Below are 144,179 nucleotides of genomic sequence, written 5' to 3' on the forward strand. Positions count from 1 at the left end.
TATAAAATAATTGATCTGGGGTGCTCTGTGGGTATCACAGCCTGGATGTAAGCCTACTTATAATGCATGCCTTCTATCTATCTCAGAACACCATTTTAAGAGAAGTATTAATTCCTATTTCATATGTTAGGAAACTGAAGCACAGAGAGGTTAAGTAACATGACAAAGCCATGCAATTAAATATATGCTTCAGTGTGTGTTTGTATTTATTCAAGTTAAAACAGCTAAATGAAGTATATCAAATCACACAAGCAAAAGATGGCATGCAAAAGCTGTAAGTTTTGGTTCCCTGGGTTTTCTGAGTAAAATCTCGCAGGTATGCCAAATAGGCTTCTGTGGACTATTGCCTATGGAGAGTGATTTATTCACTGAAATTCCCCAATGAACTAACACTATGTGAGCAAAAAGTCTGAGCTTCATGCTGCCTCAGATTCATTTTGATATTATTTATTTAGGACATTCAATGTTCTCTTTTCTCCTTCCAGAGAGATTGGCTTTAGATTATAAAAGACTCAGCAGCCTTCTCCCTAGGCAGTGTTGTGAGATCTTCCTGATACTTTGTAAAGCACTCTATACAAGAGATGCAACATCAGGCATATGATTTTAAGTGACCAGATCATAATCGTAAGGGCCAACAACAACAACAAAAGTCATAATCATTAGAATTTCTTCAGAATTCTGCCTCAGGATAAATACTTTTGTTTCACAATTATAAGTCAATTTTCAAAAGTAAATGGACCTAAAATGTATGAGATAGACTATGTCTGTGGCATAGAATTTAAGAAAGTTGAAAACAAAGGAGGGTAATCCCTCCTTTAAAATAGGACAGAGAATTAGGAGACATAGAAGAAAAGTTAATGGTACCAAATATCAAATGGGTTCACTTGATTTTTTTTTTTTTTCTTTCTGAAAATAGGCCCAATTCCCAGATATAGAAAATAGCTTTGTCAAAAACATTTTCCCCTAAAAAAGTGACTTAGATTGATACCCACTTTTCAGGGCCTAAAAGATACCAAACATAAAATTTTGTAAATTATATTTTCAGTCTATAATATTAGCTTTCACTCTACCAGTTTTATAAGGTATCTAGGGGGTGTGAGTTTGCATAGCTATAGGTATTTGCTTTTCAGGAATTACTTTGATAATAGGGTAACTGAATGAAGGGCAGGCTTCAGAAGAGATGTGAAATCATAAATATGGAAAGATCCAATGCAAATTTTTCTGTCCTGAGAATTGAAAAAATCATGAACACATATTGTTGAATAATTTTGAGAGTCTTACTGATAGTAAAAATGAATGAAATGAGAAAGTAAGAAAAACAATGTGGGTACCTAGTGAAATAAGAATTCACAGGTTATTCCAGAAAAAAATTTAACCTGGGTATATTTATCAATTTGTTTAAACGGGAGGAAAGGGGTTAAGCATGTTGTAATATATCAAACACTTCGGGGAAACAGAAAATACCGTATCAGACAAGGGGACACCTGTAATTGTTTCCTCTGGTGAGCTATAGCCCTTGAATGTTCATTTATGTTATCAGTAAGGTGAAACCTAGGCTTTAGAGAATTATAAATATGTATGTATATGTAACGCATCCAATCAGAAGAAAAACCCCATCCGTGTGTGAGATGAATTATACTGATGTATGTTATAAATCCCTAACATAGCTCATGAGATCAATTAAGATGTTCAAGCAGCTACAAAAAGAATGATTGAGGCAAATGGTAACATCAGGATGACCATATGGTAAGGGGAAACTAGAACTGTTTGGACGTAAAATGAGAGCCATCGGAATTCCAGTTACAATCATACACTAACAGCGAGGAGATAGCAGAATGAGGCAGCCAAGAAAAATACTAGATGAAGAACAGTTTGGGCAGTGATAAAGACAAACAAGCTTGTGTTTCCAAGTCAATAAACAGGTGGTAGGAAGAGTGGGTGACATCATCCGTATCTGTTCTCTTTCCTTCCCCTAGACCAAGAGCCTCCTGGTTTACTGTAGGGCCAGGTATTTGTTAGAGATGTAGCTCTTGGATTTTTGTAAATAAAGAGGTTTTAGGGGAGTCTTTAGCCAAGGGGAAGAATATTTCTGAAATGAGACCATCAAAGATTGCATTCCCCCTGCTTTTCCCAAGGACAAGCGCGTGAATTGTATTGTTCTATATGGGATCTGCGGCAATTTCTCTCAAGGCTGCCCAGTGGGCTGTGCACTATAAGCCATCATCACCACAGGATATGATGGCCTTTAGAAAACTTAGCTCACCTAGAAATGCATTATCAGGTGATAACAGCCTTGCCAGTTCATGTCACCCCAGTAGTAAGGTCTAAAAGGTTTTCATTTTTCAAGTTTTCTTCAAACTGCTAAACTGTGATAGGCAATTTAGCCTAACTTTTCACAGCAGTCCTAAATCTATATTTACTAATCATGTGTTGAAAGGAATACACTTTGAAAATCTTCATCAATTAAGGATATTGAAACATAAGAGCTTAACCCAGCCCTCTAGATGGAATATGTCTTTTGGAAAATCCACTAATCTTTTTATTCACAAATAATGAAGCCACTCTAAATATATTTGAGCTGTCTGAAGCTAAATGAAAATCTCAGACTGGGGAACATTTCATGATCAACTAAGAAAAAGAAAAGATCTGCAAAATAGGCAGAGGCAAGAAAGCACCATGTTTAAGAACATGTTTTTTTTTTGTTTTTTTTTAATTTTTATTTATTTTTAATTTTTATTAAAATATGGCTAACATACAATATTATATTAGTTTCAGGTGTACACCGTAATTAGTCTACATTTATATACCTAAAGAAATGATCACCATGATAAGTCCAGCAACCTTCTGACACTGTATTATACTATCACGATATTCTTGACTATATTCCCTATGCTGTATATTACATCCCTATGACTTATTTGTTTTATACCTGTCAATTTGAACTAATTATTCCCCTTCACCCTTTCACCCCCTTTTAATTTTTCAATTACAGTTGACATTCAGTAATATTTAATATTAATTTCATCTGTGCAGCATAGTAGTTAGACAGTTATATAATTTAAGAAGTGATACCCCTGACTAGTCTAGTCCCACCCTGCAATATGCATAATTATTACCATATTATTGACTATATTTTCTGTGCTTTATTTTACATCCCCATGACTATTTTGTAACTACCAATTGGTACTTCTTAATCCCTTCTCATTTTTCACCCACCCCTTCAACCCCCCTTTCAATCTGTCAACCATCAAAATATTTTCTGTATTTACGAGTTTGTTTCTGTATCTTTGTTTATTTTGTTCTTTAGATTCCACATATAATCAAAATCACATTGCATCTGTCTTTCTCTGTCTGACATATAACACTCCACATAATACTCTCCAGGTACATCCATCCCATCACAGATAACAAGAACACATTCCCTTCCATGGCTGAGCAATATTTCATTGTATACCAAGGTAGGACAATGAAGTTCATGAATTCATCCTAGAAAAAGTGTTACATACCTCATTGCTGAATATCACTATGGTCACCTTAGAAGTACTTTCCTTGGGAAGCTATGCACTGATGCCAGCACCTAGTCCACCCTTTAAAGCAATTCTGAAACTCTTTTTCTGGAATGACCATTAGGGCTGTTGTCGTATTATCCTTGGTGTCCTGAATGTCATCAAAATGTCTGCCTTTCAATATTTCCTTGATCTTCGGGTAAAGAAAGGATTCATTGGGGCCAGATTAGGTAAATACAGTTATTTTTTTACTGTCTAAAAACTTTCTCACAGACAGTGCCGTGTGAGTTGGTGTATTGTCATGATACAAGAGTCATGAATTGTTGGCAAAAAGTTCAGGTCGTCTAACTTTTTCACACAGCCTTTTCAGCACTTCCAAATAGTAAACTTGGTTAACTATTTGTCCAGTTGGTACAAATTCATAATGAATAATCCCTCTGATATCAAAAAAGGTTAGCAACATTGTTGCAACATGTTCGTGAACTTAATTGTCAGACTTGTATATGTACCACCTCCTCTTTATCCATTCATCTGCGAGGGACACACTGGTTGCCTCATATCTTGGCTTTTGTAAATAATGCTGCAATGACGATATAAATGAACACATTCCCTTGAAGTAGCATTTTTGGGTTTCTTCGGATAAATACCCACAAATGAAATTACAATGTCCTTCTTTATCCTATGCTATAGCCTTTGTTTTAAAGTCTATTTTTTCTGATATAGCTATTGCTTCCCCAGCAATACCTGTTTGTTTCCATTTTCATAAAATATATTTTTCCATCTCTTTCCTTTCAGTCTGTGTGTATTTTTCGATCTGATGTTAGTGTATTGTAGAGAGCATATGCACGGATGGGTCTTGTTTTCTTATCCATTCAGACACCCTATATCTTTTGATTTCAGCATTTGATCCATTTACATTTAAAGTAATTGCTGAAATTATGGAGTTGTTGACAATTTATTATTCATATATATGTTTTTTCGTTGTAAAGAAGTCTCTCTAAAATTCCTTGTAATACTTGTTTGGTGGTGATGAACTCCTTTAGCTTTTTCTTGTCTGCTCTTTGTCCATTATTTCTAAATGATAGATTTGTTAGGTAGAGTAATCTTGGTTGTAGGTCTGTGCTTTACATTACTTTGACTATTTTGTGACACGACCTTCTGACTTGCAAAGTTTCTGTTGAGAAATCAGCTGACATTTTTATGGGGCTCCCTAGTAGGCAAATTTTTTCTTGAAGTTTTTGATATTCATTCTTTTTCTTTAACTTTTGGCTTTTTAATTATGATGTGTCTTGGTGTGGGCCTCTTTGGGTTTATCTTGTTTGGGACTTTCTGCACTTCCTGGGTTAAATATCCATTTTCTTCACCAGGTTAGGGAACTTTTCTGTCATTATTTCCTCAAATAGGTTTTCAATTTCTTGCTCTCTATCTCTTATAAATAGCGTAGGGGTTTTGGTACCCCTACGATGTGAATTTTGGTATGCTTGATGTTGTTCCAGACGCCCCTTAAACTGTCCTCCTATTTTCGGAGGTTTTTTTTCTTATTTTTTCTTCTGTTTTGTTTGGATGTTTTTTGCTACTTTCTCTTCTAAATCACTGGTTTGATCACTGTTTCATTTTATCTACTGCTTATTCCCTGCAATGTGTTCTTTATTTCACTTATTGTAATGTTTGTATCTGACTGGTTCTTTTTATATGTTTTCAATGTCCATTTTTATGTTTTCTGTCTCTTCGTTGAAGTTCTTCCTGAGGTCACTGAGCATACTTATAACCAGTGTTTTGAGTTAGGCATCTGGTACATTGTTTCCAGTTTGGTTACTTCTTTTTCTGAAGTGTTGTTCTGTTCTTTTATTTGGGACACATTTTTTTGTCTCCCCATTTTGACTGCCTCCTGTGCTTGTTTCTGTCTATTAGGTAGGGTTTCTATGTCTCCAGGTCTCAGTAGAGTGAACTTATGTAGTAGTTGTCCTGTGGGGACCAGTGGCACAGTCTCCCTCTTCACCAGAGCTGAGTGCTCCAGGTTTGTTCCTTGTGTGGGTTGTATGTGCCCACTTGTAGTTGACACTTTGTTTCTGTTTGCTTGTCAGTGAGAGGAACTAACCCTCAGGCTCATTGGTTATGAGAACTGGCTGTGAATACTGTGGAGGGGTTACAGTGCAGGGGCTGACCCTATGGAGCATGGTTCACTCTAGCAGGGCTCTGGTGCCTTACCAGTGTGCCCTTTGGGTATGTTGTCCTTGGATGCAGATGGCTGATGCTCTGGCTCGGTCCAAACCTGGCCCCTGGGTGAGATAGCCCCAGGGCATCCTGGAAAGGGACCCACTGCAGGCCAAACTCAGCTGCAGCCTGTTCCCTGCCCGGGACAATGTGACATGAGCCACAAAGCAATTCACAGATGGTCACTGCCCACGCTGTGCTTGGAAGTACCTTGATAAACCAAGCTACGAACCAAGGCCAGCAGCCACTAGTTTGACGTTTAGGGCTATTCAGCCAGAGGTACAGGGCATGCCAAAGACAGATTCTGCTTGTTTGGTTTTTATGAACCTTTGAGAGACTTTTGAAAATTCTGCAGCATGAGGCAATGCAAGCCATTGGTAAGGAAAAGCCACTGGAAATGGAGTGGGTATGCCCAAAAGTTGGTTGAGATGGGCTCTCAGAATCAGCAGGGTGAGGTGTACAAACAGTGTTAGCCAGGTTGGTGGAGAGTCAGATATAGCAACTGTCTGCATATGGATGCAGGCAGGCGATGGGCCCAACAAAGAAACAATGGCTTCTGCCAGCTCCTCCATTCAGGAGAAAGCTGTCCCTCTGTCACTCATTCTATAGCCAGACAACTCAGTTCTTCCATGTATGTCCCTGGCACCTTTTGCACTGCTGCCCCAATACTGGTGCTCAGAGTGAGAGAGTCAGTCGACAGGTAAATTCATGTGTGAGTCCTTTATGGAGCACCTGCAACTGCAGCTTCCTCGTCTCACTCAGATACAGTCTCTGCTGATTTTCCCAGCCAGAGGTTATAGGGACTTTTCTCCCAGGCACTGAAACCCTGGGCTGGGAAGAGGCTGACAGACCTTTCTCCTCTGGGTTAGACCGCTGCAACCAAGATATCCTTTCTGACTTTAAATGGTCACATGTGGATATAGGACCACCCTGTTCAGAGTCTCTTCCTCTCCTACCCATCTCCAGGTGGCTTCTTCTGTATTTCTTTAGTAGTAGGGTTTTGGTTCAACTAAACTTCAGGCGATTCTCAATGATGGTTGTTCTACAGTTTAGTTGTAATTTTGATGTGGTTGCGAGTGGAGGAAAGCACAGCATTTACCTACATTCCATCTTACCTGGAATTCCAAGAGCATGAGTTTTGAAGCAAGATTTGGAATTTACTCTGTCTGTGACACTAGGCAAATAACCTCTCTACCTGGATTCCTAGATCTTCAAAATAGATATAATTGAATCTATCTCATAGGTTGCTTGTGAGGATCAAATAATATAAATACATAATGTGCATAATACAATATTAGATATACAGAAAATGTTCACTAAATATAGTTATTATTGACATTATTATGAAAATGACATAAGTGACAAGAGAAAGGAGATTCTTGTTTATGTCAAGCAGAAAAACACAAGAAAATAAGTGGTTCTCAAGTATTAGTGTGCATAAAAATCACCCAAGGAGACTATCAGGAATGTTGATTTCTTGCTCTCAACTCCTGGGACTTTAAGTTGTTATTTTTTACATAACACCCTCTGGTGATTTTGATGCAGGTAGTCCACCAAGTATACAAGTAGTTTGAGAAACACTAAAGTAAGACTTTCATTGTGTGGTTGCTAACAAACCTAGTAACTCCAACCATTATTGCTTTGTTTGGGAATACCTGTTTCCATCTGATAGCATGTACACTTTCTCTGATGCTATTAAATATGAGAAGCAGCTTAAGTTGATGTCTAAGGTTCTGCTTTTCTTTATAGAAAAGTCTGTGTACCATAGAAATTGCTTTGTATATTCCCTTAAAACTATTTTCTGTAGTTATACTATTCAATTATTTTGTGTAATTTATCAAGAATCTCCTGCAGACGCATTTTCAGGCTCTGTAGTTATCCTGATGGAGGCATATTGTCCCAGTTCATAAGGAGCTTACAGAACAATGAGAAAAATTAGTAAATGAAAAAAAAAATAAAATATAGTATTATGAGGACAATAGAAATGTAAGGAAAAGGTTATGTGAAAAGAAATAGACACACACTGAATCATGGAAATGTATGAAGATGAGATAAGCTGGAAAAAGTAGAGAAATTTGAGACCAGAGAAATTATAGGGATTTTATCAAGCAGTTTTTACAGGTCCACATTTTAATTCAACAAGTCTTTATTATGTTTTCTTTTTCCCAATTATTGTGCTAAACAATGAGAGAAGTTAAAGATAATATATCTCAGTCCTTGTTTAAATGTGCTTATATTTTGGTGAAAGACTTAAGTATGTCATAAACAATTATAGTTGAAGAATAATATAACATGTCACAGTAATGTTTCTCAACCTCAGTACTAATGACATTTTATTGCAGGGAGTTGAGCCATGCTTGATAGGATGTTTAGAAGCAGTCTTGGCCTCTACTCACTAGTTCCCAGAAGTCTTCCTCTCTCCACTTCCCCTAAATCATGACAATCAAAAATGTCAAGAAATAATGAAAAAGAGATATAAAGTTAAACATGAAATTAGAAAGGGCAAGATAAATTTCAGTCAAGATATATCAGGTAAGCTTTTATGGAATGAAAGAAAGTTAATCTGGGCCTTTGAAAAGCATACAGTATGAATGAAGTTACTTTAAACAGAAAAGCCAGTAACTAGAAATGGGCTGCATGAGAGAGATGCAGAAGTATAGATGAGGCATATAGGATCACAGGACTCCTTACATGCCAGCGCAAGAATGCTAGACTTCATTCTGAGGACATGAAAGACACTTGCATGTTTTGGAGCAAAAAAAAACTAGGCTCTGGTCTTAGAAAGACAACTGATGGTGATGCGAAGAATGCAGAAGAAAAAGGAAAAAAAAAACAGCTTGGAGGATATTGTAGTAATACAAGCAAAAATGATAACATTGTAATTTGGATAGCCAATGCAGAATTTATAGTACTGATTAACTTCTTCATACAACAGTAAACTTTCCATCATAATTAAAATAATAAAGACTATTTACTTGAGAAATTAAAAAACAATTTATTGTCCTTCACTGTCATATTTAAAAGTTAGAACCTTTGTTTTTGTTTTTAAAAATTAGTTGAATATCAAATTTTACACAATTTATAAACACAGTTTTCTCATTTTCAATTTTCAGAATCATATATACCAAGCCGAAAATATAAAAAAAAAAAAGAAAGAAAGAAAGAAAAAAAAAAACTAAAAATATAAAAGTTGTCCACTTTGTGATTTAAACATTATGAAACGACTGAGAGAAGTTGACAAAAAGGAAGGAGGGGAAGAGCTGGAGCAAAATATAGTGATACTAATTTCCTTGTTTTATATGTCGAATAATTCAGGAGATAGCACTTTCAATTTCAAAATCATTTAAATGTATCACTTGAGATTACAAAAGGATACCTTCCAATTCAAGATGGCTGAACAAATAAATATGTTTGCTTCTCATCCTTCAAATCATCCCCAATTAAATGCAAGTACTTACGAGCAAAAATGGGATAATCCCATGACAGTAAAGAGAACTGGTGAGAGGTAATCATAAGTAGATGAGATTCTCAATTTATTCTTAGACAAGTTAAAATGTATAGCCATAACGCAGTATATATCCTAACAAGTTTACATTTCTGTCAGAACCCCAGAGGGGCTTCATGCACAGAGTTTGTAAATATGAGGAAGAACAGGAGTGAAAAGTGGAGGTGAAAGAGGAACAGTAGCTTAAGTTCTACATGTAGAAAATTTAGCAACCTCCTACCGTCCTATCTTTATGCACAAACGGAAGCAGCTTTGTGTCAGCCTGCAGGTAAATTATAAATGAGTAAATATGTAAATACGTTTATCATTTGGATAGCTTCAAAACTTTTAGCATAGGTGCTGTTTCTCTCCATGCAAAGCCTTCTTCAAATCACAATATAGTGGTTCCAGTATGGAAGCCATCTCTTTGTGCATCAACTACAAGCACAAGTTGAAGCTAATAGTCCATTCCAGGCATACTTTCCATACATGGGAATGACTATCACAGAATTTATCTACTTACAAAATTGCAGGGGAAATGATAATGAAATATCAATTCTTACATCTTAAATACAAATACACTGACAAGAATTTACAGATAGATGAAAAAAATCCAGCAAAATGGAGGAGAGTGTAAAGACAAAAAGCAGAGAAACTAAACTTTCATTTATTTGATGAATGAAAGCTAATTCTGGAAACAGAAGACACAAAATAACTTTGAAAAGTACCTTGCATGCTGATATTAAGATACTTTTAAGAAGGTATATTCATGCGGAAAAAGAGCACCATAAACTGAATAAATCATCGAACAAAAGAAGCTCTTTTCATGAGCTATAGGAAATGTCCCTAGTTTCCAAATGTTCACCACATGCCCAGCAAAATATGAAAGGAAAGATTCATAGTTAGATATATTTTATTGAAGAGAGGAAACTTTAAACTTAAGGGAAAAAATCAGAAAAAGCACCATTGTATTTATTTATTTGTTTGTTTGTTTATTTGTTTATTTATTTATTTTTTATCACGAACAACTTTGGATTCTAAGGTACTCTGAAGCAAAGTCTATAAAATTTTAAAGGAAAATGAATTTGAACATATAGTATTTGATACCCAGCAAAACTATAATACTTTGTAAGATAACAATCAAGCGATTTTTAGACATGTCTAAAGAAAGACTTCTCATCTAAGTAATTTTAAAAGTTTGTTGAAGTGACACTTCATCCAAAAAGAGAGAAAATATCAAGACATAGGAAGATATGTGATCTAGCAAACAGTGGATTCCTACCATATTAAGTGTGTAGCAGTCCTAGAGAAAAAATAGTCCAGATTTAAGCAAGAAGACAGAAAACTTAGTAAGAAAATATTTCAGGTTAATAGAGAGTATGTAAAATATACAATAACTGAGAAGTTGGAAAATCACAAAGTTAAAGACAAAAGTTATAATACAACTATTATCATGTCACTGGGAAAAATATAAATATTAAAGAAAATGTATGTGAAAAAGACATAAAATCATGATTCAAATATAAAGCAAAACGACATGTAGTATAATTTTTGAGCCATTAAAAAGTATAAGGCAAATATCTATGCAAGGCTAACATGTATGCTTGGGTAGATTTGTAAGGACTTCACATTTTACTATGAATATAGGCAGACCTTGGAGATATCCCGGGTTCAGTTCCAGACCACTGCAATGAAGCAGGTATCACAATGAAGCAAGTTGTAATCTTTTTTGCTTGTGGAGGGTCTTGCTTCAGTTTGTAAAAAAGCGCAACATTTGTGAAGCATAATAGAGTGAAGCACAATAAAGCAAGGTTTGCCTGTATATAAGAATGACAATATTTAGGTTTTTATATTAATAAACATCCTTGCCACATATTAAATTCCAATTTATCCATGTTATACTGCTGGATATAACAGATTTTACATGTGAAAACACATACTTTTTAATATATGCATATATAATATGACACTCATACTTCATACGTTATAGAAGAAAACACAGGGTGTAATGTAATTTACACAGGATTTGGAATGAGCTTAAACTAGGTATGAATCCTGATTATAATGCCATCCAACTATATGGACGTAAGCAAGTTACTTAGCTTTTCTCAGCTGTAATTTCCTCATCTGTAATAAGGATAATAGCACCGATCTTGAAAGGTCATTGTGAAAATTAAAGAAAATACATGCAAACTACCTGACATACAATATCATTCTCTAAATGGTAGCTATTGTTACTTTTCTTATTAACAAAGCATATTTACCTATTCCGTTGGCATCATGAAAATATGGTGAAGCTTATGGTGTTAATGGTTTTACTTTAATTTCTTTTAATATTCATGTTAGCCTGAAATAGACACAATGCACATGAATAATACATTTAGTAAAATTATCACTCAGGAATCTTAATTTTATAAATGGAACACACCCACATGAAGAAAATCTAATAATTTTAATATGATTATACAACTAAGGCCTGTTGAGATCACTGTATGTTGTCTTCACAAAAAACTCAGAACCAAAGCCAAAGATTAATCTTAAACATAAACTAGGGTTTCCTCTGGCTACCAGTTGGAATTGGAGGTTAAGGGAAAAAAAAGTTGTTGTAAATACTCAGCAATAGCTTCCAGTGAGTATATTATTGAAATGTCAGACCTCCTACATCTGATCATATCAATTTCTATTACTTCCTGTACCCTATTTACTAAAACAAACAAAAACAAAATGTGCCTTCTATTGCATTCCAATTTAAGATACAAAGTGAAAAAAACTGCAAATGAGTTATCACTACTTATTTTTTTATTAAAAATTGCCAGCCACAAGATATTGGCAGTGTTAAATGGCTCCTCATTTTCCAGCAATATGAAGCTCCATTTCCCATGCAGTGCTGGGGAAGACAGCATATGAATCATGCAGGTGGCAGCATCACTGGAGCCTCTCATGATGGTGCGGATCTGAAAACTGTAAATCATTAGCATTGTTGTACATGTCAGTTGTCAGACTCTCAGTATCATCTCAGGCTCAACTCCTGCTCTGTGCCTCCTCTGCCATTGCTTCAGGGGTTGTAGGCACTGCATTGTGTAAGTATTCATCACAGGGGCTGCTATGTTTTGATGGTGTGGGAAAGAGAACATGGCTAACTATCTCAATGCAAGCTACTTCCTACGTAGAGTGGGTGGTACAGCGAGAACTAGTTCTGGTAGATGCTACACTGACTGGTTAAGAGGCAGCAATAACATTTAGTTTAGATTTATTTGCTCTGCTTGGTTTGACAACTACCTTAATTGTAGACTTTGATATCAAAAAAATTATTCTCTGTAGTAGTGCTCCCTTATCCATGGGGGATATATTTGAAGACCCCCACTGGATATCTCAAACAATGGATAGTACTGAACCCTATTGTTTTTTCTTTAACATACATACATACATATGTTTATTTCCTCAAGCAGATTCAAAATGTTTTGAGTGAGCAAGGAAAGGAAAGAGGTCTTTTTATTGTGCTTAAGGGCTGAGACAGAAGTGAGGGTCTTGTGCGATCTGAGTTTTCTGTTGGTGCCAAAAGGGAGTATCCAAGACCTTTAATCAGCTTGCCAAAATGTGGAGTGCAAAGGAAAGAGGGAAGATTAAGGCTTAAAAGGTGTCAGCAAACAACAACAACAAAAATGGTGTCAGATTTCTTATTACATGGGTGCTAAAATCCATTTCTATGATTGTGCAATTGACTATTTCTCCATTTAAATTTTTCAATTTTTCTTTGACATATTTTGAGGCCCTATTTTTAGGAACATAATTATTGATATTTTTATGTCTTCTTGATTATGAAATGTCCTGTTTGTTTCTCTTAGTACTTTTTGTCTGAAGTCTATCTGATACTAAAATATTGAGTTTCCTTATGTTTACTGACTTCATGATATACTTTCTTCTCTCCATGTAATTTCAACCTATTATTGACTTTATTTTTAAAACAAGTCTATATTCAAAATATAGGAAGCATAGAGTGATTCTTTCTCTACAATCTGTTCATCTTTGCTTTATAATTGGAGTATATAGACCATAACATTTAATATTTCATTTAATTAATGAGATGTTTGAAATGTTTACTACATTATTTATAGGTTTTTTTTCCAGCTTTTTCTTTTAATTGGTTTTTTGGCTATATCTCCATGTCTGTGAGAGAGAGAGAGAGAGAGAGAGAGAGAGAGAGAGAGAGAGAGAGAGAGAGAGAGAGAGAGAGAGATTGCTTTAAGAATTAAAATGTACATGCATAACACCTCTCACTGTCTTCTAGAGCTGATATTATACATACTCATACATACTCACATAAATTGTAGAAATGCTGAAACCATATCGGAACCTTCATGTCCCTTCCCATTGAACTTTATGTTATCCTTGGTAAATAAATATACATTTAAATAAACTGAAAAACCTTACCAAGAAATGTTAAAGTTTTTGCTCTGAATGGTTATTAACATCTTGGAATTTTTTGAGATTAAAAATTAGTATTTAATCTTTACCAAACATTTATCATTTTTGTGTTCTTCATTCCTGAAGATTCAAGTTTTTCTTTTGTATAATTTCCCTTCAGCTTGAAAAACTTCCTTTAACATTTCTTATTGAACAAGTATAATGGCCACACGTTCTTAGTTTTCCATTACTTCAAAATGTCTTCATTTTGTTTTCATTCCTGAAGTATAGTTTTAATGGAAATACATTACATATTGACAGTACTTTTATTTACAATTTTAATATTTTTTGTTTTGTCATCTTAGATCCATTATTTCCAATGGCAAATCCAAGATTGTTTGAATTATTGTTCCCCTATGATACATAATGTGTCATTTTTCTCTAGCTGTTTTCAAGATGTTTTTATTGTCTTTGATTTTCAGCAACTCAATTACATGCATGTAGTTAGTCATGGTTTTCTTTGAGTATATTATGTTGGAGATTCTTTGAGCTATTCAATTTATAAATTTATGCCTTCACAAAAAATCAGGGCACTTTTGTCCATTGTTTTTTCAAATATGTTTTCTGCCTCAATTTTTCTCTTGCCAGAGTTCCTTCTGAGACTCCACAAATTTATTTGTTAGACATTTTGATATTATCCCATAGGTCCTTGAGGCTACATGCAGTTTAATTTTTTGTTTTCTTTTTGTTTTTTAGATACCTGCGGTTTTACCAGTCTATCTTCAGTTTCCTCGTTTCCCTGCTATATCCATTCTGGACAGAGCACATTCAGTGAGTTTTTTTATTTCCAATATTTGACTCTTCATTTCTGAAATTTCCATTTGATTTATTTTAATAGTGTTTATTTTTGTGCTAAATATGCCTATCTTTTCACTCATTTTAAGGGTGTTTTTCCTTCACCCTTAAAGTATGCTTATAATACCTGTTGCAGAAACTCTTGTCCTATAACTCTAGCTTTTCAGTCATCTTTGAATACTTTTTTCCCCTTGGGATTTTCACTCTCATTGGTGATGTCATTTATTCCATATATGATGGACTTTGCAAATGTCATGCTCTGCAGAATTTGAATCTTCTTATAATCCTCTACAGATTGTAGATTTTTTTTTCAGCCACTAATCAATCTGGTTATGTTCAGACTCTAAATTCTGTCCTGTCTCTTCTAAACTGTCTCAATTCAAATCTCAATTCCATTCTCTAAGTCTTTATTACGTTGATTCGAGCTTGTCCATGCATTCATAATTCAAGGTCATTTAGAGTCTTGTGTGGATGGCTCAAGTCTCATTTCAATTCTCAAAGCCATTCGGATACAGATTTAGGACTGCTCCACATATGCATAGTTCATGGGTTAAGTGTGTGCTCCTACCAGAATTAGCATAGCCCTTTCTCTGAACCTCACAACTCAGGGATTCACCTATATCTTGCAGTTCACAGGGGTTCCCTTTTCTGCTTCTCTTGTCTAAAACAACATAATTTGTTTGGAGTTTCCTAATGGGTAAAAAGAAAAATAGAGGCAAATTCATCCCCACATTGTTTGCTTTCACAAATTTTGTCTCCCATCCAAAAGTTTCATATTTTTGTTTTCTCTCTGATATCTTTAGGTCGTTGTTCTTTGCTGTTGAAAATAATTTGTATAGAGGTTTCTTTTGTTGTTAATGGAATAGTCTAGTGAACTTATTCCACTAAGCCAGAAGTAAATTTCTCCAAAGTTACTTTTGGTACAATTAGTACATACATTTGCTTCTGTTTATACATGTTATTTTGTGATTTTAAATCTCATACCTCTCTATAAATATTAAAGAAGAAAAGAATAATACCCATCATTTCAATCAACTGAAAAAATATACTTTCAAATCTTATTTCCTATTCAAATTATTTCTTCTGAATGGCTCTCATTTCATTTGAATTTTCTCTATTAATACCAAAGGAACCATTACACTCAAAAGGAAATGATGAGTGGCTCAAACTATCTAGCTTTCATTTTAAGTTACTAATGAGTTTATCCCATACATTTTAGTGATTGTAAATTCATGAAAAGTCTTACTACTCTAATTTGACCTTATTTCTTACTTTCCATTAGAAACTGGCTCTACCTAGATATACAAAATGGGAATCCATTCCTAAATTATCTAGGTTTATGGAGACTTTCAATTGAAACCACTGCAAAACACAAAACATGCATGAGAAAAAAATGGTCATTCTCAGATATAGACAGAGTAATAATCCTGATAATCTCAACTTGACAGATATCAGATTTCTTTATTTAAAAAAATGTTTATTTTGCATATATGCACATATCTGTGATACTTGGGGCCATCAAAACCTCAGCTTCTTAGTCAAAGGTTACTTTTAATAAGGCCTGTGGGTATATGACCCCATGTCAATTTGTATGGCTGAATTGGTCTTCCTATACACAACTTTTGATAAACAATTTCAGGGTTTCTCAGCCTGTATATTCACAATAAGTAAGCTAAAATTTTTGTTGTCACATAATTCCATATTAGCTAAGGGGACAGGGAAACATCTGGACCCTATCACCTATAAAATAAGTCTTCATATGATGAAATTTCGATTGTTTCCCTCAAACTATTTCTTCTCTAGATTAAGAAATGTCAGTTTCTTCTTTCTTGGTCCCAATTTTTCCAATTCTTCTCTCATGTTTATTTTTTCCACTATCGGATCTCTCTTATTGATTGTTGCAGCACCCTCTTGTTCTGGATTTCTGTAATTTTGAAACAATTTTAATCCTTCAAATCAGCCCCAGCTTATGCTTCACATATTCTGAACTTTATTTATCTCTAATTTTTACAGGTTATGTTCCTGTTTATATATCCACTAAAATGTTCACTTCCCCCTTACTTTGAAGTCTCAACACAACTACATTACAGCTTAAAATATTCTTATAGGATCAAAATCAACCTGTGATTAAAAAGAAAAAAGCATACTTATTGAAAATAACTACACTTGGCGGCAGTTTGGCTAAATGCATGCCAAGCTAACTGCAATGCTTGGCTTATGAATATATGCCTCGAATTCCTGTTCTCTCTGTGAGAAAATTTTTGAATTTACCAAGAGTTGTTCTTATAGAGATCTACTCCTATCAGGAGGGAATGAAATTGAGCTGTTTATAATAGTTATTAAATAGATGCAGGTTAAGAACAGCTATCTACGATATATAGAAAAAAAATTCTGGATGGCTACACATTCTGGCTCTTGGAGGTGCTGAAATGTACAAAGGTTGGGGAGAATTGAGTCTGTTAGCTCAGCCATGCAGGCCAAACAATATTTTTTGCCTGAAACATGTACAGAGTTGTGGCAGGGGTTTTGTACAAATATCTGGCTTAGAATTCTATTTTACTTTAATTTGAAGGCACAGCCTAAAATGAGATTCAGTGTCAACAGGGTTAATACATCCATGAAATTCCAATATGAATATTTAAATCATTGCTGCCTCTTGGATGTTATAATCAGGAAAATAAAAAAAATGCTTCAACAATCTAAGAATCTTTAAACCTACAAAAACCTGGGCTGGCACTGCCATCTTAATTGACCTCTCCAAGAAGGAGGGGGAAAGAAAACAGGCTAAATATGAGTCAAGTCTGAAAGTCAGGCTCAGACTTGGTTTTAACCGTAGTTGTTAATTTTAATTATACAGAGACAATTTCATTACTTTATTTTGTCCATGTTATTTTCCTTCATAATTATGTACCTTCATTGAACAAATCAATACAGTATGACGCACTACAAAAAAAAAATCTGTTCTAAATTATAGTAGCATGAGGAGTAGTCCCACAATTGGTAAAGTTTTGTGTTTCTTTCTTTCATGAATAGAAATGGCTAGAGATAAATTTATAGGTTTCCAATTTATTAATTCGCCACAACGATGACTTCTGGCTTTTAATTATTTGACCACAAGATAATTTCATATTATTATTTAGGTTCAAAACTCCAAATAAATATATGTAAAAGTTACATGTCTATCAATCATAATCAGGCAGTGAGATCTTTGAGTGCAAGAGCTACAGATTTTGTACTTCTGCATTTTCAGTGTCTACTATGGTGCTTGGGACAATGTAGAAGATGCCAAATAAGTGAATATTAAGCAAATGTGTAATAATGGTGATGTTTTCTAATGTAATGAATAATGGCATTTTGATTTTAGAGTAAATATGAAAGAACTAATTCAACTTAGCGGGGGGAAAAACACAAAAACTATGTATATATGCATAGCTGCTTCCAAAATAGTATACATGCTCTTTTCTACAGTGTTATGCCCAGTTATTCTGTATACTCCGGTTTGAACTCAGCCCAATTGTTGTAGCTCTCACTGTTTTAACCCATTGTGATTAATTTCTAATGTAGCACAACTTTGGCATATCTGTAATGAGAATAAATGACAACCGGGACCCAAAGAATCCAACTGAATTGGAGAAGTTATTCCCATGAGACAACACTTTATTTCAGTTCCTCTTTGTTTTCTTCCTCACTCCTGCCTCTGTACTTCCTTAGAGGCAACTCTTTATGTACATTACAAACTCAAAATCTTCAGCCAAAAAAATCATTTGCTGCAACTCTTTAGCCTTCGCAAGCAGCACCACAAAAAGGTCTCTGAGAAAAGACTTCTACATCAGTTTCACTTGGCAATGAACATTTTTGAGAAAGAAAGAGAAATGAAAATCCTAAGTAGTAAAGAGCCACAAAGTTGAAAACTATTGTATCACTTTTCTTTCTTTAGAATAATTTATCCCTGTGGAAACCTTCAAACAGAATGCTTTGAGTACCAAAGAAGACACTGGACACTTCAAAATTATATTAATTGGTGTTTATGTTTCATCGTTAACCTACTTCAAACTCTAAAACCAGTTTTGATCAGACCTCCTACCTTGTGGAGAGGACTAAGAATTTCTTGATAGTTATAAGACAAACACACTGCTGTGCCTATTCTAGTGCTAGAAACAGAGGATTGTACGTAAATTGTTATTGAATTCACAGACACAGCTTTAGCTTTGAAGAAGCTCATGGAGGGAAAAGAGAAGCAAGAATTTTCGTGATTCTAGTACATGAAAGAAAAGAAAATGTGTTGAACAAGAAGAATCATTATAAATTCTTTCTTCCTCATAGCTTTCTCCTCTGGTATCCCAAGATGTCGGCTTTAGCAACCCATTTAGAACCATTAATAACAGACTGTAAGGTGAGAATTGCCATGACATGGATAAGATCATTAATGACAGGGACAAGGTTCCTAGGGACTTTATCTTTTTGTGTAACTCATTTGGAAAGTCTCTTCATTGCTGAGTTAGTCAGTGTTCACTTTTTCTTCTAAGATGTTGCTATAATTGTGAGAAGTGCTGTTGAGTTATGCTTTACAGTGTGGACTATTGATACCATAATTGGTAATTGTTTCATTTATCTGAGAATTCCAAATATCATTTTTGGAGACTCAGCCATGTCTTTAACTAGTACCTTCTCCACAAAGACAATCTTACGAAATTCCAAACATTACGTTTTTACACCTAATTTGCTGTAGATTTCTTTTTTTTTTTTTTAACACTTTCTTTTTTTTTTTTTTTTTTTTTTTTATTCTTTTTTTTTAATTAAATTTATTGGGGTGACAATTGTTAGTAAAATTACATAGATTTCAGGTGTACAATTCTGTATTACATCATCTATAAATCCCATTGTGTGTTCATCACCCAGAGTCAGTTCTCCTTCCATGCTGTAGATTTCTTATCGCCCTCAGCAACATGAAGAAATGATGATATCATGAAATGATCTGATTCAGACTTTTCAGCCAGGGATTTGGGATTCCAGGAAGGCATGCCTCCTTCTTCTGATAACTGCTCTTCCTATCCAGCAAGTCATGCAACCCAGAAATCTGAGAGAAATGTTTTCAAACTACTATGAGTTGACATTATGGAATGCTTACTGTGTACCAGGCACTTGGCTAAATATTTTGCATGTATGTTCTCATTTAACTGCAGGAACTCATACTACAGTCTAATGAGTATATGATAGCATTATACCCATTTTACTCATGAAGTCACTGAGGCTGAGAGAGATTGAATGATTGTTTGTGGTCACAGGGCTAATAAGGGTCAGAACCAGTTTCAAACACAAGCCTGTGGGAGTCCACACAAACTCCTCTAAACAATGCACTTACTGTCTTCTATCTCCCCCTCCACCTCACAATGCTGCCACATCAATCATGCCCCGTACTTTATTTTTTCCTTGATTATTGCATAGTCTCCCAACTTTTCCTCTTCAGTCATTGTTTCTACTCCTTTACAGACCAAAAAAAAAAACACATTTTCCCTATTGCATAATCTTTCTAAAATGTAGTCATATCAATTTACTCTCCTTCTTATAAATCCCTTTATGAAACTCTATCACTCAGAATAAATGTTAAATGTTTAGCATTCTATTTATTCAATGATGCTCTGAATCCTTCAATTGCCAGCATTTCTAAGAAACATTGTTGGTGGTAGTCCCCTAACCAGTCTCTAACAATTGTGCTATGGGTATCTGATGAACATAGGTGTTTACTGACAGGCACATGACTTGAGTGGCAGATGGCCTGAAATGTCTGCTCTCCAGGAGCAGTTGATATTACAGACAGAATCCTAACCAATCCAGGTACATTCTTTTTCCTCATGAGTTTTAACATGTGAGGACACAGAAAGAGATGCAGACAAGTGAGTGGCATTGAAATGAAAAGAACTGTGCAGAAGGCATTTAGTAGAAGGCATCAAATATAAGAGAGCATATCACAAATAAAGGGAAGCTATGAACAGGAGGGAGAATACAGTTGGCAGTTCCTTTCTCGGACACAAATTGCAAAGGCAAAGACAAACTGAACCCTGAGAGAGTAGTGGACTATAAGGTCAACTATCACACATTGAATGTCGTTCAACTTCTTGTGAAGCTTGATATATATCTGGTTGAGATGGTTTCCCATGTTCTCTGATTCTCTTTGTATTCATTTTTTATTTCTTAATGTATCCTTAATATAAATTCCAAATGCCTAATACTTTTTCTCTGATAGTCTCACTTATTCTTAATTGGCCCCATGCCTATCTGTCCAGACTCAATGACTGTTACACTTCTCAGTCACAAGTGATCCACTCATACTTTGGGAATTTTTCTGAATATACTCTTCGGTGATGTTCTTTTGCTGAACTGTTCATTCCACTGCCTCCATTTATCTTTGAAATACTATTCAATACTATTCAAGTAATTCTTCCTACTCTTCTTATCCAATGATTCACTCAGGTGTTGTTGCTGTTGTGCTCCAGAGATATACCTGAGATTGCCTCTAGATTGTGAACATTTCAAAGACAAAGTATATGTCTATATATATATATATATATATATATATATATATATGCCAGCACAATCCTTATATAAAAGGTGCTTAATCAATATTCGATCAAGGAAGTAAAAAGAGAAGGAAAGAAGGTAGACGTATAGGCAAGAAAGAAGGAAGGAAGGAAGGAAGGAAGGAAGGAAGGAAGGAAGGAAGGAAGGAAGAAAGGAAGGAAGGAGAGAATGAAGGAAGGAACAAAGAAAGAACATTAGAAAATGCTACTCAGCTTCTCATTCAATACCTCTGATACACATATGTCTGTATCTTGCTTTTCATTACCCTTTTAAAAATGAAGCTGAATTGGATAAAGTAGAGCCTTGAGTATGGTCAACTATGTGAAAATAAACAGTGTGTCATAAAAGCCATGTAAACTTTTCAAAGAGAAATTGATAGAATTAGATGTCAGGTGCATGCCATTAAGTGTTCTGAGTCTCATGGGCTCCAGTGGTTTAAGTTTAATCTCCAGGATCCTAACCAATGTTTCAGAGCCGTACCGTCTCACATTTTTCTTAGTCCAAAGTTTATGGATGTGCAGTAAAGATGTGTCCTTACTCAAACAAACCTATTTTCTGAGACAAGGCTCACGTAAGCAAATTTAGTACTATTTGTAGGCATGGCTGAAGTTATCTTGCTCATTTTAGGCCTTTGCCAAGTGGACTGATACTGGTCTCCAATATTGTCTGGTCTCTTTCCTACCTAGAATCCTACAAAGGATGTGTGATGTGTAATATGTACGAAAGAGCCACAGCTCTTCCTCTGAAATGACTTAGGATATAAACGTGATCACCTCTCCTCCACCCCCTTTTGGTTTTACTGAAGGTCACAAGGAAAGTCATAGAAACTCCTCCATGGCAGTAAGAATATAGAAATAGACATTTGGTCATGTGGAGAAAACATAGTGGAAGACTTCCAGTCTTCCCATAAACTGGAAGTGTTCTGGTTAAATTAGAACATTGCAACTTGTCTTCAAAGCAAGATCTACCATTCTAAAATTAAAATTATATTTTTGAAATGGTCAGTAGTAGGCAGGATTTTGGCCCCAATGATCATCACCCCCTTATGTTTCACCTGTGAATATGTTACATCGTATGGCAAAATGGGCTTTGCACATGGAATTAAATTTATAGAAAATAAGGTAGGGAGATGATCCTGTATAATACGGATGAGAATCTCATGAATGTGTAAAAAGAGAGAACGTTTCCCTGCTGAAGTAAAAAGATGCAAAAGAGATGTGGTTGGAAAAGAGGCAGGAGAAATACAAAGCAGGAAAAGGACTCAACCTGTCACTGTTGACTTAAAAAATTATTGGAGGACCATGGCCAAGGAATGTGGATAGGATTGAAAAGCTAAAGAAAGAATCCTGGATATTCAGCAAGGAAACAGGGAACTCAATCTTACTATAGCATGGGACCAAATTCTGCCAATAACGTGCATGGGCCTGGAGATGAATTCTCCTCTAGAGCCCCAGAAATGAACGCAATATTGCTCATACTTCAATTTTGGTTTTGTGAGACTGGAAGCAGAGAACTTAGTAGAGTCCAATGGACAATAAATGGGTGTTGTTTTAAGGTGTTAAATTTGTAGTAATTTAATATGACATCAGTAGGAATCACATACATGACCATACATATTTTGTTGACTTATAGATAGTGATACTTTACCACAAGTGGACTCCATTGAATACCCGTATGAATCTTTTGCAGTCACTTTTACCTTGGAGGTTAAATGGTCTATGTGCATTTACAGAAGTTTTGTTTTTAAAATTTTGTTATTATTGTGTGTTGTTTTCAAAGGTCTAAAGAAGGCATTTGGTTACATATATTTGACATTTGCCAAGTTCATATCACTGTGGTCATAGTCTGTGACTTGAAATTTGGTAATAAATACGTTCATTCTTTGAAGAAAGAACTTACCTCTGTACCCAAACTTCCTTGGCACATTGCCATTGGAGGTCTCTTTGCCTTCTATAGAGGCATATGAATTATTGATAAAGCATCAAGTAGCACATGAGGGAGAATGACCTCAAACTCCCTACTGATCAATACTTACATATCGTGAAGTGAGGGAAACATTAATTGTCAAAAATTAGTTGAAGTATATGCAAAGTATCCATTCTTCTAGATGATCCAAAAATATATTTCTTGATTTATTTATTAAAGAATTCAAGTTTTTTTTCTGTTCAGCATTTACCATGAAGCCAGATACTATTTTAGGCACTTGAGATCAGCCAATGAACAAAACACACGAGCTTCTTGCCCTCACAGAGCAATCTAGAAAATAAACAAATACCCTAAAAGGTCCTATCAGTTCATGCTATGCATTCTGAAAACTAATTAAACAGAGGAAGAAAAGAGAGGGCTGGTAGCAGGGGAGGTGAGTACGCAAATGAGGCCTTTCTCAAATTGTGGCTTTTCATTAGAGACCTGAATGGAGATCATGCAGTTTACTAGGAAGAGAACACACCAAGTTCTCTTCCTAGTAAAGAAGGAACAGTAAGTTCAAAGGCCCTGAGGATGGACTGTGTTTGGCATGTTCAATAAACAGCAAGATGGCCAGAATAGCTATGATGAAATGAAGTGGGGAGTAGGTAGTGGAGAATAACAGAAAGCTATACCATAGGGCTATTTCAGCCATGTGAAGAAACCTGGATTCTATTTAAAATTTGATGAAAGACAATAGAAGATTATAAACATAGCACTGACATAATCTGAGTTATTTATCGAGTGGCTCACTTTGACTACAAAGTAGAGAACAACTATAATGAGAGAAATGTGGAAGTGTTCTTGAAGCGAGGTAATGCTGGCTTAGTCTAGGGTTGTGGCAGTAAAGATCGTGAGAACTGGTCCAATTCAAGACATCTCGAAGAAAGGTAAAATAGAAATTATTGGTGTGCAATACAAAAGAAAGAGAGGTATTAAGGATAACTCTAAGGTTATGGCTTTAACAACTGAAATAATGGTCTTCCATTTTCCTGAGTATATGAACTTGGGGAGGGAGCAGATATTGGGGGTAAAATCAAATTCTCTTCTTTGGAATGTTGAATCTGAGATGCGTATTAAGTATATCAGTAGAAATTTGAGTCTGAAGCTAAAGAGAGAAGCCATGATAGATACATTCACATAGAGATGATATTCAAAGTCAACAGGCTGGATGAGATCACAAAAGGAGTAACAACAGAAAGAGAAAGGGAGAGTTTCATGGCCAAGTTTTTTGAGAAAGATCCAGCAAAGCAGCCAGAGAAAGAGTGACTATATCATACGCATTTTCACATTTTGAAGAGTTATCCTCACTGACTTGAGCTTTAGCATTAAACTATTGGTGGGCATTGGTTGAAGGTCTTGGACTACTCTTTTTGAGGCCTCACAAAAGGAAGTTCTTTCTGGTCCTAAAACCTTGCATAGTTGTGTTTCTCCTGAGAACCATTATACCTTATCATATTATGGACACTGAATTACAATATGGTTTGAAATGCCCTTTTACACTTGCTTCTGAAAACATAGAGTCTAATTCGTTTTATACCCCTAACAAATATAGAATTTCTTAGTGAACACATTTTGTACTGATCTCATTTCTGCCTTCATCTTATCTTTCCTACTTTTTAAAAAAATTTTACCTTTCCTCTATTCCCTAAACCATTTAATTCTACTTTAGTATGTTGCAAGTTTACATACTTATGTAAATTATAATACCTCCTTTCTGCAATGAAAAAAAAGTAATAATAGATTGATAGGTAATAGAGCATGGATGAAAGAAAGAAAGAAGGAAGGAAGGAAGGAAGGAAGGAAGGAAGGAAGGAAGGAAGGAAGGAAGGAAGGAAAGAAGGAAGGAAGGAAGGAAGGGAAGAAAAAGGAAAGAGAGAAAGAGAGAAAGAAAGAAAAATAGATTTAAACACATTAAGAGTCAAATATTCCAGTTTTAGTGGCATTTTGCAGGATCTGTGCTATAGGATATGCCTTGCAACGCAATCCCCCTAGGTCTGGATTTCAGATTGGTGAAGAAACTCACCTTAGGCCACACAGTCTATTCTGTGTGTTACAGCAAGACACATGCACGTTACAAGCCATAGCCCTCTTCCTTATACAATTATCCACTTGCCCTTATTTTCTCTACACATACTGAAATCTGAAAACTAAGCTGAAATAAACATTAGGTAATTTTCTATAGTGAGTTTAGCTTCCTTTGAGCCATGTGCAAATGAGCTTATTTTATACACATATATTTATATAAAATCTGCTCTCATAATACACATTGGTCAAAATGCCTTTGTCAGTTTCAAAAAAAGAATCACATGTGCACTCTACCAAAAAGTTCTAACAGCTATTTTTCACTGTATGTTCAAACAAACAAAGGAGACAAAAAGAGAAACTAGAGATTATTTTTAATGATAACAGGCCAAAACCTCACTTCAGAAATACATACACATGCACACTGAATTGTACACATGTTGCAGAGAGGCTCTCTGCCACTTGAAATCAAATTATTTTTCCAACGAATGCCATCAGACTTAAGTTAGGAGAATCTTACATCTGGCCTCTTTTATAATACCATAAAGCATGGCTGAGAAGTTAGCATTTTTACAAATCTATCTTTGATTTCCACTAAGGTTCTTGTATCATACATTAAAATCTTGCCTCATTCGTGCAAACTTTAAATCTCCCCATTTATAAGGTATGTATTTTATGTGAAGGGCAGGGTTGGGGGAGAAGAGTAAGGGTCCTCCTAACTCCTCACTGTGGGCAGATTCCTGAATGCCTCTTACCCCTCAAATAGTCAAAAAGTACCAATTGATCAAATCAATTATCTAACATACGGGGAAGAATTCAGACCATCGCAAACTCGAGTAATCTTTTCAGGAGAATCTTGAGGACGATCATTTTTATTTCTTGACCAAGTGATTCAGGTCACCATTATAATTAGTAGGATTCTTTAGTTCACATTCTTCATGAAACAGAAATGGTTGATCCTTAGGGTATCGGCCACACTGCAGAGATCCTTGCTATCTGCAAGCAGCTTGGGGAAATTATTTCCTTAGGTTTGACATGGCCTAGGCATCCCTTTTATGATACTTTTTTGGCAGAGAGAACCAGCCTCAACAAACCAACTTCTTACCAGAATAATTGCATACACACCTACTGCCTTGAGCCTTATTTCCATGCCCGATGATGATAACTTTAAAAACTGGAAATTATTAGGCTTGCTTGGCAGCCTTTTCATATTGTGAGTGATAAATCAAACTTGGGGTGCTTGCCAGGAAAACAATTCTTTCTTATCTGAGTAAATATATGAGGTGGATCTGCTACAGGCAAGGCAATTGGTTACAGCATCATGATGGGTGCAGTGGGTGGGCTTTTGTATTGTTTTATTGCCTTCCTCGTTTTGGGTTTTTGGCTCACACTCGTTTGTCCACAAGCAGTGTCAGTTGGCTTTTCTCTTTTGTAAGAGATTTTCTTACTTGTTTTTCCTTTCTTTTATGTTCACTCACGACCAATGGATATAGGAGAAGCATTTTCTAAATGCATCTCCAATCAGCTATTTTTCTCAATATGTGTATCTGTAGAAGATTGCAAAGATGAAGCAATGTTTTTCAGTGCCCCTGATTTCACAAGTGTGTAAATCCCCACATGTCTTCCCCTTTACACTGAGCTCTCATTTGGGTCCTAATAGTTTGCATTCTTAAATGCCACCTGTTGAAAATAAAAGTCTCATGACTTTTATTTGCAAATTTGGTGCATCCTGGTTTAGCTTTGCACAGCAGTCTGATTTCACAGTGCTTAGCAATTACTTTTATTAGTTACTCCACCTAACAACCATATGATGTCAGGAACCTCATCTCTTCCTCTGTCTTGATCTCTCCTTCTCATTCTCTCCCCATCCACCTCTAGACATACAAACACACATGCGTCAACTTATTACCACTTGGCTTATTTTAGAAAATCTCTACATGTGTCCCAAAATATTCCATATAAAATATTCCTAGAGAAGATAGTTATTCCTTTGTGTGGATGGAAGCAGCTGAGGCTTAGAGAAATAGAGCTATTTCTCAAATTAGAGATTGTTTTTTTAGAAACAAGTTATACTGGAAGTCAAGAGCCTTCTCATCCTAGCTGTGTGGCTTTGAGCATCTTGTGGAATCTCCACCAGCTTCAGTTTTCTCTTTGATTAGAATGAGGCAAGTGGATGAGCTCCACAATGTCCTTCAGGCATACATTGCACAGCGATGTTTTTCCAGGGGCATGTGTGGCATAAGTGAGGGATTTGTTTGGAGACGCAGTTTGCTAGCCCCCAAACATAACGTTCTTCCTGTAGATCACACAGACTCTGATAATGAACCGGAAAAAGGCAAGGTTGCATGTTTCCCTAAAACCTGCTTTTCATACTTAAGACATACACTTTACCAAAAAGTTAGCTTTGTTAAGAAAAACAAAACAAAACAAAACAAAACAAAAGACAACTTTTTTTTTTTTTTTTAAGTTCTTCAAGATTGAGGTCTTCCTGTTATTGTTGAAGATTTGCTTTCTATGGTCATTTGGTAAATAAATAGCTTTAAAGAGAAAGCAAACAGCAGCGTTTTGTTTTTCTACTGCAGGGTTTACATGTTATATTTCAGCCACATCATGCACTAACTGCTTTAGTGCTTCAGATGGTTATGGGGAACCAGAAGTTCTTCAAAGGGGCAGGGCAGGATGTCCTTTTCTGTCCCTCACTGAGTCACAGAAGACAAATGCCTTTTCAGGGGTTCTGTAGTTGTGATTTCAGTCAAGTTCCAGTGGCCCTCAACCACTTCTCTAAATCTGAATGAAGAAGCAGCTACAGGGGCTGTGTGAATTATGCTAAAATGCATTTTGATTAAGTGCTGAAAGTGGCATTCTCGGTGAATTCTTTAACTTTACCGTGTCATTGAAACTTACAGTATACAAAGGGCAGCATATTCTAAGAAATAGGACAGAACGCCCCTCCCCCCCACCCTCCCTCCCCTGCCAACACACACCCTCTCCTATGTCCAGGTAGCAGCTTAACTTACTTGCATTAAATTACACTTTATTTCGTTTAGCATCAATCCCTTCTGGTCAGCCACCTCTGAGTCTTTGGAAAGGCAGGCCTTACACAGAGCGTGCTCCTTTTACAAGCGTTGTGACAAGATTATGTTTCGGTTCCAAAGGGTTAATCCCAAAGTGAATTCTTCGCATGTGTAATTTAATACTTCATAACTGCTGAAAATTGGAGTCCACATAATTTATTTTCTTTGGTCGGGCACATTTGCCTCATGCTTGGCCGGGGCTGACTTCAGAGAGACACACCTAAAGCTCTCAAGTGTCCCAAGTGGCCCATGTCAGTTGTACAGAAGGATTGTGGTACTTGGCCAGAGCCCAAGGATTAGGTGTTCCTGAGAAGGTTTTTTTGGCTCTACAAAGCCCTAGGATGTCATGGGAATAGGCTACACTCCCTTTTCCCCCTTGAAGGCCACATATCAACGGGGTATCTAACCACTCAGAGACAGCCTTTACACAAAGGTATACATTAAAATAAATAGAACATGCAACCAGAAAGAACCGAAAGAGAGGGAGGAATTGCTAAGTGGAGACAGGAAACAATTGCTTCATTGTTGAAGGCACAATCTTAGAATTGCAGAGTGCAGCTCCATCTACAGGACTATTTGTAAAGCTGAAGCTTTTCGCTTAAAAGGCAGGACCTGAACTTTAACATGCCATTTTTATCTAGCTCGCTTTGCACGGGCTTCACCTAAATCACAAAAATCCTACATTTTCCCTGAAAAATAATTGTCCCTCTTTGATGAGAGGGATTGAGAGAGCTACACAGAGATAATAAGTGAAAGGGGAAAGCTATTGAAGGGTGCTTTCATTTAGGTCCTTTTTCTTACTTTGGCAGTAAATATTCTTCTCATCCTTGCAATACTCATTTAATCTCTTTCTTTCCTGTTCAACAACTTCCTCTCATTTGGTTTCCTCTCATTATTCCTCGGTTTGGGAGGGGGCATGTGTATTTTCCCCATTCAAACAAAATAGAAGGCTGTGTTTGTTTGAACACCATTCTTGTACTTCCTGGCAAGCTTTTGACTTTAAAGAAGGTTCAGAGTTTGTAGGTTTAAAGGGGCTGAAAAACTTTAAAGTAATAATTGAAGCCAACTCTGTCTGTGCACATTTTCCTCTTTTTGTCCCCCTCTTTATTTTCAAAACCTTGCTTGCCAACGCAGTGGCTGCTGCCTGACGCTATTTCAACAGGAGACCTGGATTTCAGGACACGATCCAGGCCATAGGGGAGGCTTGATGGCTCGGGGAATTAGTAATGGGATTTGGAGCCCTTCATTTCTAGGTCACTGGTTTGAATAGAGCCCAGGTCAGTAATGGCTGAATGTTGTTACCACCCGATGTCTGCTCTTCCCACACTGATCTGAGGTTGCCTGCCGCCACTCTGTCCCCCTGTGCCTGTGGCTCATCTGTGCTAATGGCATTCATTGACAAGTTGGCTGTTAGAACTTGGGCCTAAACGTGACGCAGACCACCTCTGCTTTGTGCAGAAATAGTGTCCACGGATCTGTCTGGGCTGCCTCTTCAGGGGGTGCCATGCAAAAAGAGTTTTAAAGCTAGTTTGCCTTTCTGACGGATCTGGAACCTGGTTAACCTAACCCTACACAGCCGAAGTCTCCTAGGTATTGAATCCTCAGCCACTCAAACAGGAAGCGGAGGGAGAAGCAGTAGCAGGCCACAGAGGGCCGACTTTCCAGATACTGCAAATATGTGTGTTCTGAGAGGATGGATTTACATTTGAATAGGGAGCTGATTTTTGTTTTTGTTTTTCAATTTCTAGTGTAGGATATTCATGTCCGGTTCAAGATCATGCTTTTTTGGATCTCAAATCTGTGCCTGCTGAAGTCTGGGGACCAGGGGGCTGTTTCCTGGGCTTACATCAGCAAAAGGCATGAGAAAGGAGTTACTACCTTATTTTTTCTCTTTGCTTTATATGAGGAGAGATGCTTGCTTGCTGCAAGAGGGTGGAGAAAAGAGTGGAGACTATAGAAATTCAAGGATGATGCAAAACGTTTGCAGTATCTGTAGCCCACTTCTGCTACAGCCCCCCTCACCCCCCATCGTAGTGGACTCACTAAAGAGCTCTCTGAGGTTAAGGGTAGGGGTAGGGGGGAGGAGAGGCCTGGCATTGGCTTGAGATTACTGGCAAGGAGCTGAAGCCTCTCCAGAGATCACATCAGTCTCTGGTCCCAAGGCTGCTGCCTACATGTTCGTGGCTCCTCAATGACCTCGGGCCTACAGCTTCCCTTCCTTAGATGGAGGTGAAGTCCACCCCTAAGACAGAATCATGTATTTATAACCAATTAAGAAATTACAATCACATAAAGACCCACTTATATCAGACATATTTAGAGTTCCTTTTCAGACACTTGGGTTTTTAACAGCATTGATTTTTATTAATAAACCAATTACAGGTGCTTACTACATTGCTAAGACACTGGATGAGAAGTTTTAACTAGAGAGTTTAGTTAAAGAGAGCAATGGGAAACACAGTGTGCTGTTCCCATTTGTTTCTGATTTACTACTTCCGTCTCGACTTTTATTCCTCCTGAACAGCTGATGTTTCTTGTTTGTTTGCTTTTTGTTTATATATATATAAACAAATGGATAGATATATATATATCCCTCCCCCTCAAGATCGTTTTGCCTTCTTTTACTCTTTCAATTTCTTTAGGAAACATTACCTTCTACATTTTTGCTAGGAATATGGAAAAGCACTGTGTCTAATGTAAAGACTTTTATTTATTTCATTTATTCTTCCACTCTGATTCTTCAGGTCACCAAACTCTACTCCTGACTTTGGGAACAGTAAGGTAGTCAGGGTGATTTCCCAAAAGGTCCCAACCCTCGGTACAGTCCTACTTCCCACACCACCTGCAGGGACTGAGCCAATCCATTTGCCATCCATTTACTGTCTTTTCTTAGAGGAACCCACTAATAACTGATGTTGTTATTCTGAGAATCATAGAACCATGCAGTTGGATGGAGAATTAACGGTCAGCTCTTTTACCAATTTGTTTCAAGATAGAGATCTGAGTTCTGCTTGGATACCTTTTGAAGAGGACTTCCGTCCTCTCCCAGGCAGCCTGTTCCATATTTGTTTAACATCACACTAGAGTCAGAATTCAGGGCTGTAGCAATGAACAAAATTGCCTTTATGAAGTTTAGAATCAAGCAAAGGGTAGCAGAATATGCCATTCCAAGATGTGGCACTTTGTTATATCGATTATCTTGAGTTGTAGTCACTTGTAAAACAGCAAATACGGGAAGGGGCTTCCTTTGAACTCCCCTTACATGTCTAAAGACATATCTTTCCAAAGGAACTCAGTTCTCTTAAATCCCCTTCTTGGGAGTTTCGTCAACCAGGGGAGATTGAGTCTTGTTACAGGAGAAGAGACTGGACGTCAACATCACACCCAGACAAACTTTGTCGCAAGCTATCATATCTCCCATCTATTCTTCTAAGGGCTCATTTATTCTTCCTAAAAGTCATTTGCTCTTCCCTAGGAGATCTACATCCCCTTTCCTCTTCTCTATTAAGATTATATTTAAGCATGACTTCTAAGCTATCTCAGGGCTTACTTTATCCCCCTGGGTATCTCTCATGTATACATGAGATATTCACATTAATAAACTTGTATTTTTTCTCTTGTGAAATTGTGTTTTATTACAGGGCCTTCAGTCAAGAACTCAAAAGGGTAGAGGGAAAATTATTTTTCCTTCCCAATGCAATGAGGGAAAAATAATTAACAGATAATTGCAAAGGTTTTAAATGTTGACCAACTTTGTCCGCTACCATCTTTCCTAGGTTGAACCAAAACCCATGTGCAATTAACGTCCACTCATGTCCTCATCTGCCTGCTGAAATTTCACATGGTATTTTTGTTGGACATGGTGGCTCTTGAGGGACAGTAAATTATTTACTGCATACCCCAGGCATGCTATTTCTTTAACTCCTACAGTCCTAGGACCTTAACAGGAGTTGACTACTTCATGAATGCTTGGTCCACCAGGAATGTCAGCTGTTTTCTTTTGCCTACCTGACATTTATCGCCTGGATCTAGGTAGCACCATACCCACTCAGTTACTCTTCATCTCTACTGTTCTGTGGTGCTGACTCAAACACCCAATTCCAGATATGTACTTGGAATCAGGACTGGCTAACCAGCATAGTCCAATGCTCTGGCAATAATAATCGAATCAAGGATGAGAATCAGACCTAAATCTGGCCAATAAGATTTAATTCTGGGGCATTTGAAGACTTTTGCTAGTTTCCTTTACCTTTCCTCGGGACTTTACTTTAAGCAGTTGTAAGTCTGAGGTTGCTGGCTACCACCAGGTATCATCCATAGATTTGGGTCACTGGGTCCCCTATCCAGAGGCTATTTCTGCTCTCCTGCTGTATTCTTTCCTATGAAGCCAGATGTGCCCCCTGGAAGCTCAGTCCTTGACTCCTATACCATGTTCTTACTATCAAAATGCTAGAAATTTCTACCAAAGAGCTTTTTGTCAAATTCCAGACCCTATAATAGTCTCTTCCCTAGGCTCTGTCTTGGGGGAATGGGGAAAAGACTTCAGTCCTGAGGCTCCCATTTTACACGTGCCACAAGTATATATTTGCAGGCCCTCTAAGTGTCTGGAACATGCCTAGGGAGACTACTTGTAGAAGGTGTTCCTGAGAGTGAAACCAACAAAGAAAAAGGTGGAGTCAAGGAACAATAACAAAGTTCTGATGAGTTTCATCAAGTCTTAGATCCAGTTGTGTGTAAAGCAAGGCTGTACCTTTTGAGTTCCTGATCAATAAATAAGTTTGAATGCATTTTCTATCAAAAGAGTTCTATCTTGAGACACTTTTCCTTGCTTCTCTATCCTGTATTTACATTCCTTAATTTGTAATTGTATATCACTTATGGTATTCAGGTATTTATTATGTTTTCTACTTGCTAAATGCAGGGGCGTTTTTTTGTGTGTGTTTTTTTTTTTTGTTTTGTTTTGTTTCTTTCTTAGCTAGTTTTCTGAGGACATTTGCAAGCTGTTAAGAGGATGGGGGTTAGACTCACTGGATGTGACTGACTCTGTGACAAGGAATAAGATAATTAACCTCTCTGATCTTCTGTTTCTTAATCTGTAAAATGCAAATAAGGCACTTTGAAGTTCTAGGATTGCTACAGAGATTACATGGGATAATGAATGTAAACAGCCTAGTGCATACTTAGCATTCAATAAATTTCTTTATCATTTCTTTGAGGGCAGTTGGTGTAGAAGTTAAGCCCAAACTGCTGCTGCAAATAACAGAAACTCAATGTAACTGACTTAACCAGTAGGGTCTTTCTGTATTTTTAACAGCGTTGGAATATCATTTGAAGAGGCATTTAGCTGGGCCTCTGTAAACTGGTAGCAGGGACTTAAAAGCACTTCTCTGTCCTTTGTTGATCTCTACTCCTTTATGCCATTCTTCTTGCTGTAGTCTGGTTTCTTCTCATTCTCTTTTATACAATGAGATGCAAAGCCATCAACAGACCAATGTTTGTATCTCCTCTGTTCAAAAAAATCATCCTAACTAAGCAGGGATTTCTAATTCTTGTCTCAAATTGTTAGAAAAGATTGTGATTTCCTTAACTTGGACCAATCGAACGTGGCTAGGCAGCAGTCAAGAATTATATTAACTTTGTACCTTACACAGTGACAAAAGTTGAAGTGAGGGGAAGGAGAATTCCCCAAGGATAAGAGAACAGGATTCCATTAGAAAGAGATACCAAGCTAGCAAACCAAGTGGCATTTGGCTACAGGAATTTTTTTTTAAATTGTTCTGAGTCCCCTCCTTTGTTGACCAAAATGTTGCATGTATGTTGGTGTACCATAAATATCTGACTATTTATTTCCTCTGTTGAGCCTCAAGAATAGACCTACAAAAAGAGGGGTTCAGTGGTTTTCTGTCATTACACACTAGCGGGAAAAAATCAGCAATGAGATCTGACCTCTTAGTCCCTTAATGTAATCCCAAGAATCTTTAACTCAAATATTTATCAGGGCTTCTTTTCTAAAAGTGACCATGTCAATCTTTAGTATATGGCTGTTACAATGTTAATATGGATGCATTATGTATGAAAAATGGTTAGCTCAACATTTGCAGTGACTGATTTCCACGCATTAATAATCTGACTATTTAATTAAAATATAATGCCAGAGGGTCCCAATCCACAATGCAGAATGACCTAGAGGATGTCCTGTCATTGAAAGGTAAGCAGGGGAAAAGAAAGGAATAGCTCACTGACAGGTTGGTTACTTTCATATCTTTATGTGCCTTAATATAACTAAACCCTAAGTGTGTCTGAGCCCAGAGTCCCCACATGAAAGGATTTCTAGCTTTACATTTGGTATTTATATTTTATGCGCATCTTGAGTTCCATGGGCTATGAATTCACTGCAATAGAGTGGAAACGCACAAACTTCAGGGAGAAGTCATTGGCACTTTTTCAGCTCCTAAAAAGACACATCACCTCAGTGCCCCAGATAGACTCACACTCTGAAGGCGTGTTTCTTGGGCAGTGTAACCCACAGACTCTACTTCACAAGATAAACATTCTAGCTTAGAAACTTATAATGGAAAGTTTTCATGTTCAGCTCACTTCCTACTTTACAAAGACCCTTATCAAAAAAGCATTTTAAATTGGAATTAGTTAGTGGTCCAGGTCTCTAAAGCCCAGGGACTGGAAGAGAAGATTTCTTAATTGCACCAGCAGGGGCTTGGTTTCTATTTTTAGTGCAGCTGGATAATGAGGTTATGTTTGTGATGTTTCCTGTTTCTGCATTGGCAGAGCCATCCTTAGATTGATTGTGGGACACAGGGGGTAAGTGTGTGTATATGTGGGAGGGGTCTCTCAAATTGTATTTCCTTCTTGAATGGATGTATTTCTTATGGCGGTATATCTTAGATTGCACTATTCATATATTTAAAGCATGAGTCTGTTAAAGAGAATAACTTGATAGGAATTTGGAGTTCTCTTAATTTCCTGGTCAGTGAATCGCACTACATATCCTTCACTGAAAGTGGTTAAGATTGAAGTTTCAGGTTTTCCTAAGGGAGAATAAAGGGACACTTGTCAGAATATCCATGCCAGAGGAAAGTTTTCTGAAAATGGGAAATCTCGGTATGTCCTCCTTTGCCAATACGAGCACCATCTATGTGCTTATTTTTCAGAGAGGAAGGGCTTACTGTTAATAGTTTCCACCAATCTACCTTTCTCTGCATGAAGTTTGAGTTATTTGTTCTGAACTACTGTAAATTCTTATACAAGTCCTTGTTCTTGTGATATTATTTGATTTATAACTTTTGGCTACCTTCAATGTTCTAAAAAGTTCAACAAAATATTTTTTTAATAGAACTAGTCAGTGAGTTAAAGTGCCTAAAGCTTTTAACTTGTTAAACTATTCATTTTAATAGTATGAACTGAGCTACAATGAAGCAAGAAAAAAAAACACAACTTAGTGTCATGAAGTTAATAGACACTATTCAAAAAATTGGTTTCAGTCAAGCCATTTATTTTCAATCATTAAAATATGTGATTCATGTGGCAATGTTATTGCTTCCAAAAAAATTAACAAAACAATCCATTTAGATGCCATGTATTTTCTGGTCACCCTACTAAGGAAGAAGAAGCCGTACATCCTTATTAACATAGAACAAAACTAAACAAATTTTTTTGTCTTTTGGGTAATCCTGATGAATGTAGTCAAAGTAGGATCAAGACAAGAAGGTCGTTTCTTGGTAAGGGAACTCTGGAAGGGAAAAATGGCTGGGAGTTTGCATCCTTGTATTCATATCTGGTTAAGCTGCCTTATCACAATTCAAACTTCATGCTGGGAAACTGTTCTTTCTTTGGTACCTTTTCTGCCAGAATTCAACTCTAACAACAAAAGTTTATAAACAATGAAAATTCCAGCTGGTTGACATCAGCGTCACGAAGCTTTTTCTTCACACTGATACAAATATTTACCCTGAGCTCTGGCAAATCTTTCCTTGCCCATGTCACCCTTAATCATACATTTTTCCTTGATTGAGTTATGCTTTCCAGTACGTGATTTGCTCTGGTTTACTTTTTAACACATCCCAGAGGCTTCGTCAAAATTAACTCTGGGCAGGCCATGTCATTTGGTAGCTGCCAAACATGTTATGGAGAAGAAACTTGGCAAATATCAGAACAGTCTTTTCTAACTGCTCTAATAAATGTGTTTGTTCTTTTTGACCACCATTTACTTTTTAGGTCCCTCATATCCATAAAGTGAAGAGCCAAGAAAGGAAGCAGACATGCACTCAATTCCCTTTAATCCATTCCCTTGAGGTAATGTGCTGATTTCTCTTCCAGGCACCTTATTGCAAAGAAGTTGAAAACTTAAAAGGTTTTATCAATGACTCTTTATTTCCTTCAAGAAGACACAGGGTTATTTTCAAAAGGTTAAAACAACAGATTGATGTACTCTGTAACTGTAGTAAAGTCAGCTAGAACAAATATTTGCCACACCAAAGTGACTTGTGGAGGGATTAGCACAAAATATTGCAAATATTTCTATCAAGCTTCCCTTGCCAAAATAAAATGTTTGGGTTTTTTGCACTGGGTGCTTGCAAAATCTTTGTAAAGTGTGTTAAATAGGGCAGAATTTGAGGGAGTTTTCCTCTGAGTATTGAAATATTTGATTAAATAGGTGATGATATCTTACCTGAGAGAAATACAAATAATTATTTCAGTTGCATCAGTTTACAGTTACATTGTACTTATGTTTCAGAAAAATCGAGTCTTTATATAAAAGCTATATATGTATCATGTGTCACTACACTACCTCCTTTGGAAATAATATAAAGTAAGCTGTGCAAACGAAGTAATTCTTTCTTTTCCCTGGATCAGTTTAAAAATAAATCTCAGAAATGAGATGGAATTTCCACCCCATGGGGAATTCATAGTTCATATTTCTATTATCATTGTTGTTGTTTTTCCTGTAGTCCCCAGGTGATATGTGCATGTGTGTGCATGTGCGTACACACACCCACACACAAGCGCGTTTGTGTATACACACAATACTTGATACCTAGGGAGTTTTACACTTTCTCTTTGACCACCTTTAGATTCATCTGACTATCTGGAAGTTTATGCAGTGAATTGTAACAAAATCTATCTAATGTGAGTATTAGTAGATAAACATATTTAAACACCATGGTCAATCATTATTATACACGCAGGTGTGACTGCCATATTTGAAAACTTGGAATTTAATAAGATATTCTTCTCAGATCCATGGTAAAAGTAGTACCAATTTCTTGCACATCGAAGACCATTATTAATTCTTTTGTATCATATGGAGTCCATTTAGGTAGAAAAATGAAAAAAAAAATAACCGTGTTTCCTGCAAAAATAAGACCTAGCCAGACAATCAGCTCTAATGCATCTTTTGGAGCAAAAATTAATATGAGACCCAGTATTATATTATATTATATTATATTATATTATATTGCATTGCATTGCATTGCATTGCATTGCATTGCATTGCATTGCATTGCATTACATTATATTATATTATATTATTTAGACTAAGTATTATATTATATTATATTATATTAATTAAAGACCAAGTATTATATTATATTATATTATATTATAGACCAAGTATTATATTATATTATATTATATTATATTATATTATATTATATTATATTATATTATATTATACTAAAGACCAAGTATTATATTATATTATATCGTATTTATTATATTATACTATATTATGTTATACCCGATATTATATTATACCAGGTATTATATTATATTATATTATATTATATTATATTATATTATATTATATAGTAAAATAAGACCGGGTCTTATATTAATTTTGCTCCAAAAGACGCATTAGAGCTGATTGTCCAGCTAGGTCTTATCTTCTGGGAAACACGGAAGCTCTGAATAGGACTGAAGGACTTAGAGCAATTTCCCAAAATCTTATCCTGATCCGTTGACAGGAAAGCAAGAAAAGAAACACCATGTGCCAGTTTCGTTGCTAAAGATCATCAATCTCCACCAGAGTAAACAGTAGAAATTATCCCCATTTTACAGGCAAAAGGGAAGGAGAGTCTGAAAGTTTCACTAACTCGCTCAAGATAATTTAACTGGCGAATGGAGCTTAGAGGTTCAAACTTAGGTGGGTTTGACACACAGTGGGTGTTCTTTACATCACATGATGTGCCCCAAAGTGCCAAGTTACGCCACATGTGCACAGCTCCTTACCTTGCCTACCCCACTGGGAAGATTTAAGTCAAATGGATAAACAGTTAGGGATTAACTGCACATATTTATAGAATCCATTATTATGCTTACTTTGTGGGGGTTTACTTGGAAATAAACTTTTAAATGAAATACTCTTTGTTTTCCATCTGTGCTCTGTGGAACTTCAGGGCCCTGAGGAGGGAGTGAGGAGCTCTTGCTGTAGATAACATGGTGTCCAAAGAGGTCATTGTGGATTCCTACCCCTGCTCTGCCTTGAGCGCTCCCAATCTTATTGTTTTGGATATATTGGGCATTGACGTGAGATTTTATTTAAACACAGGTTTATAGTATTGAAAAAATAGAAATTTAAACCCAATAATTTTTATGACTAAGATCTTAGAGTATGTTAAAATTATTTGGGAATTCTTTTTGATCAAGATCATGCTTTCATAAAGTTGTAATTTTTGCATGTTTTCTAAAGTCTCATAGAGTCAAGACACCTAGACAGTCATGAGACTAGTGCTCTGTACAAACCTGATTTATGCTCGTTTCCAAGTAGTAAGAAAGTATAAATCACCATATCTATATCTATACTTTATATCTATATCTATATATCTATAGCTATATCTTCTGTTATATATGATACATAGTATAGTATATATACAGTATCATATCTATGTATATATATATATATATATATGTATATATATAAGGTATGTGCTTCTGTTAATGCAATAGATCTATCCCTGAAAATAATGTGTATAAATGTCCTTCATATACACCAGTGAGATTGCTTTTTTAAGGAATCATATTAATAATTTGAAGGATAGTTTTCTATACATTTAGGTTTTTATAGATTATATACAGATATAGCGCATACAATAGTAGTTTTTCATTTCATTTTAATCTAGCAGAGTCTGTTGTAAAGAGGAATATATTGTTTTTGTGGTTTCAGTTCTTTTCTAATTATTCAGGGCAATGTTTACAACATGAGAATATTTCAGATTAGATCTATTAAACTACAACTTCCACGAGTGAAGAGCAGATATTTGTACTGTAAAATCATGCCCAGAAGGTCTTACATGATCAATCACATATTTGAAACCACTGATTTGGCCTATTTCATTTTCAGATGTGAAAAGCTTGCCCCCTCCCAAGAAGGTTATTTCATCTTTGTATAAAGCTTTCTAATTATTTTAAGCACACTTTAAGCCAACCTGAGTCATGATGCTTTCCAGGAACAAAATAAAGTGAGCCTGGAAAGAGAAAAGCAATATGGCTGCAGTGTTGCCATTTTCATAAGAATCTATATGAATGGTAAGTCAGCCATTAAATCTCACACAGGGTGGCTCTACTTTCCGTCTTACTCATCTTTGCATCGCCAGCCCTGTACCTGGAACATTTCAGGTGCTCAGCAGTTTTGTATTACATAAAAAAAATAATAATTAAGGAGGGAATCCTCCAAGTTCAATATAACAAACTCTCGCCAGCAGTCCAGTTTTGTCTCATTTTTATTTAACCCAATTGCTTCTTAATTTTATGATATTAACAAAATCTGCTTTTTCTTTGGATTCCTTGGTAGTGTTTTGCTTTCGTCTCCTATCTCCACTTTTGATCTCTCCCTATAGTTCCCATTTCTTAAGGATTCCCGTCTTGATCTTCTTTCACAGTCACAGCCAACCAATTATCTATCCTTTCCTCAACTTCCCAGAAGACTATATGAATCTTTAGAGTATAGAGGCTCTCCTGATGCTGCTCCCAGACCGTGACCCATGCTGGCAAAGCTTCTGCTCCCATGTGGCCGTATGTTTCTTGAGGAGAGCTACTAAAATGCAGGCAAGCACAAAGTCTTAATTGCTTGCTAGTGGGCACTCTGCCAATAAGCTGTTAGCAGAATGAAACCCAATATTAAAGAAAAAGTGCTGAACCCCCGCTCTGGATCACCCAGCCCCATATGGAATGCATGTGTTTTTTGAGGAGATTTGAGCATGATGATCTTTTTTTCCACTCTTCTGCATGGGTATGTCAATCTATGGGTGTCTAGAACATTTCATTCTTTATGTAATAATCCTGGCTGCAGACAACTTCAGGAGCCAACTCTGCTCTTCCTCTTCTAATTTATGACATGGATAATTAATATATTCTTAAATTTTTGTTTCTGAGAACATCAATTTCAAGTCTCTTTCTAACAAAATTGTTACCTTTAAGAATTTCTCCGTAGGCATTTTGAGATTGTCACTGCCTGTCTCTGTTGTTTGGTAAATAGTCTTGCTAATTAACCTCCCTAAACCTCAGTTTACTTATCTTTATAATGGGGAAAATAATAATGCCTTCATGGTATGGTGGCCATGGGGGTTTTATGAGATTAAAAGCTCTTGGCAGTGCCTGGAATAAAGAAAATGTCCGATGAATGTTGGATCTTAATAGTCTTGGTAAAAATAGTAGTATAACAGCTTTCTCATTGTAAGAGCATCTCAATATATAACAAAATATTTGACACATGCATTTTGGTGTTTGGGGGTTTCTGCCTTTGCTCTTTGATATGTCATATTCAGGGTTGTATTTTCATATATTTCTATAACAACCTTTTTTCTACAAAGATTAAAAACCTCTTTTCACATTGCAGGTAACAAAAAAAAAAAAAAAAAAAAAAAAAACAGGCAAGCAAGATATAGATAAATATGGTTTCTAGACTTTTCCTTTAAATTGTAACATCACAGTGCTAGGCTCCAATACATAAGCCCTGGATCCCCCTCTAAATTCTAGAATATTGCAAACTTCCCATTACTGTTAAATGACCACGATGAGGATAGCATGAACTTTTTTAGCTCCTGCAATACTTGAGAGAATGGGAAATTCAAATTAATCAGTAAAACTTACAGTGTTAGGGTAAGTTTTAATTTCACTTTGAACAATATTCCCTCTCCAAAGCTTATAATAATTATTTGTCACACATCTGTCTGGAAAGGATTGTTCCCAATGACCCAGAGCTGTTTCCATCAGTATCAAAGTGCTCTTTTCCAACTCTCTCAGAAGTCTTACACGGTATTAATGCAAATAGGATACCTGGCGGCCCACCTTGATATCTCAGAATTCCCTAAAGAGCATAGAGATTATCTCTTTGTAAGATACATTTTTTCTTTTGCTATAATAATAAAACTCCAAAGAAGGAATGCCATTGCTTTCTATTGTTAGTTTCTATAATATTAATTTATTTGTTGATGTAGCAGTTTTTATCAGAGAGAGACCTCACCCCAGAACTCTTATCAATATCACAGGCTTTTACACATAAATACTATATCCAACATTAAAAATTACCTTTGTCACTTTCTTAGTGAGCAATGAAAGCCAGATTTGATGAGAAAGACATCTTCCATATGGTAATTTGATATCTTCAAAAATCAGGGTAGACCATTTAAATTGCTAAGTTCAATAAAATGCCATTAAAGATATCTATTCCCTTTCTCCCCAACCAATTCTGAACCCAGGGAAGGGTTACCAAGAAAGCATGAATAGTGTCTTGTTTAACTTTGAATCAGATATGACTCCATTTATTTCTTCAAAAATGGCAAGAATTAATTAATATTTATCTATAATCACATTGATGGGGAAATTAATGGAAATTTTAATAAAAATATAACCTTAACAGGATTTGAAGTTGTCCTTTAAATATAAAGCCAACACTTTATCCACTAAGCAACTGGTCCTCTGCTACCAGCTGATGAAATTATAAAAATTAACTGCTGGATGATTCTTCTTTTGTTCTCTATACATCAGGGAAGCATTTTGAGCACGACAAAGAAAAAAGGCATTAAAAATTAAAGTAAATTTAGAAATTTACCAAGCCTATTCAGTATTTCTATCTATTCAGAATATATATCTGTTTAGGGAATTTTGATGCTTCGTCACCCACATAGATCTTATTATCTTTCCTAACCTATTAAAGCTTTGTTTTATTGTTGTTGTTTTGCTTCATTTTTACTCTTATAGTTTTAGAGTAGACTTAATAATCCTAAATAAATAGGTCAAATTATTTTGGATTAATGAAGTCTTGAGAACTACAATGCGACAAGTAGGTGTTTGACACATTAAGTAATTATGTTAAAGAAAAAGTTGTATATATGCTGAAAAGTAATGTAATATCAAAAATCACAGTTATAATGTTAAACATGTATTTTCTGAAATATAGTCACATTCATTTTTTCTATTTACTATATGCTTATCATATTTAACAGACTAACTGTAGCTAATGGTCACTTACTAGGAATTTATAGAGGAGTGAAAGTTGGAAGTTTTATAATATCTGTTGAATGTTTGGAACATTAGATACTGTGCATTATACTAAATTATAATGCTATGTTCAATAGACTACTGTTTTTGCCATTTTATTCATTTATTGCTTATCAATATTTCAGTGCCAATACTGAATGTTAAAAGCTATTTTTCCTAGCATTGTATCAGTCAGGAATCCTTATCAGAGGGAACTTCTTCATTGCTACAGAATAATAATAACTTAATTTTCTAGTGATAACCTTAAATCAAATAAAATATCCTGAAATCCCTTTTAAATTATCAAAGAAAAAAAAAGTAATATGAGAAAAAATATAGTAATAAGTATTCTTTTATTATATTTTAGTAACTTGAAAATAGATAATTCATGTATATACGGTTACTCTCTGCACAGCAGAAGTTTTGATTAACTAAAACAATGAATCCCTGGCTACACCTAATGACACAATCGACAGTCCTAGCATGATAATTAGACCCACTGGTGGACATTCACAATGAGACCGAAGCAGGGATTCTGACTTCTTTTCTGTTTATTATTACAATTCAAGTCATGTTTATAATCAGCGGAGTGGTAAATCATCTTGTCCCTTTCTTTCTTCCAAACACCTGATTTCTTGGTGCAGTCCTTTTATTTCGAAAGCTTAAAGAGATGGGCAAAGTAACTGAAAATCCCACTCATTCGAAGAGGGAACAGCTTTGTCATGAGGTATTCCTCAGTGTAGATATTTTTCTTAACACTGGAGAGGAATTAGCCCAGAGATACAGGCCTCCAGGAACCTGGGGCTCAAGGAGGATCTATAAGAGCCAGTTGCCCACTTCCACAGACCGTGAGACCTTTCTCTTAAAGATGTCCCCTTGAATTATCTGACGCTTAATATTTCCCATTTTATTTTCTTGCTGTCAATAAAAAAACACAATGTATGAAATAATACCTCAGATGCAAAATGCTTCCCTACTGTAGCGATGACTGCAAAGTTAAACAAACAAATGAAGTACACGTTTAGAAAAAAATGTGCACTTTGTGTCTGGAAACTAATAAAAGTCTGGTATCGACAGAGCCAAGCAGTTCAATTTCATTGGTTAAAAGAATATGTGTATGTTCAAGGGTTCATTTCTGTGTATCAGTGATCCTCAAGCAGGCGACGTTTTGGGTTGTCACAACATTCTGGGGATTAGGTACTGGCTTCTAGTCCATGGAGGCCAAGGATACTGCTAAATACCCTACAATGCACAGGATGACCCCCACAGCAAAGAAAAATCCAACACAGAAAGATCGGTACTGCTGAGGTTGATAAACCCTGCTTTACACACACTGAAATCTGGTTAAATCCCACTTAAGGTAACTCATTTTTAATTTTCTGTCATTTCTTTTTCTACTAGATTCAGATGAAAAGAAAATGGATACAATATATTTCTTCAAAATGAAAGCGCTTATGCACTACTTATTTTGAATATAACACTGCTACGTGTAAGAGCACACAAAAATACCAGAAATAGTTGTTGAGTGTTCAACACGGTCAGCACGCTTCCTGATACTGCATCTGGTGCCGTCTGATATGGATAATAATGGTGGCGTGTTCTTTCTGTCTTGACTCTAGTCATTACTATGATGTTATTTTAGGACTAAGTAGTGTTTGCCCATTGGACCATAAAAGTGTGTCATGTAAATACAGGTTTTAGAACACACAATAGTCTGTCCATGTGTAGAAATATGCAGGAAAAAAAGGCCTCACAAAATGCTTTTTAATAGTATTTACTGGGCATGTAAAGTAATTCCTTTTCAAAGTTAAATCATTTGGAAAAAAAGGGGCTTCTCTTTTCAAAAACCCCATAAGTAATTATACTGCATTACACAATCATTCATATGTCAATGCAAATTCTGTTTTCAAATGAAAGGAGTTTTGAATGACATGGTACCAAGCAAATGTCCAACATTAACCAAACCTTTTATTTATTTATTTACTCTCACCTGAATTGCTCTTTGCAATTGAATTGGGGGTAGAGGGTTAGTATTTATGTAGCCAGCAACCTCATATTTGATACTTTATCCTAGAATTAAATTCTGAACACCAGAATATCTCATACAAAGGAAATTTCAAATGACAACAACCTTCACAAAAAAAGTCCCTAATAACAGTTGAAACATATTTCTCAGTAAATGTTAGATTTATACTGACAGCAAATAAATAAATAAATAAATAAATAAAATAGGAATTATAAAGGTCCAAAACAGTATTTACAATTTTATACTTTGAATCTCATATACAAGTATATACCTGGAAGTGTGTGATTATATTGTTGAAAGCTTGAAATCCATATGCTGTTCCATTTTTTTCCCCCATTCTTGTAACAGTGATGAACATTTTCTTATTGAGATCAATTTGTAATAGTGACAGTTAGGGAGTAAATTTTATAGTTATGCAAAATGAAATCGTCCAAGTTGGACGAAGTGACTTGATGACACACAGAACAGTCAGAGTTATTAAAATGGTGGGTGGCCTGTAGACCCTCAGATGCTTCTCCAAACAAATCATCTTGACAGCATGAAAATCTTACAAAATGAAGTTTATATGCCTTCTGGTGTTCAAATACATTTTAAAATTTAGAAACAACTCTAGAGAATTGTTGAAATTTTATTTTTTTCAGAAATAAAGTAGCCAAATATTTGTAGGTGTTTATTATTTTCAGATTTTGTTTAATTTTAACATTTCAAAAAATGTGTATGGAAGATAGAGAGATCGTTATTTTTTTTTTCCTTTTTCAAAAATCCCTCCATCATTTAAAAGACAGATAAATCCACTCTAGTAAGAATGAGCTTTATACTTTATTCATTAACAAATGTTCAGGTCATACCAGCAATTGCTTCAAAAGTATTATTCAATTCTATTATATAGGTGTTTAAATTGAAAAGAAAAAGTGATATGAACATCACTTTATCTGAGTCCTGTCACATATTCCTACTTCTCAGAAATATGACCAGTTTCATGAATTTTTATGACATGGATAAGTTTAAAAATTCATAAGTTTCACTGATGTTGTCACACAAGAAAAGATCATTGGTAAGAATCTGACCTGAGACCTACTCAATAATATGATAGTTTACGTGTCTCCCACCAGTGAGAGCTGAAACTATGGATTCTAAAGCCAGTCTGTCTCATTTAAATTCTAGTGTACAGCTGATTGCCTCCACGTTTTCAGACAAGTTAAATAACCACCTGTGTTTCAGTTTCCTCATCTCTAAAATGGTGATAATAAGAGCATCTGACTCAAGATTGTTACAAGGATTACACGATTTAATATATATGAAGACCTCAGAGCAAGGCCTGGCATATATTAGCGCTATATGAGTTAGCTACTTTTGAAAATATTCTTAACATTTTTTTGTTCATTTGAAGAATAAATGTGTGATCTTTGAACAGAGCTGTAATTTGTTCATTTTGTATTTGTTATGTGTACCAGAGTAAGTACCACAGGCAATCTGAGGTCCAGATATGAACATTTTTCACTACACTAGTAAAAGCACTAGCCCTTACACAATGACTAGGATAATTAAGTTTAGTGTTAAACTCCTAGTGAAATTTTCCAAAATAAGCCTAAGTAACACTCAGGGTTTTATTTCCCGAGATTGATATATGATCGGTTTATTTTCAATATGTAATAACTAATTCACACAAGAGCAGAAGTACATCAAGAAAAAATAGTAATTTTCACTTTATTCAATTCAATTCAATTCAAGGTATGAGGACATACATAAACAAATATTAGATTTGTATGTGCTTATTTTCTTCGTGATTTATCAAATACACTCTCTCTTTTCCATTAATATCCTTACCTAATAGTGCTTTACTACAAAATAGATGAGTTAATTGGCCCCATTGTAAAATAATTTGAACAATATTGAGTAATCCAATTTTATCCGATGTGCATGGGTGTAGACCTAATAGTGGAGCTTTCATGACAGCTGAGGTCATTTTAAGAGTGATATTAAAGTTCAGCCACTTTATCTCTACGTAGCAAATTGTATCCTAATGGTCAGAACCTAACAGACCCATCTTTGGCATAACCTAATAATAAGTAATCTGTTCTCCTGTCAACCTCAGCCACCTAATCTTATACTACTTCCTCTTTTGCTCACTAATCTCCAGCCACATTAACTACTTTTTTGTGTGTTTCAAATGATGTAATTTCCTTTTTTCCACAGGGACTTAAAACAAATACTGTTTCAACTGCCTAGAATATTCTTTCTCCTTTTCACTACTCAAGATTGGGACATAATTTGCACTGCCATTTCTATCAACCCCTAAAATAGATTGTCTTTTCATTATTATTTTATACCCTCCTGTACTTTTTTTTTTGTGTGTGTAGCATTAATTCAACATTGTAGTTTATTATTTTTGTCATTTTTCCCAGTAGACCATAACCTCCATGAGGACTTGGGCCTTGCTACATGTTTATTTCTGCACGCCATTGAGATAACATTGATGCCCTCACCTCAACAAAATGTATACTGACACCCTAGTCTTCTCTGCTAATTTTTGACTGACTTCAAATGGTTTGTTTGACAGTTCCAGTCAATATGGCCTAGACAGAAGTATTGACCTGCTCCCTTCCCAACTTCTATGAGTCTCATCTCTTAAAATAGTACTTCCATCCACCTACTGGTCAAGCCAGAATCTGGAAATCATCCTTGCTACCTCCTTTTTTCTTACCCTCCTATTCTATACCATCACTAAGTCCTGTCCTCTTTATGTAAGGAATGTATGTAAAAATGTCCACATCTCTTCTCCACAATTGCCACATATTTTATTCACGGTCCTGCCAGGAAAGAGTGATCCACTCAAAATGGATAATATGAAGAAAAGATTTAATAAAAACATATTTAAAATGTGTGATTCCACTTCTATTAAAAAAAAGAAGAAGAAGAAGAAATAAAACAAAACATAAGCAGACCCAGAGACACAGAGGACATAGCGATGGTTGCCAAAGCAAAAGGGAGTTGGGGAAATGAGTGAAAAAAAAAACAAACAAAAACAGTGGATGTGGTTGTTTCTTATCTAGTCTCATTATTAAAACCTAGTTTTGGTAAATAAACACACACACATACATACATACATATGACTACATACATACATACATACATAAGCAAAAATAAAAGATATGATGAGGTTTGTGGGAACCAATGAGAACTAATACTTAATGACCCTGGCTAGGACCAACAGGAAACTGTCCACTATGCAGGCTGCAGGAACCAGGGGAAAGACCCATTAATTAGCCCCATGGTGAGAGCTGTGGGAGATCAGCTATTGTAGCAGGGGGAATACATATCCAACCTCATTCTGCTGCCATCCTCTAGTGTCAGGTTGGTATCTCCCATTAGCTACACCAGAGTGAAAGTTAGAACAAAAAGGAACCCTTGGATGTCATTCATAATTGTCAGCATTTTGGGGGTGATAGGATATGGCAGACCAAACTGAAAATAGTCTCCACACCATATTTTTTCTAGCTTCTGTCATATCTTACCTGAACCATTGCAATGGTCTACTAACTAGCTTACTTGCTTTTTTTCTCTCTCCAACACCTATCCTGAGTCCATTCTCTAAACAGCAGTCAGGGTTCTCTTCTTACAATGAAACCTGTATCAAGTTTTCCTGCTTAAAATATCTCTATTGTTATTCTGTTATTTATTCTCCCAACCTCTTCATTTGAGAATTGTATTAACTTTTTTATAAAGTCTAATGTTATTAACTTTTTTGTTCCTACTAGACTGAGTTCTGTGAAGACAGGCATCATCTATTTTTATCTCTGAGTCACCTATCGATGAGACTAGAACATAATGAGAGCTAAATAATTATTGGATGAATTAATGAATTTTAGAACATAGATTTGTAGTTTTAAAAGCTTTCCAGATGATTCTAATATTCTAGATTTAAAAAAAAAAAAAAAAGATTCCAATTCTCTAGATTATGAAGAGAATAATTAGTAAAGTTAATCCTTACTCATTTAATTCAGTTATTATGTGGTAATTAAGAACTCACAATGTGCTCATGAAATGTGTCCCTTTGCTGAAGGCTGCCTAAGTTGTTTTTTCGTTGTTTTTTCTTTTCTTTTCTGGTCCTTTTTTTCCCCTTTTCTATATCAGTTTAACCTTGTATTTCTCCATCCAAGTATTTCTCCTCTTCTAAAGCTCAAACATGAACTACTTATGGTGAACAAATTCACATCTAATCTTGTATTTCAGAAGAGGAAATATTTCCCAAGGAAGTGCTTTAATGCCTTCTCATTATCAAATAGTATAGAAAAACAAATTATTTTCTACAATTTAAACATTTAATATTTTTGTTTATTTTAAGAAATGTCATAAGAATGAGGTCATTTTATTGAGTATTTTCACATTAAATTGCTTTTTTTGGATTTAAGGACCTTGAGATTCTGCATACCTGACTCTGGTCTTTTTCCATTTCGTTTCTGATAAATTTTCTTTTAATATCTTGTTTTCCATTTCATTTGAAATGAAACCAATATTTTCTTATCTGTATTCAGATGTTTATATACATTTGATATGCATCAGCCTGTTCTAGCACTGAAAAAATTCAATTTCTATGACACATTCTCTAACACCACTTTTGCCAAACAATGTTCATATTTCAAAATTTACTATTTTGATAGATAAATACATAATAATAAGTTAATTCATGATAGCATTTAAAGGCATGAGTAATTGTCATGATCTCTAAGTATTTTGATGAAATTATTTCAATAAACTTGTGTGATAATTAACAAATGTGTATACGTATATATGTGTGTATGCATGAAAAGAGATATATAAGCATAGAAATACATAATGGCTATACACTTTATTTTATTCCTTCCAGTTAAAAATGAAATGCAAATAAAATCCCTAATTTACTGTACATAATTGTTAAAAAAACAAATTACTAGTGAAATTATCTTATCTTCTGCAAATAACTTTGTAAAGGGCACTAGCTCTAACACGTTATCTGAAGTATTTCTATTAGCAGACTACATTCCCCTGTGTGTGTATATATTAACATCCATCCTAGGTTGTAATCAAATATCTGTATAATTATTTTTGGCAATGTTAGAGGTCACAAACCACATGATACATATAAATTTGTAGTGGCATGCCTTTATGAGACCTGGAATATATCTCTGTTAGAGTCCCCAATAGGTGAATTCTATACTTAATACCACTGAGATTTCCAGAAAAATTATGATCCCGCATCCTGATTCTGTATTATTCAATTCCTACCTCCTCCCAAATGCAGCTGACATCAATATCATCTGCTACTGTTCCCATTTATTCTACTATATATTTAGGGTTAGACAATTGGGGTTCTTCTGCAGTTTCCTAATTGAATCGAAATATACCCATTAATCTTTCCAATATGATTGTATATTCTACAAAGACAAGGTAATGTCTTATGTCCCTTGCCTTTCTCACGATTTCTAGCACAATACTGAACATGAATATTCAATAATTACATACTTCTTTACTCCAGAAATTTATGCAATCCCAAATGATTATTAAAAAGTATTACAGAATTTATTTAACAATGCTGGAGGTGACAAACTAAAGGCATGGCCTTAAGGAAAAAGAATTATTATTATTTACATAGAGGATCTATTTTGCTGGGTCTTTACTTGGTGTCAGATATGATCAATATACCCTGACCACTAGTGAGAGTAACATGATTATTATCATTCAGGTTGATTCTGTTAGTTAATGGTATCAACTTTATTACTTCAAAAATGACAAAAGTAGAACCTTGAAACTAGGTGCTGCAGAGAAGTTTGGAGTAAAAGATAGACACTCCATCTTGTCCTACCCACCTGTGCGGCATAGGTAATTATGAGTGAGAAAAGCAGCAGCCTCCAGATAAAACACTGAAACTCCGTAATGTGAAGTCTCTGGCTTTTATTTTTTACTTGTGTTATCATAGACTTAGCTATACTTTTAAATTACTAATATTTGTTGAGTATTGTCCCTATATTAAGATACCATGTTAAAATTATATGGGGTATAATATTATTTTTCTCAATTTTAGATCTTTTTGATCCTATAGACATTTGAAGGAACAATTGCTTGTGTCCTCAACCTGATCTTGATAATGGCTGAGCAGTGGAAATTGATATTCTAACGACATATCTACATAGCCTTTTACTGCATAATGTGTATTACAGTCTTGGATAATCTACTGTGTTAATGAACTTAAATAATAGGTCCTACGGAAAAACAACATTTAGGAAAAACAACTAAAATATAGTGGCTAATGTTAATACTCATTAGTACTTGTTTATCTACAAAGGAAAAGTTTTTTTTTTTTTTTTTTTTTTCAATCAATGTGAGATTTTACAGCGTAAAGCTACATTTCAACAAGATATTTAAAGGAAATACTAGAATTGTCAAGGACCTGCTCTGAAACTTGAGGGAAATCTGCAAAGGAATGTGGACAGTTTCATTTTATGTGACATGAAAGCATTATTTTATCAAGAAAATGTTATTAGAGCCTCAGATATTTGAGCACTTCCATTGCAGATTCTCAGAAAGTTCCACAGATACTCTGTATTTCATGGTGCTAACTTGTTACCTATGTAAAATATCCTGAGATATAATATTAAGGAAGTGATCTGAATAAGCAAAGTTTCTTCCATTTCACTTGCTTCTATCTAGAAATTATAGCAAAGTCTGAAGCTTTGAATAAGAGGTATTCATATTTGAAAATGCCAAAACTAATGAAGGGAACTGGAAGGAAGGATTTAGAGGTATATGCTAAGTTATGTTTAGATGTTCATTAAAGATTTATAGATTGGGAGAGTTACATAATTTTTATTTTTTTTTTTTTGTTTGTTTTTTAATATTAGTTTCAGGTGTACAAAACAAAATAATGGTTTAGTTTCAGGTGTACAAAACAACATAATGATTAGACATTTACACCCTTCACAAAGTGATGACACCCCCCAAGGCTGTTATCTATACCATTGACTATATTCCCTATGCTGTATTTTACATCCCAATATATATATATATTTGACATTCAATATTATTCGACTTCGACTTCAGGTATGCAGAGCAGTGGTCAGGCATCTACACAATCTATAAAGTGATCCCCCCAATAAGTCCAGTACCCACTGGCACCCTACATAATCTAATTCAAAAAATATATATACCGTGTTTCCCTGAAAATAAGACCTAGCCAGACCATCAGCTCTAACATGTCTTTTGGAACAAAAATTAATATAAGACCCGGTCTTATATTAAAATACGACAGGGTCTTACATTTATTTTTGGTACAAAAGACGCATTAGAGCTGATGGTCCAGCTAGGTCTTATTTTGGAGGAAACATGATATGTATCCCTATGTTTATAGCAGCGCTACTCACAATACACAAGATATGGAAACAACTGAAATACCCATCCGTAGACTATTGAATAAAGAAACGGTGCTACACTTATATGATGGGTGTATTACTCTGCCATAAAAAAATGAAATCTTACCATTTGCAACAACATGGATGGACCTAGAGCATAGTATGCTAAGTGAAATAAGTCAGACCGAGAAAGACAAATACCATCTGATCTCACTTATACGTGGAATCTAAAGAACAGAATGAATGAGCAAACAAAACAGAAATTGACTCAGAGATACACAGAACAAACTGATGGTCCCTAGATAGGAGGGGTTTTGGGGGTTGGGGAGAAGGTGAAGGGATTCGGAAGTACAAATTGGTAGTCACAAAATAGTCACAGAGATATGAAATACAGTATGGGGAATAGGAGAGTTATATCTTAAGTAACCTTTGGATTTTACTATACAGGCTTAGTAAAAATCACTACACTCCTGGTCTTGATATATTCCTAAAAATGAGACAAATTTTTCTGAGCCAGCAAAGAACTTGTTTTATTCAGATAGCCTGGAATTCTACAAATTTAGGCATGAATAAGATGACCTTTAACTTCACCTTATTATTTTGTACCCATTCTTTTTTCCTGTTTTATGCTTTATTGCAATGCCTTCCCAAAGTATAGCAAGTTTATCACTGATTGTTGATCTGATGATTTGGGGCAATGCATGAATAAATTTTATTATTTTAAAATTGAAATAGTTGAACATTTACTTTAGCATACATCATATAAAACAGAATCTACACATTAATCATATCTTAGTTATCATTTCTTAGAAATATAAGCAACATATAGACAATATAAATATTTAAATTTTAAAAGGAGCTGATTTAAAGAATAATGTTAAATACTAGTCTAGGTGACACATAGCTATGGCAAAAAAAAAGTGAAAGTGGAACAGAAATGTCTAAAAATTACAGAGACACTGTCCATGGTACTCATTTTCTCTTTCTCAAAGACATGTAATCTCATTTTGAATCCAGGTAGACATATCCTCCTTTGAAGGGGTCTACTATTTCCATAGGAATATCTTCAATCATCTCCATTGACACTATGTTCCAAATCAAGACATTTACTATATCATTAATTCTGATGATGTCAACTGCTATGTGATAGTGGGAAATAACACTAGTGAAATGTTTTGTCTTTCATCCTTTCCATCAGTGAGAACTGCTACTTCTTTTTGATGAAACATGTTCTTCTACGTATGCTGCATAGCTCTTCCTTTCTACCATGGTATTGAGATTTTATTTTAAACCATTAATTAATCAAAAGTGCAAGCTGGAGGGATTTTATTAGGTTGGTGCAAAAGTAATTGCAGTTTTTGCATTTATTTTTAACCTTTTAAACCACAATTACTTTTGCACCAACTTAATATTTATATTTTTGTATTATGTAAATGTGCATCACTCTCTCATTCATATGTTTTCCATAACTTTCCATGATACATTCTAATCCCTATCAATGACTTCCAAACAGATTTAGCTTTAAAAATACTCTTCTGCAGAATCTCATTAAATATTTTAACAGAATTGTGGATAGCACTCACTATATCCCAGGCCCTATGCTAAGCACATACACATATGTTATCTCATTTTTGTTATCTACTTATACCAAGCATAGTAAATACAGATGAAGAAACTGAGACAATTAAAAAAAAAATCAAAGGTCAAATGGTCATCCTGGAAATCACACTCAGTTTGGTTTGAGAACCTATAGATTAATAGCTTTTGTCACTATGTTAAATTATTTTGATATGCAAATCTAATATTAAGATATATGGTGAATCTTTTTCTCTTATATTTATCTTCAACATGTGACACCTTTCAATTCTGAGTGCCTGTTTTCCTTGGTCTTGTGATATTCCACCCTACTGGATTTCTTTGCACTTTTCTCAAAAATTATATTCTCCTTTGCTGATTCATATGCCTTTTATTGCTTTTATGAGTGAGCCTTGCACAAAGTAACATAATTGACTTATATGTATGCTCTATTTATGTCTCCATTATTTGTCATGTATCAACTCAACATTTGGGACAATAGGATAAAAATATTATCAAAAAAAAAACATCACCCTTGGCAGAGTCAATAGAGCAAATAATGTGTGACTAGGGTAATCTTCTCCCCTAGCTTGTGGCACAAGAACACATTCTATTTTCTTTAACTAATCACTTAGGTTTATGTATACTTAGTAGGAATTACAGTTACAACTTATATTGTTTAACTATACTTCAAAATACCGAGAGAGAGAGACCGAGAGAGAGACAGGAGAGAGAGAGAGAGAGAGAGAGAGAGAGAGAGAGAGAGAGAGAGAGAGAGAGAGAGAGAAGAGAGAACTAAGATCATTCTTTCCATCGCTGCTTCAAAATGTATGTTAGATTTAAAACCACAATGGCAGCAGTACTATCACTAACCCTCTTTCCTACTTACGTCAAATGACACTCCAATGTGTGCTACTAAAGTTAAGATTAAAATTAATATTAGTTTGTATCATAAGTTTAGTCATTCTTCCAAAAGCATAAGCCCTAAGCAAGGGTCTCAGGACTTTCTACCTCTTCCCCAATAAGAAAAACCATATTCTGATTTTTTTTTTTTTTTAGCCCAGGCAGCCACTTTATATTTGACTTTCTCACATCATGATTCCTTCTCTAAAGACTTAGTATCCTTTCCAGGACAGAAAAATTGAATTAGGACTGTTACAGTCAATCAGAGAAGTCCAACAAGTATTGGTTTTCAAAAAGGAATGGGTTAGGGTCATTATCATTGCTTCTCAAAATATTCAGGGACCACTATGCAAATATAACAAATTTATTTCTAAATAAGAGGATTGCTGGGGTAAGTTATGCCAAAGAAAAGATACTATTACCTACTCTTCTGGGGCAATGGGAGCCATTTCAGTGTTGAGGGAAGAATCAAAGATTATCTGTTCCAATATGATGGACTGTACTTACTTAGTATTTCTTAACATTGACTCTCAAAAATTTTAGCCCATTACACTAGGATATACTAGAATTTCAACATTAAGTAAGGGATACTTATATAATAGAGAGAGGCATCATTTGAACTTATTGCCCCAAAGATTTTCCTATTAGGATAACAAACTTTGGTTAGGAAACACTTCATAGACAAATGCTATTATGAATCAGGAAAAGAAGTAAATAGATAAACTGCTCAGTTTTTGAAGTTAAGATGAGTTAAAGGATGATGGTGGGGACTAAAAGAAAATAGAGTTTTGAGAGAAGACGTTAAGCCATAAAACTTCCTGGAAGACTAGAGTCTGTGGAGAAATAGTGCCTGCTAAAGCTTCTAATCAATCATGGAAGGATCTGAGTAATTTTACAAAATAAGATGTCTAATTAGTCAAACTTAACTTGTTTTCAATTCTCTTATGTAAACTCCCACTGCTGTCTCATCCTTAAGGAAAGTCTCCTAACTCAGCATCTTGTGCCCGGGAATTTGTGGAAATAACTCAATTTGTGTTTCTCCCAAAACAAAGCCTACATGAAGAAACCCTTGTATCCAGGTAGTTTATTTATTTAAGATGTAATTCTAAGAAATGAAAGTGAATGAGCAGGAAGAATGAGAAAAGGAAAGAGGAAAACACAGATTAAGAGTACATCATCAAGACCCTTTCTTTACGCCTTCTTTCCTTCATGGTCTCAGAGAAACACGCAGGATGTCTCTGAAGGAAGTCCGGAGTACTCTGACCACTGTTTTCTATGTATTTCGTGTTGGTGGAGGGTCATCCCTGGAGGTGCTAACTCTTCTCTATTCTTGGACTACACTTGTGTCTGTGTTGGCGACCCCCACATCATCAAAGAAGGTCTTGTGACATAAAGCAGGAAGATCAGAGTGGGTGCCTGGAGTGGGATAATAACAACTTCAGGTGAGCCCAAATAGTTCACCACCTAATGGGTGAAATCTGACGTGGTCTATGGAGATGTGATGTGGACCACAGAGGTTAGCTAGGATAAGTAAAGTTATTACTATGTGATACACTATGGAATAAATGACTATGCATCAGGATGTGGAATTAATTAGTTCAGCAAAAACAAGAATTCAGAGTCAGATGTGTCTAGAAAGAATGTCAAACCTACACCCAAATGTCTTTGGAGAGTTTCATGGAAATGCTCGTTCTCCCCACCTTACCCAGTATGGTGGCCCATCATGAGCATCTCTCCTAGGTGACATTCAAGTTATCTTATTGTAGAGTTCAAAGGTAGTCTCTTTATTGAGACAAATTTTACTTGAAAAAAGTAGTTTTTCTCTTTTCAAAATAGATGAAAGGATGATTGGGGGCAGTGATCTTTCTAAATTTATTCTTATCTCACTAATTAATCTGAGCTCCAAGAACTTTTTCTGACTCTCTTCTTATAGAATTGCCTCTTCATATCTCATCAAGGCACAGCATAAGAATTCATAAATGATAGCTGTTTTTTTGAAACAGTAGTAAATAGCAATTATTAGTTTCAAGTTCTACCATTCTTGTAAGTCTTTTACATGTGTTGATTAATTTAAGTCTCACCACAGTCCTCAGGTAGGTGCTGTTATTATCCCCATTTTTCAGATATAGAAATGAAGGCACAATGAGGTTAACTAACTTGCCCAGGTAATAAATGGCAGAGCTGGAATTCAGACCTGAGAGGCAGAGGGCAAACCAACCTCTAAAGCAATGCACATTTATGCCTCTTAGGACAAGACACACAGTTCTTAGAAATCAAGATCCAAGCTCTGGTCCACAATGTTTATTATACTGCAACAAAGATTTTTAAGACACCTAAATATTTTTTGTTTTATAGTCATAATGTTCACTTTTAAAATGATCGAATATGCCTCATCAGATATACATGCGAAACACACTTTAGATTTCATTCATTTAAAAAAAAAAAAACAATACAAAAAAATAGGTCAAGCACCTTTGTTAATTAACTCCATTTCATTAAAATCATGACCTCTTGTTTAAAACGCCTTCACTCTTGTGTGTTAAATTTATGTGGATGGTCCATAAACAGTTCCTAATTAGTCACATGTGTATTCAGATGTGGGCTCGTGTGTTATAAACTAACACTGAAGTGTATAAGGAACTGTCAGTCAGATCAAAAGTCAACTGAAATCATCCCGTTTGCAAAGCTGAGAGCCTGTCACAGTTAGTTAGTCATAAATGTTTAAAACAGCAACCAAACTTTTATTCTAATTGAGCATGAGTTGAAAGGCTACCCACTTTGATGTCTTTGCTTTTATCATTTGTATATAGCTAAAAAACGACCATTATGCCTTTTTGTTAAATCCCCCCTTGGAGTGGTAGACATTACTTGGTTCTGAAAATATACAGGTAGATCAATCTACAATTGCACGGCCTTTGTACAGTTTCCAGTTATGCCTATAATTTTCCACATGCAAATGTTCAAAAGTAAAATTCTTCTTTTTTCTCTATTTGATCTCTTTCTCCACATATTTGTGATTCAAGACACAAGGAACACATCTTTGCAATGATATTTGGGGGACAATTATTTAAAATATAGCAATCCTCATACCCCATTTGTTTCAGCCTTCAGTGGAAGCAAGTTAAATTATATATATAGATATAGACATAGATATAGATATAGATATAGATATGACATGTATTACATATATTACATATATATTGCATATTACATATATATTAAGTATATAAGATATATATTATATATATTAATTAATATTACATATTTTACTGGTAAAATTTAGTGGCATCAGTGGCTCCATTTTGGAGTCTTAGTTATTGAGGATCAGAAATTAAGTGACTATTAACATCCTAAGGTAATCTATCTTACAATATGGCAAAGATCTCTAAGTGTCAGGCTTGTACACATTCCCATTGTTTTGGTTTAGAATTTACCTACAAAGCCAGCATTCAGGGTCATTTTTCTGCCAATAATATTATCAGATAAGAAGTTAACTTTGGAAACACTATCTAGACCAGCCAAAGGACCACTATAGCTACTATGTGTTTCATTTTTTATGCTATAAGCTCCTCAATAAATTGTTTTTCTTTTTGTTAAGTAAATTATCCTTTAAAGATATTTAAAAAGTAAGAAAATACATTTGTTTTCATTTTTTTATCCTCTTTATTATTTTGTGTAAATTTTGATTTTCATCTACCATCATTCACCTCTGTGTAGACTTGCGGTAATATGTCTTGTAGGGCAAGCCTGTGGGTCCCCAAGTTTTGTATGTCTCAAAATGTCTTTATTTTACTTTCATTTTTTTTGAAATTATATTTGCCAGCTATAGAATCCTAGATTGATACTTTTTGTTTTTTCAGCACTGTAAAGATGTCTCTATTCTCAATTGTTTTGATTCAGAGAAGAAATCTTATTCCACATGATCTTTGTTCCTCTGTACACAAAATGTCCCTTTTCTTTTTTCATTTTTCTAGATTTTTTTAGTTTATTTTTATTCAAGTTTTGAGCAATTTTTAATGACATTCCTTAGGATAGAGACAGTTTTCTTCATGCTTTTTGTTTTTAACTTTCTTTGAGCTTCTTGGATTTGTGAATTTATTGTCCTCATTAAGTTTGGAAAGTTAGGGGCCAATATTTATTCAAATATATTTTCTTTCTCTCTTATCTTTCTCCTCCTTATGTGACACTAATTATCCCCATATCAGGCCACTTGAAACTGTTCCACTAATAACTAGTGATCTTTTTGATTTGTTAAGTCCTTTTCTCTAGCTGTCTTTGATTTGGATAGTTTCTATTGCTAAATCTTCAAATTCACTAATATTTTCTTCTGCAATGTCTAATCTGTTATTAATCCCATGAAATGCATTTTTTAAATCTCAGACATATTAGCTTTTACACCTGAGATTTCATTCTGGATCTTTTTATATCGTCCATGTCTCATATTAAACATATTGAATACTAAATAGCCTTGTAATGACTGTTTTGTTTTGTTTTTTGTTGTTCTGTAATAACTATTTCAATGCCATACCTGTTACGAATTGGTATCTGTGTTCATCCTGGGTCAGTTTCAATTTACTAATTTTTTCCTAGTTATAGGTCATGTTTTCTTGCTTGTGTGCCTGTTCATCTTTGATTGAATGTCCAACATCATGAATTTTACCTCTTTTGACACTGAATATTTTTAATTCCTCTAAACCTTTTTGTTCTTTGTTCTGTGATGCAATTAAGTAATTTGGAAACAATTTATGTCTTTCAGTTCTTAGTTTTATGATTTGTTAGTCAGGTCCAGAGAAATGTTCAGTAAGGGATGAGTTTTCCCCAACACTGAGACAAGACCTTCCTGAGCACTCTATCCAATGCTCTGTGAATTAAGAGTTTTTGCAGTCTGTTTTTTTTAGAACAAGCACTGTTCCTGGGCCTATGAGCACACCAGGCACTGTTCCTTCAAATCCTTTTATATAGTAGTTTCTCCAGCATTTAGTGTTTTTCTCACATTCATGGGCTAATCAGTGCTCTTCAGAATCCTGGAGGAGAACCCTCTGCATATGCCCAGGCTTATCCTTCTGTGCCACTTTCTCCTTCAGGTACTCTGTCCTATGAACTCTAACTGTCTTGGTTTCGCTGTACACTCAGTTCAGCAATTTCCCTGAGCGTTCCTCAGTTTACACTACCTGTGTAATGGCCATGAAACTAGTAAGGTAGTAGTTTCCTGGCTACTTAACACTCACCGTGTGTACTTTCCATCCCTCAGCAATGTCTGTCTTTCATCACTTGATAGCCAATATCTCGAAACCAGTATATTCATTTATTTTGTCTGAATTTGTCATTGTTGTTGGAAGTTTCAGGTGGGAGGGTATATTCAGTCCTTATCAATCCATCTTGGCGAGAATGATTACTTTTTGAGAATGACAAACAAAAAAATCTGTTAAATACTTAGTATGTACTAGACACTGGTCTAAATGCTTTATATGCATTAACTCATGGAATCCGTACAATAGCTCATGAGGTAAGGGTTATTACCTCCTAGTGACAGACACTGCTGGTGACATGCACAATATCATTACTACTTCCTTTTTCATTGATAAAATAAGCTCAGATTAGTTCCTAAGACATCATTCTGTCTCTGATGTATGTGTCTACCAGAAATAACATCTATTTTTGATTAAATGTATATCTTCTCTCATCTCCTATATTCATTCAATAGTATATACTTCTTAGTGAAGAGAACAGGATTCTTTCTAAGACTATTTTTTAAAGGTAGAATATAATACTCCAGAGGTAACTTTCAGGAACCAGAGTGACTGTTAAAGTGTAGTCATCAAAAATCATTTTAATTTCATTTCCTAAAATTTGTGTGTGGATGACAAATACCTATTTCTTTCCTGTTTCCTGATACACATTATTATCTCTTGCCTTCTATTGCCTTGTTTTATTTTTAATATTTAAAAAATAATCTAACATACTTTATCAAAAGATGGTATACTGAGTAATCATAAAATATTCAAGAAATAAGGAAGCCTTCAAGTAAGTACTACTTTAATATCGTGAAATCTACTCCCAGCTAAGCTCACACTCTTTTAATTAATAATACATAACTGTATAGATCTAAAATAATGGAAATATATATTTTGAACCCTGCACCATGCTGATAACTATTAAAGAACAAAAGTAGAGAGACAGCAACAATAAAAAGTATGAAAAGAACGGTGGTAGAAAGGGGAAATGGGGGGCCAATATATGGTGATGGAAGAAGAACTGACTCTGGGTGTTGAACACACAATGTGATATATAGATGATGTGTTATATAAATGTACACTTGAAACCTATATTATTTTACTAACAAATGTCACCCCAATAAAAATAGCAAAGAAACGTATTTGAAAAGTACATCTGTTAATGGTTAAAGTTATTTTTCTGGTTTCTCCTTCAAGAAGACATCAGTAAAGAGGAACTCCAGAATAATTGTGAGCCTCTCAAAAGAAAAAAAAAAAAATCTGTGAATCGGTAAGATGATAATTTGTTGTGACAATTAGACATCTAGACAAAGAATCAATAAAAAACATAAGATTGAACATGTTAAACAAAAAATTTAGGAATATTGCCCACCAAGGTTTTCTGTGATGTAAGTCCCCAGCATGAAAATATTTTGTCAAAAGCTTTTATATTAGAATTATATATGTTGTGTTTAAGCAAACTGTACAGAGAATGTGATATATGATTCCTGGAGGGAATTGGTAGCTGTAGTTAAAATGACCCCCAAAACAAACTGCATATTTAGGAACTAAATGGTAGGTGATACGTCACAGTTTCCTTGCATTTGGAATTAAACTGAGAAGAATATAATAAACTGTGTAATAAATATAGCAGCAAAGATGAGAAAAACAGAAATAAATTACTTATGGATTCTTCATTGTAAGACTATGATATTTATAAATGTTGACCTCTAGTCCTCTCCATTTATAAAATAATACACCATGACCTAATGTTGTATTGCTGGGTTTGCAATACTCCAGCCAGATAAATCAATTCCCTTACTAGAATGTTTAATTGCAGTGAAATTGGAGGAAAAAGCCTCTCTTGCATCTTTCATAGCCAAAGTACAAGGATATAGGTAGGGCTACCAATACTTTTTTTTCTATACAATCTATGTAACAGATAAAGCAATGAAGTGACAAACATGTAAAAGGAGAGAGAGAGAGATTGAGAAAGAGAAAATTACTGAGAAAAAGTATTTGGAGCAGCATTAAGTCTCTGAGGTTCTTGGGTTTTCTCTGGTTCCCTCAGCTTTTCCTTTGATTCAGTGAGCTGCCCCAATACTACTACAATATAACTCTATTTGACTTAAACTGGTCTGGTGTGAGTTGAATTTCTGCTACTTAAGCTGAAAGACTGTTGAATCAAGAGAAAGTATGAGACAAACTGATCATTTTGTGACCTAACAGCATGAAGCTTTCTATTTCACATTTAGGTATTAGAGTTTAATAGTAAACTTGATGGAATTTCACCGTGGACCAAGTCAATTCCAAGTGCCTAAATTCTAGTCTACTGATTTTAGTTTACATGTTCCTCTGAAATCTACACATTTAATGAAATGTGAAGAATTTGATAAATCAGGGACTAGAAATGTAATTGGAAACATTATTTTGAGGAGTCCCTTATATTTTCAGCTTTATAAAAATGAAACATTTTACTGATATGCCATAAAAATAGAAGTATTGATTTCTAAAATGAAGTTAGTTTTATACTAATCAGTCATTGAAAAATGTTATGTTCTATGAGTCGTTAACTTTAGAGATTGAATATAATGATTCAGGTAAGACCAACGTCATATATTCAGTTTTATTTTATCTATGTCTCACTTTTCTTATGTGTTCTATAAAAATCTGGGGTGGTAACATATGTGACCCTTGATGCATCATAATGTCCCATTAAATGTTATTTTCTCTTCTTTATTCTAATACTTTATACTGATATAGTCCCTTTTGGAATATAGTCGTTTGTAGAGAGCAAGAAGAGATTTCTGAACTCAAAAATATATTGCTAAACTGCTTCTAAAATTTTATATGCTGAAGTTCTTAGTAGTAATATACTAATAAAAAAAGGGAGGGTTCCACCATTGAAATGTTTGAGAACCTCTAGTTCTGGTCCAACTTTGCTTCACCTGTGAATCCCCTAGCTTTCACTCAAACTATCTGTCCTGACAGATACAGATTCCCTTAAACTCCCACTGAAGCCACATTCTTCTGATCAACTCAAGTGCAATTTAGAACTAGACCTCAAATGCCCTTCCTTGATCTTTCAACTGGCATATATAATAAAGAGAGAGAGAAAAAAATAACTTCCAAGAGGCACCCAAAAGTGTTCCAAGGACAATGGGTCAGTGTTAGAAAAGAGGGGAAATTCTGAATCCTGTATGGATTTGGGTATTGGTCACTCAGATTGTTCTCTGGCTCCCTTGGCCTTGTGCCTGGCTCCCAGGGAGGTGGGGGAAGATTGCAAAGATAGACTGAAAGCTGAAAGAACTCTTTCATTAGAGTTGCTGAACGATTTTGGAAGCCCCAGGCAATAGTACTTTAAAACCTCTGTCCCAGAGGGATCAAAAGGGGTGGGGATGAATAGAAGAGTGTGGGGGACTTTTCCCTACTCCCAGTTTCTATTGAGCATGAAAATGTCAAGTGTCTGAGCAGTGGATCAGCTGATAACTGGAATGCAGAAGAATCGGAGATAGTATTTCACTGAAATGAGTCTTGAGGATTTTGCTGCAGCATTGATGTTAGGAACATAGTAGTTGTAGAGGGAACCTTCCTTACTGTGGCTTGATATCACTAAAAGATCCGTATCAGGAGAAAAAGGAAGTGGTAGATGCATGCAGTAACAGGGAGGACTACTTTCTTAGCAAAATAAGGTAATCCTAGACCTATCTTGGAGGAGTGGTTATGTTGTTAAGAATCTGTGATCCACTAAAACCTCCAACAAGTTGAACTGTGTGCAGCGAGAAAGAGATATGAATATTCAAAAGCAAGAGCTGGAGCAGAATTCTGTAGAGATGGGAGTTGGAGGAATTCTGTATTGTTGGAAATTGTAAAGACCTCAATTCAAGCATCTTTTTCAGATTAAATTTATTGGGGTGACAATGGTTAGTAAAATGATATAAATTTCAAGTGTACAATTCTATAATTCATCATCTATATATCACATTGTGTGCTCAGCACCCAGAGTCAGTTCTTCCATAACCATATATTTGACTCCCTTTCCTCTCTTCTAGCATTCCCCCTCATCCTCTGGTAACCACCAAAATGTTGTCTGTGTCTCAGTTTTTGTTTCTTTATTTGTTTCTCTTGTTACTTTGTTGCTTTCAGTTTTATATCCCACATGACTTCACTGATACGTGGGATATAAATTCAAGCATCTTGACTTTAAAGCTTACAAATGTGAGTCTTTGTTCATATTCTGAAGGCCTTCTGATTTCTACTCTACCACCAAATAGCTTCACCTGACACAGGAACATATAGTTTGTTCAGCGCTCAGTCATCTCATCAGACAAATTGGGGTTTGAATCTTAGGTCTCTCACATACATCATATATGCTCTTGACCTTGGGTTAATCATTTACATCTGTGAGCTTCTGCTTCTGTATCTCTACAGATGGAATAATAGCTTTGCTTACCTCATAGGATTTTTGTGTGGAAAAACTAAGCAGAGAACATAGGAGGTGCTCAATAAATATCAATCAAGAATGATTTTATTATTATTATTACTTTGGATCTATAACTGTGACTAACATGTGCTTCACTGGATGTTTTTATACCCCTTCTATATCATAATCTTTCTAATAATTTCTCAAGAAAGGGTGTTGTAATCATTCCATATATTTTATTTTCTACTCTTGAGAAAGACTGTTATTGGCCTGAATCTTTTCAAGATTTGTAAATGACATGTTTCAGAATCACTTGGGTCAGTTTCTTAAATTCATGTAATTACATACAGGGGCAATATGGTGGGGGAAAATATATATATATATATATATATATATATATATATATATATATGTATGTATATACATATATATTTACCAGAGGTGCCAAAAAAATATATACACGACTTGTATTCATCTTTTGTTAGTAGTATATATTGAGCATTAAAACTTTAATACAGTTTTTTTCCTTTCTTAAAATGTGTATACATTTTTTTGTCTCTATGTACATACTATATATATATATATATATATATTTATTATATATATAATCTATATTTATTGAATCTATCTAACTACATATCAATATCTATATATTTATATCTCTATATATCTATAGCTATATCTATATCCATATTTTTATCTATATCATGGCTTACCTTGATGGTTAGCAAGCTAGCCATATAATATAAATACCTACTTTGTATCAAGTAATATACTAAGTTCAAGGGATATAGCTCTGAGCTCAAAATACAGAGTCATCCTCCTGGACTCCCAGAATTATTTGGAAGAAATTTTTACGTGGACTGAAGCTCCCATAGGTCAGTTTGAGATACATATTTAGAAGTACTTTTTAATACTGTTTTTATTTAAATCTCATAACTCTCCAAGCACATATGACCTAGGGAAACATAGATTTCACTTTACAAGGCTGAGGAATAGAGCATCCTGAAAAAAGAAAGCATTGTGTTTGGAAGATCAAGGTGGGAACACAGAAGGACCTGGTTACAACTTTAACATTGAATGAAAACTTGGACCAAATGAGGTATATGATTCATGGCTCTAGAGAAAAAGTGACGAAACTGGGACTTGCAATGGATAATAGTATAGAATTTTGTTAATATTTACATGTGTGCAAGTTTCTAAAATAGTTTTAGTGTCTAAGGAATAGTAAAAGGCATGGCATACATTTTGTGATTGTTTAATATATTACACAAAAAATATTATTAAAAGTAAAAGTATCAGCACAATTATTATTTTGGAATATATTAGAGTGAAAAACAGCGCTGAATCCTAATTGGATGAAAGCGTTTTGAAAAAACTACTAAACTGTGTTCTGCTAGTTAAGTAATTTTAGAAAATTAAAAAAGCGTCTCTTAACAATTCTAGTAGTACATTAAGATGAATGACTAGAATTCTTTGTGGTAAAGTTAGGAGAAAAAAAAACACAAATATATCAAGAAATCAAAAGACTTGAAAAAACTCAAGATATAATATACTCAATTTGAGGGTCTGGTTTGTTTTATTTTATGGAATGTATTCTGTCATGCATAACAAAATTTAATATGAAAACTGAAGAAAAACACAAACCAATTAAATATCAGGATGACTTTATAGCCAAAATGTCTGGTATTGTATAGAACGCAGCTTCTCAAAATTTTATGTACACATCAATTGCTAGAAGATTTTATAAAAATGTGATTTCTAATTCAGTAAGTTTGGAATACAGCCTAAGATTCTGCATTTCAAGCATGCTGTCAGGTGATACTGATATTGCTGATCCATTTATCGTAATTTTGTCTTATTAAGTTTATAATTCTAGATTTGCATGCGGTTGTAAGAAATAATACAGAGAGATCCCAAATACCCTTTATCTAGGTTGCCCTAATAGTTAAATCTTGCACTTTTGTGAAAAATCAGTTGGAAATATTTATAAGTCTATTTCTGGGTTCTCTATTCTATTCTATTCTATTCTATTCTATTCTATTCTATTCTATTCTATTCTATTCTATTCTGTTCTATCCTATCCATTTATGCATGTATCCCTTCATCAATATCACACAGTCTTATTTGATGTAATTATGTAGTAAATATTGAAATCGGGTGGAATGATTTCTCCCACTTTAATCTTGCTTTTTTAAAATTGTCTTAATCCATTCTAGTTCTTTAGCCTTTTCATATATATATTTTTTTTAGAAAAAATCTTCTCTATGTTTATGAAAATATTCGCTGACATTTGGATAGAAATTATATTAAATCTATTTGAGATTTGCCATATTTAGTATGTTATATCTTCCAAACCATGAACATAGTGTGTCTCTATTTATTTAGAACTTCTTTTGTCAGAATTTTGTAGTTTTAAGCCTCAAAGTTTTGTATATATTTTGTTAGGTTTATAGCTAAACGTTTCTCTGGTTTTAAGCAATCATAAACGGTATTCTATTTTTTTCAGTGTTCACATGTTTTTGCTAATTTATAGAAATACTATTAATTTTGTATGTTTATCTTATATCCTGTATCCTTGCTGAACTCACTTATTAGTCAAGGGTGTTTTTTGTTTGTTTGCTTGTTTTTTGTAGTGTCCATGGATTTTGCAATCATGTAACCTGCAAACAGATGTATTTCTTCCTGTCTCATCTGTATGTCTTTTATTTCCTTGCCTTGCTTGGTTATATTGGCTATAATTTCAGTACTTGAAAAGACTGGTAAGACCAGTCACTCTTGCCTGATATCCAACCATAAGGGGAAAGAATTCAGTCTCTCACCATTAAGTATAATACAAGCTGTAGATATTTTATAGATGCTCTTTATAAAGTTGAAGGAATTTCCTTGTCTTTCTATTTTCCTGAGGTTTGGGGAGTCCACGTAACTTGCCCAAAGCCACAATTGTAAACATTAGAGTCTGATTGAGAACACAAAGTTTTCTGTTCAAATTCCATTCTCTCCAGGATTCGATTGCATATGTAAAACTAAGAAGGTTTAAAAAGCCTGGTCAGAACGTCGTGAGTATGCAATGTGGCTAAAGCATAAGTGTCTATGACAGGGATAGAGTTTACGCACAATTAGACTGGTATATGAAGACATTCTTAGGGTTTGGAGAATATTTGGGAACAGGGTGAGATTGAAATCAGGAACCTAAGTTAGAAGATGTAAATTCTCCTGGCCAATATTGATAACATCCTAAAGTAAGAAAGTAGTAATGGAGATTTTGTTGTTTATGATTTCTAATTAGTTCTTTCAATTCTAGGCAAAATTAAATTTAATATCTAAAAAATTGACTTAGGATAGCAGTAATTACTGTAATAAATACACTCACAACATTTTTAAGGTTTAGCACAATAGATTATTTCTTTCCAATGTAACAGTACAATGTTCATAGTTGGCATGCAGCTTTCTATCATGAGATGATTCAGACTGCTTGTAGCAAAGTAGCATCCAGTCTGTGCAAATGGAGAGAGGAAGGAGAAAAATACTTGCTTCTTAAAAGCCGTGGCCAGGAAGTGACATGTATGATTTCTGAACATATTCCATTGTCTGACACTCAATTACTTGATCATAGATAACCACAGAGGAGACTGAGAAATGCATTTAAAATTTCTTAATGTTTAATTAAATCTATTGGGATCTCATTGGTTAGTAAAATTACATAGATTTCAAGTATGTATTTCTATAATACATCATTTATATATCGCATTGTGTGTTCACCACCCAGAGTCAGTTCTCCTTCCAGCACCATATATTTGATCCCCCTTTACCCTCCTTTACCCCCCTTTCCCCCTTCCCCTCTAGTGACCACTAAACTGTTGTCTGTGTCTATGATCGTTTGTTTCTTTGTCTTGTTCACTTATTGCTTTCAGTTTTATCTCCTGCATATAAGTGAAGTCATATGGTTCTCTACTTTTTCTGTCTGACTCATTTTGCTTAGCATAATAATCTTGAGATCCATCCACGTTGTCACAAATGGCAGTATTTCATCTTTTCTTATGGCCTAGTGTCATATACCACATCTTCTTTATCCATTCATCTATCAAAAGATATTTTGTTTGTTTCCATGTCTTGGCCAGCATGAATAATGCTGCAATGAACATCGGAGCACATATTTATTTACAGATAAATGTTTTCAGATTTTTTTTTGGTAGATACACAGGAGAGGGATTACTGGGTCATATGGTAATTCTATTCTTAATTTTTTGAGGAACCTCCATACTGTTTTCCATAGCAGCTGTGCCAATTTACATTTCCACCAACAGTGTATGAGGGTCCCTTTTTCTCCACAGCCTCTCCAACACTTGTTATTATTTATCTTGATGATAGCTATTCTAACAGGTATGAGGTTATATCTCATTGTGGTTTTGATTTGCATTTCCCTAATAGCTAGTGAAGTTGAGAATTTTTTCATATATCTGTTGGTCATTTGTTTGTCTTCTTGGGAGAAGTGTCTGTTCAGGTCCTGTGTCCATTTTTTAATTGGATTGTTTGTTTTGTTGTTGAGTTATACAAGTTCTTTATGTATTTTTTTTTTTATTAGCCCCTTGTTGGAGGCATTATTTGCAAATATTTTCTCCCACTGGGGGAAATATATTTAACTGTGTGCCCAGCATGAGGGTGGGGTGGAGGTGAGGCAGACACAGATTTTCATGAAAAGTATTTGGTAAAAAGTCTTTGCCTAAAAAAAAAAAAAGTAGTAAATATGAATTTTCTAGAAAATATAAATTCACAAAAGACTAAAGAGTTATTGTTTTAACAAATACATTAGTTTCTTATTGCTTTCTCTAACAAATTGCCACAAATTTGGTGTCTTAAAACAACACACCTTATCTCTCAGTTCTGAAGGTCAAAAGTTAGAAATGCATCTCACTGGGCTCAAAGCAAGAGGCCAGCAGAGCTGCACTCTTTTCTGGGATTCTAGGAGAATAGGTGTTTCCTACTTTCCCCCTTCTAGAGGCTGTCCGCATTTCTTGACCCATAGCCCCCCTTTCATCTTTAAAGCCAGCAATGGCCAGCCAAGTCTTTCTCATCATGCCATCTCTCTGGTTCTGACTCTCTGCCTCCCACATGCATGTTAAATGACCCATGTGATTACGTTGAATCCATTAGGATAATCCAGGATAATGTTCTTATTTTATGGTTAGATGATTACCAACTTTAATTCCAATAAAAAATCTATAGCACCCACCCCCTCTGCAATGTAATATGTAAAATATTCACAGGTTCTAGGGATTCAGATTTGGGGAGGGGGTTATTATCTAACTACAGCACAGTAGAGTTTTATAGACAAATGTGAATGGATATTATCGTTTTATTATTATTAAATTAGGAAATGCAGACGTATGTAAAATAAAAGAATTAAGTAGCTCTGCATTCAAATTTCATCACTATCATTTTGTATGTATGTATGCTTACTAGTTCAGGCAATCTGTGTAAAATCTGCATGTTTATTTTCTAACATGTAAAAAAGGAAATAAATAATACTTTTACCATAGACATGTTGTTTGGCTTAAAAGGGATAGTATATATGAGTATTTAAGATATTCCCTGAAACATTGCTCATTGAAAATAAGCTGGTTTATTTCAATGCAGTTCTTTTACCCAAGGTTGAAAAATGTCTGTATGGTTTTAGATAAAGGCATCAATTTTCAACCCTGAGTTTCAAAGCTTGCTGTTTTTGAGTCTGTAGTGAAATGATGGTTGTAAAGTATTTGTCAGGACACGGGACAGCAGCTAGACTCCAAAGCCATTTCTACCTATCAAAAGCATTGGGTCCTAAACATAGAAATTGAGAAACTCAGAAAGGAAAGTTTCTACCTACTGGGAAGGAGGTTAGAGTGCCTTTAGAGCTCAGGGTGGGAATGGGGGAACTGTGCCCTGTGGAAAGAAAGATTTAATATGAAAAGAGTCAGGTGACAATGCTACTAGAGTCTTTCAGCGAGGATGGCCCAAAAAGGAAAAAATAAAATAAAATAAACAAACAAAAAAAGGAAAAACGGACAATTTTAGGAGAATTAGGAAGTCTCTAAGTGCATTTGGAACTCTGAGATAACATCTTTTAAGAGAGTATTCTTATATCTACATAGGTGAATAAAGTAAGAATGGCAGTAAAATGAGTTAAGGCAGAGAAATGTCAGAGATTGTATCTCAATTCTCTTTCTTTGTAGTGTGTAGAAGTTAAGCAATTCTTGTGTGTCCCCAATAGGGACATGGGAGGTGATATTCAGATTGACCAGTTTCCCATATCTTCATGGCAAGGGGTAAATTAACAGACTAAAGCCACAGACTAGCTGGAGGATCCATTACCAGTGAGAGTGGAGGTGAGAGTCAGCAAGGTGGCAACCCCTACACTCTAATCATGTTAAGAAAACAGACCTCTAGTAACAGCCCCAGTGAACACTTAAGCAGTAAATGCAACAAAAACAGAGTCAACACCAGAGACCAGTTCCATCTAAGACAGAAATCAGTGGAAGCCATCTGAGAATGACTTGTAAAATCATGGCTCTCATACAAACATAAAATGAATGTGTCAAATGTTTTATTTAACTATTTATTGAAGCAGTGAGGAACATGTTACAAATATTTGAAAGAAGAATTCAAAGCACACACACTTACTTAAGTAATCAGGAATGCCAAAATGGATTTACAGTAAATGTCAAGCGTTTCAATATCAGGGCAATAATCAATTTCATTCCAACAGACAAAATTAAATTTTGCAAAATTTGCATTGGTATGGACAAGAACCACTCACATGGCTATCATTTTTCTATAGCTTTCAGATTTATAAAATGATGCAAATACAGTAGATGGGTGGGTGTAGAACTGTTGCTGAATCATAAAACACAGAGGGTGCGATAGAAAGGAGAGACACCCAATAACATTTTTTGCCCATTTCAAAGTCTTTTCATTCACGGTCTTGCCTGACTGACCATGTGCAGACCCCTCTCATGATATTTTGTCAGCTTTCTCCAGCACCGATGCATCATCTTGAAAAGGAAAAGGAGAGTGAGGAATCCTGAGTTTGAAGAGACTGAGTTTCCCTGGGTGTCTCACTTTTAAATTAAAAGAAAATAGCGTTTCTTGAATGAACTACATGTAAAATTTTTGTTTTCATCAGTAAAAGTTAGGATTTTTAGGAAATTTAGTTCACTTACAGAGAAATAATGAAATGTACGAGTATAGATTTTCTACATTGGGATAGAGACCTGTAAATTTTAAACTTGATAAACATGCCAATGGAATAATATAGTTTCTGTCACAAAATGAAGTGCTCTATCAAGAATATCCTATTACTATGCATTCAAGAAAGACTGATTTTGCTCCTTTGTGGATATGGATGCAGAATAAATAGAATTATGCTTGAGAAAGTAATGGAAAATATTTTATTTAAAAAAATTAGATTTCTTCTTACTGAGTCAAAACTATGGTATTTTGTGTTATACTCCAGCATAATTAAATTCTATCTAGAGTCCAAAAGAGGTGGAAACATGATTCTCAGTAATCTAGGAGGGGCCATGACTAGGTGAAATTTGGAAGCAAAGGACTTGCTTTCTCTCTCTCTCTCTGATATTCTGTTTTCTGTCTCTATCTTTCCTCTTCCTCAAGTATCAAAGCTGTATTATACAGCTTTTAGTTTCCCAGAATTAACCAGTGGTATTAACCATCCAGGCCTTCCAGTTATTCATGCTCTTAACTTCCCTGTCTATTCACTCCCCTCTAGAATATGATCCACACAGCAGGGCACATTAGTTAACTTGCAGTTTACAAATGATGTATAGACATCTAAATCCATTAAAATTGAGAATGACGAATAAGAGTTTAAAGGATTGTTCTAAACTGATACTGGATTTAGGGTGAAGAAAATAAATGAAATCTTAAGGGTATTATGTCCTGGAAGGCAGAGGGTAGAGCTGGGTTTCAGAGATATTTATAGTGTTCCATAAACTTCACAAGTGGCACTTGTATCACAGGTAGGCCCTACTCATTCTATAGTATGTGAGAATGATCCTTAATCTGTGTGTTTGTGTAAGCATCACACATTATGTAGGAATATTTTCCATTAACTAGACAATGTACTATATGTGGAGAAGCTACAGCTACAACATCCTAAAGAACAAAATGCAGGAGCAAAGTTTGCATGTACTCTAAAAGTAGTGCCAGATAATTAGAAAATGTTCCACTGCTTCAAAGACCTCCTATATAATACACAGTTAAATGATTATTTTGGAGCTTATTTGGGAGTATTATTACCTTTGAGAAAGCATTGTTATTGGGCACTTTTTTCTAGGAGACATTAATGCATATAATTAAAAACATACAATTCAACCTCTCTGCAGGACATCTATGAAACCATTTACGGGTTGTTTTTTTCTTGTCCTAGGTGTTGCTGACTGTGGGCTCAGAGTAATGAGAAGAAAGTTATTTTTAGTTGGCATAGTGTTTTGGTTGCTCTAAACTAAAAAGCCTTATTTAGAGTTTGCACACACTACTACGGTACATTGTGTTTTATACAAAGCTAATTGCTTTCCTTAGTTTTGCCATTATCCTTTTTTTTTTTTTTTTTCTAATAAGCTTTTCTCCACTAAAGAAATGAAAATGGAGTAGATTTGTATTGCTTGTTGGGAAAAAAATAAAATGTTTAAAGTAAAACAATATATTGAAAACATTTCCCCACAACTACTACCCAGTTTATAAGAACTTTACTTTTCCATCTATTCTGCAAATAAAACATAAGGAGAAATATATGTATTCTCTATGTGCTCATTTGACTAGATGACCCAACATGATCATTAGCTGCATATTTGCAAAGACCACAGGGGAGAGAAATTTTTGTGTAACTCTTCCACTCACAGGTATCCCAATATACGTAATCATCATTACATACTTTTATTAAGCACTTACTTTTGCTCTCATCTATGTTGGTTGTGGGACAAAGCAATGTAACTCCTCACAGACGTTGAACTGGAGAGCCTACTATCTAAAACAGTAAAATGAGAAATCATTGGCTGAATAGTTATTTGAAGTCTCACCATCAAGTTTCAAGCCCAATTTATCCTAACAAATGAACACTAAGTAGAATATAAAATCCAACCCACTGTCCCCAAGTCATTGAACATTTGATAGTATATGGAGATGGGGTTCTAAATAGCTAATTTGGGAAATAATTGCACTAGCCTCTCAGTTATGAAAATGGTTGCAATTCACTTGAAAATGATGCTTTCTTGTGTCCAGCCACAGGCAGATGGGAACTGTGTCACTTACAAGGCAGAAAAATAGATTTTTATCAGATGGAGTTTCAGCATTTTCGGGTGAGTTGAGGAGCCAGATGCAGGCAAGCAAGCTTATCCCTGAAGAATGTGTGCATCGGGAGGGCAGCAAAACCACAAAAGGAACATTAGGAAATGCCTTCCTGCTGCCCATCATCCCTTCGACAATTTTCTGATACTAATTTATTTGGAAAGATCATTCAGAATGTGCTTTTTGGATGTTTGGATGCTTTTAAAATTTTCCCGTAGGTTTGTGATGAGCTGTGTTGGAGTACATGAGGCCGAGCCTAGATAAAAGCAGTGTAGCCAGAGGGGGTTTTGTAAGCCTCTCCTTCTGTCACCTCTTCGTCTTGACTGTTGTCATACCACCATGAAGAGGTAAACTGTGCTGCCATTATCTCCTCCCCACGCTCTCATTGGTTCTTTTATACAGCCCCCTTCTCAGTCTGAACCTTCTGTAGCCCCATGACCGCCAGAGGTAATCACTGGGCCAAGCTCCACCATCCATCCTCTGAGCCCAAGGTATCCAAAAGATCTTCACTCCTCCAGTGTAAGAAAACAAGATTCTATTTCCAGCCACATCAGCCCAGCCCCAACTGAAATGTAACAAGTCCCTGTATTTTAAATGTTAAAGAAAGAGAAGGGGAGGGGATACAAGGATCAAGGAAGCCAGGGGAAAGTGTCATAGAGGACCATTAGGAAAACAGGCTTCAGAAAGCCCACTGTACTTAATAGATAGATAGATAGATAAATTCAGTACTGATATATATATATATATATATATATATATATATATATATATATATATAATATATGTATATCACATCAGTGCCATATATATATATATGGTACTGATGTGATTTTCTGAAGTCAGTGTAACAGAATCTTGATATAAACCATTTTTATTTTATGTTATGGTAGGCAGAAGTTTGGTCCCCATGATTTTTACTCTCTGAATCAAAACTCTAGGTGCCACATTATATGGCAAAAGGGATTTTGCATACGTAATTAAGGTTACCAAACTGCTGAGTTTAAGACAGGAAGATTATCCGGTGTGGGCCCAATCTAATCACATGAGCCCTTTAAAGTAGGGAACTTTGTTTGGCTGCAGGCAGAAGAGATGCAGCTGAACAGACACTCAGAGATTCAAAGCATGACCATGACTCACTTTTGCTGGCTTGAGATGGACAGGAAACATAACAAGGAACGCAGGTGGTCTTAAGGGGCTGAGGGAGGCTCCTGGCTGACAGCAAGAAAGGAAACAGGACCTCATCTGCCCCCCACCCAACTACTAGCAACTGGGATCTGCTTATAAGCACATCTCCCTACTCCTATTTCAGGGCTTCCAGACAAGAGCCCAGGCTGACTGACACCTTACCTTCGGCGTTATGAGATCCAAAGCAGAAGAAACAGTCAAGGATACCCAGAATTCTGACCTACGGAAGTGTGGGATAATAAATCTGAGTAGTTTTAAACTCCTAAATTTGGGTAATTTGTTATGTCATTGAGAGGAAAGTAATAATACACATGTAATAAATTATATACTCCAAAAAATAATACATATACACAAGCAATGATGATTCTGTATGCCATGCCAATCTATTGCTTAGATTTTATAGCTAAGTGAGCACAAGCAAACTGAGGGGAATGCCTTTACAAACGCACCTCAACCTTAATTCAGGCAGATAAAACGATGGAAGAAAAAAGTTTTCCCATGATTAAAATGGCATACTAAACCTATGTCTAAGTACTTTGCGAGAATTAAGTAAAACTAAAAGAATAAAGCACATCGCACATTCCTTAGCACATTTTCTGTACTCTCTGCATGATATTCTTTATTGTCCTTCTCCTGCTAGCCAGCTGAGGCTGTGACTTGGTATTATCATGCCTGTGTGTTTCCAGAGGTGCCACACCCGCCATGAAAAAATTCTGTAATATACACCGGACAGTGAATCAGTATCATTTGAGGTACTTGTTAACTACAGCCTCCCACAGCCACATCAGACTTGCTGACTGTGAGTCTTCTGGGTTGAGCTTCTGAGGATGTGAATGTGTAACATGTTGCCAAGGTGAGTCTTGTGTGGTTGTAGGGCTCGTACCCAAGAATCCTGCCTCCTAGGTATGGCCAGACATGATTGCAATGGAGTTATCAATAGCTGCTGAGTTATCAGAATTTTCCAGAAGGGTAATGTGGGTCCACAACATGGCTGAGGGCAGAGTCATTGCATCTTCTGGCAGCCTGCTCCTTCCGCTAGATTTCACCAGTGAGCTAAGGGACGACTAATAGGCTGTGTTCTTCCTACCATTTAGTTGAGAAGGTTAGATAGAAGAGCCCTGCTATAAAAGAAGAAGAAAAGATAACACCATAGTGCAACTACACATAACCATCCCTAGAGCTGCTGAGTTGCGAGCTGCCCTTGTAATTCAGCTGTAGTTGAAGGTGGAAAACCTGCTGAGTTTGTGGGAACTGGCCTCTAGTTGCAACTGTGACCGTTATTTTCCTCTTTCATGGTGTTTCCTTTTAAGCTGTGTTTGAGATCTTTGTTGTAGGCCTATACCCTGGGGCACCAGCCTGGTGTGTGGAGACTTCAGTGAGATACAGCACATAAAAGGATACAGTATAAGTGTGACGAATTGCAATGACAAGGCTGAGTCGGAGGTACCTTGTGAATGATAAAGTGAATTGAAAACTCCCTTCCTATGACAGTGCAAAGGGGAGATGACGGGCAACCTGAGGATATGGACCATGATCTTTTCCCTGGAAAGTGTGGCCACACAGGCTATGTACCACCATGCCTTGATCAAACACCAAAGGTCTGTATTCACCCTGTCCAAAATAAATATCATCTGCCATCAAGTGCACACATTATTAGCAACAGGCTACATGAGTTAATCATTCATGAAGGTGGGGAATGTGGCACTGATCCAAGGTTGAGCCATGTGTGATTAAGATGAAAGAGTATTGCCTAGGTATTCAGAAGAAAGACCAATGCAAATACAGTCACACGATCAACAGACCAACACAGTTATTAAAGCCCTCCCATGGTGAAGAAATAAAAACTCACCAATGACAGCTTTAAAAAAAACAGAAAGAAAGAAAGAAACTTTCCGTTGTAGTGACCTCTTTGTCCCCCTTCCTCTTTTTGATTTAAGAAGCAAAATTTAACTTTAAAAAAATTAAAGGACAAAATCAAATCTTATCCCAAACATTCAACGGAACAAATTCAAATAACACACTGAGTCTAATTTTTGGTTTGTGCTTGACATTAGGAAATGGTAGTGGCTTGTTTGGGGGCATCTTTCCAAACGGACATCCTTACAGGACTTCCAGGATACTGGTAATTAGGAAAAGAGGCTTTGGAAAGAAGAAACACAACTGGGATGCAAATATATTGAATTTTTCCAAGATGTGCTTTGTGGCCATTCTCAGCTGTATCACTTGTCCAGAGCATCACTTATGAGCCTGGTATGAAGAACATGCAGTAACTGTACATATGATGTGGAAATATATATATATCCATAAAGATATTTAAGAAATTGACTCATATGATTACAAGGGCTGGTGAGTCTGAAATCTATGAAATCTGTAGGGCAGAGAGGCAGGCTTGAAACTCAGGCAGGCATTGATGTTATAGTCTTGAGGCAGATTATTTATTCCCAGACAAATCTCATTTTTTTTGCTATTAAGGGCTGTCAACTGATTGGATGAGGCCCACCCGTTGTATGGAGGAGAGTCTCCTTTATTTAAAGTCAGTTGATGGTAGATGTTAACAATATCTACAAAATACTTTTAAAGCAACACTTAGATTAGTGTTTGATTAAGTCATTGAGTACTAGAGCCTAGTCAAATTGACATATAAAACCAACCATCGCAATACTCATCTGGGAAAAAAACAGCTATTTTCTACAGCATTCATAAGAAATCTGTTTGCGTTCTTAAGTAATCTGTTTTCCAGTCTCTCCTAGAAAAATGGGTAGAAATTTGAACCACTTTCCCTGTTTAGCTCACTTCTCTAGAGAAGATTTTTGATTGAGAGCAATGACTTTTCAACTTCATGTTTTCATGGATCCTTCCTTGAAAATTGTTGAAAGCTTTGGTCCCTCCCTTTGGAAAAAAATTACACATGTACAATTATAATATTTCACAAAACCCTCCAATGTTTACTTTAATGAATCTTATACCTCAATTTTTAAACCTTTACTACAGACTAAAGACTTGAGAAATGGAAAATTCTCCACTTTATTTTGGAGAGTTTTCTTTTCTCCCCGTGTGAGTTGAATAAGAATTAATTTAAAAATAGACAGGTCAGTTGAAGCAATAAGCAAAACTTTGTATCACTGTAAATAATTTAAGACATGAAGTCAATTAATTTTAAAGAAAACACATTGTCAAAAAGTTATTTTTGCCCACAAAGCTCATAGGAAACTTTTCATAATCATTTTCACCTCTTATTTCATTTACCATAGAGGCCACATAATTTTAAGAAGGGCTTCTTTTTAAATCTAGAATCTCAGGTATTCCTGAACTATGAAATCACTAGGAGTTTCAATTGACTGCCATGCTCTAGCTTAATAGTATAGAAATATTGCTGTCACTTGCCTTAATGTTACGATTAGATAAAACTAGCCTTTGCATGACAACATATCAGACTCAATTTGTAAGAAACAAAAAATTGAATCTTAAATATTTAGCAGAGAATCTTTCACCTAAATTGAAGTGATTTTATGCCAAGTATTGATGGGTTCTAACATTTTAGTAACATTCAATGTAAGATGTTTTATGAACAAAATATTGTTTTAAAAAGTCAGATTTGTGTAAACACTGTCTACATAAAATATTGTGTTTAATGATGCTATCATTACATGAGAAACATAGGAGATTTAAATGAGAGATCCACGGTGTCTATATTTTTGAATATCATATGCAGTTTGGGGCACTAAGATTAAGAAAGTCACTGATGAAGAAGTGTATGTTTAAAAGCAGTGAACAAAGCAGTGAGAAATGTGATGGATGGATCATAGAAGATAAGTGGATGATAGACAGATGATAGATAGATAGATAGATAGATAGATAGATAGATAGATAGATAGATAGATAGATGATAGATAGACAGATAGATATATAGAGATACATTAGAGAAACAGAGGGTACTTATTGCTTAGAAAAGTAAACATGGCAATAATACAAGAACTTCGATCAATTGAAATAGGTTTCATGCTAAACTCAAGATGCAGGACAGTATGCATAGTGGGCTACAACTTGTGTCAAAAAGGAACCTGTGGGTGTGAGTTCATCTGTGTGTACGTAGACTATCTGTAATTGGTTACAAAAAATGGTAACAGTAGTTGTTAATAGGAAAGTTGACTTTTCATGGATTTATTTTATAATGTTTGTATTTTTAACAAAGGCGTATGTTACATAATCAAACATTTTTCATTACAATAAAATTGCTATAATATGGGTTAGGAATCCCAGTTATAGATAGTTGTTGTAGGGTTTACTCCAATGGGAGTAATGAGAGGGAAATAAATATTTACAAAGTATGTTCTGTGTGTCAGAAAATTCAATACGTTATTTCATATGTTCCGATAAGGTAGAATCTCCTTTTTCCATTTAAAAAATTATGCTGAGATTCACCAAACTTAAGAACCTATTGTGTGTCACTCCTATAATGTAAAATGGAGAATTTGATTTCAGTTATGTCTGATTTTGAGTCTCCTGCTTAAAGCTCCCATCTGATGGAAAGTTGTAGCAGATGATCTCTAGGGTCTATTTCAGTCCTATTCTACGACTTTTGAAAGATTAGAGCTAAGAAATGAGTGATTTGGAGTCTTTTTAGTTACTGATACAAAGTAAAAAAGACCAAATGGTAAATAAGCAAGTAGATCTTTACTTTTGAAGTTTAAATGTTGAAAATGTTAAGGTTAATAAGAGGGGAAGTTAGAAAAAGGGGCTCAGTAAAGAGGTTATGAAAAATAGTACAGCCATGTAAGTTTTGGCAGATACCCTAAATTGTCATTTAGAGTAAAGACAAAAGTGTAGAGTTACTTGAAAGATAGAGGACCAGCGAAGCTATTCAGAGAACAGGATGAAGTAATTACAGCTGGGAAATAAGGGATGAGCTCAGGCTCTTGTTTTAGACATCAGAAAAGAAAGGAAGCTGAGAAAAGAAACAATTTCTCTGGTTCACATGACCAATCCCAATAGTCTTCCAAACTCCTTTCCCAATTCATTCACATTCTCACGATTTCTTCCAACCTCTTGGCTGATTTCAGTCGAAATGACATATATTTCACTGAATTCCCAGAACACTCTTATTAAAGATATTCCCTCAACAACAACTGTTTTAGTTTTTGTTGGAAAAATTACAGCTACACAAGCTAGCCAATTACTCTATCTGATAATAGACAAGATTGACCTGTGGGTAAACATGCTGAACCACAATAGAATTAACATTTTGCCTCATATTTCTTTGTTGTACAAACTATAACATAGTTTCCAAAGCTTTGTTTAGACAGTGATACTAATAAGAGTTGATTGATAGAGAACTGAAAATATTATAAAGTTATCTGAACCTCTGGTTAATGCAATGTTTATTAGGTTTATACAATAAAATGAATTAATTTAGACTATATCAATTTGTAATTTGAGATAATTTACTCAGAGTCTTGGCTAAGTGGACTTTATAGGTATTAAGAAGAAGTGTGTTTGCTGAGTCAATTAATAACATAAACCCTCCATAGAGGGGCATTAAAATATTTAATGTGGAATGAAAGGTATTTCCAAGCATCTTTCTAAACCAGTGGTTCTCAATCAGGGATGATTTTGTCCCCAGGGAATATTGGCAATACTGGAGACGTTTTTGGTTTTTACAATAAGTGGGAGGATGCTACTGATATCTAGTGAGTAGAGGCCAGGACTGCTGCTAAACATCCTATTATGCAAAGGACAATCTCCCACAACAAACAATTATCCAGCCCAAAATGTCAATAGTACTGAGGCTGAGAAACCGCTAAAAACATACCTTATGCCAGTATGCTTATTGTAAATGATGTTTATCTGTCATTAAAGGAGGTCCCTTAAAACTTCCCCTAGGAAATCTTTTGTTGGTCTATGTTAGTTAATGCCATAAAAACAAACAAACAAAAAGTAATTTAATGTGTCTGTTATTATTTTCCTGTACTAGGACTCTAATGGGAGATACTGGTGTTAACTTATTATATTATAGTAGCTGTTGCCATAACATCAACTCTAATATGACAACCAAAATTCTTGAGAATGATCAAACTGAATTTCTTTTAAAAGTATGTATTGTGACACAACTCACAAATTTAACCTTGTCTTTCCCTCTTTATACTAAATGTAATCTAAGAAAAAATAAATTCAGTTATTTTTCCATCTACAAACATATTTTGTCTTGCATTTGAAGTAGTAGATTTATTTGAGAAAAACAACATTTAATGAAAATGAATATTCTAATAGTTGGGTTTAAACTAGCTATATATTGTATAATATAGACTACTAGAAAACATATGCATTGATGATTGACCCACAATCACTGTAATTTTTTTCTACTATATTGATTTATTATTTAGTAACCTGACTTACATTGTTTAAACTAATTACACACATTTCCAAAACATATGTTTTGTTAAGTCACAAAATTAAAATTGAAGAAAGAAATCAACATGCTTAGACAAAGGAGAAAAGTTCTCTAAGTAGTTTTCCTAGGGCATCCAAACACTACTAGACCCTGGGGCAGCTTTGTATTAATTAATATAGCTTTGTTTTAATGATATACATTTGTAATTATGCACTCCTAAGTATCCAACAAGCTTAATGTGTTTTGGATGAAAAAAATTCAGAACCTAACAACACCCTTTATAAAATAAAATGAAATCATATTTGTTATAAGTAAATGAGAAACACAAGCAAAGGTAATAGGTACAGAAACTTTTTCCTCTGTTTACAAAATTCTTTTGAATTTCTCCTAGAAAGAAACAAGTGTTTGTTACAATGAGAATTAAGAAAGAAAGAAAAAGAAATCCTACAGAGTAGATCCACGGGTCAGAAGGTACAACAGAATCACATCTAGATTATCTAATCACTTCTATCAAAGTCAATGGTCATTAGACAGGGGACTAAATAAACTCCCTCCTCTCTCAATCCTTGCAAATCCAGAAAGGACATTTTTCTTTTTTTTTAATTTTTAATTTTTTTTAAAGTAATTAATTAATTAATTAATTTATTTATTTAGTAAACTAAATTTAAGTAAAAGAGTAGAGGTCATGAACTAATTCTAAAAAACATAAGAACATACAGGCATTAATAAATCTACTTGTGATCTACAAAGATGCCCAAGAAAGGGTAGAATGGCATAAAAGTAAACAAAAAAGATAAAAATGACCAATTTAAGACCTTGTACTTAACCCTCCAAACGTTTTTTTCTAGGTGTTCTTGCTTCAATAATAATGATAAAACATGGGACTTTTGACCCAATTCTGCTACTGACTTTCTGAGTAAACTAAGAAAATCATTTAACTGCTTTTTGCCAGTTTCCTGTGCACAGTGATAGCATCTGTACCATACGTCTTGTTTCCTCAAAGTGGAACATCATTCATCTGTCAGAGGAAGACTAAGCAAACAGCACATCCAATGGTTGCCTAACGTGTGGTACTGCATGTGGTTTTCTTCCAACACTGGTCTGCATTCTCTGCTGTTGTAATGAGCACACTTATTTTCTGCTTGAATCAAAATGATCCTTTGATGCATTTGATCCTTATCTGGGGAATGCCAGGCAGGTTTTGGAGTAGATGAAAATTGTTGATTTGCATAAAGCATGCTTTTGAGGTAAATACAGGTGTAAAAAAAACTATCTTACTCGAGAATTTATCAATGTATAGCTTTTCAAGTGAATTTATTAACAGAATTCCTGCAAGTTTTTAAACTTTGCATCTCATTTATTAAAACATGAATGAAAACATTATTTGCAGCTCTCCTTGTTTGTGACTTTTCTATACATGCACCTATCTTTTCACTTGACAGAGCTCTACTTGCTTACAAACTTGAGGAATGTAAGTAATCTCTCACTGGAAATCAGAATGAGCTCATAAAAATGATTAAAAGTATAAATAACAATCAAGTCCTCAAGCTGCTTACCAACTTTGTATGATTAGCATACTTCATACCCATATTCAGAGATTATATTTGATGTGTAGCCTGCTCTTAAAATACCAGTATTAAAACCAAGAAGAAAAATGCCTTTACGACAAACAGCTTCTATTCTCTAAGTGGTATCCAGTTTTCGAAGTCTCCCCATACAGTAACTATGAACATGGTCATATTTCTCTCCAAATTTGATGGCTCTGGCTTATATTTGAATACTAAGAGAGAGTCATACCAAGCATCCCTACCAACTTCTAAGAGAGGTATGTTATATAATAAAGAATTTGGTCTTTGTCCTCGGTTCCTGCCATGGAGCTTCTGCAACCCTTGAAATTTCCTGAGTGATAGAAATGTTTGTTATTCATGATCACATCTGAGTTTACAGTAATGAGGTGACTCTTAGTGGACCTATAGATAGTTAAGGATTGGGGGCCTGGTCACCAGAACGCCCAACCACTAATTGCAGGGTTGGAGTTTTTAACCAGCTGGAACCCCAGAGGACAGAGAGGATAGAGATTGAGTTCAGTCATGTGGTCATTGATTTACTCAATCATGCTTATGTAATGAAACCTCAATAAAAACTTTGGACACTGAAGCCGAGTGACATTCCTTGATTCATAAATACATTGATACACTGGGAGAATATGTTCTGATTCCACAGGAGAAGTAATGGAAATTTTGAGATTAGGACCGTCCCATGCCTTGCCCCTATGTGTCTCTTCACTTGGCTATTCCTGAATTGTATCCTTTATAATAATTCTGTCAATGTAATTATAGTAGCTTGATGACTTATGTGAGCCATTCTAGTGAATTGTTGAACTTGAGGGTGTTATGGGAACCCCTAACTTTGTATCCAGTTGATCAGAAGTGTGGGTGATGTGGGAATATCCTGACCTAGCTCTGCAGTAGGGAAAGCCTTGTGGAGGATCGAGCCCTTCCTTCACTCATGGAATCTCTGATGAGCCCTGATGGTCAGTACCAGAATTGAATTGCAGTACACCAGTTGAGCTTAAAACAGAATAAGATCTCTGGGAGCTGCCAAGTTAACATTAGGGATAGCTGAATGTCATAATGTACATCCTGTACTTCTTCACCCTCCCCCTGCTGATTTTGCTGCTAGGAAGCTTCCAGAGATAACTCTCTTCTGGGAAATGCTGAACTGTGCTACCTATATGGTTTTAAGAGAAGACGTGCTGTTTTCACCTTTGTTACTCAGTTCCAAGGTGGGAAGAGTTTCTCTTTAACAAGGTGGACTTCCCTGAATGCTTAAAATTTATGGAAGGAAATGCAACACTGAGAGCCTTGCAATGATCCTATTTTCTAGACAGTCTCCTAGTGGCAAGGCCGATGGAAATGCCTTGCTCTTCCCGTTGATCGAACCCTAGCACTGAGCTTCCAGAAAGAGGAAAATAGTTCCTTCCAACTCCAGTCTGAGGTCTTCCTCTCAAGTCCTTATTTCTTATTCTCAGGTGGAGCTTTCCTAACATGATTGGAAGTGGAACTATTCACTCATTTGATGCAGAGAGGTACAATTGCATAGCCCCAGAAATATATATATATTTTTTTCTTTTTTTTTTTTAAGTTTCAGTGGTCATTTCAGTTTTTCTCAAGAATAATGTGCCTGTGCTCTCCTTATCATTCTGTCACTGAAGAGCCTACTCATGTTTTTCTCAGAAATAAATAATTCCTCTCCAAAGCTGAACGAAAATGTTCTTCTTTTAAGAAGTTGAAACTGCTTTCAATATTTTAAAATAATTTTGTCTATTTCTTACATATATGTAAGATTATATATATGTGTATATATATACACACATATATACACATATATATATACACTAAAGAGATAGACAAATATATATATGAGATAGACAAATATCTATGAACGTATATAGATATTCTATATATATATACACACACATACTGTGTTCTAATAAACATAAAGGACACCAACTTAATCATCAACTATTTATCAACTATAACATCAAAAGACATTGTGGTCGTATTTTACAAGCATGAGATATTTTACTCAATTCAGCAGGGTGATGTCTAAATTTAAGGACCACTTGCCCCTTAGATATTCTGCATTCTATGCAGAAAATTTGTTCTCATACTCTGGGCTGAAAAAGCACACCACTATCTGGCTGTAAGGCCATTAGCACAGAAATAAGAGTTGGTTTTAAAATTGATCTTGCTTCACAATTATAAGGGGGATAAACCTTAAAATATGTTCAATTACTTTTTATTTGTAAGTAATGGTGGACAGCATCTTTACCTTTTAAAGTCTCATGTGCATATATTTTCATTAGTTGTTTATTTAATCAAGTACAGTAACATTTCAATAACTTGTGTCTAAAATTTTACTGTTCATTAGCTTGCAGCTACAGACCGTGGAGGTTCTACATACCTGGCTCTGATCTTTTTCCACTTCATTTCTGATAAACAATTCTTGCCTATCTTTGCTTCCATCTCATTTGAAACAAGGCCAATATTTTCTTATCTGCTTTCAGATGTTTATGTACATTTGATATGCATCTGCCTGTCCCTATCATTAAAGCAATCATATCTCTCCAGTATATTCTTTGCTTAACAATAATCTCACCAAATAACATTGATACATTCTGATGTGCAGATACTGCTATTACTACTACTAATAATAATAATCATAATAAAAGTGGATAATTCCTTAGTTCTTATTTGGTAACAAACCATGACATTTCCTATGCTGTAAGCCACAAGTATCTTTAGGGGTTATAATTTTTTTTAAAATGTTTTATTTCTCAATAGGAAAATTAGCAACAATGTCCTTTCCTATCTGAGAGGGAGTTAACAACATAGTCTTTAGGATATGAAATCTTGCTTCCTTTCTACCCCCTTCCAAGTTCTCTTGTTCTCATGGCCAAAGGGTGAGCCTGGCTCTCAATCTAAGGGTGGTGACATGGCTGACAGTTAAGGAATGTTTTTGTGAATCAGCGATGGCTTAAACAATGCTGCTTCTGTGACAGCACTAGGGCCCTTGAGGGAGTAGAATGACTGCACAGAGTTGGCTGCCAGCTCCACCCTATGACAGACACCGAAGTTGTCCTTCCCTCTTGGGTGAGCCTCACGTGTGCTGCACTCAGAGGAGAGGAGAATTGGCCCCTGCTGCTCTGAGTCAAGGAGGGAGGCCAAATTTATGATGCTGACACTTGGCAAAAGCCTGCTGTCCCTTTGTCAACACTGCCTGCTCTTCCACCCCAACACAGGGAGCCCACCAGGCTAACAGCCCAACCCTTACTGAACATACTGACAGCGCCAAATGGAATGTGGACCGCTTTACACTTGGTTGTTGTTGTTGTTGTTAAACATGCTATTATGTTATTTACCGTCTTCTGCACTTCCTAGCAGGAACCAGAAAAGAAAAGAAAAAAAAAAAAGAAAAAAAAAAAGCGGAAAGATGTTACAAAAGAACATAAACTGTTTGTATTATATTTGTGATTTAAACAAAATCACAAAATTTTAAGAGTCCCCCAAGAAAAATACCTCTCTTCTACTATGTTTAGGAAAAAAAATCTGTTCTCATGTTCTTAATAATAAAAAAATATTTAGCTCTTCTGAATTCTGTCGATTTATATTATCTATTTTATATCTATATCTATGAACGTATATAGATATTATTTAAGTATATATATATATATATATATAACTATTGCATATACTTTTGTAAAACTCTCAAATTATATCTTGTAAATCTATATATTCATTTGCATCCTTAATTTGGAATGCATAAATGGATATATACTATCAACTAAATAATGATTGCCCTTTCACTTGTAACCTATGGGATAATCACTAGCTATTTTTTTCTGTTATTGAAATTGTCCTTTCTCTTTTAAAGGAACCTGCCAATAACTTCATAAATATGTGTGATGGTTGTGCTTCGGAATCATGATTTGCCGTGAGACAGGAAAGAAGAGCAGTCCCTTCCTTTTTCTCTTCCCAAAAATGATGAAAAGAACTGCTTTGAGTTTTGCCTTGTGTTTGTATGTGAATTTTTACAACTTCTCTAATCATTTTTTGTAAGGGTTTTCACAACTTCACTGAGTTTGGGGAGAAAATAACAATTCTGAAAACTGTGCACATTATTAGTGTCCCTTTGAAAATTCTTGCTGCAAATGTCTCAGTCCAGCCAGTGGACCACGGGATGTATGAGTACATGAGGCAGCTCCTTATCAGAGAAAGGAGTGGGAGAGCATTTCCTTGTAGTGACTGTAACAGCAGTGGTGATTATTGGCAAAAGGGCCAGAATGATAACATCTACAAAATGGTACACTGTTCTCTGAAATGCAACATGAATATTCCCAAGAATGAAAGATAACCAGCTGTGAACAAGGCAAACAAAACATACTAATTCACAAAACCATGTAGCTGCCCCTTACCCCATGCTTACAAACAAACAACAAGAACAAAAAACAATGTCACAAAGAAGAGAAAGGGAGTTCAAATTATATATCTTGTCTTTTTTTCTAATAATTCTGTGGAAAAAACAAGAGCAAAGACAGCTACTGCAGAAGCCCAGGTTTTAGACGACAGAAGAGGAGTTGATGAATTAGCAGATACAATTCTAAAAAGTGAAGAACAAATAGAAAAAATAATTGAATGTGTAGAAAAAAAGTGGTTCTAAATAATCAAGGGCTATAAAACTGACTGCAGGGGGGCAGACATACAACTGTTTTCTGAGAGTGAGGGGTTAGGGCAGAGCAACAATAGTTTTAAGCAAACAGGAGGATGTATATGAAGGACATGAGGAATATGTGTCTATCTAGGGAAGGAACAAGGAAGACACAAGAGAGTTTCCTGCAGTTGACTGATTCCAAATAAGCCACTCATACATGAGGCATCGCGCTCAGGTCTGCTTCCTACGTCTAGGTCAGCCATGACTAGCAGAGAACCATCAATCACTTCCACTCACAAAATGGAGTGAGAGTGATTGATTGTTCAAGACTGAATTAGCCCCACCTGATTCGCGGGAAATCTTAATGGAATCCCGGAGCCCTGAACTGGAAACTTGGGTTTTGGCCTGGAAATGGACCCCAAACCTTGGGGCTAAGTCTAGGCGCGCCCTAGTCAATCCAAATTCACAGCTTCAGAGAGAAGTGTTTGGATAACTGAGTTCCACACATTGCTTGTTTTGTTTTAACACTTTTTCAGATTTTCTTTCTGAAAAACATGTTAAAATAATATGGCATATGTTTTTTCGGTCTTTCAGGAGCAGATTCCATTAGTATCTTCATTAAGAACATGTTTAATTCTCCCATCCCAATCTTAAAAATAATTGCCCTTTATTTTACACATTTATTTTTAAACAATAGTTTCATGCACAGAGATATGCTATAGAGAACAACATTTTTCTGTAATACATATTCAGCTAAAATGAAGTGTCCAGTATTTAAGAACATTGATATGGCACAAGATAATAACCACTTGAAGAGATTTCTTTTCCTCTCTTATTATTCTCTCTTTCTTTATATTATTTTTTATCACAGTGGCAAATTAATGTTTTGCTGAAATTCTAAATTGTGTGAACACAAGTTTTGTTCCTACGATTTTTTCTTGTTTGGCAAGAGAAAATGCCTGTCATTTCTTAAAGAGGACAATGATGATGAGCTATATAAGGCCTGAACGTGACAATCACTTCTCTCCTCTTAAACCTCTCACCCTTGAGGTTTCAGACTACGTAGCTTAAGCTTGAATCTGAACTCTCTCAAGACCTAGTGAGGACATTTATTTTCAGTGGAGAGCTCCCTCGTTCTTGAAATTCCTCCTTTCTCCAAGTCTATGAGCATCTAAGTCTGAACCTCTGGGTAAATTGTAAGGGCATAAATTAGAGCAGCCTCTTAGTTGCTTGAGGGCTGTACTATTTTTATACTAACAGTGCAGGTCTCTTCTTTTTTATCCACTCTATTTAGGTATAACATTACGTACACTTTAGTACACACTTTAAACAGAGAAATGATAAAGAAATAGATCCCAAGCAATTTATTTAATTCAGATTATAGTCCCTAGAGATGGCAAGCCGAAATCAAACTCCATACCATTTGAGGCTAGCCCAAATTTAACTTCTCTCTAATGAGGCCACCTGAAGAGTCAAGTCTGGAACTGGAGTGGTGTGAAAATTATCCTCTATGAAACACACATGATTTGACATAGCCAAAACATATTAAATAGTCTCCTTTACTTCTAAATATATTCAGTTCTCTTTTTCATATTTCACAGAAAACTTACATTTAATAAAAATGAGTTTTGGACCGAAACTACTGAGAATATATTGAGGGGACAGGTAACTGGTTTAAGAGGAAATAATGTGGCATACGCAGTATCTGAGCATGTCTTTAGGTCTGCATCAGTTGGAAGGAATAGCTCTGCATCCAGACAGAGTAGCCCACTGCAGGGGGTATGATTGAAAAGTCTGACAGTTAAATCACTCCCATCACTGCCTAGCTTTTCCACCTGAACTAGCTATTTGCTTAACCTAAAGCTGCTTTAAATATATTACAATAGGGAGTTCTGAAGGAAGAAAACACACACAATTTATTTACCCACTATCTCAGTCATTCAAATTAATACTAACTAGCCAACAGAGATGAGATCAAGGTACTGTCGTAAAGACACAGATGTCAAATTCGTGTTGATAGTAGGGAGGGTAAGAGTTCTATAGCATGCGGTTCTATCAGAGAGCATAGCTAGTAGGTCATCCCATCATTGCCTCTGTCCCAGGAAACATTTACTTAAATGTGAATGAAAGTAAGAGGCAGAATAATTTTTCTAGAATCATAAAATGCCAGATTTTTTGAAATTCATACATTATATATAAATATTGCACCAGCTTTGTTTGTTGCTGTTTTGTTTTGTTTTTTTATGTGATCCCATTATCCCCGATTTGTTGTTTCTTTGATTACCTTGGAGTACAATCTGTGTTTCCTATTATCACCTGGTGGATTATGACCATTTTGTTTCTCCGTAGGCCCCTAATTGTATGCCTGAGATTGCTGATGTATGTCTCATCTATTTATTTACCCCACCTCATCTGAATAAATCTAGCATGTTTTTGTCCAAAATTTCATCTTTAAGATGATGTTTACCACACTTCTTTAAGCTATATCCTTCTGTTGCACTGAGTTGTCAGTCACATATACTAGGTTGTGGTTGGTGAACATTTTATAAAGATTAGAGATAAGGCTGAGGAGGTTTGGGAAGTATAGTGCAAAGCAGAAGATCCCGGGGTTGGAAAATGATAATTTTAGAAAAATCCTTCCCCTCTTCTAATTTTGTTTCAAAGATTACTTCCACCATGAAAGTATATTGAAATAAAAGACTACAGACTGAGAACAGAGCTGTAACTAGGAAAATGTCACCCTTGAACCAGTTTAATCTTAAAGATATGGAAAACCACCCGAACAGTGTTCGAGATAACTAGTGAAATATCAATAGATCATTTGTGATGAAAGACTCTCTTCCAAGGCAAAACAAGATTGTTAAACACTGTTGTTGGTTTTTTTTCAGTATTTATAGGAACACAAGTCCATATTTAAAGGTGACTTCAGCTTAGCAATGGTTACATCTGGGGATCATTAGTTATCAAGAATTCATTAGTTTAAAAATGGAGTTGGAAGTCATGAATCCAAGAGGATATGACATGCACACTTAGTAGGGAAATGCAGTTCTCTCTGAACTGTATTTAAAAACAGAGTGGGAAACAGTTATGCTTTGATTATTAATACAGGACAGAGAAGGCCTGAAATGAACTTCAGCCATCTTTTGCTATATCAAATGCCAAAGCTGATTTCTCAAGACAGTATCCTGAATGTATTTTATTGGACACTAGTGGTAGGTGTTTCCCACCTATTAGAAAAGAGATAGAGAAGGAGGGGAGGGGAGGAAAGACCAAGGGGGGAGGGGAGGGAAGAGGGGGGAAGGGAAAGGAAGAGAAGGGAGAAGAAGTAAGTGCTTTTTAATTAAAAGACCCGATTTCCCATGTCCATGAATCATCACTAAAGAACATTTGATGATCATTTAAACGAATCCTTGATTTTAAGGAGGAAGATGCAACAGGGATATGCTGCATGCTCGTGTCGTAAAAATGACAAAACTAGTGACTGGTTCTGTGACTCATTTACATTATGAAAGGAATTAATTCCTTGATGTATTAGCAGCCTAGAGGCTTGCTCTCTGTTTCCTTCCTTCCTACTTTCTTCTCTCTCTCTGTCTCTGTCTGTCTCTGTCTCTCTCTGTCTCTCTCTCTGTCTCTGTCTCTGTCTCTCTCTCTCTCTCTCTCTCACTCTCTCTCTCTCTCTCTCTTCTCTCTCTCTCTCCCCCTCTTTTCCTCTCCCTCTCTTTCTCATTCTTTCATTTTCTTCCTTAATTAAGCCCAGCTTTTATCTGTAGCTGGGCAGCAGCACCTCATTGTGGTTATAGCACCAGAGATGTAATGATACTCTGAAAAGATTATGCTTTCAATTGATTCTATAAATACAGTCATGGGTTGGAGTATATACAGTATCTATAAACACATATGTGATAATATCTATTATCAGCCCACATCTTATTTTCCCCATTCTTTGGACTTCAGTATGATGACAATGATGGATATGAATTCTAAACTGTTAGTTTCATGATATTTTTTTTCTTAGTCTAAAATAAATCTCTCTTAAGTACTTTCCTCCTTGGGCAATGTGTTTCTCATTTGCTGTGGCACTAAGTGTATAGGTATGGCTGACCGCTAACCTGACATGTGCCTGTCACCAGGGACCACTGGTTCTTTCATCTTCTTAATGGACATTTCTCTACAGATGTCTGTGGCCTACCTGACTATAATCCTTTAAATTTTAATTCACTTTACATTTAGCCTGGTCATAAATACCATTTAGGTACCAATACTCTGCTTTATGCAATCCCTAAGGTGGTGCTTTTATTTTAATGAGGCCATTTGCAACTTAAGAGAAAAAAAAAAACAAAAAAAAAAAAACCTTCCATCTTTGATTGAATATATTTGTCAGTTTTATTCCCGATTGGCATTTTCATGGGAAAACTTGGATAAAACTAAAGGATGGCTGCTTACCAAGTGGGATAAAAGTTTCAGTATGTTTCTACTTTCAAAATTTACTGAATAAATGGTCTTTGAAATTCATTTTGAAAACATCAAAGTGAACCCTGGCTATAATCAAAAGTAAAATCCAGAATTAAGTTATGTGACAAATGAAATTTCCACTAGCATTGTTTTTTAATATTTTAAAGGAAAAAAATAAATTGAGACTTGAGTTAATAAACTATTCAAATATGGGCCAGTATAAAAGCACATGGAAGTGAATGTAGAAAAATATGTGCAAACAGTGGCTAATTATTAATTTTGCAGTTATGTTCTCCCATTTTTATTCCTACCTTAGTCCTTTTACTAGTATCATCATGTTCACTCCCCCCACCAATTTCAATTGAGATTTTAATGGACTTAAAACTTGGTAAGAAGTGAATTTATTAAATTATATCTCTAAAATCTACGTGAACAATTCTGATTACGGAGGCCCTCTGTATTCATAGACCCTAATTTCTATGCACATAAGATTAGAAATATTGAATTAGATTTTTGCTCTGCATAAGTAAATGGTGATTTCATAGAGTTTTATTTGAGGGGATGAACAACACATTAGAGTTTGAGAAACAATATTGAAATATTTTCTTGGGAAGAAATGAGAACTTGAGTATTTAAATTGCTATAATAAATACATAGTAAACGTGGGTATTAATTTAATTATTAGTTTTAATTTCCAAACTTTGGTTTGCAATATTCCTTAAATAAGAATAATGGTAGTTATTTCCTTAAATAAGATGAATTTCAGCATTAAACATAAAAGAATAATACTTTGTAAAAGGGATTTAACTTTTTTTTATTTAATCCTTACATTCAATTTTAAGGTGCCATTATAATTATTTGAAAAATATGAAAACTAAGGCTGAGAGAAGTTAAATAACTTTCAAATGTTATATTCTGAGTCATAAAGCTGCAGTTCAAACCAACATCACTCAGAATCCCAGCACTTTATTGATTTTTTTTTATTAAATTTACTGGTGTGACATTAGTTAGTAAAATTATAGCTTCCAAGTGTACATTTCTATAATACATCATCTATATATTACACCACCCAGAGACAGTTCTCCCATCACCATATATATGACCCCCTTTTCCCTCTTCTACCACCCTTCCTTCCCTTCCTACCCTCTGAGAACTGCTAAACTATTGTCTACGTCTATGAGTTTTTGTTTCTTTGTTTGTCTTGTTCATTTGTTGCTTTCATTTTCATATCCCGCATCTGAGTGAAACTATATGGTTCTCGACTTTTTCTGTCTGACATATTTTGCTTAGCGTGATAATCTCAAGAACTATTCATGCTGTCACAAATGGCAGTATTTGAACTTTTCTTATGGCTGAGTAATATTCCATTGTATATATGTACCATATCTTCTTTATCCAATCATCTATCGAAAGACACTGGCTGTTTCCAAGTCTTGGCCACCATAAATAATGCCACTATGAACATCGGGGTACATATATCCTTATGGATAAATGTTTTCAGGTTTTTTGGGTAGATACCCAGGAGAGGGATTGCTGGGTCATATGGTAATTCTGGTCGTAATTTTTTGAGGAACTTCCACACTGTCTTCCATAGCAGCTGCACAAATCCACATTTCCACCAACAGTGTATGAGGGTTTCTTTTTCTCCACAGCCTCTCCAACATGTGTTATTATTTGTCTTGTTTATGATAGGCATTCTAACAGGTGTGAGGTGATATCATATTGTGGTTGTGATTTGCATTTCTCTAATAGTGAAGTTGAGCATTTTTTCATATATCTGTTGGTCATTTGTATGTCTTCATGGGAGAAGTTTCTGTTCAGGTCCTCTGCCCATTTTTTAATGAGACTGTTTATTTTGTTATTGTTGTTGTTGAGTTGTATGAGTTCCTCATATATATTGGATATTAACCCCTTAACAGAGGCGTTCTTTTCAAAGACAGTTTCTCCCATTTCGTTGGTTGCCTTTTTGCTGTGCAGAAGCTTTTTAGTTGGATATAGTCCCATTCATTTATTTTAGCTTTTACTTCCCTTGCCTTTGAGATCAAGTTCATAAAAATCCTCTGTGAACCCAAGGTCCATAAGTTTAATACCTATGCTTTCTTCTATGCAGTTTATTGTTTCAGGTCTTATGTTTAGGTCTTTGATCCATTTTTAGTTAATTTTGGTATATGGTAACAGCTAGAAGTCTAGTTTCATTCTTTTGCAATTGTTCAATTTTCCCAGCATCATTTTCTGAAGAGGGTTTTTTTTTCTCTCTCCATTGTATGTTTTTGGCTCCTTTGTCGAAAATTCACTCTCCCTATTTATGGAGGTTTATTTCTAGGTTTTCAATTCTATTCCATTAGTCTGTGTGTCTGTTTTCCTGCTAGTACCATGCTGTTTTGATTATTGTTACTTTTTAGTATAAATTGAAGTCAGGGAGTGTGATATCTCTGGCCTTTTCTTTTTTTCTTAGGATTGTTTGGCTATTCGGGGTCATTTATGATTTCATGCAAATCTGATTATTTTTGTTCTATTTCTTTAAAAAATGCCCTTGGGATTTTGATGGGAATTGCATTGAATCTGTATATCGCTTTGGGTAATATAGCCATTTCAACTAAGTTGATTCTTCCAACCCATAAATATGGAATATGTTTCTATTTATTTGTGTCTTTTTCAATTTCTTTTAATAATGTCTTACAGTTTTTAGCGTATAGGCACTTCACATCCTTTGTTAAGTTTATTCTTACATATTTTACTCTTTTTATGGCAATTGCAAAAGGAATTGTATTTTTGTTTTTGTTCACTTTTTCTCTGAAATTTCATTGTTAGTGTATAGAAATGCAATTGATTTTTGTACATTGATTTTTTATCCTGAAACTTTACTGTATTTGTTCATTGTTTTTAATAGTTTTTTGGTGGAGTTTTTAGGGTTTTCTATGTAAAGAATGACATCATCTGCAAAAAGTGACAATTTAACTTCTTCATTCCCAAATTGGATACCTTTTATTTCTTTCTCTTCCCTGATTGCTCTGGCTAGGACTCCCAATACTGTGTTGAATAATAGTGGTGATAAGGGACATCCCTGTCTTGTTCCTGATTTTAGAGGAAAATTTCCATTTTTTCACCATTAAGTGTGCTACTAGCTGAAGGTTTATAGTATATGGACTTTATTATGTTGAAGTACTTTCCTTCTATACCTCTTTTATTAAGAGTTTTTATCATAAAGGATGTTATATCTTGTCAGATACTTTTTCTGTATCTATTGATATAATTATGATTTTTATCCTTTCTTTTGTTTATATGGCGTATCACATTGATCAATTTGCATATGTTGCACCATCTTGTGCCCCTGGAATAAACCCCACTTGATCATGATGTACAATCTTTTTAATGTATTGTTGTATTTGATTTGCTAGTATTTTGTTTAGGGGTTTTGCATCTGTATTCATCAGAGATATTGGTCTGTAATTTTCTTTTTTTGTGTTATCCCTACCAGGTTTTGGCATCAGGGTAATGTTGACTTCATAAAATAGGAGGTATTGTCTGTTAAATTTTTTGGAAGATCTGAGGAGGACAGGTATTAAATCATCTTTGAATGCTAGGTAAAACTCACCAGTGAAGCCATCTAGTCCCGGACTTTCGCTTTTGACCAGGTTTTGGATGATTGTTTGAATTTCCTTGCTGTTGATTAGCCTATTTAGATTTTCCAATTCTTCATGATTCAGTCTAGGAAGGTTATATATTTCTAAGAACTTGTCCATTTCTTTTTGGTTATTGAATTTGGTGGCATATAGACCTTCATAGTATTCTTGTATGACCCTTTGTATTTCTGTGGTATCTGTTGTAACTTCTCTTTCATTTCTGATTTTGTTTGTTTGTATCTTTTCTCTTTTTTCCTTAGTGAATCTAGCCAAGGGTTTGTCAATTTTATTAATCTTTTCAAAGACCAGCTCTCTGTTGCATTCATTTTTTCTACTGTCTTTTTGTTCTCTATTTAATTTAGTTCTGCTCTAATTTTTATTATTTCCACCCTTCTGCTGACTTTGGGTTCCATTTGTTTTGTTTTTCATTTGTTTGTTTTCCCTCCTACTTCTTTAAGATGAATGTCTGATTAATTATTTGGGATTTTTCTTGTTTCTTGAGATAGGCCTGTAATGATATAAATTTCCCTCTTAAAACTGCTTTTGCCACATCCCAATAATTTTGATATAATGTATTTTTATTCTTATTTGTTTCTTTTGATTTCTCCTTTTATTTCTTCTTTGACCCAGTCATTCTTTACTGGCATGATTTTTTTAAAAAATCATTTATTGCAATCATAGTATATACAGGTAATATACTATGACTGCAGTAGCATGTTGTTTAATCTCTGTGTATTGTGGGTTTTTCAACTTCCTTTTTGCAGTTGATCTCCAATTTCAAAGCAATGTGGTTGGAGAATACACTTAGAATCCCACCTTTTTGAAAAATTCAATCTATACTATCTCTGCACTGTTTGCCAACAATTTCTTTTTTCTGTTTGTTTGTAAGGAGATAGTAAATATAAACTAGTATTTTAATATGACTAAGCCAATCATATGTGAATATTGACATTTTGACGTCTCTTTAGTAGTATTTATATCAAAGGCATTTTATCTTTCAGAGAAAACCCTGGACCATATAAAATTGGGAAACAACTGCACCTTTCAGCAAATGCCTATGTGATTTACTTTCAGATTCCATGTTTTTGTCCTTGAAAGTCCTTTGGATGAGTGAACCTCAACACAAATAATATTCATTAGGAGCCTAAATGATACTTTATACCAAAATGCAGAGTTTATAAATGAAAATAACACAACTGCTATTTTCTAATGTATGGCAACTCAAATATTGAGATATGCTATGGAAGAAACGTGTGTATATTTTTCTGTTTTATCAAGTAATTAAACCGCTGAGGAGACTGTGCTTGCATTGAAAAATAAGTCATTCTCTTTCTCATGGTTTTTCACCCAGGATGCAAATTGCAAACTGATACATGATGTGTCTGTGAAAGAGGATAGAGAGGAGAAGAAACTTGTGTAAAAATAAATGTATCCACAAGGTGTTCTTTAGGCTTTAGGAATACTAACACTCAGAAACCTGCTTCTTGCTCACTGTAAATTTCTTCCCTTCCTTTCCTCCTTCTTTACTTCTCTTTTTTCTTCCTAATTTTTTTTTTTTTTTTTTTACTAGCAATTAGCAATAATCCACCCACATCTAAAAAAAGGAAAAAAAAAGAAAAACAAACAAACAAAAGTAATGCCAGGTCTAGTCAGAGGAAGAATTTTCAGTGAGTGAAAATGCAGGAGTTCTTAATGTTTTGGAGACTGAATAAACCCTTAGATCGTAATTTTTGTAGAGCCAAAGTTAATACAGTGCAGGCTACATGTTCCTGGATACCTTTTAAAAACAGTGTTATTTTTAATACATTAAAGGCAATAGATTTGAAGCATACTTACTTTTCTCCATAATTGATAATAATAACATCATTTTTTTAACATTTACTACTTGCCAGGCATTGTGTTAAATGTTTTTTGGTCAGTATTTTCTTTATTCCCCACAACTCACATGATTGATACTATTATTTCTATTTTATGATTGAGAATATTAAGGCATAGAGAAATGAATTGATAATCTATGCTTGCATATCTATTAAATTGCAGCGCCAACATTATGTTTCCTGTATGTCTTAATTCAAAAGGCCCACTGTGATGCTTAATCATGACTCCATTCTAATTTGTATTTCTTATCTATTAATAGATATCTTAAACTTGATATTTCCAATACTTTATGTATCTAAAACTGAGCAACTGATATGTATGTGCCGCCTCTAAATAAATAAATAAATAAATAAATAAATAAATAAATAAATAAATAAAATCATATGCATCTCATAGTCTTCTACGTCCCAGTCCTTGAAGCCCAAAGTCTCATTCTCAGCTTCTCTTTTTCTCTCACGTTACACATCAGCAATACCTTCCAAATCCATTTACAACTCAACCATTTTTCATCACCTATGCCACACCCTCTCTGATTCAAAACATCTCCTCTCACATATTACTGCAATCATGGTCTAATCATTCCTTTTGCTCTTGTCTCCCTTCAGTCTATTCATGCAGGAGACAGAGGAATCATTGTAAAACGGAGAACACACCGTGACACTCCTCTTCTCCAAATCTTCCCATGACTTCCTGTTTCGCACAGAATAAAATCTGTTTTTTGACTCTACTCTATAAGGCCCTACATATCTGACCATGTCTCCTGTTCCATGCCTGCTCACGCCAGTCCACTCTACTCTGCAAACAACACTGGCCTATTCATGGATCTCTGAACATGCCAGGCAAGCTCCTGTTTCAGTGCCGTTGTACTTCCTGTTTCCTCTGTGTGGACATCTTTTCCCTCAGATACCCACATGACTCTCTCTATGAATTCATAAAGTTAGATTAGAACACAGCCACTCCCATTTACTTACATGTTGTCTACAGTTGCTTTTGTGCTACAATGGGAGAGTTGAATAGTTCTGACTGGGGCTGTCTGGCTCACAAAGCCTAAAATATTTACTCTTTGTCCCTTTATAGAAAAGAAATGTTCCCACTTCTATTTTGTTACACTACTTATCACTATGTAGCATGTAATACATTTTATTTGTTATTTCATTATTGTCTGTCCCTCTCTACTTGATATAAGCTCCATGTGGGCAGCAGTTGTCAGCATTTTGTTTATTCCTGTATTCCCAGCACCTAGAATAGGAAGTTGCACATGGGATGTTCAGTAAATATTTGTGAATGCGTGAAGAAATTTGCTGGATGACATATTCTAGCTCTGTATGCTTAACTCATGTTTCTCGCGGCTTTAATGTTGTCTGGAACTCTCTGACGTATCTTATTCTCCAAAAGAAAACTTCATCTTGTTAATAATCGTAATATTTATGGTGGTGATACAGTGATTGCTGACCATCAACTTTAGAACAAGTCTAGTCCAAACAAAAATAATTTTGCTCCACAGGAATTTGAATTTTTAAAATTATAGTCATAAATGACTTTTGTCAAAAAAATGTGCTTTGTGACACTCTAAAGCAGAGTGGGGATAGGAAAGGTAGAAATTCTTACTCTATTCATTATTAGAAGCAAATATTTTGAAAGAGGTCTTAAAGTCTTTAAAAATTCTTGGGTGAAATGTATACTTGAGGTGTTACACTTTATTGAAAGAAGTCCTGAACCTGAAATCAGAAGAAGTGGGTTACAGTGCTGGCTCTATTGTGTGCCAACTATATGAACTTGAGATGGAGATTATTAAAATATCAATATTACATGGTTATTTTGAGCATTAAATGAGATAAATGTGATTTAACCTATCCTACCATAACTATTTGACAAATGTAAATATAATCAGGAAAATCCAAGCTATTTTATTAACCAACAAATGTTACAACTTTATGGCCTACTCTGGGAAAATATTCTGATGTACAATAAGTTGATTTGGTGTCTTCTTAACGATTGGTTCAGTTTTGTTTTGTTTTTTCCTTCCTATGTATCTAAGTGTACTTTCATAGTAATTTGAGGTGAGCTGACCTCGATGGACCCAGTTTCTCCATTGACAAGCTATATTGTATTAAACAAGTTATTTAACATCTTTGAGACTCAATGTCTCCTTATATAAAATTAGGATGATAACAATATCTACTTAACAGTATTCTTATGAGAATTTAGGAAATGTATGTAAAATAGCAGAGCATCTAGCATACTTTAAGTTCTAAAATTTCAGTTTGTCAGGGTACTCCTCCTTCTCCCTGTAACTCTTACTTCCAAGGTCAATCGTACAGGTTGTGATTATGCTACACTATTTTCAAGTTTCTTAGCAGCTTTATTAAGAAAACCTGCTATGTAATATGGCATAACATGTTAACACTCTATCTCATTTTTGTCTTAGAATTTTGAAATTGCACACACACACATGAAAACACAAAGAAATTATTATTTAATGATAAATTTCAGACCCCCGAAAAAAAAAATCAAGGAATAAATTATTTTCCTAATCTTTCAAACGATATTGTGTAGATACTGTGTAATTCTCCTAGTATTAAACATAATTATTTCCTTGAAACACATCCTCAGTAACATCCTGTTAAGCCTTTAGCATCAATTCCATTTATAGATTTTTTTTTTTTTTTAAGGTGGGAAGGATTTCAAGCTTACTTTTATTTTACTCTCTGTGTTAAAAAAGATAGTAGTGTTACTATAAAATTTAATATGCAGTTCAAGGAGAAAAAAGGAGTCTGTCTCTGAAACTCTTCTCTGAGCTGATATGCAATGGAAGTCAGCCTGTTCTAGAATGAAAACTCAGCATCTGCTTTCTTCTTTGTTTTCTTTACTGCTGCTGTGTAAGACCTGGATTGAGTAAACCCTTCCCACAGTATGTCTGAGAGCTCAGACTGCTGGTGCAGCCGCACCTAGCCACTTAAAAAAGCATTTCTCTTTTTATTGGTGTCTCCGGTGCTCATTATTTCACCTTTATCTGCATTTCGTCTGTGTCTTTGATCATGCTCTACTTTGACCTCTTTCTAGCTTGAAAAGGTTTTATTCATATGCTTTTCCCACCTTTCTTAACCTTTCTCAGAGTCAGTTATTTTTCCAAAGGGTCAACAGCTATGGAATTCAGTATGCTAACTTCAAATGGTGACCTCTTTAAATAAACATTGCTAAAAGGAGTTGTTCAAAAGAAATTGTATGGTCTAAATAAAGCTGGGCTTAGTCAACCTTAGGAAGCTGTTGGAGTTTGTCATTCTCCTCCTCCTCTTCTATCAAAACATGACTATCCTGTGTTCCATTTCCTTAGGGCTCTGCTTAAACTGGTTGACATCAGTGCCTAAATGTTGAGTTAATAGTATCATAGTCTTCATTCCCAACTCTCTCTCTTTCATTACCAGAATTTTCATTTACTATATTTCAAGGATATGAACATATTTTTAAAACATATCATTCAACCACTTTGAAATTAGGCTAACTCTTGCAATTGACTTGTCATGAATAAATTCGCAGTATTTTTCTCCCTTAGTTGTACATAAAATAATGCTATGTCTTATTATTGATAACCTCTTAGATGAATTCAGAAATAAGAGATTCCAGGAAAGCATGAGACATTAATTTGTGGGAGTTAATCCCTACTAATATAATTTCAGGAACAAAAGAATCTTAATGTAAGTGTTAATTTTGGTCAGGAAATAATATCCTTACTTTCTCCCAACCCCACCTGTCATGTAGGTGATTCCTGAGTCCAGCTATAAACCAACTGGCCTAAAATCTATAGGAGCACCTCAAAATTAGCTGAAACAAGCACCTTACATTGCAGAGATGGGAGTGGTGGTGGGGGGCAGACATCACTTTCATAGGATACTTTTCTGTTATTCAGGAAGATTCCAAGATGGTTTAATGAAATGGCAGTAAAGAGAAGAAATAGGTGTGGAGTGGATTCCAGGAGAATTCTCTCTGCCCAGTTCAGTAGAGGTAAGCAGAATTTGTGAAACCAGTTAATGAAAAATCTGTGCAGTTTTAACCCTTATTCCTAGCATTCATTCCTGCTTCCTTATGGCTGTTCCGTGAAATTTCTCTTCATGAAAGTAGAAGTTTGACACTTTGTCAATGTGAATGGGATAAAATGAAAAGAAAATGAAACATACAATCTGTTTCCTGTCATTTAACTACTTAATTTAATTATGTAGCATGTGTCCTCTTCTCCTTTCCCAGCTATTAGTTCATGATTTATATATCTAGGAGGAATATTACCACTTGTGCAATGTTGCCTGATATGGCCAAAATCACACTGCCACATTTCGTGTCTGAAATGAATTTGTATCATCATTTATCTTTAGAAATTCTTGGGCTCTAGGGACTGTGTGCTTGCAATGGGAGGGATTTGCCACTAGATGGTGATTTTACAAATTAGTAACAGAACAGAAGCTCACTTCTTTTTGGGTGAATTGTATAGCAAGAAGCCAGAAATGTTTTTTTTGTTGTTGTTGTTGTTGTTTTGGCATTTTTTTCTAAAACATTAAATGTTGTATTACCACTGTATAACTAACTTACATGATTAAAGCTTAGTAATTTAAAATTATACATCGAAATTAGAAAGAATATAGGTTAACCTGTAGATAGTTGTCTTAAATTCTGGTTAAGACAAACTGAGAGGTACTTTCTAGACAATCATAAAATATATACTGAATCCTATCTCAAAGATAAGGTCAAAATTCCCTGAAGTTTTAAGTGTCTTTTTCAGGTATTTCTGGTAAGGCTGATCAGTGGACTGCATTTGAATATAGGTAGACTTGATGTTCCCTTTGAATTTTGAGGGTAAATAGTTTCCAACCCCTTGAATGTAAATACTGTTTCTAAGTATATCCTTCCATATTCTCTCTAGCATGTGATGCACTGTACTAAGAACCTCTTGGCTAAATCAAAAACATTCTAGTGCATCCCATTACCTTTCACTAAACTTTGAAAATCAAGTTAGGTCCTTTATGCAAGTTTGAGTGGCAGCCTATTTTTCCATTAACAAACCAGGAACTTTAGCTCTGTCTGTGAGCACAAAGTTATGGTTGCTTATGCCAAAGGAAAGAGGGATGCCATAATAATATTTAAAAACCGACTTTTGATTTATTTTTTTTCCTTATGTGTTTTTCTTTTAAACAAGACTCAGGAAGCAAAAACTCCAAGGTGCTTTTGAAATTTTCTCTCTTTTTTCAAAGACATAAGACTTCAAAACATAAGACTTTGCAGTAAATATATACATATATGTGTATATATATGTACTTATATACATATAAATGCTTATCGGTCCACAATTATTTGCCAGGTCCTGAGCCTAAGAAAACTACTCATTTTTCTTTGTATTTTGCCTCACCATGATCAAATATTTATTTTTTTTTTCCAGGTTCAAAAGAATCACATTTTCTTCTCAGATACATTAGCTCTCCAATATTGGCTAATACAAAACAGTGTCTAAGGACAACAGGAGGAAGTAAGTTATACATAAAAATTAATAAGTTGTCACCAAAAGTCTCTATAACCACCACCTATGCCATATCTTAACTTGTTTCTGACTTTTCTGTGTTTTTACTACTTTGACCCACCCGTTTGGTTACATTAATCTCTTGCTACGTTACTCTCTTGCCATAACAACCTAACATAGTCTTCATACTCAGTTTGTCCCCTTCTCTTAGAGCCCATTTGATTTGACCATGCAGAAAACCAAAGTAAGTATTTTGAGGTAGAAGATCCAGGTAGACCCTAACCAGCCACTATATTTAAAAAGTTGAAACGTATGCCATTTTCGATTGCTCTCAATTCAAACTCTGCAACAATTCCTAGAGATTTTCATTGTTTTCAGAAGAGATTGTACCAAATAATGTCAATAACATAAATCATGAGCAGCATGTTTTAATGGTTTATTTAAACTAAAATACTTTTGCAGAAATTACAGCCTAGGTGAGATATACAGCATCGAGAAGAGAAATTTTTAAATTGGAGTGTCCCCTTATGGGACTTATCAATTAACTCAATATATTTATAATGGAGTCCTCACTTTCATTTGTAGCAGGTCACTAATTTCACAAGTAAAGAGAATCATTGATTCCTAAAGAAATCATGCCTCAAGCACATTTTGTAATTTTTTATTTTTTATTTTTCCTCTGTAGTCTTGTTGATATCTGGTTTCTGCTCCAGGATGAGGAAAGTTAGGAACACTGCTCCTACACTTACAGAAATTAAAAGCCTGGACAAATTGCAAATTCACAGTTTTTCTTGAATGCATCAAAAAGCAAAGATCAACAACTAAGACAAACAACTAAGAAGAAAACTGGGGAGAGACAGGTGCCTATAGGAGGAGACAGAATGCAAGCATGTGCTTACCTAAAACAAATGTCACTGGATACCACTAAGAATTTTGCTAGATTAACTCTTAAATTATGCATAGTGCAGACTGGTGGGAGAAGGTGAAGCTTTTGGGGACCATAGATATGGGGCAGAGTGACTGACACTCTAGCTGCCTTTATCAACATGAAATCCAGCAGGTGCTAAGAGGGAAAAATGGGGGAGGCTCAGGAGACAGCTTCCTTCATATAGGACTAGGAAGGAAAGCAGACACTGGGGCACAAACCACTTTCTCATGCCCCCCACCCCCCTCCAATTTTCTCACCTATGTCCTTTATGGAATGAAAACGTTAATCTACAGAGAGAGGCAACACAACCTGTTGTTCTTAGGGTACTGATAAAATCCCTTTGCACGTGATGGAGGGAACAAGGAAAACACCTCTAGACCTAGAGAAAGGTCAGGGATATATTTTTTAGCAAGAACTACAGCTGGAGGAAGAGCAGGAACACTTTGAAAGCAATGTCCCAGAGACTAAAGTACTCTTCCCTCATTTGTCATGCCACCAGGCTAAAAAGTATCAAGTCTAAGTGATAACGAAGTGCCACTGGGTAAGCTGCAAAGGACTGACAGTCTCTGTGCTACAGCACAAAAGGGAAGATTGAATGGTGACGGTGGAGTAAAAACTGAGGGAAGAAACCTTTGAGAAGCCAGCCTCCACTTTGAGAACAATGTATTGCTAGAGAAATTTGGAAACCGTGGTCCTTAAAGGCAATCACAGCCACAACCGTTTCAAAACAGACTCACTCCTGGCTAGACTGACACAAACCTTCACAATGAAAACCTAGCAGAAAGAAAGGTATGCCTATTTACAAGCATAAAAACTACTTAACTGAGTCTCTACTTTCCTACACTAGGTGTTTGGCTCTCTACCAAAAAAAAAATTATAAAGGATATTACAATTCAAAACACACACATGCACACACACATACACACACTGCAGGAGACAACACAATCAATACAAACGTCAGACTCAGATATGTCACTATCTAATAAAGAATTTTAAATTACTACGATTAACATATTATACTCTAAAGAAAAATGTAGACAACGAGCAAGACTAGATGGCTACGTAGTTTCATCAGAGAGAAGGAGTCTATGAGGAAGAATCAAATGGAAATGCTAGAAATGAATAGCATAGAAGAGTATAATTATAAAGTAATACTATAACTATAAAGGTTGCCTTTGATTGGCTTAGTAGTAACCAGCACAGTGGGAAAACCAGTAAACTTGATAATAGGTCAATAGAAATTATCCAAACTGAAACACAAAGAGAAAAAAAAAATAAAATAAAATAAAAGAAGTGGGAAAAACAGATGAACAAACAGTAACACAAAATAAAGCATTCAATAGCTGAGAAACAATATCAAAAAAATCTAGCAATTATCTAACTGGAATCCTAGAAGGAGAATCAGGACAGAATGAGACAGAAGAAATGTTTGGGGAAAAAAAAATAGCCAATAATTTTCTGTGATTAATCATAACAAGGAAGCTCAAAAAACAACAAACAGGATAAATAATCTCCCCATGGGTTGGAGAGTAGATAAACACACCTAGGCATATCATAGTAAAAATGCTGAAAACAAAAGAGAAAATCCTTGAAGCTGTTGCATTACAATCAGAGAAACAAATGTATTATAGGTGATTTCTCATTGGAAATTATAAAGAAAAAAAATATTGTCCTTCCATAATTCTCTACTCAGCAAAAATATCCTTCAAAAATGAAGTATAAATAAGGTTATCTAAGACAAACAAAAACAGAAAATTCATTGCAAGCAGATCTATACTGCAAGAATTGTTAAAGGAAGTTTATCGGGTAGAAGGAATATGATATCAAACTGAAATCTGAATCTTTACCAAGAAATAAATAACACTGGGAATGGAATAAATTAAAGCAAATGCATGTTTAAAATTGCTCTAAAAGGTAACTGACTGTCAAAAGGAAAAGTAGCAGCAATGTATTGTGTGATTACAACAGGTATAAAGCAAATTCTATGACAAAAATAGCCCAAAGGGTGGGAGAGAGGAATTGGGAATACACCGTTATAAGTTTCTTATACTACTTGTAAAATAATGTATAACGCTGTTTAAAATAGGATTTTGATTAACTAAAATGTGTATCAACCATAGATCAATCACTTAAATATGAAACACATATATAAATAGTATGTTAATAGTGGAAATATAAATGGAGGGATATAAAATGTTCATTTAACCCAAAAAAAAGCAAAGAGGAAAAACAAACAACAGATAGAACGACTAAAACACTATGTAGCAAGATGATGGACTTTGATCCCCTAGTCTTTTTTGTTGTTGTTTCCTCTAGAATTATTCTGATAAATCTTACCACGTAGGCATAACTGGAATAATTGAGAAAAAAAAAAAATATTACCTGAAAACAGGTGCATTTCTGTAACTTTTGGTTTTCTCTGTATAAAAACAAGTACCTAAATTCATTCATCATTCATTAAGTATTAATTGAACATCTTCTTTGTGCTAAGAACTGTGTACAGAACCATTGATACAATGCTGAACAAACTAGCTGAGATCTAGTTCTTGTTTCCCAGTACTTGTTTGTATGTTCCTGATAGGTCAATAAAAGTTCCCCAAATCTTCTTCACATATTTTTCATTTTAAACAGCTACTCTCTGATGCAATACAAAAAAACTTATCTCCTTAGAATATTTTATTTTGATATTTGTTGCACTACTAAGAATAAAACCTTTGAAGGCTGTGTGTAATAAAAATATGTATACTAGACAATACTGGTTTACCTACACAGCACTCATTGTCTCCGCATACCTTTGTAAGGAACCTGAGCTTTTTCAGGTTTCCAGGTTTTCCTCCATGCAACCTGTATGACTCAAGAAAAGTTGAGTCCATTTCTAGCTCAGGATGTTAATCCTGATGAGCCTAAACTAATCCTCTAATCCCATTCCAAACCCAAACCAATGAATAATTCAGGAACTCAATCTTAATCCAATTAGTGCATGGCATTCCACCAATAGTTATTTTTATTCTATGGGTTGACCCTTGACATAATGGCCAAAGATACTGGAAGAGAGACATTTTATTCCAGAAATGGAAGAGTGGCTTTTTCTCTGTTCTACTGCAAAAAGACAAGGAGAAATTCTGTACCGGAGGCTATTAGCAATCATGTTTTAGCCACAAGAAAGGGCAGCTTGAGAACAAAGTGATACATGCACAGGAATTGACCTGAGAAAATCATAAAATGACTTAGTTGGAATTATATTTCTGATTTTCCTCCAGCTTTCCCTATCCTGAGCCTTCCAGTTACGTGAGATTCACTTAGTCATTCAGTAAATATTTATTGAACACTTACAGTGTATCAGCTACTCTTATATTAAGGATATAGCATGAACAAAAGAAGCAAAAAGTCTCTGCCTTTACAGAGTCGATGTGCATTGTAAGGGCAGAAAAGAAGTAAATATAGAATAGGTCAGATGTTGAGCAATGCTGTATTTGTTATTTTTGATTGATGCTACTTATTACTTCTGTGGCTCTAAATTTCCATCTGAGGTCATTTCCCTTTAGCCTTTTTCTCAGGAATCCTTGAGCCCAAATTGCCAGCCATTTCACTTTAACAGCATTGAATTCTGATCTCTCCCTTTCTCTCAGCTCCTTCTCCCTCTGCTAAGGTAGTAAAATGCCTCCAAGCAGAAATTTGCGATGATTTTGGGGGCCACTGTATATTTCTCTTTTCTTTAGGATCACATGAAGTGTTATCCAATGTCTAAAAATAGCTGCCTTGTATATTTTTGGTTGGAGGGAAAGTTCAGGATCGTTCTTGTGACCAGAAGTGGAAGAAAACCTGAGTTTTATATGTAAAACTTGAGTTTTACAAGGATGGACATTTCAGAGATAAGAAATAATCTGTATGTAGATATGGAAGAATGCAATGATATATGTTTGAGGCAAAAGTTGAGTGGGTTAGAAAAAGAGAACAGTTTATTTCTAAGAATTATGAGTGAGCACACATGTGACTAGAGGGGAAGCAAGAGCTATGTCGTGAAGGAACTCGTACCTGAGTGAATGTGTTTTACCACTTATCCCCTTTCCCAACCTTTTCACTGTTATTTCCAGTGTATATTGCTTAATGAAATTTTCTTCCTATATATCCCCATTATAATATAAGGTTGATGAGAGTGAAACAATTAAGTTTTTCACTGCTATAGTTCCAATTTCTATGTTATATTATATTAAAAAATATTTGTTGAATTCATGCGTATGTATGTTTATGTACATATCAAATGTATTTATATGTATATATGGGCTTGTTTCATGTGCTAAATTATTTAAAATTATTGCTGATTACCTAAACGTAAAAGTTATTACTTATGATTGAGTTATTTTGGGAAACATTTTCATTCTTCCAGGAAAATATTATATTCCCAAGGAAATTTATTTATTTCATTAAAAGTTGCAAATTTTGGCCTTCACATTCAAACTACCTCAGGGCAAAGTTCAAAGAAATTATAATTAGTAAAATAAACACAAGCAAGAATGTCTAACATATGTTAAATGAATGAAACACCCATTTAAAAAAATAGTACACCACTTTTTTAGGTCACCAGCCTGGAGAGTGTCACAAATAATTTAAGGAGGAAAGTCCATTTTGTGACCACAAATGGTTATGGTCTTTTGAGAGAGAGGCTTCCTTTGAGAGTTAATTTTCTTGATTTTGTCTGCCATTGAAAAATTATTGCTAGCTCCCTAGTCAAAATACTTGTTTTCGCCATATGTTTTCTAATGCAATATTACTATGTGGGGATGTTTCAAAAAAACCACCTGGAACAAAGCACAGCAAATGAATAGTCAGAAAACGCAAAGTTTCAATGGAAAAAATAATAAATATTTTAATTCACCCCAAGTTTGCATTTAGACTTATTCATTAGAGCTTTTAAACACCAAAATAAATAACCAAACTTCTGAGTTATCCCATCTGACTTGAACTTCAATGTGTGGTACATAGTTAAATTCTACCCACCTTCTACAAAGTGATGCTTCACAGTTTTGTTTAGTTTATTTTAAGTAAAAGTATTTGACATAATGAAATTCAGTCACCTCTCAATCAGCGACATGTGGAATACTCCCCTTGTAGGTTAGACATAGTGCATTTTAAGTTTCATAAAATTATATCTTCCACACATATTTATGACAAGTTTTATAGATTGTAGGCTTAGTAAGGATTTACTGAGTACATGTGCCCATCTCTTTTGTTGGAATAAACATTCGCTTTTATTTTAGCACAAGGTAATGGTTTGCTAAACTATTATTCTGAAGAATTAAGCTCAAAACCATGTAGGCAAAATCATTTTATATAATAAAGTAAATCGATGAGTTTCTTAGTTTCTTTCCTGACACTTGAAAGAATGTTTTCTCACTCTGAAGAGGCAGACGGCAGCTGTCCAGGCTGCAGTAATTTAGAAAGGCATGCTAGAGTTAGAACTCAGAATGCAAGTAAAATATAATAACCTGAGCTACATTAAGGAGGTATTTTAAAGGGTATGTAGGTGAGGAATTACTTGTAAGAATGATGGGGATTTTATAATCCAAGGATAAGAGTTAAACCAAACTTGTTGAGAAAAATTATAGCCCGGTAAAAAAAATGTATATACCTGTATATAGGTAGGTTTATATATAAATACCATTAGAACCTAGAGAAGCTCCATCTCAAGTTTTTACATCTTCTCTGTTAAAGAGAGCCACCCAAACTGAAACTGGGATATCTTAGTTATACTTTATAAATTCTGGCAAAAGAATATGATTGGCTCAGCTTGGGACACTTTTCCATTTCATTTTAACTCCTAACAGAATTATTAATTTTGAAGTGCTCCATCATGTTATTTATTTATTTGCCTTCGCTACAATAATGACTGGGTAGGACACAGTTCAAGTAACTTTTTTTTTTTTTTTTTTTTTTTTACAATTGTGATATTGTTCACTGTATTTATGTAATTTGCAAGGTGACACAAGAAAGTACCATACACCATGGATAATTTAAAATCTTTGAGAAACTGGTAATAGATTCATATCACTAGATCCATTAAAACACAGAACTTTGAGGAAAAAAGTTTCCAGTCATCCTGGAAGGGGGAAAAGAAAAAAGTCTACCATCCCAAATGTGGGTGGCGGACAAAGGTGGCATGAAGCTGGTAAGTAGAAGAATGTAGTTGTAGATATCAACTCTAGCAACTTTACTAAAAGTTAACATTGCAACTTAGTTTTTTAAAACATATGACAAGGTGGGATTGTAATGGATGAAGAAGAGAATTAATGTCAATCTGTGAAGAATATGATAAATGTCCTCTTTTGGAAGAGATGAGGACATTTTAGTGTAGGCAAAAGAGAGTTGTAGTATACTGAGCGGACGCAAGCCGTGGTTGCTCGTTTATGGTATCATGGTTAATTACACATGAAGGTGTGAAGTGGACACTTGGGAGCAAACACGTTTTTGCAGAAGGTATTGCTTGAAGAATGCAGAAGCAAAATCTCTTTCCATGGTTTTGCTCTCATTTAGTGTGGCAGGCACAACTGGTTTGCCTCCTTAATCGTCAGTTTGCCTTCTTCACTAACAAAAGCCTGGTGTTGAGAGTTGAGGAGGCATCTCTTGACCATAATGGAAAAGACCTGAGGAAAAAAACCAATGTACTGAGAATGATGGCTTCAAAAAAATGGAGAATCCTGTTCTTTGATAAAAAAATTATATTGACCCTGGGATAGCTTACTTCCAGGCCTCTTACAGGAGATAATAAAACCTCCAATATTGAGCCTTTGAGGGTTGAGTATTCTGATTCTTTGAACCAAGCGTATTCTAACTTATCCAAGTAAGAATTCTTGATGCAAAGTGGTTTCTACATTAAGGACAGTTATTCTCTTCTAATTAGTATGCCCTTGTCAGTGAGGCTTTCCCTGATGACCCATTATAAATAGGAACTTTTCCTCGCACGCGCCATAGCAGTTTTCTTTGTAACACCACCCAAAATGGAAAACAAAATATTTTTTTTAAATCAAATGCTTTTAAGTACTCAAGTTGTCCCTGCCAAAATCATTAACACTTCTTAATTACAAAGGGAAAATGAGTAGCTTCCCAGTATAGCAACCTAGTGAATAGCCCATTAACCAAGTGATCAAATACTAGAGAGAGTGGCCATCATAGGCTTTCTGGGAAGGGCACAATATCACTTCTGGTGATCCTGCCAGAGAGCAGGATCTGAATTTAATCATGCCACACATCATACAAGCACAAATTGAATTACAAAATAACTGTCCTGTACCTCTGAAAAATATCAAGGTCACAACAGAGACTAAGAAAAAGAAACTAAAGAGATATGGCAACTACTTGCAACAAGTAATCCCGGAATTGATCTCGGACTGGGGATAAAACAAATCCAGCACATTATTAGCGTGATTGACAAAATTTGATTATGGATTATGCATTAGAAAGTAGTACTGTATCACCATCTCAGTGTTAAATTTTCTGGTTTTGATCACTGCAGTGTCCCTGTTTTTAGGAGACAATAATGTAAAAAGGCATGATATATCTAATTAACTGCCAAATGATTCAGAACAACTTTACTGGAAATCATATATATGGAAGTAAAAAAAAAAACAAAACAAAAAAACAAACAACAACAAAAGACCAATGAAAGTTTTAGCTCAAGCACAACCTCCCAATTTTCTTGACATCCCAGTCTGATGTAGATGTTGTGTCTCCCATAGCACCCTGTACATACCAGTTCCTTAGCATCTCTCATGCTGTATGACATTGACTTGCTACATAATAGTCATTGATTTCTGTCTTTTCCTAGGGGAATCAAAACTGTTCAAATGCAAAAGGTCTGTTATATTTTATATGAATCCTAGGTTATACCACAGGCAGAGCATGTTATAACTAGGGACCTAATAAACAGTTATTTAGTAAGCACATAGAAATGTATACGTTGAAATAAATATACACTGCACAAGGAAATTGAAAATTGATTGCTATTAGTGAAGTTATTTGTAAATCTGCAGTGTTATGCATTTTATAAAATCATCCCATTGACTGTGATTTAGGATGACACTGATTAATTTTCCATGGCCCAATAGTCTAAACTGAAGCACGTTTAATATTCAGATTTTTAAAACCACTAATTGCACACCAGTGACCCCTTTGAAATATTTGAAAATAGAATAAATGTGATAAAAACAAAACAAAACACATGGTGTACCAATCCTAGGAATACATACTACTCAAATGCCATTGTTTTAATATCAGTGCATTACTTAGTAGGAAAGGAGAATGATTCCTTTACATTTCTGTCTTCATAAAAGTTCTTATCTCATTCCGCCTTTGTCTTTTCTTCTCTTGTCCATTTATGCAATTTGCTTCTCCATTGACCTTATTCCTGCCAGTTCTGTCTTATAGGAAGAGTTTACTGTGCTTAAATCGCAGGGGTATTTTTTCCTTGTAATGTTTACTTTAGGTGTTATATTTAGCTCTCTTTCTACTAGAAATAATGTTAGAAGGAGGTCATTTTTCCCCACTCCTGATGTTCCCTTCCACATCCGTAGAACAAAATTTCTGCCCTTTCACACACTACCTCCCAGATGGAGGCCTTTTACTTGAGGAGTAAGGTGAGCCTTCTCAGGACAGCCCCGCTCCGTTTTTTCAACAAGGAGAACGCAGTTTCTCTACTCCCCCAGCGGCTGTCTTTTCCTCACCTGCCAAGTCCAATATACTGGCCCAGGTGGATTATTCAACCTAAATTCAGCAGTTCAGTTGGCAGGTCCAAGTGGTTGTCACTCTAATCAAGGGACTCCCATCTGGTTTCTATCAGTACATAAGGTGATCCTTGGGGTCCATCTGCCACTCCTTTATTTTATTTCTCGATTGTGTTTCAGAACTCTGATGGGGAAGAGAGGTGGTGTTTATTGGGTACCCCCTTGGACTCCAACACAGTAGGACGTGACAAATTTTTGTAAATATTTAACTCTAATAATGTTTAGTGACAGAACCACCCTCACTGATGTTCTACATAAAAACCATATTCCAGTTTCTTTGTTGAGAAGGAACCCTCTTACATAAAAGGATGTTAAACAGAAGAATATCAGCGTGAAGGCACTTCTAAGCACTAGTGTCAAGCAAATCAATGCAGCTTCCACTTGAAACTAACTTTCCTATTCCCTTGTCAGACATTATTATTGCTGGGATTTGTATGTGGAAAATTTTCCCTTTTTAACTGTATCCAAATGAGATAGAAAATCCCTGATGAGAAGCTGTACTGCCAGGTATTCTTCAGGACCCCTAGAACAATAATGTCCCCAAAACAGAGTATTCCATAGTACTATAATCCCAGAAAGTTTAATGTGGGTCACAAGAAAAAAGCTGGGGTACTGAGAGATATTGGCTTGTGCAATGTTAATCGGACTTATCTTTTATAATCCATGATTATATGAATACGGTATGCACTAGTCCTGTTCACTTTGAGAGTCTTCATCCTCAGAGCTTCTCTCCCTTGTAATTACCAGGAGTAGAGACACGTTGGCTGAAGTGCTGTTTCCGGCAGGAACACATGCCATGGAAATAATATTTGCATGAGTTACTTTAAAACCAGGGTGTGGGCCTTGCCTTCGCCTAGTCAGGAACACTATTTTATCAGTTTTCCCAGGGATTCTTAGACTCTAGAGGGCTCATTAATGGTAAATAAGCTTACAGGAAACAGATTTATAAACTAGAATGCCAGTTTATTCACTTGCACGGAACAACACACTGCACTCTGTAACAGAATACTTGCATCAGCTGGCAAGTACATGCTCCTTCCCAGTAAAAAAATTAAAAAAAATAAAATAAAAAAACAAAAACGTCTTCTTGGGAAATCAAAATAAGATCAGATGTTTTCTGTGGTGAGTCAAGAGGCCAAACAAAGGGAATTGGATGATACTGGAGAATACTGTGTTCAATTAGTGGTAGGCTGATGTATTCTTCTGCGTTTCAGGTTTATACCTGCCAAGAAGTTAAGAGCAACATCACAGAACTCACTACCCTCTTTCTGAGTCATTGCTGAGCATTGGCAGATTGTAGTGTTTACTTTTTCTTAAAAACAAAACAAAACAGTATTTTTTATCACTTAAGAGAAAATTCTGTAATAACATTTCTATATGATAGGTGTTTCACATAACTACTTTCTAACTTAGTTTTCATTTCTGATTACTGTGTCCCCTGTTGAGTTTGGGGAAAGTTCCGTAGGCTCCTTGCTGAATTTTTGGACACCCATTTATCTCATCATCAAGACATGTAAAATAGCCTCTTAGGGAGGGTTACTCCTGCAAATGGAGAATCTCATTCATTTTGTGTTGCTTAATGGTAGCTTCAGTTCCTGGGATGACATTTAATGGCCATATCCATACATCTTAGGGCTCTTTTCTACTTAAGGAGCTCAATATCAAAGTACAGACTACATAAGGAAAGTACGCTTTCTGTTGCTGCTTGGTGTAGAGATATTACACACACACCAAAAAAATGTTTTAAAAAATGGAGAGGGAAGACACGTCTGAGGGGTACACAACTGCAAACACTGGTCCATTTCAAAGATTGTCATATTTAATGATTTAGTATAGGATATGTTTATAAGGTCTGTGGGGACAGAACCCCAAAAAGCAGTTTCCAGGTGCTCGGCCTCACATAGACAGGTGCTGGCTCAGGTAGTAAATGGCCATCAACTGTGATTGGATGGCCATCAGCTGTGGCTAGTTGGCCGTCAGCTGTAACCAGTGAGCCATTGGCCACTAATATAACTGCTGTGGCTAGGCTAGCAGAAAAATGGGGGCTAGCAAGAAGATGGTGGCTGAGCCTGCAAGCGGAGCAGTGAGGGTTGTGAATTGTGAGGCTCCTGTTTCCTGTTTCTCCAACCCAGCCACCAGCGAGAATATAGTGGTATGACTCCCCTACTTATGGCTCCGTGGGTGTTCCTTTTTGGCCTCACCATATCCTGCGTTCTCTTGTGGGGAGCGGGAGCTGAGACCCCGCCGGACGCCCCGCAGGCCTCCCTGCATGACAAGGTCTCTACTTTATGCCCAGGGTCTGCAGTTGGCTTGGGGACATAAAGACAAATAAGATTCAGAATGCAATTCCATATGTATAGTGAATGTATTAAATATGGATCAGTATTTCCCAGGTCGAAAATACCACCATCTGTCTATTTCAGAGGGTATGAAAGATGAGTCGGTTTTTCTTGAAAAATTCACCCTCAATGCTGCTTTATTGTTCATATTCTATCATTAAAGTCTTATCATTTTATAATAACAATTTACTTTTTATTGAATGCAAATCTCCCTCAAAGAATTCACCCTGCTGTCAGCCATGTGAAAGTTGAATGAAAGAGAGTAGGGGAGAACACTTATTCAATAAGGACACTGCCTGAACAAGCACTGAACTGAAATTCATGAGAAATGTCAGTGTACTCTGATCCTAGCTCTCTGCTATATCATCTGGGATGAGTTATTTCTCCTGTGTGGATCTCATTGTCTTTATCTTATTAGGTTATGAGCTCAGATGGCTATGGGTATTTGTTAGGCAGGTAACCTAATGATTAAACTGGGCTGTGGTTAGGAAACTAAAAAGTTCTAGGAGATTGTGGCATGAAAGAGGCAAAGACAATCCTAAATGCCTTATAAGTTCACATCTAGATGTCATAGTTGCAGCTCTTTATTTGGGATCATATTAAGCAACATGATATAAAGACTTAGAAGTAGATTGGTATATTACATGTTATTTCCAAGGGGAATGATGGGTATTGTATATGCTTTAGTACCTTGTCCAATATCCCAAAGTAAAATTGTTAATAGAGGTAGGAAAACATTAGAGAATAAAAAGCCATAGAACTTTAGATCTCTGGGTGTTTTGGAGATCAGAAAGTATTTTGCCTTATTTTATAGAAAGGCCTTAGTCTTAAGGCCTGGAATAAACAAATGGCTAATTTAAGTCTCTTAGGTTGTTAATAGTCAAGTAAATACTAATACCCCAGATTCCTGCTGGGTCTCTTTCTCCAGCATTCTGTTGTTTTCTGTAACACACAGATGTTGAGAATTGTAGGAAATCTTAATGATTGTCTAGTTCAACCTCCTGATTTTTTTTGTGTGTGTGTGAGAAAATCTATACTCGAAAGATTGGAGTTGCCAACAATACAGTTAGGAACAGAGTTTCAGCTATAGCCCAATTCTCTAGGAAAGCAACAGGTATTCATATATCCACATATATTATACACTTTTGAGTTTATTAACAATTAATGCAAAAGAAAGCAATAGTTATTAAGTCTAAATTGTCTGCATAACTGCAATTTAAAATACTATGCAAATATGGTATGATAGAAGCTCTCAGTTATAAAATATTGTGATAACTATTTCTAAACATCTAAGACAACACAAAGATTTAAAATTAATCTTGTTTTTTTCTATTCAAATTCTGTTTCTATCATGAAGAAATCATCTTTCGAAGAGAGCATACCTTCATCTTATAATAAACATACTTATTTCTCTATTTCTATGTACTATATGCCTATTACATCAGGGATGTAGTGTGCTTATTTCTTATGATTCAATATTTAAAAAAAAAAATCTAAGTGTCCTGGGTTTGAGAGGCAAATTAATCCTGTTATTATATGTAAACCATTGCTATGCAGGCTTCTTCCACTGGTGACTACTTTGAACCAATGCACAATTTGATCACTGTAAATAGTGCTAAAATTGTTTCATGAAATCTTGACTAGAAGCATGCAGGTCAGAATAGAAGACAATAAACTTTTGTTTGACATCATGAGAGGCTTTGATTATCATGGAGAGAACTATCAACATTCACAACATTTGTCAGAGATTATTTACATTTGTGAGGCTATATATATATACATATACATATACATATACATATACATATATATATATATATATATATATATATATTTTCCACAATGATGTAACCAGCGAGAAAATAATAGAAAAGGACAGTGCTCTGTTACCAGCAAGTACTTTTTTAAAGGTAAAGTGAATTCCAGAAGGCCATCCACCTGTCAACATAAACAAACTAACCAACCAGACTCTTGAGCATTCAGTATATTCCCTGTACCTTAAGTTCCTTTGAGCCTATCTCAAAAAATAGCATGTTCCTTTACTTGTGCATTTTCAGCCTTGATACAGGAGTTAAATTGTTAATGCTTTACTTTCACTTCCTTAAATTTTTTTAATCAAACTTTGCTTTTTCTTTCCCCGGGGAAGAACAAATGGACAGCTTTCCTCTCTTGTACTCCTCCTTCCATTACCATCACAGCAGAATGCATCTGAGACTGTAATAATTCAGTGATGAAATACAAAATGTCGCAATGCCATCTCTCTTAAAGTGAACTGAGATTTTGTTATGCCATTTTAGGTGCACTAATAGCAACTCAAGTCCCATGGAGTATCCTAATGTGAATTTAATGAGCTGATAGCATATAAATGACAGTACTGTGAGGGTGAAGGTGACATAACCTTTTTCTTTCTATTTGATGTTTGTCTTTGAAAAACTACAGATCTGTTCAAAACGTACACATTATTACTAAGTGGCGCATCACTCACCAAAGGAGCTACTATTGTTTTAACATTTGAGAATATCTCTATCTTTTACTGGAACAAGTAGCAAGAACAATTTTTTTATCATTAGGATAATAAAAAATCTGAATAGTCTTTCTCTGAACAAACACAAATTATGTAGTGCTCTGGTGTCTATTTTGCCATAGGCTGCTGATCTCCAGTGACAAATATTTACTTATCATCCCCATATCTTTGAATGTCACAGTCAGTGATATAACATCTCGAAATTGGATGTTAAAGATAGTGAAACTATCCATCCTTATTTGAGATATTATTGAAGTAAGCAATTTAGGTGCTTTATAAAGATGGTATTTATAGAAGCTTTGTCAATTATAATCGATTCCAGTTTAGTTCAGTCTTTCAGAAGGGCCCATTGTTTGTAAAAATCCAGGTAACCAAATTAAACTGGAGTAGCATGGTTTATCCTTAGCACATATTAAAAACTGAATAAGGAGGAAGGGTGGACAGATTTAAAAAAAAAAAGAAGAAGAGAAAAATGATTCAATATGTTTGATGGTGAACAGTAATAGCAAACATAGAAATACTTTTTGAAAGTTTATCACACTTCCAATGCATTTTTAGTGGGATTTAAATCCTGGAAGTACTAGTTATATATCAGAGCATCCTGGGACGTTTGGGGATAGAAGATGGGGTTCAACAGTTAACTGTGTAAAGAATGAAAGGCCTAAGAACTCAAGTGTCACTGGACTGAAAATCTTTGCATTTCTCCCATTTAAAAGGGAATATAAACCTCAAATATTTTTAAGACTCTTTGAACATTTTCATTGAAACTCTTTAAATTACAAATGGAGAAACTGGGCCCAGAGGGATTACATGCTTTTCTGAAGTCTCAAGTCTAGTTTAAATAACAGAGCTAAGCAAGAGTAGAACTCTCCTCCCCTGATTTCCCGTTCTGTAGTCATTTCACTTTTGTGGCTACATCAAGTCAGGATAAAGACATGAAATCGATGTGATTTTTAAAATTCTTCAACCATTCATGAAGGTCTAAATAACTAGCATGGACTCTGACCTGAACTGAAGTTGTCATGCCTAACAATTAAGTTCAGCAAAACTAAGTTAAACAAAATGTCTCAGAACTCAAGAAGTCAATTAGATTTCCAAAGAAAAATATACCTTGGGTTACATTCTATGAATATAAAAAAATAAGCAGCTTATGAGTCTCAAAAGTATGGATTTTGGCAAAGTTCAAAAATCTTTTGGTTGCCAAGTGACAAAGCAAAACATATCACATATGCTTGACAACCAGCATGTACACATTTTGTCTTTCCAAGGTTTCTAGGGCTGGTCAGGCATAATGATGCATTACTGCTGAAGGAGCTTCCAGCAGGGACAAATGTTTATCTACTTCCAAAAGCATTTTCTTAATCCATAACAAAAACAGCCCAATATTTCTCATTGTTTAATGATTGAGTAAAGGTTAATGCTACCCAATAGAGATTGTACTCCATGTTCTATTTGTATTGTCTCAGAGACAGTATTTGTTAAGCGAGAATCACCAGTTATGTTGTCGTTGAAAAGCATTAAACATGTGAAAGATATTTTTTTCCTACGGACTATAAAAGCATTATACTCTTTGGCATATCTATTGTCATTTAAATATTACATTATTTTTGTAAATTTTTGGAATTATATTGAAGTTTGAGTATCGTATTGTATTTTACATGAATTTAAATATACATTTAAGGCTGATAAAATCCCTTTGGGGCAAAAGACCAGTCAAAACATTTTTTATTATATTTAATGTCTAGCTAAAGAAAAAAAAAGAGGTAGAATGATCTGTTACTGACAAATTCTGAAGAGAATATTAATTGCACAATGAAATTATGCCTAGTAAAGAGTAATGATGACCTCTGCCCATTAAAAGTCAACAACTGATTTATTGGCAACTGGTGGCAATGCAATTTTAAGGAAATGAATACTTCATTTTTTAAAATCACCTATATGTTTTGAACTCTATTTTTGCTTAATATTTACAATAAAATGTGATTAAAATATAATGAGTTAAAAAAAGTAACTATTATGAAGGGTTTGGAAAAGGGTAACTGCCTTTTCTTGGATTTATTTTATTTTTTTTGAATTATTTTCATCAGTGTTCTGAGGACGCGATTCTTTTATTGTAGGATTAGCACATTTCTAGATTCACTCCACACTCAATAGGATAAATTATTTTTGGTAATTCTCTTTTTAAAGAGAGAGTTTATCTATACCTTATTGGTTTAAGAAATATACAAAGTATTAAAAATCATAAACAATAAACACTATGTTGATTCTTAAATAGTATTGTTGCATATCTTGTCATAGATCAATGCCCCAAAAACTGTGGATTAAACTAGTAATATTCAACACTGCACATAAAGTTAATTTTCAAACAGATTTCTTTTATAATTTGTACCAATTTTGAATATTTGCAGTGCTTTGTTAGGTGGACGTTATTTAAAATTTTTGAACAAATGCATATTTTGTTTTCAGACTAAAGTAAGTAATACAAATGTGCGCAAAATTCAAGCACTAAAGAAATATATTCTACAAGTTGAATGTTTTCAATAATTCTACTTCATAAAAATTCTTTTTCAAAAGATTTATACATATTTCTTTAATTTTTATTTTATTTATATACATTAATAATTTCCTGATTTTTATGTGAAATGAGGTCATACTGTTTGTATTATTCAACATACATTCTTCACATATCAATATATTCAGTTTCTTTAGCTTATTCCTTAAGATAAACTTAAGATATTCATATATTTACATATCATATGTATGTATCATATGAATATAAAATGAATTACTTTAATCCTCCCCATTGATGGACACTTGGGCTCTTCAAAAATTTGTATTATTACACATAGTACTATAAAAAAATGTATAGCTGTTTGAATTGTGGTGGCATTTTTATAGAATTCTCAGAAGTAGAAATGTGAAGTCAAAGGACATTCAATTTTTAGAATTTATTGTCAATAAAAGGTGCCCACAACCACATCAACTCTGGATATTTTATATATACACATATATATGTGTGTGTGTATATATATATATATGTATATATATATACATATATATATATATATACACACACATATATATGTGTATATACATATATATATACATATATATATATACATATATATATGTATATATATATATTAGTTTGGTAATTGAGAAAGAACTTTTCTAAAAAGTTGATTTGTTTTATTACAAATGGGTTACCTTTTCATGTATGTGTTGCCTGTTTCTAATATTTTGTCAGTGAATTGCCTATTGATATTTTGTCAATTTTAAATCTTTTTTTGTCAATGTGTAGAATCTCCTTATATCCAAAATTATATGACTGTCAATTTTATATGTAGCAAATATTTTAACTGAGTATGTAATTTGCCCTATAATTTTTCTTATGCGATAAAAGACATACAAAATTTAGTCAAATGTATCAATTCTTTCCCTTATCTTATTTAGATTGCATTTATTATTTTAGACACATCCTAACAATTTTAAAGCAATGGAAGTTCCAGCATAAATTCAAATGAGGACTATGCTAGCCAGGTCAGGACGAAAATTTCAAGTGGCCAAGGTGGCTATGAGGTATAACATTTCTTATATATTAATAGGGTTGACCTCTACTAATATTCTTCTCTAATCTAAGATATTATAAAAAATAAAATGAGCCTCGTTTCTGAGAGCCTGGTGGCATCTCACTCAGTGAGCCCTACTGAGATTATTGATCATAGGGAAGATTTCTGTGAGGAACAAAGGCAGCTTCTTATAATTTTAACCATGTACATATTCTGGACATTGTTGGTTTGCTGGGTCTATAGTTAAGTAAGCGGAAATCTTAGTTACAATTTCACCATTTGGCCTGTGATCCTGTTATGTTACCTGACATAGCTCAGGAGACTAAGACTGACTTCATAAAATACCTGTTATGCCCGGCTATAAAATTCTGCTGCCATTGCACGTCTGACAGAATCAGATGTAGACTAGGACATTGAGGAAGACAGAGAATAAAATAAGTGATTCTCAATTCAAAAGAAGCCAGATGCTAAGTTAAGTTTAGAACCTGAGTACAGAGCAGCATGCAAAACCCGAATGAACAAATTGTTTCCCTTGTTTAAGCTGGAAACAAAATGTTAAAAAGTTTAATAGAAGTATTGTCCCACTATAACAAAAAATAAAAGTATTATATATCTTCCTTTCATGCATTCAAAAATATGCATTGATTATCTATACAACTTAAGGTATTGTGCTAGGCATTGTGCAAGATACAAAAAAGAATGAGATGAATAAGGGTTATTATTATTATTATTACTGTTATTTCAAGGAAATTTTTATACAAATAAATACACACACAAAAAAAAAACCAAAAAAACAAAAAAAACAAGAGATAAGATAAACAGAATACAGATAAAATGCTGTGGGGTTTTTTAGGAAGAAGGGATTTTTTTTGTGTGTAAACATCAACCAAACTGTTTTCTGGAAAATATGACTATTTCACTGAGTTGTGAAGAATAAGAGACATTTAGACATGGGAATACATAAGAAACAACATCCCAAGGAGAGAAGATGTTTTGAGGGAGAAAAATGATACCTGCTCAGAGCCAAACTCCTCAGACTTCAGACAAAAAAATCATCAATAGTTAAAATTCCTTTACTATCAGAGTAAGCCCGACATCATAAAATCATGGGATTGCCTGCCCTAGGTAGTGTCTCTCTAGATAGATAGATAGATAGATAGATAGATAGATAGATAGAGCCAAAAAATGTATACACGTGATTTGTAGTCATCTTTTTTTATCAGTATATATTGAGTATTACAATTTTAATACAGTTTTTTCCTTTCTTAAAATGTGTATACATTTTTTTGGATATATATATATATATATATATATATATATATATTCTTTCAACTCTTGGCTATAACCACAAGCATAAATTATTTCAGTAAATTTCTTCAATGAGAGCTAGAAATAAATTAGTTGATTATTCTCTGTGATACCTGTAGTTTGACATTTTTCCTGTGTTAATGGATATTCTTAGTATGAAAATAAGAGGTCTGATAACAGACAGACTATAAGACTTGGATTTCTTTTTTTCACATACACTTTTATCACCTATGTATTTTATTTAGGAGCCTTTACAATTTTTTTTCTGATGCAAATGTTTAGAGAAGGCTTAGATTCAGATATGAGGGAGGAGATAATCCAAGGCCTTTGATTTTTTTTTTTTTTTTTTTTTTCTTGTAGCCCCGGAAGAAAGTATGTCAGAAAATAAGCATTACTTTGCTTCTGGATCCTAATAGGTCTAAGATAGAACATAGCCTATCAACAATATAGCCTAAAATATAGAAAAGAAATCGATTCAATACTTCAGCATATGTACCAAAATGTACTGTGTGGAAAGAATTGTCATTTTTATCCGACAGCTGCATGTAGAGGCCCTTCCAGGATTCTGACCTAGAACATAAACATGATATTTGAAGCTGACTCTTCTGAACCATCAAATTATGTGCAGCATCAGAATATGTACATTGACAGGTTATACATATTGTCTCTGAGAAACTGTGAATCACTTGTCAACATAAGTTCCACCTGTGCAATGCAGGTCAAAGTGACAGCAATGCAAGAGCTTGTTTTTTCTTTGCCTCCAACCCAGGCCTGTCATTCTATATGATCCAATATCTCTGACCATAATTCGGGTGCTGTGGATGAGTAAATAGTCACATCCTGTTAAGATAATTTGTTCAGATGAAACTTCATTGCTTGAGTGAAATAAGCGGGGGGCAATGTTGAGAAGCTGTCTCCTCAGTTCAAGAGTACATGTGCGTAAAGCAGGAATATGGCTTAGATGACCTTTCAATGAGTCTTCAAGCTTCATTGTTCGGTCTTTCAAATATATAGAGATCAAGAGCTATAGGGAAAAAATCTCATGCTTTAGAATCACAATATGCCAAACTTCATCGGCATTAACATGAATTAAAATATATTTTACCTTAAAAGGAGAAAGACTTAGAGGAATGCAAATGGCTTAAATAAAAAGAACACATCTCGTGCGGTCTGCTTAAGAGGGAGACAGATTGGGAAACCCTCAAGGAAACAAAGCTTGAGCCATAGAAGCAAATGGTCACTGCTGCAAAACCCAATAAATTTAAGCTTTGTGTATACAAGTGGACTGAGCTGCTTTGGAAACCACACCTCCGTCAGTTTATACTCATGGATCTGGGCCTGCTGTTACCACTTGGATTTTAAGCTTTGATTTATACAGCTTTTGGTGTTTGAGGTTTTGTTTGATTTTTGGATCCAGTCCTTTCTTTCTTTTTTTTTTTTACTTTAGTGCAGCAACAACATTTTGTCCAAAAACACACACCAGAGTCTTTAATTATATGTACATATCATGTAATTTTATTGAAGGTACATATTTAATATAATCTGAATGCTCTAAATCAATGTTGAGCAGAGCTTCTACAACTGAAATAATATGGAAATTCATATAACCTGCAATTATAAAAAGCACAGTTACAGGAAAGAAATGTTTTCTACTCTCTTCTGGGAACCCTACATAATTTATTCATTCTACATTTGATTTGTAACAAATGAAATGAATCTCCATCAAACTCCTCAAAATGCAATTATTTCCATAGGTCACCAATCTGAAATATATTCCATAATAAGTTCAAGTTAAAAGGGACTTAGTTCTCCAGTGTTGTCCAAGCCCTTTAGTGGACAAATGACAAAACTGATGTCAGAGAAGTTGGTTAAGTCATTTGTTCAAGATAGTACAACTTGTTAACTCAAGAGCTATGCTTCCTTACCCTCACCCCCAGCTCTTAATCCAGACTTTTCTTGCTACAACATATGTGATGCAGGAGGGTCTCAAAGTCCTTAATATAATGCCTTGCTTACCTTGGAGAAATTTAAACATCCAGGTGCCTAGAGTTCCTAATAAATTGACTTTCTGTGGGACAGAATGGCTTCTATTTAATCCTCTGTTATATATTACCAGGCTTCCTCCCAATTATCATTCATCCTCAGTACTAAACAAAACAAATAAACAGGCAAACCAACAGAGAGCAAAAGTGGTAAGAAAGGAAGAAAGAAAATTGCAGTTTACCAATGCACCAAGTGCTTTCCAAGATTGCGGTGGAAACAGTGTTTCTCCCTGTGACATTAGGTAATTGGGTCAATGGTTGATCCAGGCTTTGGGACTGAATTAATGATTATTACTGTTAAAAATTTTTTTTCAAAATTTATTTTTATTTTAAATTCTATAATATTGTTTCAGCTAAAGAGAAGAGGTTTTTGTTTAGGTACTAGGTACATAACTGTTATCACTGCAAATGATGACCTGGTTATGAGAATCTGGTCAGTTAAGTTCTTGAATGTTAATGCGTTTCTTCTTGTGTAATGTGGAAGATCTATTAATATATTTAAATTGGGACTTTTGAAATAAGGACTGATTTAGAAGTAAAATAATGGTATGAATGAATCCATTTTGGTTTTCAAAGTGAATACGTAACTACTTAACTATGTATTTACAGGTGTAACACTCATTGAATTCTATTTTCTATATTATAAGACATTGATAAAACCTTTAAACTCTGAGGTAAGCATTCAAAGTCTCAGACTAGTGATTTTCAACATTGACTACTTAGTCACATTTACCCTGGGAGTTTTCGAAATACTGATGCCTAGGCCACACACTCAGAGATTATGAATTAATTAGTCTGGGGTTCTGCTTGGGTATTACATGTTTTAAAAACTGACCATGTAATTGTGATTGTGGGAAGGGTTAAGAACTACTGTCATAGACATTTCATGGCCATGACTTTGGTGTTATTATCAGTCTCTGTACACTCCTGTTCAATTGATCTAGAGCTACAGAAGCCTCTATGATCAGGTCCTGCTGGGTGTAGCCTTGGCCTGGAGAGAACCTGATGGATAGTTTATTAAAAAGATGAGAGGGGTCCCATTTGGGTAGGGCTGAGACACTTCCCCTTCCTGCCTTCTCCCAGAAATAACTGAAAAACAGCAAAGGCACTCTCTCTACAGATGTCTAACAACTTTTAAATGAAAGAAAGTACCATGTAACCAACCTTGAGGTATAACGATTGCATAAAAACCCTAAAGCTTCCTAAGTTAAAATACATAATCCATTCACATTCTTCAGCCCTTCAAACAATAGTTATTTTCTTGAATGGGCACGTAACGCCCTGGAGTTCCATTTGCTTCTATCTTCCGTCTCCCAGCATACTCTCCAGAAATCCATTGAATGCATTAAAACCCAGCTCACCCTAGACTAATTGACATCTCTCTCTTCCACAGGGACATTAGCTCCATTTCTTTGGTTTGGTGTCATAGTGATCCTCTTTCCACCTTTTGGAAAAGTCACTGACACTGGAATGGAGGGGAGGAAATTGAATGTCTTCCACTACTAACCAGCACCACACTTTCATTCTTTCTCTCTTAGCCAGAGTTATTTTTCATTTGAAACCTTCAACGTCTATTTGGTTTTCTCTGACACTCTAAAGTACATCCCTGTATAACTCTGTGTCACTATAACAGGATATTTTTATTTATATCTTTCCTTTTGCAACCGCATATTCATGCATTGTCTTTTCCTGCAGAGTTGAACACATATTTCTGACAATTCAGAAAAATAACTTCTCTTACTCACTTACTCATCGTGTATGTTGCCCTTGGTATATTGTCTTTACAAATTTTTTTTTTTTTTTTTTTTTGGTTGTTGTTTTTCCTTTCATCACACACTAGGATGACATGTCTACTCGCTGAGAGGATGCACAGATGGTTGTTGTAATTGACAAAACTGATTGGTTAGAGGAATCACCTGGAAAGTTTATTAAAAATATAGAATTCCAAGCCTCCCCTCATATCCATTCAGTCAGACTACTAGAGGTCTAAATCCAGGAACCCATATTGTAGAAAGCCCCATGGATAGTGGCCCAGTAAGCAGGACATGGCCTTTAGAGCTATGCAGTTCAAATCTCAGCTAACTAATTCCCTGAGTCTCAGTTTCTCCATCTCAAAATAGAGATTAATTCATAATGATTTATGAAGCCAAAATTAAATTATCCATATAAAGACAACAATACAAAGTAAGAACTCAACAATCATTTGCCTTCTTCTTTCCTCAGAACTTGTGATGAATCAGGGTAGTTACAGAGATTTACTAAGGAAAATGTTCTGTTTGCAAAGAATGTTTCCTGTTACCTTTTCATTGTATCTCTTCTAGCTGTGTCCCCTTGGCCCAAAGCTGCAGGACAAAGAAAGCATCATTGAGCTTCTGATAAACACTGCTGTTCATATCCTATCGGAAGCCATCCAGTCCATAGAAAAAAACCCCCGTTTACTGTTCTCTGTTTTTCCCTTAAGATACTCCTCTTGGAGAGGGTTCTGCATTGCCCACCCTCTAGTTGAAATTGATGTGAGAGAGAGAACTTTGCCTTGGCTTTTGTCATTAAAAACCTTATCTATAGTTTCTTTACTCTCAATAGATGCACTAACTATGTGACTTTGTTTTTACTAGAGCTCAATTTCAATTTGATTTACATTCAGATTGCCCCTTAAAGGTGTGAATTTTAACACAGCTAAGAGGAAAAGCAACAGTCATTAGGTCCTTTTGAACTCAAATTTTCAAGGATTAAAAAAAATAATAATAAAGAAAATTATTGCTGGATAGAAGGTAACTCCCAGTGAGACGTAGAAATCATCTACATCTATTTCACCACAGAACTTCCCTTCAAATTTGCTGGAATATAACAAGCAGGTATGATAATTTGGTGGTTACATTTTTAGTAAAAAGCTGATTAATTGCCATCTCTGAACACTTGGAGTTCTGCTTAAAAACACAATTATAGTCACCACTGACAAGTTCAGCTGAGTAGAATTAACATGGAGGGGAAAACATAATCTTTCCCCTTTCCTTCATAAAGCTCAAGAACTCAATGAGAGCTCTCTTCTGTTCGCTATGTGAGGATACAAGGAAAGGACAGTCATCTGCAAACCAGGAAGTGGGCCCTCACCATACACAGGATCTGCTGGCACCTTGATCATGGACTTCCCCATCTCCAGGACTATGATATTGACCTGATCCAGGACTAGAGGCATGTGACTGAAAAGAAAATTTTATAACTATCCTCAAAATCAAGATCAATATAGAAAAAAAAAAGGTAACAATAGATATTGCTGAAATTGAAGTTTCATCAGAGACATTCAAACAAAGGAACTTAGAGACTTATTTTAACGCTACCTTCAACAATGGTTGGAAATATAAAGCAAAAATCAAATAAAAAACCTAACTCAGAAGTGGGAAAACAATAAATCAATGGGAAATGGGAGGCATCTATAACATAAAATCTAATTGGAAGATAAATGTGATTCTGAGAAACAATAGAGTAATTGATAAGAACTTGTCAAAATAAGCAGGCTACTGCAGAACAAACAAGTACATATGAACATCTGAAATAATAAGTCTTAATCAAAGACGTAATCATTTGTGCCTCTCTGATCAAAGGACACTTTTTTTGGGTTAAAACATTCTGAGAAGGAAAGCAGAAAATATTATCGTCTCTGGGAAATGGCAGGTATACAGGTTCAAGTCCAACAAGGTAACTGGATTCCCGGTTTCCCATTCTCTGCCCAGCCTTCTTGACATCTGTTCCCTCCCAAGTCTGCAGTGAGCTGCGTTCTCCTTTCCCCATTCCTAGTCAATTCATCTGAAGGCATTTTGAAGTTTATCTGTCTTAAGTCATGTTACATATAGTAATAATTTGCAATAAGAATACATGGATAGGATGCATTACATTTAAATAACTGAGAAAGCATATGCAATGATTCCTAGGTTCAAAACCAACCCAATGAGATTATAGCTTCCTCTTGCTTACAGGCTTACAGGTTCTTGATCCTCCCCAACCTCCTCTAATACTTCTACACTCTTGGTTCTGTCATTCTTCTTTTTAATCTCCATATTTATTATTATTATTATTATTTTTACTGCTTATTTAAACTATTTTCTGAAGATGTATATGGCTTATATCTTCCACTCCCACTTTGAATTAAGTCCCCAAATCTCTAGCATATCCTTCCTACCTTTGCTCAAAGGGTTCATTCTGAATAGACTCCCCACTTACCCTCATACTGCTTTAGTCACAGGAGCCTATCCGCTCTTCCAAAATTACGTCAAGTCTACCCCCACTTCGGGCCCACAGTGCTTGCTTTGCCCTATGCCTGGAAGCTCTTCCCCAATGGTATATTGTTCAGGTCTCCCCTTAAACATTATATCTAAATGGCCTACTCAGACGGCCTTATCTAAAATAACACCTCAACCACTTAATATAGATTCAATCTACTCTATTTTTCTTCTTGATTTCTATCAATCTCACATTGCATTTGTTTTATTTGTTGACACTTTATATATATATTTTATTCTCTCCATGGTGCGTACATGAGCCTCATGAAAGTAGAGACTTTGACAGTTTTTTTTGTTGTTGTTTTTTTCCATGTCTGTGACTCTAGTATTTACAAATGCTTGGAATACAAGTGTTCAGGAAATATCTGGATGAATGAAAGAATGAATAAATGACTGAATGAATGAATACCTTATTGAACTTTAAAATTGTTGAGAGCAGTAAATAACAGCAAATATAAATAAATTGCCTTGTACGCTGTAGGTGCTTAGTATAATTTTATAAAAGAAAGGATATATGAATAAATGAATTAGTAAAATAGCTATTTGATTAGCTAGAAAATCTTATTCTCAATGCACAATTTAGTGGATTAGAGAGATTTTCTAAGTGTTAACACACGAGGAGCAAGAGAGTATAATTGCTGGGGTTTCTGGATTACAATTATTAAGATTCTTACCTTCTACATTATAATTTCTTTAGAGTAAGAGTCAGCGGGTAGGCACATAACAGCCTGAGGAAGGACCAATAAAATTTCAAGTAAGGAGGGGATGTCATGTGTGCTTCGTGAACCCTGGAATCTATACTAAGTCAACTAATATAATTGCGCTTCACCAGTCTTTGGGGGTGCAAAGTTTAGTGAATTCTGACTCAATCCTACTTTGGAAAATTTCATTCTATTTTTTCATAGTAGGATAAGCCACACATTATTAATCCATAATAATATGATATTTGTATATTCTATTACATTGTAAACATTTTAGAATTATAAGAGCCTTTAAAGAATGTGACATTTACTATGCTTCTTTATAACCTCAATCCTACTCTTTGACATAGGGTAGGATTGCATATGGGTATTGCTAATGGGTGTTTATCCTGATTGAAAAATAATAGATATGTTTAGACTTTTCCCATGAAATTTTGCATTGAATTAAACTTTAACGATAGTTTATCCATTATTTTACAAAACACTGAATACTTAATTAAAAACAAAAAAAAACTTTTGGGGATACATTTCACATTATCAAAGACTTTTGATGTTTGATTCTAGAATCAAAATTGTCCATAAAAAAAAAAAAGAAATCTAATCTTAAATGCCAAGATTCAATTCAAAGCTTATAGACTACTGCCTCAAATTGGCTTTAAACTATCATAATTGTGTTTTTATTAGCTTATTATTTTGTAGTAACTCATACGGTGTCGATACTACTCTCATGCACCATACTTGATCTTTAACTCTTCCAGAAAATACCTCCAAAAGATTATCCAGAAATTACATATTTATAGTTATCACTTTACCATTTGGACTTGATAGATTTATCTTTCATCTCCATTTAAAATTGTAAGGGAGTGTTTACAGATTCTGGAAGTTCCGAATGAAGAAAAGCATTACATTAGCTATAATCAAAATTGTACTTTGTGTCAGGTTTTACCATTTGTCACTGACATCATCTTTTTTAGGCCAGTTCATTGCATGGTCAGAATTTCAACTTAGGTGTATAAATCAATGAATAAATGATTTGCATAATAAACCAACATTCAGGTTTAAAAAAAAAAAACATTCTAGTATTTTAATTTGTCCCGTTCAAATCTAACCTCTTAATGCTGGTGGTATTAGAGTATATTTTGTTAATACAATATGTTTTATTATTTGTTGTATTTGTAAATTCCATTAAAATATTCATATTGTGCTCATGTAGACTATAATTTTTTTCTGTGAATTTGGGTTCCATGATATGACTTTTCCTTTTTTTGTGAGGCTGAGTTAGCTGATAGATTTGTAATGCACCTTTTTTTTTTTTGCAGCCTTTTTTTTTTTTTTTTTTTTTTTTTTGCAGCTTTGCAGTTTTGTAACTTTATTTGACAATCAGCAGTTAGTTCTCATCCACATTAACTTTTTGTAGATTTTTGAAAGTGGTGGCAGGTACGTAGGTAACAAATGTATAGAGCTTATTTATTGAATATTCATCCTCATTGCGCTTTCTGGACAACTGCACCCGGATGCGGTATGGGACATTCCTTATTCCTTTGGCCCAGACAGCTTCGTTGAGTCTGGTGTCAATGCACACATCTGGTGTTCCCATCTTCTTCATGGCAAATTTCCGGATCTCTTTGAGTGCCCAAGGGGCATGCTTCTTGAGACCCACTCAATGGATGCACTTGTGAATGTTGATGGTGTATTCTCTGGTCACTACTTCATTGATGGCAAAACCACCCTTCTTTTTCTCACCACCCTTCTTTGCGGGAGCCATCCTGTGGGGCCCAAGTTAGAAAGAAAGAGCGTGAGGTATTATGGGAGAGGGAAAGCAGCGTCACTGTAATGAGCCTTTTAAATTCATTCTCTCTCATCTCCTATTTCCACTTCGTAATTTTTAATATATCAGAAACTAAAATCATATGCAGTTTTAGTTCATATAAATGTAAAGTTTAAATATTTATATAGATGTTATTTTTTATAAAACGTTCTTTTTAAATACTAAAAAAAAAAAAAAAATCGCTGAAATGTTAAAAGATTTTTTAGTGCCACGCAACTAATTATCAGTAAATATGGAATTAGGAAACTGGAAGGAAGTTTGAGGTTAAACATAAGATGCAATCCATGTTAATGAACTGCTTTATTTGATACAGAATTTTTTTTTTTAACAAAAACAATATGATACTGATTTTTGTAGATTTTTTATACTTATTTCTAAAACATATGTCTAGTAAACCATAAGGTCTAATCCTCAAACCACATATACATTATTTTTAACTGTGGTTAGATATCCAAATATGAATATGGGACAATAATAAGACCCATAATAGATGTAATAAAGAAATCTAATAGAATTAGCCTTAGCTATTCTGTCTTTTATAATAACTTGAGATAGCAATTATTTTTGCCTTACATCAAGTTGCTGCAATTCAAATATTATTGAATTGCAATATATGTTTAAATAAAAATGGTAAATCTTCAAGTTTATTACAAGAATAATATATTATTGAATTGAGCTAGATGCTAATATATAACAGCTTTCACTTTATATGCCACATGATTTATATTTACATCTCAGGAGTGAATTCCACAATGAGTTTATATTAATCAAGGCTAAAAAAGTGTCCTAAATGTCCTTATGTTTGCCTCCTTTTTGAAACTGGATAGGCAGTATTGAAAAGATTGTAGGATTTACATGACAATTAAAGGAAGAAAAATTAAAAAAAAAAAAACTTTAAAAGAGTTTAAGAAAAAAAATTAAAAACCATTGGAAGAAAGAGGCTAGAGGAAAAGAAGAGCAATAGTTATTGAGGATAATCGGCATCTGACTAATATAAATTATCCTAAAGAGTTTTGCAAAAACAATTGTGCAATATTGGACTTTTAAAAATCAAAACACTCTTGAATAACTACGTCATTCATCTTGTGTTCTTTATTTTTGACTGAAGAAATACAGTGACTGGGATTAGCTTTCCTAAATAAACTGATCCTATTTCAGGGAAATGCCCTTTTTCCATGTGAAAACACCTGTGTAACACTTCCCACTCTTCTGCTGGGAAGTTTTCTCATTGTGTGCAGTGTTTACTTGTTCCTCAGCAGGGTCTGCTGATGCTAATGGACTCACAGCAGTGCTCCTACTTCAGTTATTACAGGTCTAATTCAGTCATTAACATTTCATTAATGGACGGGCCTCCTAGCTGCCTGCAAGGCTGTGCAGATATTGATGAGCTCCCTGCTAAACGAAACACGTCTTTAAGGTGGACCGCTTTAGATACAGACTGTCTAAGTGAGGGTTTTGCAGAGAAAAACATGGATTGTTTTCTAAGGGTTTGGCTAGGGATTTAGGTTAAGAGAGAACAGAGAATAAAAAAAGTTTTGTCCCTCACCCTCAGGGATTCCACGGCATTTTATAAATTGAGCAAACATTTCATTCTAGGATGGGTGGTTAATTAATAATTCGTCCCCTTCTCTCAAAACAAAGTGCTATGCATAGGCCCCCTGTAAAAAATCTACAGCCAATTTCTCATAGCAATTTAATCTGTTGTTTTTGTTTCTGGGAGTACAAACTTGAAGAAGTAGCTTAATGAAGATGTCATTTTAACCTCCCCTTTCCCTGCAGCTACTGCCACCATTGAAAAACACCCTGAGCCTCTAATCACCTTCTCCACTTCCAAACCTCTATCTACTCCAATCAGGCTTTTCTCCTAACCACCCCATCAGAGCTCAATTGTCAGGGAAACTAGCGATTTCCCTGTTGCTAAACCCGGTGATCACTTAAGCTGACATGTGTTACTTTGTCTTTCAGCAGCATTTAATACAGTCCTAGTCCTTTCCTTTTTCTTTTCTTTGTTTTATTTCATTTTAATTTTTTTGTGGGTTCACCGATCCCACATTGTCTTAGTTTTCTTGTCATTCTACCAGCTACACCTTTGCAGCCTTCTTCTTCTAACAACTACAGGTTGAGATGCTCCTCTTTAATCCTTCAGTTACTGAATTCAACCCAATGGCTTTAAGCATGCTTTCTGTGCATGAGGTTTCCCAATCTAAGTCTTTTGCCCCAACTCCCTTTCATAGTCTGAGAAAATTAAGAAATGGTTTTCAATCTAGCTTTGTCACTGACTTTCTGTGCTACATTATTGAAGTCAAATAACTTCCCTTAACTTCTACTTTCTTTTCTGTAAAATGAAGTTGTTAAACTATTAGATCTCTAAGGTCTCTTCAAGCCCTAAAATTCTATGGCTATGAGTCTAAGCTTTGTATAAAGCAGGACAATCAGATCTAAGAGTATGAACTGTATCCCCAGTCCTCCTATTAAACAAATTGTTATCTTCCTGTGCAACTGAGAATTGAAATATATTGTATCATACAAATTTCTAATGCAAGTACTTTGTGAAAATTACTAATTTGATACCATAATTAGGCTTGTAATGTAAAATTATTAAGTACAGCCATATTGCTTGTAACTGTACATGGAACTTATATTGTTGCAATAAAGTGTGTATAAATTCCATTACATAACTTTATTGTATTTTTAATAGCATTCAAAATTTAAATAGCAAAAAAGGAAGGAAGTAGTCAAAAGAGAATGATTGTGGGTACTGTAAATTTTATTTTGATGCTTAAAAGTGATAACTAGTGAGTTTCCTATAAGCACCTTTAAATTTTTTATGGTCAACATAAAATTTTATTTATAGTAAACACGGCAACTGGCAGAAACAGGATTTGAGTTGAATCATTTCAGAAAACATTGAATGAAATTACCCATAAAATATATTCTGTGAGAGATGATTTCTGCTTAATATATAGGCCTTTAATATTCTTTGTTCATTTGGTATGATATTTTAGACACTTTAAATTTCTGTCTTCTAGAATCATGCTCTTCAGTTTTAGATACAAGTACGAATACTTGTACTTATATTTATGTAATGGAGCAAAACATGAGGATTGTAAGACTTTTTAAAATTAAATAAATAGGTAATCCAGGGTAAACAGGTATGTACATGTTTCCTACAGAAAACTGTAAAAGTAGGTGAGTCAAGGATGTAAACAGTGGTCATTTAATACAGAAGAAAATGTATAAATTATAGGCCAAATGACTAAAGTTTTATTTAAACACATAGATCTAGAGTGCTTTTATTTATGTGAATATAACAAACAAATAAGCCACAGCTTTAAGAAGATGACTTGAATAAAGACAGTAAAAGACTTTGCTGAAATATCACAAATTTTCTCTTAGTAAATGATCATCTTACTTCAGTTTGATTTTTTCATCATTTAGAAAACTTCTTTCCTTTAAAGAATACAATGTGACAGTCTCCAAAGATAAAAATGTCATACAATTAAAAATGGAAATATTTGAATTTCACTTAATTTTTAGTTTTATACTTTGTGTGGACAAATATGTAAAAGAAAATTTAACTAGAAATTATATTAAATGTTTATAATAATAAAGTAAAGTTACTGCAGCAAAGAGAGAAATTACAGTCTATTTCATCAATAAAAATAATAGTAAATATTCATGTGACTCAAGCTACATCTATAATACAAATCTCTAATATTTGACATTTTCTCTGGAGACTCATAATTTTAATTAATTTTTACCTAGTCACTTGAATTATATCTTCATATTTTTTCTTTGCTTCTAATAGTACCTTGTAATGAACCTTCAAAATAACCTAGAATGCTCTGCCATGTATGTGTTTTGACAAGTGTCTAAATCTAGTATCAGGCAAAGGGCTTCTTTATTGGCAATAAGAATAGGGTGTAAAAGTGAATCACAAGACACTTTCAGTTGTCCATGTCAGTTCAATTTGATTCAATATAGTCAACTTACCTCCTAATATGATTTATTTCCAATTATCTTTATTTTCAGCAATTGTATGAAGACCCACAATCCATCTGCCCAGGAGTTGGTAAGTATGATTCCATCACACATTTAGCTTTTTATGTAGATGCTCTAAAATTGTGTAGTTACTCCAGATTCCCCTATTGTCAATGCCATTCTAAAATTCTGGAGGAATGAGTAGTACAAATCAGTCACTTTATAAGGCATTTTTTAGAACTTGTGGAAAATGTGAGACCGATTGTTAAAGAGATTTTCTCCTTTACTAACCCAATATTTTTCTAATGTTGATTCTCTAGTTTAGAAGTGTAACTTTATAATGTTCTGCAGAAAACAATCGGTGTGACATTTTATCTCAGTCTACCTTTTCAGATGAATCTAAGCAGTTCCTATCACTCACGATATGATTCAGCCACATTGAATTATTAGCCACATCTAGAATGTGAATACTCTCCCCCCTTGCCTGGTTGTGGAATTGCAGTTAACTCTGTTTGAAATAGTCATGTCTGTTTGACAAGCTCTTACTCATACTTTAAGATTAGATGTTTTTGTTGTGTGTTTTTTCCCTACCATCCTCTTTCTCTTCGGTGATTCCAAAGCCCTAGGATATACTCTCTCTTTAAGTTATTTAACACATTAAGCTAATTTATCTGTATATGGTCTTCACCAACTAAACTGAAAACTGTTTAAGATGAAGAATCTTTTTTTTTTTTTTCACCTTTGTGCATCCAATACCCAGAATATTGCCTGATAAATGTAGTAGTTGGAGATATGTTGGTTGTTATGAATGTTTATTTATTGATTAAACTAGGCATTTAGTAAATATTGGTGCTGTGGGCTGAATTGTGCCCAACAAAATTCATATGTTGAAACCCTAACCTCCAATGTGATAGTATTTGGACATGAGGCTTTTGAGAGGTAATTAGGTTTAGATGAAGTTAGGAGAATGGTGTCCTTATTATGATATGGGATTAGTACCCTTATAAGAAGAGGTGTCAAGTAGTTTGCCCTCCTGTCTCTTTGTCTTCTCTCCATTACGTGAGGACACAGTGAGAAAGCAGCAGTTTGCCAATGAGTAAGAGAGCCCTCACCAGAGCCCGGACATTCTGGCACCCTGATATCAAATTTCCAGGATTTAGAGTTGTGAAAAAATGAATTTATGTTGTTTAAGTCACCCAATCTCTGGTATTTTGTTAGGGCAACCTATTCATACCAATACATTTAGTATTCCGACATTTTCCTTAAAAAAAAAAAAAAAAAAAATATATATATATATATATATATATATATATATATATATATATATATATATATATATATATATATATACTGTCTTTGTATTTCAGTTACCAAACTTAGCTGTCCGGAGATATACCAAATTATGATTAGCAGTAAACTATGAAACTCTACTTTTTTATTGTATAATTGTAACTATTCACATCTACCTTTAACTTCTCTAATTTATATTTCCCTTCTTTCATAGATTTTCCTGCTATAAAATTTACTTGGGTGTAAAACATAATAGAAAAAAATAGTTATCCAAAAATTTTGCCAATATGGATTTAATCATTAATGTTTTTGGCATCAATATTGTATTTTGCATTGGGGTCAGTTTTTCATGACTGAAGGAAAGGTTATTCCAAGTTTCTCTCCTGTTACTCATAAGAAAGTCAGTGGGATTTACTGGGTGGTCCAGTGTTATTTGCATTTGGAAACAAAATTCTTCTTTTCTGCTATGGACTATTATGGACTTATGCTTGAAGGATGAGGGTTGAATTTACCTTTACTATATTCACTTTATAGCACTGAAAATGTTATTAGTGGTCATAAAATTACTTAATTCTATCTGTGTAGATTACTTAATTAAACGTCCCCCTGAGCCAGAAGTTCTGCAGTTTAACTATAGGCTGTGTAAAAAAATATTTTTTATTTGGTCTATATTTATTGCCCTCTAAATCCAATGAGGGTCCCTTTGCTCTCATATTCCACAGTGTGGTGAGTAGGAAGGAATGAACAAGTGTCATTTGACTCTGAAGGCCTTATTCAGCTCTTCATATACAACTGGTCTTTTCCCTAAATACATACTCATTCATTTTGTGTTTTAAAATACAGAATCTGTCTCCTCCCCTCCACCAATTACGTTTAATATTTTCTTTATTTGCCCAGATATTTTTGGTACATTCTTCATTCTCCTGTAGTGATATCACGGGTTTAAGTCAATATCTTCCATAAAATATTGAGAAATAATCATCCAGGAAGGGAGAATCCCTGGAGCTATGAAACAGACCCCATACTAGAAATGGACATGATACCCTGTTAATTACCTCAGCGGGGCTGGGAAGGAGTTGGGGGTGAAAAGATGAAGTCAGGTGATAGGATATCCTGTTTGATTCCCAAATGGGTGTTTCTCTAGACTTACTGCTGTATGGCCAATGGGTCCTCTCCATGGAGACTTCTTGCTTAGTGTATGATACTTGCTTAAGTTTTATTCTGAAAAACAAACAAAAAAAAACAAAAAATAAGAGAAGAGGGGAAGAATGTTAATTAGATTAAATATAGTCCTTAAATTAGTTGAACATTTATATTTTTGACACATTGATAAGCATTCATAGTCATAGAATGCTAGAGCAAGAAAGAAGACTATATTTATTTGATATGCTAGGCAATTTATCAACATGCTATAATCAATTTCTTAGATCAAAGGAAACAATCCATGGACCTATGTCAATAGCTTATATAAAAATATTAGAAGTAATATAAAAATAAACATACTGAAGAAAATTCTAAAAGAAACAAAGCTTTAGTCTAGGCTTGAAAAGAAGGCAATGGTCTACCAAAATAATGGGAGTTATTATTTATTTATTTATTTATTTATTTATTTATTTATTTATTTAAAGATTTGATTAAAATTTAGCTAACATACAATATTATATAAGTTCCGGGTATACACCATAGTTATTCAACATTTATATATTTAAAAAAGTGATCACTATGATAAGTATAGCAACCATCTAACATTGTACCACGCTATCACAATATTATTGACTATATCTCCTATGCTGTACATTACATCCCCACGACATTTATTTTATACCCGGACATTTAGACCTTTTATTCCCCTTCACCTTTCCCCCTCTTTTTTAAATTTTCAACTACAGTTGTCATTCAATATTATTTTATATTAATTTCAAGTGTACAGCATAGTGGTCAGACATTTGGATAATTTAGGAAAGGATTCCCCTGACTAGTCTAGCACTCACCTGGCACTATCTATAGTTATTACCATATTATTGACTAAATTCCCTGTGCTTTACTGTACATGTCATGACTATTTTGTAACTACTACGTTATACTTCTTAATCCCTTCGTCATTTTCACGCTGTCCCCAACACTCTCCCATCTGTCAGCTCAACAAATCTAATACCAATCTGACACTGTACACAGCTATTATAATATTATTGACTATATTCCTTATGTTATATCCAATATCCTCATGATTACTGTGTAACAACCAATTTGTACTTGTTAATCCCTTCCCCTTTTTTACTCACCTCTAACTGCCCTCCCATCTGGCAACCATCAATTTGTTCTCCATATCTATGAGTTTGTTTCCGTTTTTTTTTTTTGTTTTTTTTTTTATATTTTGTTGTTTAGATTCTACATAAAATCAAAATCACATTGCATCTGTCTTTCTCTGTCTTACACTCCACTCAGCACAGTATCATCCAGGTGCATCCACGCTGCTACAGATGGCAAAAACCCATTCCCTTTCATGTCTGAGCAATATTCCATTTTATATGTGTACCACCTCCTCTGTATCCATTTTTCCATCAAAGACACCCAGGCTGCCTCCACATCTTGTCCACTGTAAACAATGCTGTAATGAACATATGCATGCACATGTACTCTCAAAATAGCGTTTGGGTTTCTTCAGATGAATACTCTGAATTGGGATTACTGGGTCCTTATTTGTCTCTTGTTATAGCCTTTGTTTGAAAATATATTTTGTCTGGTCTAAGTATTGCTACCCCAGCTTTTTTTGTATTACCCATTTACATTTTCATGAAATACCTTTTTCCATCCACTTACTTTCTATCTGTGAATGTCTTTCAATCTGAAGTTTTTCTCTTATAGGCAGCATATGTAAGTTTGATTTTCTTATCCATCCAGCCCTCCTGCGTCTTTTGAGTGGAGCATTTAATCCATTTACATTGAAAGTAATTGTTGCTAGATATGTAGCTATTGGCATTTTATTATTGATAATTTTTATTTTTGTATTTTTCCTTCTTAAAGAAGTCCCTCTAACATTCCTTGTTTTACTGGTTTGGTGGTGATGAACTCCTTTAGCTTTTTCATGTCTGGGAAGCGCTTTATTTCTTTTTAAAGTTATATAAATATTTATATTTATATAAATTTTAAAGTTTTATATATATATAAAACTTTATTATATATAATAAAATTATATATAAATAAATTATATATATATAAATTTTATTGGAGAATATTGGGGAACAGTGTATTTCTCCTGGGCCCATCAGTTCCAAGTTGTTGTCCTTCAATCTAGTTGTGGAGGCTGCAGCTCATCTCCAAGTCCAGTTGCCGTTTTCAATCTTTAGTTGCAGGGGGCGCAGCCTACCATCTCATGTGTGAATTGAACCAGTAACCTATTGTTGAGAGTTTGTGCTTTAACCAACGAAGCCATCTGGCCACCCCTCTGGCAGTTCAGTGGCAACTTGCTGCCTTCAATCTAGTTGTGGAGGACGCAGCTCATTGGCCCATGTGGGAATTAAACCAGCGACCCTGTTGTTCAGAGCTTGTGTTCTTACCAACTAAGCCATCCAGCCACCCCGTGCTAACCGTGGAGGCATGTAGGATAGGACACACTGCAATCTGAGGATGGCTGCCACCAGTACCCAGCAAGTTAGTTCCAAGTAAAAAAAAAAAAAACAAAAAACAGTACACCGTGAGGCCAGCTGCCACCTATTTGCTCTCTTAAGGTTTAGCCCCTGATAAAGCCTCACGTAGTACACGAGCTGGATGAGGCAGGATCTCAGGGAATCACTGGAGTGGGAAGAACTGCGGTTAACAGGTTAATGTAAACTCTGGTTTGGTGCCAATGTTGAGCCTGGAGCTACTCAGCAGAAACCTCAGAGCACACGGAGGCCAGCTCTTGCCTGCCTGGGTCCTGTTGACTCTGATAGTTTTTCATAAAAGAGTGCAATGCAGGCAGGGCTGTCTCCTTTAAAGAAAGTGCCTCTGGTGCTAGGTGAGTTGGGTGGGGCGGGGTCTCATGGAGTCAGCAGGTTGGAGCAGCAGAGCTCACTAGGCCAATGAGACTCAGATTCGGCCTCTGTGGTCCGGCTCAACACAAGAAAGATGGAGCCTGCCTGCCAGCTGCTTGAGAGAAGGACCCCACACAGGAAAAATGATGACTGTTCTCCCACGTACTTCCTGTAGCCACACACCTCAGTCTGTATCCCCATATGCTTCCACCTCCACCTGAGTTACTGTTCCTCTGCTGGAGCCCAAGGTGAGTGCATGGGTTATTTAAGAGGATGTCTGAGTTTCCCACAGTCTTCCATCCCACCTGATTATTGGAATCCCACTGTTTTCACAGCCAGATGTTGTGGGGCTTCTCTTCCCAGCACCAGTACTGCAGGCTGTTGAGCCCAGTGTGGGGTTGGGGTCCCTTGCTCCTTGGGGGAAACCTCCATGGTCGAGATAACCCTCCCAGTTCTCAGCTGTCACAGGAGGTTTGGGGCCAACCTGTTCTGTATCTGTGCCCCCATTGCTAGTCGTGACATGGCTTCTTTATATCCTTAGTTATAAAACTTCTGTTCAGTCAGACTTCAGATGGTTCTCCAGATTGATTGTTCTATAATTTAGCAGTAATTTCGGTATGTATATAGAAAGAAGCAGGCACAGCGTTTATTCCTCCACCCTGGATCTCTCTTGCATGTTTCATGGGAGTCTTATTTAAAATAGCTTAATAGGTAAAATCTCATGCTCTGGGGCCAAACTACCTGGGTGTGGGGACAGAGTCCCAGAGAGCCGTTTCCAGGCTCTCAGCCTCACATGGAAAGGTACTGGCTCTGGTGGTAGATGGCCATTGGCTGTGACTGGTTGGCCATCAGCTGTAATCAGTTAGCCTATTGGCCACTATTATCACTGCGTGGCTATGCTGATTGGTTAGCAGGCAGAAAAGCAGATGGTGGATTGCAGATCGTGTGGATCCTACTTCCCATGTTTGTCTCGCCCGGCTGCCAGTGAGACTGGGGTGCAGGAAGACTCCTTGTTGGGGTACTGGTGGATGTTTGCTTTTGTATCTCCAACCCAGACACCAGTGAGAATATAGTGGTATGGCTCCCCTATCTATTGCTCCATGGGTGTGCCTTTTTGGCTTCACCATGTCCTGTGTTCTTATGTGGGGAGCCAGACCCTATCTAGTGTTATCTTCAGAAAATCATTTAACTTTTCTGTTTCTCAGTTTTTTTTTAATTTGAAATGTGGATTTTAATATTATTCACATTACAAGATGTGGGGATAAAAACACATGTTAATATTAATCATGTCCTTTAAGTACTATTGGCACAGGAAAAAAATGGAGTGTTTGTTAAAAATGCCAAAAGATGTTCTTTTAAATTTTCAGTGTATAAATCTTTGAAATACGGTGCAAGTTAGCTATCACTGCTTAATGAACATACCGAAATTTTAGTAGCTCAATAGAACTATTAGTTCTTTCTTACATATCTTTAGGTAGGCTGAGGCTTCTGTTCAACTCTGCTAGGATCTGCTGGGCTCTCCTATGTTCTCACATACATCTGTGGTCAACTGTTTAGTCATCTAAGGTCTGCTTGATGTAGGAAGTCATTGGCGTGGATAATTGAACTCTGCCCCACCTGGTCTCTTATGCTCCACATCTGATATGCTAGGCTTCCAGGGGAGTAAGTAGGAATGTACTAGCAGTTTTTTAAGCCCTTGCTTATTTGAAACCTGTTAATATCCTTTTGGCTAAATCAAATCACTAATCTCTTTCCAAATTCAAGGGATGTGCAAATAGACCCCAATTCTTTTCAGAAGAATTACAAACGGTGTGGATAGAAAGAAGGGTAAAGTTATCAGATCATCAATGCTATCAATCTACTGCAGTTATGTGCCCGATACCTTAGGGTTGAGTTAGGGAGTACAATTTATTGCCATGACTCAATACACTCCTTCAATATCTCTCAAATTGAATTGTACTCATTAGTCATGAACTTTCATTTATCAACTCTCTTAGGTTTGGAACTTTGAGAAACAAAGAAATAAAGTAGAAAACAAAGGAAAATTGTATGTGGGACTGGTAAGAGTTATAAAACAAAGTATTGTTTTTCTTTTTGTTCAGAAGGAAAAGGGTGGAATTACCTAGGAGAAAACAATTCCTTTCATATCACTTTTACACTCCACCATAATAATACATATTCCAGAACTACTAAACCCAATGAAAATGTTATCGAACTCAGGTTCAATGCTAATTACTGCCCGAAGAGTCCAAAACACTAGAGTGACAAGGGTTGGTGAGAAGAAAAGCGTCATTTATTCTAGATGCCAGCAGCTAGGGAAGATGGCAGACTTATGTCTAAGAAACCACCTTCCCCAAGCCAAAATCATTAAGGGGTTTTATAGGCAGGTAAATGGGAAAGAAAAAAGGAAAGCAGGACTGAGGGCTGATAGTTGAGATGTTATCCCCTAGCATCTTCTGAGGCATCAGGTCTGTCTCGGTGTTTTCTTAAACCTTACTGTCCACAGCAGGCAAGTTATCACCAGGAACTGCTAGGGAGTTGAGATCACGAATCCTGATACCAACACACCTGAAGATTAAAGAAGCCACTTTTTTTTCAGGGTAGGATGTTAATTAATAAGGTATGAGTAGCCTTGAAAAAGGGAACAGAGTTAGTTAATTAGTGAGGGGAGAAACAAAGAGAAAACAGCTGAATACCAGGATAAATCAAACTGTAAACTGGCTAAGTTTAATTACATTGATCTACTGAGTTTCATCCTTACAAAAACGTACCAGTCACTTAATCATTTACCAAGACTGTCTTTTTGGATTATCCTATCTCATTGAATTTTTCAATATTGCTTTTAATGTTACCTTTGTGATTTATAACTCTGACTTCTTGTGTCTGAGATGGTCAGAGGGCCACAATACTGTATTTGGTTTACCAATTACACTAATTATTGGATGAGGGAAAACATGGATGAATGGTTTTGTGGGATTCTGAAATTGTTATTGAAGTCACATATATTTGGATTTACACTGCTGTAATATATCTGATTTAAAATTCCAGGAGGCTGTGGTTTGCTGGGTATTATGAGGATGGCTTACATTTAGTTTCAATCTTTTACTAGAATATTTACTCCAAATTCCTTGTTGTATTTTACTTTTATTTTTTTAAAGTTTTATATTTCTTCAGTTATTCTGATTCCACTCTCTAATTATACCTTTCCCGATCGTGCTCAAGCTAACAGTGCACCATCCCTTCTCTGCTGAGTGTGTCAGGCTTTCCCGTATTGCCTGTGAAGCATCACCTACTTGCACAAAAACAACAAGTAGTTCCATGGATTCCTTTTGAGTTGCACCTATAAACATATTGAGCAGGGCCATTTAGCAGCAGGTTTCAGCCTTTAACTTGCATGCAGAAGCAATAACAACACATTTGGAAGATAAAGGGTTTAATTTCCAAAGACATGCCTGACTCCCAGTCTTCTTGGTTTAGGATTTGCATGCAACCTTACTTGCCACTTTGAATGTAACTTTTAGCAAAACTGCAGTGTCCAAGAATAAAACATTTAGAGGTAAAAATAGCAAATAAATATATATGTGTATCTACGTGTATATTCATATATTTGGCTTTAAGACAAGAGAGGCAATATTAAGATAAAATTGCTAAAATCCTCAGTTTGAATTAATTTAAAACTCCCTAGTTGAAATTGTGAGAATGTTTGTTACCAAATGTCAGGGAAGACCAAAATGGAAAAATAGTCAGTCAGTGTTCAGTGACTAAATTGGATCTTTGGCACCATGGCTTCTCAGTATTTAAACTTAGGAAAGCAGAGTTTAGCTTCAAAACTAGTGTTCCAAAGAAAATCCTTTCTGTCCTCATAAGAGTGTGTATTTTTACTGTACCATTATT

General features: G+C 35.0%; 1 long non-coding RNA gene and 1 pseudogene across 1 annotated transcript; one reads left to right on the forward strand and one right to left on the reverse strand.

The window, feature by feature from the left end:
- Positions 1-14,362: 14,362 nt before the first annotated feature.
- Positions 14,363-102,717, forward strand: LOC141567432 (uncharacterized). Its single transcript, XR_012490017.2, has 3 exons — positions 14,363-14,439; positions 101,113-101,207; positions 102,631-102,717. It is a non-coding gene; the product is annotated as an uncharacterized LOC141567432 (long non-coding RNA).
- Positions 102,718-130,560: 27,843 nt separating this feature from the next.
- LOC109449542 (large ribosomal subunit protein eL31 pseudogene) lies at positions 130,561-130,962 on the reverse strand (annotated as a pseudogene).
- Between the last annotated feature and the right edge of the window lie 13,217 nt (positions 130,963-144,179).

The sequence above is a fragment of the Rhinolophus sinicus genome, chromosome 17 (genome assembly GCF_057876585.1).
Source record: "Rhinolophus sinicus isolate RSI-liver-muscle chromosome 17, RSI-T2T, whole genome shotgun sequence".
In the NCBI taxonomy this organism is placed as follows: domain Eukaryota; kingdom Metazoa; phylum Chordata; class Mammalia; order Chiroptera; family Rhinolophidae; genus Rhinolophus; species Rhinolophus sinicus.